This window comes from Cheilinus undulatus, linkage group 23, assembly GCF_018320785.1.
Source record: "Cheilinus undulatus linkage group 23, ASM1832078v1, whole genome shotgun sequence".
Lineage (NCBI taxonomy): Eukaryota > Metazoa > Chordata > Actinopteri > Labriformes > Labridae > Cheilinus > Cheilinus undulatus.
In genome coordinates, this window is record NC_054887.1 from 32,807,931 (window position 1) to 32,952,109 (window position 144,179).

At 40.4% G+C, this 144,179-nt stretch overlaps 4 protein-coding genes across 4 annotated transcripts in view; 2 read left to right on the forward strand and 2 right to left on the reverse strand.

The window, feature by feature from the left end:
• Nucleotides 1-54,294: 54,294 nt before the first annotated feature.
• cpm (carboxypeptidase M) lies at nt 54,295-90,056 on the forward strand. The gene is made up of 10 exons (XM_041781171.1): nt 54,295-54,424; nt 60,897-61,070; nt 64,309-64,406; nt 73,406-73,578; nt 76,269-76,365; nt 78,126-78,231; nt 80,527-80,697; nt 81,248-81,400; nt 82,424-82,572; nt 83,123-90,056. The coding sequence occupies exons 2-10, from the start codon at nt 60,905-60,907 to the stop codon at nt 83,390-83,392; spliced, it is 1,383 nt and encodes a 460-aa protein (XP_041637105.1). The 5' UTR covers nt 54,295-54,424; nt 60,897-60,904; the 3' UTR covers nt 83,393-90,056.
• Nucleotides 90,057-92,619: 2,563 nt separating this feature from the next.
• dmtf1 (cyclin D binding myb-like transcription factor 1) lies at nt 92,620-103,709 on the reverse strand. The gene is made up of 17 exons (XM_041780947.1): nt 103,624-103,709; nt 98,769-98,881; nt 98,156-98,251; nt 97,550-97,635; nt 97,164-97,275; nt 97,014-97,090; nt 96,767-96,924; nt 96,642-96,674; nt 96,438-96,547; nt 96,015-96,243; nt 95,784-95,935; nt 95,114-95,299; nt 94,944-95,026; nt 94,670-94,858; nt 94,389-94,598; nt 93,998-94,103; nt 92,620-92,940 (listed from the first exon to the last, which is right to left on the reverse strand). Exons 2-17 carry the CDS (start codon nt 98,878-98,880, stop codon nt 92,906-92,908), a joined length of 1,974 nt encoding a protein of 657 aa, XP_041636881.1. The 5' UTR covers nt 98,881; nt 103,624-103,709; the 3' UTR covers nt 92,620-92,905.
• A 1,511-nt stretch (nt 103,710-105,220) lies between these two features.
• cwf19l1 (CWF19 like cell cycle control factor 1) lies at nt 105,221-118,010 on the forward strand. The gene is made up of 14 exons (XM_041780949.1): nt 105,221-105,354; nt 105,620-105,704; nt 105,856-105,940; nt 108,560-108,661; nt 108,738-108,952; nt 109,051-109,166; nt 111,767-111,851; nt 112,277-112,426; nt 112,623-112,782; nt 114,225-114,304; nt 114,399-114,608; nt 114,876-114,995; nt 115,083-115,180; nt 116,951-118,010. Exons 1-14 carry the CDS (start codon nt 105,332-105,334, stop codon nt 117,093-117,095), a joined length of 1,674 nt encoding a protein of 557 aa, XP_041636883.1. The 5' UTR covers nt 105,221-105,331; the 3' UTR covers nt 117,096-118,010.
• Nucleotides 118,011-138,751: 20,741 nt separating this feature from the next.
• Nucleotides 138,752-144,179, reverse strand: part of LOC121505459 (arg8-vasotocin receptor-like) — an 8,824-nt gene continuing 3,396 nt past the window's right edge. The window contains exon 2 of the mRNA XM_041780820.1: nt 138,752-140,230. Coding sequence (XP_041636754.1) covers nt 139,956-140,230 — 275 coding nt within the window. The 3' untranslated portion in view covers nt 138,752-139,955. The remainder of the gene's footprint in view (nt 140,231-144,179) is intronic.

A 144,179-nucleotide genomic window follows, 5' to 3' on the forward strand; every position in this document is an offset into this window, starting at 1 on the left:
ATGTCACGGATAGGAAATGTTATTTATGTGTCACGTTTGGCTTTTGTGGTTAAGCTTTTAGCATCTATTATTGGAAAATACATTTACTCTACAGTCTTGGCCGTCCTGCATGACGACAAGAGCTCCATAGGTAATGCTAGTCCTGGGCAAACAGACACACAGGAAGTGCACACAGCAGCCATGTCTGAAACGCTAAAGCTGCATTGTTTTCCTTACAACTCTGCACATTTCAGCTGCAGCGGTTTTCTCTGCAAACCAGACTAGAGGGGAGATGGAGAGGCGTCATCTGGATGAATATAGTAATCCTTTATTTCAACCATGGCTCACTTCTACAATAATTTTAAAAAGACTACACTGGATCAACCTGACCCAGATACAGACCTTCAAAGATCTCCTAATCCGGATCACCAGCGCTCTCTTTGGCTCCAGTAGATGACAAACGAAGGGTCCAAGATGGCAGCCATGCCAGTCGTACGGCTCCAGATTTGCTGTCTCTTACGTCATTAGAGCCTTTTATAACAAACATTATTGAGGATCTCTGTGAATTTTAAAGGGAATGTCTGAAATCTGCAGAGGAAAGAGAAGGATGTGAACTTTTAATGTTCAGAAATAACAAAGAGACACACAATGACTCTGCAGCGAACACTGGCCTGTTTCATCTCCTTCCTCTGCATCTTTCTTCCCTTTTCTCGTCATTTCTCCGTGGATTTGCTTTCATCCCGCTGTCAGCTGGTGTCTGGGAGCGTTTTGGGAGTTCTGACACAGAGACGAGGTTCACCTTGACTTTAGGAAATTGGAATAATTCGGCTGTAACTCGCGGCTCCAGTCCAGCTCTCTTCTTTGTTTCCTTTTCTCCTTCCTTGTCTCCTTCCTAAGGTCCTGGTCCTTAAAGGAGACAGTCTAGAATAGCACGTACGTGCTGATGCTATTATTCTGCAGGTTTCCATTCGCCTCGCCTTCTTTAGTGTTCTTCATTTGTTTCCAGTGTCTTTATTCTCTCTCCTCGTCTGTGGAATCTCTGTGTTTTGTCTCCTTGGAGCTTCGTGTGATGATGGATGGGACAATAGAAGCTGGACTAACATGGCTATTTGATGGATAGTTTCGAGAGCGATACGAGGAGCACTGTTACTCAAACTCTCATCCAGACGATAACATAAATATGAGCTGCTTTAAAAAAAAGAAATAGGATCTTACATGTTGAATTTCTGAACTTTTGGCACTAAAAGGTTAAAGAAACATGAAACTGAAGGACAGAGAGCCTCCTTCAGTCTGAATAAAGACATGAAATAAAGAGAGGAGAGGCAGCCTCATCCCTGTGGACAACGGGGGAATTTCTATGCTAATATAACCGCACACTGATGGTTATGAATGACCCAGATATGAATCATAATTAAAGGAGTATTTCCCCAAATTAACTTTCTGTAACAAGGAGAACTGGGCGGAGCACGTGTGAGCGCGTCGCCCTTGAGTTGTGGCAGAAAAGATGAATGAGGTGTAATTACGTTGATCCGGAGATAATCGCAGGAGAGAATGAGGAAGAAGAAGAGGAGGGGGAGCCAAGGTCGACCCCCGCAGAGGAGAGAAGATTCTGGAAAATCACCAAAATAAAATAAGTTAAAATATGAGGGGTCAAAAAATCGGTTTTCATCCAAGGATTCTTCTTCATCTCCAGGGGGGATTTCAGAGATTAGATTTATTTAATGGGATTATTACTCACCTGGCTGTTCTGCTCAATACTGCAGGGAGATTCTGGAGAGGTTTCACGGTATTAAAGAGCAACACCTGATCTGCTCATGAAGCACACTGCAGAAAAAAAACATCCCCTTTCTAGTCAGTCTTTGCAGATCTAATGCACATGATCCCATCCAGCTCTGGAACGTACCAGAAGCATCACTATGCTCCGCTCTGCTGGAGATAAGGGCCGGTAAAGGTGCAGTGGTACCTGCAGAAGCGGGTATACCCTATGGAGACTAAATATAAGTGGGTACACTGAGCAGATCGAGCCAAACAGCTGGACGAACATGCAAAGTAACTTCAAAATACAACGCAATGCATGGAGTCCTGATTGTCATTCGTCATTCTGTCAACATAACGCCTCATCCTGCCACAAGCAACAGGTCAGCGGTCGGTCAGCGGCGCCACTGACGAAGAAAAGTTAACCTTTAAAGACACGCCTCTGGGCTTTTTCTGCCTTTTTTGATAGAGGAGGACAGTGGATGGAATCAGGAGTGAGGATGAGTTGGGGGGGGGGGCAGGAGCTGCAGGACCACCAGGCTATCTGCACCCCACAGAAAAGTTCACTTTGAAGGCAGAGAACCGCAGAATTTTACATGACACCACACATCTCTTGAAGGAAACATACATCTTCTACCACCATAATGTACTCACCCAGGGCAGAAGCAATGAAAACATGGAGGTGGGGGTCATCCAATGCAAAATGATTTTTTACTTGTCCATCTCTCCCAGCTGATCTGGTGCTCTTTGGCACCATCTTTGGTCACATTCACTTTGTTGTGACACATGCTTGTGTCTTCTGTATGATCATTTATCTTCATTACTCTATTAAACCCTTAAAAAAAACAAAAACATTCAATCCATTTTTAGCAGAACTATTGGATTGAACGTAAATGCTTTGTGGTTAAAGGGAGGCTAAGCCAATCAGGGATGCTGCTGTGGCGCTGTAGGATTGTGGATGGCGTGGTAATGTTAGCTGAGATCATAAATAAACTTTATTTTTCTAAAAACAAGGTGATTACATAAGAAATCGTGTTTTTTCCACGCCCTTATATCCTGATTTCTTCCTCAGGTAGCTCGTGGTAAGTCTACCTTGAATGGTTCTGACTTTATTACTAATAATAAATCTATAAGCAGCATAGACTGAATGATGGCTGATTAGGGACAGTAGGAAGGAGGAAGTGGGCATGTCTTACCCCCTTTCTTTCTCGGCCTGTCCATGATGTTCTAAACTCTAGGGTTTAGCTACTCTTTAGGGATTAGATACCACCTAATCCTGGTCCTAACTTAGTCTGGGACTGCTTTTTCAACATGGCAGCCCCCTTCAGTAACTAAATGGCTGACGTCAATGGGCTGAAGGCCTGTCGTTGCTTAGATTACTGTTAAAACTGGTTGGATGTTCAGTTTCTGAGTTATGGTTTCAGAGTCTGGTTCATGACATTTGTTCTTGCGTTAGACAGTTAAGTCCTTGGATTATGTGTCTGGGTTAAAGTCTGTAGTTCTTCTCTTTTGCTCTTCAGTATCTCATATTCAGACCCAGATTTGACTCTACATTCATCTCCATTAGATTTCCCTCCTTTTTCTCCTTTTAAGTCTGTATTAGATGGGTGTATTTGTGCTGAATGTCTTGTTAGAGCTGTGAACGCAGCTCAGAGTGAGTACGAAATCTACCATCCTCTGAAAAAAGCAGTCTTGATATAATTTGACGTCTTGACTCTTGGAGCTAGAATTACAATCATCATCATCGGTGTGGACGGTGGCGGTTAAAGGTTTCTCTGATTGTCGAGCTCGCTGTGAGAGCGGCTCTGTGTGGCTCATCAGCCATGATCGTTTCGCCGTGTTCATCACCGCCCTCAGCGGGGCCCACGCAGACCCAGATTGTGATAGAGTGCAGAGAAAGGAGGACCGTCCAATCCGGCCGACTCAGAGGAGGATCAAAGAGAAGCTGCAGCTGCCGCCGTTTTCCACCGACTCGACTCGACATTACGCCCCCCGCTGAGAGGAAGAGAAGAAGAATGGGAGGTTGGGGGGAACTGACCTGCGGGTGGCTGTGACAGAGGATCTATTACAGCGCTGCACACACAGAGGGGAAGACGGCAGCTCGACACCGGCTCACTGTAATTTATATTAAAGGGTTTTTAAAGCCGAGCCGGAAAAGTGACTTAGCCTGACCATCGTCAGTCACCATAAAGACTACAAAACACATTTATGTCCTCAAAACCAGGAATATGCTCCCTTTAAACACAGATCTGCTATCTCTCCTACAGGAAACTTATTATGTTCAGATTTCACTGCTTTTTTTTATCAGAGCTCCTGAGAAGGCAGCAAAATCCCTCCTGGGATGATAAAGCTGTTAACTCACATAATGTACGGCATCATATTGCAATGCATCATGTTTAGTACTGCATCACAGCCTTCCACCTATTGCACTGTATCGTATGTTTGTATCAGATCATACTGTATCCAAATATTCTGATTTACAGTATATTGTGCTTGTTGTACTATACCCTATCAGACAGTAGAAATCAAATCAGATGGTATCAGATCATATCTGACAGTAATCAGCATGGTGTTCTCCACGTCTTCTCCCCACTTTGACTCTAAAATCCAACCACCTTAGGCAGAATCTGGACCCATCACTGAACATTACGTTCCACCATGTTCAGGTTCCAGCGCACGTTTTACAGACATCAGCTCAGCCAGGTCTGACAGGGAAGGGCAGTCATGGAAGACCTCCTGATCGTCCTATGAGACCTGAGATGGCTTCACGCAGTCTGTTCCGTATTGTCTGAGCAGAGAGCTGTCAGCCATATTGTCCTGCAAACCTTGACTGCAAATCTGAAGAAGACAGCCCACGGTTCCTAAGAGCTGGCAGGGGAGGAAACGGTCTTCTTGGGAAGCCCTCTTCGCAGCCCGTCTCTGACATCCCCTGATACGGAACTCTCCCCTCAGTTTGGAGATGGTGCTAGGGTTCATGCCAAATAATACTGCAGCTTGGTTTTGCACCAGCTTAAAGTTGCCCTATTGCACAGCCCATATCCACATCAGTCAAATGTGGCATGCCAATTCTTGAAGCAGAGACCGACTAACCACCGTAGCAGGGCCGTGCTCACAGGTGCTGACAATCAGACTCCTTGACCCTTGTGCCCTCCTCAAATTTACTACACTCTGGACACCTTCAAGGCCATTAAATCACTACACATTAATATCTTTTTCTACTTTTTTTCATAAATCTCTTTAACAACTTCAGACCTGCTCAAATCTACCATATATTAAATAATTTTCAAGATTTTAACCCTTTAAATGCCAGTTTGATTATTTGAAATATTTTATTTTTTTACTTAAAAATAGAAAAAGTAAATTATTTTCCATAAAATTAATAGTGGAAAGATGGGGCTTTGGTGCTGATGAGAGTCTTGGATGGGTCAAAGATTAGCAACAAAATTGATTGGATTGCATTTGTATTTTTTATGGAGTGCCAGCTTTAACATTCGGGCACCCTCTGGACACCTTTGAGGCAAAAATGTACATGTTAAAGAAAAACTGCCATTAAATCAGCATACATCAATATTTTTTTCTACCTTTTTTTCATAAATCTCTTTAACAATTTCAGACCTGCTCAAAACTACTAAAAATTCAATAATTCTCAGAATTTTGACCCTTTTAAACCCACACAAAACTCTCCATAATATAACGGGCAAAAATACAAGAATTTGGTGCATGGTCCTACAATGAGTAAATGGTTGAATCTGGTGGAATACAGTAAAAATGTCAATTTCACTAGACTTCTTCACATTGAAATGCTGACATTAAAGAATGCATGATTTTATACTGCAATGACAGTGAGATTAAAAAACCTGGTTTTAATGGAAGTCAATGGGGGCATTTTTGCCTCGAAGATGTCCAGAGAGTATTTCTGACATTACGTATAAGAGATTAATGCAATCAAATAAGTTTTGTTGCCAATCCTTGACCCATCCAAGACTCTCATCACCCCAAAGCCCCATCTTTCTACTATTTATTATATGGAAACTAATTCACTTTTTGCATTTTTGCAGTGAAAAATGAAATATTTCAAACAATCAAACTGGCATTAAAAGGGTTACAATTTTGAAAACTATTATTTTTTTGTTTGTTTGTTTGTTTGTTTGTTTGTTTTTTGTAGTTTTGAGCAGGTCTGAAGTTGTTAAAGAGATTAATGAAAAAAAAAAGCAGAAAAAAATATTGATGTATGCTGATTTAATAGCGTTTTTTTTTTGTTTGTTTTTTTGTTTTGTTTTTTTTCGTATGTGTACATTTTTGCCTCAAAGGTGTCCAGAGGGTGCAAAATTTATTGAGAGAGTATGAATGACATTTAAGAGTGAAACATGTTGGATTTCAAAAATTTAAATAGAAAGGAAAGTTCCTGTAAAAAATCATGCCACAAGCTGTAAAACTGACAAAATGATCACAAATTTAAAAAAAAAAAAGTTGAGAAAAATGGCCAAAAATGCCTGAGGGGGGCATCAGTGCCGTGTGGTATCATACCATATCATAACGATTGTGTTGTATTCTGTCCTACTGTACCATTTCACATTGTATTGACTGTGTCGTATTGTATGTTATCATATCCTATCATACAGTATTGTATCATATTGCATAGAAATATATCATTGAATTCTTTCATATAGAATCAGATCATATTGTATCAGAAAATGCAACATATTTATATGGATTAATCCTTTTTCATATATGATATTGATTGCATTGGACTTCATCATGTATCATGTATCGTATTGTATTGTATGTGATTTTGTTGTGTCTGATTATAATGTTGTTTCAAATAGCATCACACTGTATGGTGAAGTGTATCATATCATTAGGCATATAGGGGGCTAATCTCAAGGACTGATGTGCTACCACCCCAGGCGTGAGAAAGAGGGGTAGCTCCCTGAGTCGAGCTAAACACGTTGACACATGTGGCACTCAGCAGCCAAGGCCAAGCCCGATGGCATCCTGACATTTTTACACCCAGTGACTGTCAGCGGTTTTCAGGCTCCTGAGAAATCCACAGCACAACCAAAGCCAAAACACTACTACACATCCAAACAGTAGTGTTTGGTTATTTCCCCATGTTCCTGGTAACATGCAAGGACACCCAGAGCATGACCGGGGTTGTGTCAATCCTCCTTCCACTGGATGGTTCCCCTCAGGCAGCTGACTCATCAGATCTACGCCTCACTTCAGCCTCAAGTTTTGGCTAAAGTTCTGCTCAGTTCTGTAGAATCACATCACAGTGTACCTTCGTTTTGGATCATGAAGCCTTTTTTCATGGTGTATATTCTTCCATATACAGTCACGATTTTTCTTTGACTTAAAGATATCTGTCAACGCATGCATCAGCAGGGTTCAGCAAAGCTCTGCAGGGTAAAAAAGCTGCTTTTAGGATGTTTATGTTGTCATTATAGTGCTGTTTGTCTTTATAGAGAGCCTTATAACCTCTGCATTCACTCTTAGGGTTGAATGTTGTTTCTCTCTGTGTCTTATAACTCATACAGTCCTGATGTTTTGATATTATAAATGTTAGAAAAGCTCTGACTTAAAGCAGGTTTTCACATTTAACTGCCTTTTTCATTCAACAACGCCTCAAACTTTGATCAATTATATTTTCTCCTGGTTCCCGTCCTGACTGATCCTCCTGTACGTACCATCAGGTATGGATTAATCTCTCTGCTGCTCCTCTGAGTGCTCTGTAGATCTGTTGCTCTTTGATTTCACTGGATCCTTCTCCTTTAATTTAATATATTTCTGGGCTCTCATGGTTGTAACGTTGCTGTGGGGATTTGAAGCCGTCCTGTGATACTTGAAATGTATTAAAGGATTATTGAGTTTTTTTGCTCTGTGAGGGACCAGACTCAGCCAGGCAGTTTAACTGATGCTCCTTCAGCATCTCTGCAGAGGATTCAGCTGGTTGGATTTAAATATGCAAGAACAGATGGCTAAATCATCTTAACAAATCAATCTCTCAGATCAATATAGGAGCATCTGAGACATCAACAAGCTGGTTTTCATGTTGAGAGGAAATCAAGGCTGCATGTTTTAAAAGGAGCCTTCAGGGGGAGAGAGATTACATGTCGGATTAGCAACATGTGAGCAGAATTCAGATGTTTCACTTTAGCAAAGATGGCCCAAATGTGAGGATGGTTCACTTCAAATTCAGACGTTTTTAATCAAAATATATTGACTCAAAGTGTTCTCAATAAATGTGCTTCACAGCGAAATTACATCATATCAGTTTGCACGTTTGTTCCCACATGATGGCTTTCTGACTTCTCTTGTTTTGCATTTTTGTGATTTAAATGTTTCAGATCATCAAACAGAAGTTAACATTAGAAAAAGATAACCTGAGCAAATAAAAAAGTCAGTCTTTAAACACTGATTTCATTTACTAAGGGACTTGACAAAGTTACACAGACATTTCTAAGGCTCTGGGACTCCAGCCAACCATGGTGAGAGCCATTACCCACAAATGGGGAAAACTTGGAACAGTGGTGAACCTTCCCAGTAGTGGCAAAATGACTCCAAGAGCACATGGATGACTCATCCAGGAGGTCCCAAAGAACCCAGAACCAAATCTACAGACCTTCAGGCCTCATTTAACCAAGGTGGGAGTCATAAGCCACAAATGGGTAAAACTCACAACAGTGGTGAACCTTCCAAGGGGTGGCAAAATGACTCCAAGAGCACATGAATGACTCATTCAGGAGGTACCAAAAGAACCCAGAAAGGCATCTCAAGACCTGCAGGCCTCACTTGACCAAGGTGAGAACCATTAACCACAAATGGGGAAAACTGGGAACAGTGGTGAACCTTGCGGTGATGACTCCAAGTGTGCATGGACAACTTATCCAGGAGGTCCGCAAGAACCCAGAACATCTAAAGACCTGCAGGCCTCACTGACTCAGTTAAGGTCAGAATTCATGATTCAACAATCAGAAAGAGACCGGGCAACAATGGCATCATGGGAGAGTTTCAAGGCCAAAACCACTGCTTGGCAAAAAGAACACAAAGGCTCGTTTCACATTTGACCACAAACATCCTGATGCCGCTAATGCTTAAAAACCCTCCAATGTGCCTGAATTAAAACAATTCTGCAAAGAAGAATGGGGCAACATTCCTCCACAGTGATGTTAATGACTCATTGGGTCTGAGAATGACTAAATAGACATGCTGATGGCCGGGAGGACAGGTATTTAGATGCTGTTAGTCAAGCCTGGCCTGTGGCTCTTAGTCTGCCCCTTAAAAATAAAACCAAAAATACATCTTGTAGCCTGTTGCTGCATCACCGGTTGGCACTATGGTTGGCTGTAGTTGTCCTTGGACTTTAATGACACCTTTTTAAAATCACAAATTGAATAAGAATTATCACATTGAAATTTCTTATTCTTTAGAGCTTTCCATGAAAAGAAGCAGCAGTAATTATTGACCCTGCAGTCCACTCACTTAAATGAAGGGTCTTTTGTTAGTGTCTCTGAGTCGGCAGGTGCACAAATGTTTGAGAAATTGCAAAAAGACTCGTATATAACGGCTGAAATGGTTTTTAATAGGAGTGTAAATGCTCTCCATCACTCTCAGAGTTCTAGAAAACAGAAGTGACATGTTTACACACGTCCATAGAAACACAGGTGTCATGCAGCTTTATGTTGTTTGATATTTAAATTGAAGTCTTATGGTTTATCTCCTCACCGTGTTTCTTCTCCCTTCAGACTGACATGAAAACCTCAACAAGGAGGTTCTGAACATCACATATTCATGACGGTCCAATCAGCACGCAGCCTGCGAAGGCATCAGCGGTCTCCTGCTGATGGCCTTCATGCCTCAGCTGCAGACGGGAGGTGAAAGGTGTGATGAAACGTGCGTGCAAACGCTCGCTGACACGTCTCCACCTGAGAAAATGCGAACACTAACTGCATGTTGAAGTGATGAACGCCGTTATAATCCATACACCCTCAAGGCTGAACGCCTCGTGTAAACATGGAGGAGATGTGTGATGGACAGCAGAGTGGACAAACACGGTAAATATTGACCTTTAGAGTCAGCTAGGCGTTCAAACGCCTCTTTAAGAGGGAATTTTAAACAGTCTCTTCTTATTTGAGCTTTAAAATTTCAAATTTGAGGTTTAATTATGCAGGTACTTTTTGATCAGAGGCTGTCAGATCCCTCTTGGATCAGACTTTTCTGAACTTGGATCTTTTGCTGGACTGGCCTCAGATAACATTCCAAAAGCCAAGACTTATTGCCCCCTTATGAGCCAGCCTGCAGCCCCAGATCCTCAGTCTGAGACTTCCTGGTTTGTCTAGTCTTAAAACTAAGGGTGATCTGACATCTTCCATCCCTGGACTTTGGGTCCACCTGTCTAAGGAGATACAGCGAGCAGAATCCACAGTGTCTAAAAACTCATTTTTATAGACTTTGTTCTACATGACCTCTTTTTAATGCCTTCAAAATTCAACCCTTTATTGTCTTCATTCTACACTGTATTACTTTAACCTGACACAAAACACATCCATCTGGAAAACCTTCCATAGACAACATTTGGGAAAGGGCAGAGCCTTTGAAAAAAATACTCAGAGGGAGATTCTGTCTGTCACGTCTTTACGGGCCAATCAGAGCAACAAAACACGTGACCTAGCTGCTACCAACAAATAAACTCCATAGAGAACAGCATAACATGAACCATAGCGACTGTAGCCATGTCAATACATGACTTTTGTTGTTTTTGAAAACAACTCATTGCTGTTCTTTGTTCTTCTTTTTACGAAGAAATGTCATCAAGTACTGATAAAACTGGCCCTTTAGCAGCATCCACACTAATGTCTTCTGCCATAACTGCACCAGCCTCTTGCTGCTGCTTGCTTACGTTGAGACTGAAAGTCGCTGATTGGTCCTGTCACTTTCCAACTGTTCAGACGGGAGCCTGAAGATGGATTCGCCTGTGAGAAACACGGAAACAAGTGTGTCCATCTGCTTTGCAGTGCCTTTAAATCTGGCATTTTTGGTCTTTGCCATCACTGATTCCTTGGACTCAGACGATGTTTCTACACATCCACAAAAGTCCTGAAAAATAAACCAAAACTCTTCAGGTTAGCTGCGAAGGCATGAATGCAAATGGGCACTTTTTTAATCCCAGGTTTGCATAACATGTTCCTTTTATTTTGCCCAAAGTGTGGCACAGACTTAAGGGTCTTTCACACCTACGTTGTTTGGTCTGGACTTTCGGACTTTTCTGTTTGGTCCGAACCAAAATGATAGGTGTGAAACCTGCCCTGGACCGTGGTCCGGACCAAACAGTCTGACCTTGGTCCGACCAAAAGAGGTGGTCTCAGTCCGGACCGAATGGAACCATGGTCTGGTTCATGCCCAGTGTGAAAGCATTATTTTGAAATGTTCGGACCTTCATATCAATGACAGGAAATTACGACATGACTACCGGCAAAGGAAATCATCACCAAAACAAAATGAGCCGCAGAAGAGACCACAACAATCTCATGGACTGAAATTAACCAGCAGCCTGGACAGGGTGGGGTAACGGTAGCTGCTTTACGTTACGCGGGGAGTAGAAGTGTCCGTTATGTTAAATGGGGATTGTCCAAGCACAAGAAAACTTCATAAATATGTCGATAAAGTTATACCTCACTGTTGACAGCTCATCTTTTCAAGAGTTTTACACACATACCTTCTCTCCCGAGTCGGTGTTGCAGTGGCTCGCACGATTGCATGCTTTCTTCTCCTTTCCTGTCGACAACAATAAAGTTGTCGTCTAATAATAAAACCCATGACGAACTCGGACCAGCCTTATTAACAGCTCTTCATGTTGTTGCTTTTGGTAGTAGAAAATCAACAATAATCTGATGGTGGGAATAGCGATTTCATTCATTGTTTACAACATTCAAGACTCACGTTGTTCAACATGTTGACGTCAGATGCCCACTGGCCAAATGGCCAATCACTGTAAACTACAGAAACATGCAAACCACGTAGTTGATGACGATATCACATAGGTTGGTCATGTAAAGTCTGTTAGTCTGTTTGCAGTAATGACAGTGTGAAACCAAAACAGGCCGAACCAAATGTAACAAAAATACTCAAACGTTTCCCAGATGGATGTGTGAAACACATCCATCTGGTGTGTCAGGTTAAAACTTTGCGTCATACTGAAGATTTTTCTCATTTACAGTATGCCTTTATCTCTAACCACTTTCAAGCTACAGCCTTTTAAAATCTTGATATCAAAATTGAATATTTTCTTGAAAAAACTGTGGCGCCTAAAAGGTTAACTCGCCAACTAGCAGCTCGGGTTAAACATGCAACCAGCATTTGTTTACCTGCTAAGCTGGAAATAAGGCAAGCCGATGGTTGGTGTGAGCTTTGGACCCCTTTACAATCTTTTATTGAGACCGAAAAACAATCTAAGAGAGAAATACAACAATGGATCATTCTATCATCCAATCAGAGCAAAGAAAACGAGCTACGTTCTAAATGAACCACGAGTACACACTACTAAATCAAGTCTAAATCACCAAACAGCGAAGTTTCTCCACTGAGGATGAGGCAGAGTAAAAGATGTTTGTATGTTAGAGTGTTTATGTGTCAGCAGCCAGTAATCTTCTCAGCACAGAGCTCAGAGACCTGTCCTAGGGGATTGTGGGTATTTTCACGTGTCAATTCACATTAGGTTCAACATGAGGGAGTCCAACACCAAACCACAAACACACCAGTTTTACACACACAGCCTTTTCTTTCCCCAGTATGACACTCACACCAGCTCTCTCTCTCCAGGTGTATTAATCATCCAGGTGTAGATTCAGCAGTCTGTCACAGAGCTGAGGAGGCCACACAGCTAATCTAAAACCCCTCTCTGTGTCCGTGTCTGTCTCAGCCAGCTGTCAGTCATCCAGAAGCTCCCGCCCACACAATCAGTGACTCTGATTAATGACGAACACAGAATCAGAACAAATATGGCTGCCGCTGAATCACTGTTGGCTGTCCAGCTCTGTTAATCAGAAAATTTCAGAGGAGACAGACGACCAGGTTGGAAATAGAAATCAGAAATATCAATTTTTAACACCCATTTTCCACCAAGATGGTTCCAGGGCTGGACCAGAGCATGAGTTTAATCTAGAACCAGGTCAAGGACCAAAAACATGCTCATCAGGTTAAACAGGGACAAACACTGGAAAAGCGGTGTAATTGTCCTGATCTTTGAAGGAGGGATGATACACAAGAGACTAACAGCTACAGGGGTCTTAAGCTTCTCTCAGTGCCTGGAAAGGCCTATGGTAGACCCCATCCTGAGAGCCGCTGCTCCTTCGCATCTAAAAGAGCCAGTTGAGTTGGTTCAGGCACCTGACCAGGATGCCACCTGGACGCCTCCTTTTGGAGGTTTTCCGGGCACATTGAGCTGGGAGGAGACCCAGGGAAGACCCAGAATGCACTGGAGTGGTTATATATCCTGTCTGGTCCAGGAATGCCTCAGGACCCCCCAGCAGGAGTTGGAAAGTGTTGGTAGGAAGGGGGATGTCTGGGCCGACTTGCTCAACCTGCAACCACCGCGACCCGGCCCCAGATAAGCAGAAGAAGATGGATGGATGGAGAAAAGTGATATGTGACCACAATGAGCCAAATACTGATCTGCAAAGAAGAACGAAAGCTGGTGGAGCTAGCTGCTAACTTTAGCCGCGCTCTACTTGACACACCAGGCTCACATGATGTAATTTAACAGTTTTCTGAGCACTTTCCACACTATTTAGACCAGGGGTTCCCTAACTTTTCAGCCTGTGACCCCAAAAACAATGGCGTCAGAGATCTGGGACCCCCAACTTCCCTTAAGAGGATAAAGTGCACGGTACTACACATAGCATCTTGTATAAACCTTTGATTTAAGTCGATTTCTTTAATAACTGTCACTTCAATTTAAGCACAGGTATTACTTGATAACTACATTTTTATTTTAAATTAAAGTCTATTAAAAACTTTTTTTACAGTAATATAAAAAATGTAAATCATATTAAACTTCTCTTTGTTTTTTGGAAAGCATCCCACAACCCCCCAATACTGCTTCACGACCCCCCTGGGGGTCCCGACCCCCACTTTGGGAACCACTGATTTAGACCAGTGGTTCTCAACCTTTTCAGCCCATGATCCCAGAAATAAAGGTGCCGGAGACCGTGGACCCCCACTATTCCTGGAGGTGGCTGAGCACAGCCATGCACAATTTGGAATAGTCATGTGCAGACAATGCTGTCCATACAGGGGGATAAATGGGAGAGCTTTTTGGCACCCAGCCAAACTGGGGGTCCATGGAGGTCAACAAAACCACTGTCCATTGTAAAGTTAGAAGGCATTTGTGTAGTTAAAAGCCTTTTGGTTTAAAAAGAAAGGATAAAATGGTTTAAAAACTGCTAAAATGGGTTAAAAATGGCAAAAAATTGTGGAAAAGTGGTGAAGTTGGATTTTTTAAAGTAGCATAAATGGGTTAGGAGTGGCAAAAATTATACAAAAATGGCAAAAAAAAGGGCAAAAATTGGTTAAAGTGGCAACAATGTGCATAGGTAGTGGTTAGAGGAGCTAAAATGCGGCTGAAATGCTTTAGATTTGCAAAAATGTTTGGATATTTGATGAAATGGGATCAAAATTGATTTAAACTATCAAGAAATGGTTAACTGGGAAAGAAAAAATAGGCAGATATTGGCAGAAAATTTGTCAAACTAGCAAAAGTTGGAATATCAAATAGTGAAATGGGGTTAAAATGAGCATAAAAAGTGGTTAAAAAGGGTTAATAGTAGCAATAATGGGTCAACAGAGGCAACATTAGGCTTAAGTGTCAAGAATTGGTTTAGAAGTGGCAAAAACAAGCAGAAAGAAAGTGGTGGAGAGGGTTTAAACTGGACAAAAATAGGTATTAAAACATGTTAAAAATGATGGGAAAATGATGAAAAGGGGTAAAACTTGTTATAAAAATATTAGTTTTTTAGGGCATCTGGAGACCCCCTCTCAGGGTCTCATGACCCCCAAGAGGGTCTCTACCCCAAGGTTGAGAACCACTGATGTAGACTAGTGGGCTAAACACAAATTAAATGCACATTTAGAAAGATAATAGTTACCTGAACATCACTAATAGTTCCTGTGTCGAGGTGATTCAGTCAACAATAGCTGCAGCTTTTTACCTCAAAGTCTCCACTAGTTTGAAGAAAAATGGCCGAACCCACCCTGGAAAACTGAAAGAGCAGAGAGCATGTATTTTTCATGTTTGTACGCACAGACCCATGAATTATGCCAGCTCAGGATCCAGGTCATAGCTCATTAAACACCTTTGTTTGTCATGTCTTCCTTTGGTTATAAAAAGCAGGTTCAGACTAAGGAGGGTGAGTTCTGCCCGTCTGGTTGGCGTGTGTGTCATCCTGCTTCCTTCCTGAGCGTGTGGGACTGACAGCTGCTTTCCTCTAGCAGCTGCAGCAGGTGGTTGGACTACAGAAGGTCAAAGCTTCACATCCTGGCTGCTTATTAACACACACCTCACTGTGTGTGCTCATCTAATGAGACCCACAGGCCTCACCTTCTGAATTCCCCATCACCCCCTGCTGCAGCACGCTCACACGGAGCAGAAACAAACACCTCTGTTTTATATTTATGCACAGTTTAAACCTACTGCTGGATCATTTATACCGCTGGTTCTTACTGACATCATTAGTCGAGCTGTGATGCTGAACCTCTGGATCGTCTAAGTTACATGTTTCAGTTCAGTCTCCCTCTCTGTTGAGAGCACATGCAGCAGTTTCTGACCACGTTTTGATCGTTTCTCATGTGAAGATCAAAGTCTGTAAGAACTTTTGTGCACACCATTTCCACTGCTGTGTAGATTTTATAAAGGCTAGTCCTCAGATGCTAACCGTGATTAGCATTTGCCATTTAAAACAATGCTAACATTAGCTCAGTTGCTAACTAGAGCTGTATGCCTCTTATTTAAGGTCGTTTACTTTCTTATGTCACATCCACATGTGGTATTGAGTGATTTTATAATGTTTATGTGAATTTACACTTTGTAATGACAGTATTTCATGTTTTAAACAGTTTCACAAAAAATGAGAAGAATCCACTCTAAAGATCTTAGCTCAGCTCGTGGTTGTTGGGTCTTTATTCGATGGCAAAGATGTCCGGTGAAGGGAAAGCAGAATAGCGCCAACATGGCGATAATAACAGTAAATTGTCATCCTTCTGAAGATCCATCCGACAAGGACGCTGGGTCCGTACCAGGGCATGCACACTGCACTGGTGGGATGCCAGTCGTGTTCTGTCCGCTTCCTCCGCCACAGTAATAATTGTTGCACACAAGCGGTGAGCCTGCCTGATCCAGACGATGATCCGAATCACTCCCAAGATCTAATCACTTCTTCCTTATGCCATTTCTGACATTTCCTTTGAGTTATATTGCTAACAAACTGACTAACTAACAAACAAACCCTGCCAATCACATAACCTCCTTGGCGGAGGTAATAAAACAGTGGAACATCGAGGAATCCACTTCTGCCAACATGTGCCAACTCGGTGTTGTCCACCATGATCCTGTGGAGGCTGAACTGAATCTACGTATGAACGGCAGGAGCTGTCTCTCATTTCAGAGACGGTTTTCTTTGAAGAGCTGTTTGGGAACCAAAAGACTCTGTTTTTAATTAGCTGAGTCAAATGACTCCGATCTCTAAAAAAAACACACATTTTCCATCACAAAAAGGCGAGGCTGAATGTGGCCCAATTGTTGAAAAACGTGCACTAAAGTGACCTCCTGGGAGCCAAAAAGCATGCCAAAGTGCCTTCCTGGTTGGCAAAACACACTAAACTGCCCCCATGGCTGGTTAAAACATGATAAACTGCTCACTTGGGTGGTAAAAATGCGTGTTTAAGTACCCTCCTGGTTGGCAAAACATCACTGTTGCAATGACTTTTATGTTGGGCCCCTTTTTGATCTATATTGAGCCAGAACTATATCTCACAGAACCAGTTTGGATTATCTGGTGCCAATATGGTGTTAAAATGCGCTAGAGCACAGGAAATGGCATCTACTTCATTGAAAATGTTCTGGGGGAAGACCCCCAGACCCCCTAGGGATTTATTTATTTATTTATTTCTATGTGTTCTTCACAGTCCAACGTTGAATCTACACAGTTCTTGTGGATGCTGATCCTAACTACAAACTAACTTGAGCAGTCTGTCTAGTTAGTCTGTTTTAAGGCTATATAATGTGCCATTTGTAGAACATAGAAACATGTCTAAAGTGCCCTCCAACACACGCCGAACTTAGTGCCCTCTTCAGTGTTGAGAACGCGCTGTATGTGCCCTTTTTTTTCTTTTCGCCCCTGCCCTTGAAAAAGTCTGTGCACGCCACTGGTGGAAACAAAAGAAAAATCAGGGTTTACCGTGACAAAACTGGACTGAAAAAGAGGCTGTCGATCCACGTCTGCCACCGTTTCTCCGTGAGTTTTTGTGCCTTGTCTTTTCGCCACTTTCAGAACTAGAAACTTACGGTGGCCGATAAGAGCAAACAGTCTGCAAAAGCCAGGTATAACCACATAACTGGTAATGAGTATTACTGTGTAATTAGGGATGTCCGATATTGTTTTTTTTACCGATAACCGATACTGTCCAACACTTAATTCCCAGTACCGATATAAACCAATACCGATAATATGCGGGGTTTTTTCCACCAAAACTAATGTAAGGTAACAACATCACATGAACCCGGTTGTGAAATTAACACATTATGCCTAATTTAGTCACTTTATTGTGATGCCCCACTGGATGCATTCATAAATGTAACAACAAGGCTTTCAAATGCAAACATTTGATTTCCCTGTACAAAAATGAGAAACATCTTCAACTTAAGTCATGGAGAAAAGTGCCAACATGGCACTGCCATATTTATTATAAAAGACAAGTGCTTCTTTTTTCTTTTTTTTTTTACATGCTTCAAACAACAGCTTGGATCATGCTCTCCCTGAGATAATCCTGACAATACCCGGCCACTACAACTAGGGCAAAATACTTAGTTTTGACTTCTTCACAATTGGCAAAACTACAACAAAAACATTGAAGGCAAACAGCTTCAGTCCAGACTAGAGTAGTACTAGTAATTGTAAACAAAGGAGTAAAAATGTTGGCTGATCTAAACTCAGGGTAAAAGTTTTTTTAAAAGATTTTTTTTTTTTTTTTTTCTTAATGAAAATCCGATACCGGTAATTTCCGATAATACATTTTTATGCTATTATCGGCCGATAATATCGGGAGGCCGATAATATCGGCCGTTTTGGATTAGGATCGTTTTGAGGAATCGTTTCTGTATTAGAGTCGCGTTTGTCGTTCATGAATTTGTTTTCGATTCTTGGAGAGCATTTTGTCAGTTGCATCTGTTTCCCCTTTTGAAGTTCGTTTGAACTTTTGATTTCATCCATTGAAGCCATTTTATTTCAGTTAGAGTGCGTCTGGCTTTTGCATATCGTTTGCCCTTACAGGCCACCGTAGAAACTCGCTCAAGGTTGGTTCTTCGTTGCCCAGTTTGACTGGTAGAAAACAGCACAAAACTGTGGAATTTTGACAGCACTAATTGATGCAAGAATCACTTCCTGCTGACATCTGGAGATCATCGCTGATGTCGTGTCACCTGCAAACATTTTCCAGAATAGTTTACAGCTGCTTGGGGAATTTTATTTTCTAGATCGACTCTAATATGCCATCGTAGAGTTTCTGCAGTCAGAGTTTGGTTGATGTTTGTTCCTTACAAACTAGCAGCAGAAACATCACTCCAGATATTTTTAACATATTTAAGTCTTTAGGTACGGATCTGGAGCGTAGCTGGCTTGTTGCCGATGTGATCCAGACCCTGAAATAGCAAAAGTTCAACACTGAATCTCATTAGTTTCTCCAGCTGTAACACCACACCGAGGCGTTCTGGGTAACTTCTCTGAATAATGAAATTTCTTCGTGTCAAGAAGTCGTTGAAGCAGCGAGTGAGTGAGAGCAGCGTCATGCTTCAGATGCATTTAAATAACATCCAAAAAGCCCGCCAAAGTCGAGACAAACCCTGATTTTAATGGAAGTTTCCTCCCCAAACCTGCAGATTTAACTGAAGACTTCTCTCCTCCTCGCGAGGGTAAGGCTGAATGATGGGTCATTGATAAACGAAAGGAGCAATCGATAAAGAGGAGGAAAGAGGCTGAAACTAGGCCACCCATCTGTTCATTTATCTGAAACCAGATTATTAATCTGGACAGACAGAGGAAGAGGAGGAGAGATGGAGAAACTAGGGAGCGGAAAGTCGGAAATGAGAATATCTGGAGGTAATGAGGGAGAGGAGAAAACGAGGAGACAAGGAAGAGATGGAAAGGTTGATATATGGAGGGAAATCAGGCAAGGAGGGGATAAAGAAGGAAAGGAGGCCAAGAGGAGACAAGAATGGGAAGGATAGGAGAAAATGAAAGGATAGAGGAAAGAAGCCATGAAGAAGATGAAGGAAGAGAGGAGATAAAGAAGGAAAGTATAGGAGGGATAGGAGAAATAAAAGACAATAATGATGCAGTGATTTAAGGTAGGAAAATGAAAGTGGGATGGATATGAAACAAGGAAAGTGCAAGTAGAGGAAGGACACATGAAAACAGGGAAGAATACAAGGAATTAGGAGAGGAAGAGCGGAAATTTAATGAGGAAAGAAAGAAGACATAGGAGAGGAGAAAGATGGGAAAGCTGAGGATGCAAGGAAGGACAAAGAAGGAGAAAAGACAGAAGAGAACCAAACCTCAGAAGGAAGAGAAAGTGGTGAGTCAGAAATGTTACAGCCAAGAGTTGACCCTGAACCCTAATGGCTAAGCTGTGACCTTTGACCTCAAACATGGAACCTGTTCATCCTTCCCGTTCACAAGCAAGGGATGTGGATGACTCCAGTGATCTTTAGCATGGACTTAAGCCCTCCAAAATCTAATCAGGTAATCCTTGGGATGAGGTGAAGATTCATGCAAAGTTGCAGAAGGTAGACTCGAGCATTCTTAAGATGCGGCGTTCAAAAGAGCTGGCCAGGCACTCGCATCCTGAAGTCTTGATGCCTTGGTCCTCTTCCTGTGCTGCTCTGGCCTCCTGATGGCCATCCTCCAGGCCTGCTCCACACAGGTATCATCCTAGCTCAGCCTCACAGCTCACCTGACTACTCCTGGAGTCTGGACCAGCCTACCAGGTCCTGGGTGCCTAGTATGCGATGAGCTAAGGCCCTAGAACACGCCAGGTATCCGTAGAAGTGCAGCTGTTGCTCCAGTATCCCTGCTTTCCTAAGCACATCGGCATTTAACACACAGTTTTACAATTCAACCTAAAAATGCAAGAATTAAGTCATTTACATTGTGTCAGACTGGAAAGGGTTACACAAACAATTCAAAGGCTTTGGGACTCCAGAAAACCACAGCGAGAGCCATTATCCACAAATTGGAAAAACTTGGGACAGTGGTGAACCGTCTCAGGAGGGGCTGTCCTGCCAAAATGACTCCAAGAGTGCATGGGCGACTCATCCATGAGGTCCCAAAAGAACCCAAAACAACATCTAAAGACTTTCAGGCTCACTTGACCAAGGAGAGCACCATTACTCACAAATGGGGAAAATTTGAAATAGTGCTGAACCTTCCCAGGAGTGGCCAGCCTGCCAAAATGACACCAAGAGCACAAGGACCACTCATCCAGGAGGTCCCATAAGAACCCAGAACAAAATCTAAAGACATGCAGGCCTTGCTTGACCAAGGTGAGAGCCATTACCCGCAAATGGGGAAAACTTGGAACAGTGGTGAACCTTCCCAGGAGTGGCCAGCCTACCCAAGTGAGTGTGAAAAATATGCAAAAAATAAGTCATCATATATCCAAACCATGCAAATACAGTGAATACTGATGAGTTTTTGCACCTTTGACACAGAAAACCATCTAAAGACCTGCCCTGAAGAGAAGTCACAAAGGAGTCTAGCCAGCATCTGCAGCCTCACAGGAGTACAGTAAGACTGGAAAGACCAAGGACTGATAGCATGCAGGCCAATCCAGACCCCAGTCTCTTTTACTGTGAAGCCATGCTGTTGTAACTCATGCAGAATGTGGCTTTGCGTTGTCTCTCTGACATTAGCAGGGACATCCCTGAAAAAAGAATGGAAGCAAATGTTGTTTTTACCTCTAATGGTGGCACCAGTCAGCATCCAGGCCTTACAAGAGTAAGACCAGAAGGACCAAGGGCTGAAAGATTCATCTGAATGCTCAGATACTGTGGGTGCCACACTGCCTTGCCCAGCAAACCTGCTGGGAAGGTAAAGGAGAAATTAAAAAGAAAGATCAGATGTGAAAAACAGAGAGACAAAAGTCAGGAGAGGAAATAAGAAAAAGAAAAGGCTATGGATGAAAACTGGACACAGGTATTGATGAAGGGTACTTCCGCCTGAGCTGACTCTTACAGATGAGGACAGAGAGCTGTTAGTGCTGATGGACAGACGCACAGCGCCCTCCGGTGGCCCATGGTGGAGCTACAGCTATGTTTCTTCACACAGGCTGTGCCCCCTCTGTCCTCACACACATAATTCCACACAGTTGTTGTTTCCATCCTAAACTTTTATAAAAGCTCCACATCATTGCACTGATGGAGTTAATAAACAATATCCCGTCTGTGCTCGCTCTGCTGATGAGAATAAATGAGTCTGTCTAAATGAGGAGGTAATGGAATATTGAATAAGTGATGTTTCCTCTCCACGGCCCTCCACTCCTGCATGTTTGTGTGTTTAAAGTTCACAGTTAGAGGGTTTTCTGACTTTTTAAGACCATTTTCTATGTCCAGGGGCAGAAACTCATCAGTATTTACTGTATTTGCATGGTTTTAATCTATGATGAATTATTTTTTGCTAATTTGTCACACTTAATGTTCAAATCATCAAACAATTTCTGATATTAGACAAAGATAACATTTCATTTATTAAGGGGGAAAAGCCATCAGAACCTACCTGGCCTTATGTGAAAGAGCCATTACCCCTTAACCTAATAACTGGTTGTTCCATCCTTGGTGGCAAGCACTCATGATAAATATCAGTGAGTCTTTCTCATCACTGTGGAGGAATGTTGTCCCATTCTCCTCTGCAGAATCGTTTTAATTCAGCAGGTTTTCCAGCATGAACGGCCTGTTTAAGATCATGCCACAACATCTCAATCAGATTTCAGTCCAGACTTTTACTAGACCACTCCAGAACCTTCTTTCAGGGTTTTCAGTCCATTCAGAGGTGGACTTGCTGGTGTGTTTGGATCATTGTCCTGCTCCATAACCCAAGTGTGCTTGAGCCTGAGGTCATGAAGTGATGGTTGGACATTCTCCTGCAGGATTTTTCACAAGTTTTCCTCTTTTGTGTATAAAGGCTCTCACTTTGGTCTGATGTTCTTTTGATGAAATGCTGTGTTATTTTTACTCTAGATGGAGCAGGATACACCTTCCAGAACATTTGTCTGGTCAGTCGACAGAATATTTTCCCAGAAGTCTTGGGATCATCGGGATGTTTTTATTCAAACAGAAGACATTGTGTTCTTTTTGGTTGGCAGTGGTTTGGGCCTTTGAATTCTCCCATGATGCCATTTTTCCCAGTCTCTGTCTTATTGTTGAATCATGAACTCTGACCTTAACTGATTCAAGGGAGGCCTGCAGGTCTTTAGACATTTTTCTGGAATCTTTTGGGATCTCTTGGATGAGTCTTCAGTGCACTTTTGGAGTCATTTTGGCAGGCTGGCCACTCCTGGGAGGGTTCACCACTGTTCCGAGTTTTCCCCATTTGTGGGTAGTGGTTCTCACTTTAGTTAAGTGATGCTTGCAAGTCTTTAGATGCTGTACTGGATTCTATTAGGACCTCCTGGATGAGGCTGCTATGCACTTTTGGAGTCATTTGGCAGGCTCGCCACTTGGGAAGGTTCACCATTGTTCCAGGTTTTCCCCATTTGTGGGCAAGGGTTCTCACCTTGGTCAAGTGAGGCCTGCAGGTCTTTAGACATCCAGTCTTCTGGATTCTTTTGGGACCCCTTGGAGCCATTCTGGCAGGTCAGCCTGTTGCGAGTTTTCCGTTTCGTGTATAATGGCTCTCACTGTGGTTTTCTGGAGTCCCAAAGCCTTTGAATTGTCTTTGTCACTCTTTTCCTGACTGATGTATTCAATGACTTTTGAATTTCTTTAGATGGTTCCATGATGTGTTGGAGATCTTTCAGCCTCCTTCACTTTGTCTTTTAGCTTCTATTAAAGGAGTTTCTGGATCCAAGAGGTCTGGCAGTAATCAGGTCTGGGTGTGGACAGTCAAACTGAACTCAGCTATACAAAAACGTGTGGTTAGTTCATGATTTAACCATGGGGGGCAATGACTTTCTCACATGGATCCAGGTAGGTTTGGATGGCTTTTTCCCTTAAATGATATTTAAAAACTGACTTTTGTATTTACTCAGGTTATCTTTATGGATATTATCCACTCTGTTACATTCCTGCCTCCTAACAGACCTCGCTGACTTCATTTGCCATGATTCTGCTCTCAGATGAAGCCAAAACAAACACGACTGATGAAATATTCACGTTTTAAAAGCCACTATGACAACAACAATAAATATCAGATATTGGAGAAGTCTGCTGATATTACATATCTTATGGGGGAAATAACTGAATAGATGCTTCCTACAGCTTTAACCTTGTTGAAAACTCTCTCTGTCAAGTGTTAAAATGCATTAACCACTTTCTTATATATTTATCTTTAACTCCAGTTAATCCATGTAGAATGTGTTTAAGTATCTGCAGTTGAACATAACTGTCTCTTGCAGGAATTCACCACTGTGTCACATTCTTCTGTGTATTCACAGACATTTTTGAGCTGAAAGCAGATGCTCTGTGGACAATCAGCACCTTCGATTTCTCTCCTCTTTTTCTGTAGTGTCGACACTTTCTCTTGACTTCCTGTTCCTGAAAATCCCTCGCTCCTTTTCTCTTCCGAGGTGTCTGAAAAGATCCACGTTAACTCTTCTTAACACTTCTCTACATGCAAACTGCACAGGAGGTTAGAGAAAGAGAGTTTCAGACTCATCCATAAACAGTTAAATGTGTACATTTAACAAAAGCGGATTCAGGACATGTCCATTAATCTTGTTTGGTTTGCATATTCACCAAGAAGAAGAAGAAGGAGGCAACCATGGCAAACTCTAGGGTCAAGATTTGCGTCTGCTTCCTGCAGATGGTCCGTTCTGCAGACGAGACTGCATCGTGGCTATCAGAGATCGGAGGGACCCCCAAACCGCTGACCTGTTCCAGGCTGAACAAAATGTTCTATTTTTCTTTTATAAAGATTATTTTTTGGCACTTTGCCTCTATTCTAATAAGACAGCTGGAGAAATGAGGGAACAGAGCGGAAGAAGACCAAACAGCACCAGGATCAGGATTTGATCCTGAGGACGGTGGCCTCTGTATATGCATGCATGTTCTCCCCGTGCATGCATGGGTTCTCTCTAGGTACTTTCACCACCAAAAACATGCATGTTAGGCTTACTGGTGACTGGTGCATGTCAGCCCTGGGATTGACTGGCGACTGGTCCAGGGTGTACCCTGCCTCTCGTCCAATGACAGCTGGGATAGGCTTCAGCCCCTGTGACCCCCAATGGTAAGCAATATAGAAAATTGATGGTTTATTTGTGAGTGACAGATGCAATTTATAGTGTTTAAAGCAAATGCTAATTTGCAACTCTTGTTGGACTAGTTATCTCACATCTACACATTAGCTTGTACTTCTGTGATCTTGTGATCTCGTCACAAGAAGAAGAAGCGGGAAGCGGGCTCACAGTGTCCTAACAGCAGGCTAGCTTCTCCCCTTTTTGATATATCGTCTAGTGCTTTTATTTTGAAGGCAAACAGTAATTTTTATTCAGTGAATGAAAATCAAGGGAATGAAGCTCAGCGTTAGTTCATGCAGGATGCCCGGCCTGGAACAGCTGACTGCCAGTTGATCCCAATTATCACCTCCCACAGCCAATAACAGCTCTCTCTCTCAACACAGCTGTGTATTTAGATATGACATACTTCCCATTAATCCCTGCTTGCATTAATGCTGATGCACCACAGCGCTGCTGCTGGCAAAGCTTCACCTCCTCCACCCCAGCCTCCTCCTTTATAGCATAAATCTTCACCTCCTCCACCCCAGCCTCTTCCTTTATAGCATAAAGCTTCACCTCCTCCACCCCAGCCTCCTCCTTTATAGCATAAATCTTCACCTCCTCCATCCCAGCCTCCTCCTTCATAAGATAAATCTTCACCTCCTCCACCCCAGTCTCCTCCTTTATAGCTTAAAGCTTGTTGCACTGAAGTTTCAGAATCATACTACTGAACTAATTTTATTGTATTTAGTTCATATTGTCATTTATGTATTCATCCATATGTTTTTGTTTTTCTATGGCCATGTGCAACCTAGGCAAAAAGTTCCAAGTGTTGGCAGGACATGCAACTGAATGAGGTAGGACCAGGATAGGTAAGCATATCAGGGTGAAGATGATGATGAAGAAATGAAGCAAAACCTGCAAAAATACTAACAAGAACAGGTTGAATGTGGTTGTTTTTAAAGTGCTTAACAAATAAAGTTGGATTGGATTGGATTGGAATGTGTACAAATAGGTAGGTAATCATGATACTGAAAGAATTAGACAGGCCTGTTTAGGACTGACTCATTTATATTCAATCACACAGAGAGCCTGATCCTGTGTCTCTGATGTAAGATCACCCTAGATCTCTGCCCTGTATGTAGTGTTTCACCCCAGGTGCTGATGTTTAGTTGATTCTTCTTATTTTTGAGTAAAGTTTCATCAGACCTGGGTCTGCAGCGGTCCACCTCTCTGTGTTTGTGTGAGACAGAACCTAAAGTGTGACATATGAACCCCGGTCTGCAGAGGAAGTTGGAGTGAAAAGCAGCCAATCCCATCAGTAAAATCACACTCACACACCCGGAGGTGTTCATTACGTTGATGGATCTGCTCTCTGATTGGCTGTGATGTTCTGATGGGAGTAGCAGCTGAGTCAGCGGGACGATCTGATTGGCCAGAAGGAGGGGGAGATTAAAACTGTGATGGATGGAAGAGAGGAGTAATCTGATTTTCTCTCTGGTGGTCCTTGTTACAGTTCGACCTCGCTGATTAGATCGGTGCTAACGACTTCCTCCACCAGTTACATGACCTGGATGATCAGAGGGGCGGGGCTTATTGATATTCAATCACTTAATCAAAGAGGAAGACTTGCTAATGAAGCTGACGTTATCTCATCTCTCTAACACTTTAATTAGGAGAAACATTGTCTGTCTGTCTTTGTGTCAGTCATCTTAAGGAGCCTCGTTAGCAGAAATAAAAGCTGTTAATTGGCTAGTAACTAAGTGATTGGCTGAGATCAGTCTGTGAATTCTGTAGAAAAAGACACAAATTTCCAATTAAACTGATTAACACACACACACACACAAACACCTTTAATAACATTGACAGGAAAGGTGAGGCGTTGATTTCTTCTTCTGTTTTAACAGCTCTGAAACACATATAAATGAAGATCTGCGAACATAAAACTTTTATGCAAAGTTCATGAACAGTGTAGGATCTATATGTTTATAAATGATGAGAACTAAGGCAAAATAATGCAGGAAACAACTGCAAGTCCCTGCAACACAACCACAAGATGCAGCTGTCTTTCACCTGTTTGCATTTGTGTTTTCTGTTAATGCAAAGCTTCATGGATATGCATTCATGTGAGACCTCCAGACCACCGTAGGTTGTCGCTGTGTCTGTAGAAACAGACTCTTAAACTTTACACTCACGTCCACTCTTACTCAAGAAGGAGCTGATTACATAAGCTCCAGGTCTAACTTTGCAAAGCCGATGTTTGTTCCCAGTAAGAGGAGGTGCAAAGGCAATAAAAGTCTCCTGTCACCTCAAAAACCGCTGTATCAGCGCGAGCCCATTTAATCCTCTGAGCTGTAGTAGATGTGCAGATACGAAGAGCGACGTTGCTGGCATCTTAAATGTGATTTTAATCATCCATGGCTGCAGGATGGACTTTTTGCCGGGTCAAAACAAAAATAATCTTCGCTCAGGTCATGACCCCAGTGGTTGCCATGGTAGCTTCTTCTTCTTTCTCCTCCTTTGCAGGGTTGTAAACCAGCTACATGCATACCGCCACCTGCTGTTTCAGACTGAGTAAATACGCAAGTGCGCCCTGGCACAGTTCGATGTGGCTAGTGTGAAAGCAAGCCGGAGGAAAAGGGGGAGGGGAAGGAATCGCGCCGTGGTTCAAAACAACTGGGCCTAATGTGAAAGCGCCCTAAATCTTCCACCTGGATCATGTTCTAAACTGCCTCCTCATGGTCTAAATGGCCCCTTTTGTTCAGGTTGCATCTGCATATGCATGCATTATGATATCAATGATGCTGATACTTGTCTGTCTCCTACATCTTGAGGCCTGCAGCTACTCTGATCTCATGAAGATGCAGTTGAAATGACAAATGAATTCTCTTTTTTGCAAACATTTTCAGCTATTTCCACACACTGCTAGTGCTTGTTCTGAAGTGATGTATGCCATACTGAGGTTTAAAGGCTGAATCTTTTCTATAGACGTGTGAAGAATTATTTTTAGACTTTGTAGAATTGAACCATTATCCCCCTGTGATTGAGTTCTACCTCCTGTCGCTCTCTCTGCATTAATCACATGAATATAAAGTTTGAGCTTTAGGCCTAATTTGATTCATTTGCATAATTATTCATTCCCTGTCGAATGCATACGTTCTCACGCTGTGTATAAATAAACGTCTGTGAAATAAGGAGGGAGTGTGGCATCATGGGAGTGGAGTTACACACAGTTAACATATGAGGTGACACTAAACAATCTCAATCCTTCCATTTGCTCAGAGAAACTTTATAAGTCAATAAGGAGTCTTTGCTTTGCTAAAAGAAGAGGGGATGATACTCAGTGGTAAGCAAAAATGGTAAAATGTCTCAGTTTCACCATCTGATATGTTCTAAAACAGGGTTTTCAAAGTGTGTGAGAGTGAGCCGACCCTAAGAGAAAATTATTCATTCAGTGGACCCCCACCCACATAAAGATTCAGACTGAAAAAAAACTTAACCATAGTTTCAAACATTTATGTCTAATTTTAAATAATTTTAACATTTTTATATCTTTGATATTTTGGTCTGCCAATGTTCTTAAACATTCGTCTTTACCAGGTAATCAGTTATTTGGTTTCAGTAATGAATTTATTGCCTATACTACCTGATTATTCTGCCCTGATAATCCTTAAAGCAGCGTTACTCAGCCCTGCTCAACCAAAGAGCCCAACTGTTGAAAAATACCTTTGCAAGAGTCACAATCTAAGTGGTGAAAAGTGGCAAAATCAGCTTGACGTAGCAATAAAAATAAGTTAAAGATGGCAAAAATGATCAAAAAGCAGCATCAATGGGTGAAAATGGGACAAAAAGTGAAAAGAGATGGGTGAGAAGTGACAAAAATGAGCAACAGGTGGCAAAAACAAGGCAAAAGAATGAGTAACAAAATGGGGGAAAAGCAGTCATGAGTAGCAAAATGGGCCAAAAGTAGGGAAAAAGTGGTATTTAATGATAAAAGGATGCTTAAATAGGCAAAAAAGTGGTGAAAAATGGTGAAAATGGGAAAAAAGTAGGAAAAAAGTGGTATTTAATGATAAAAGGATGCTTACATGGGTGACAAAGTGGTGACAAAGAGCTGAAAATGGACAAAAAGTTGGATAAAAGTGGTATTAAATTACAAAAGGATGCTTAAATGGGCGAGAAGTGGTGAAAAAATGGTGAAAATGGAAAAGATTGGAAAAAAGTGGCAAAAACAAGGAAAAAAGTTGTATTTAATGACAAAAGAATGCTTAAATGGGTAAAAAGTGGTGAAAAAATGGTGAAAATAGGCTAAAAGTAGGAAAAAGTGATATTTAATGATAAAAGGATGCTTAAATGGGCGAAAAGTGGTGAAAAAATTGTAAATATGGCAAAGATTTGATAAAAAAAAAAAAAGTGGCACAAAGAAGGAAAAAGTGGTATTTAATGACAAAAGGATGCTAAAATGGTATAAAGGGGCAATAAAATTTCCCCTTTTTAAGGTTCTCTGGAGGAATTATATTTAAAATTAAGACATAAAAGAGCCACAGATAATCACAAATCACATGTTGAGTATCACTGCCTTAAAGTAACTATAAGTTTATCTATTTTGCTCTATGCACAGCAGAAGTTAGCAGAGCAAATCACTTTTTTTCTGGTTTATGGTTCCACGCCTCCCCTGAAGTTCTGTGGCGCCCTCACACTTTGAAAGCCGCTGTTCTAAAATATGGGTTTTACGTGTTGCACAGTGTCCCGAATTTTTTGGAAATTGGGTTGTAATTGCAAATGTGTCGAGTGATTGGCTGCCATGATGGAGCCAATGTAACAGACATGTCTGGTTTATTGTTGCTGTGTAAAGACTGCTCTATAAGGAGCCGCAGGAAGGTGCCGCCCTGTTGCTGTACCTCATTCATGTTTTATGCTGCTGACTTTAAACGGACCACAATTATTCTCTGGCAGAAGTTCAAGGGTCAAGCTCACTCTTTTACCACCAGACTCTCCCCTCACTATAACGCTACGCTGATATTAGATACAAACATTAAAGACCCTCTTTTATTCCGACTCCATTTAAACCGTGACACCAGCTGCTATCTCCTTTATTATCAGAATGTATCCTGTAATTCTGGGATAATTTCTCCTTGATTTTTAAATCCTGAGTCACTATTTATTCTCTCATATGAATGTGATACACTGCAGCAGTTATTCAAACCAACAGTCTGATTGTTCTTATTTGTTTGAAATCCAAGGTCACAAACACGAGCACATCCATCTCCTTATCGTTCTTCTTTCTTCCTCTCTTTGGTGGGTTCTGTCTCTCTGCGGCTCCAGCGTTTACCTGCTCGGATTCTCTCCCCCCAGCGTGAGTGTTTGTGTAGGTGTGTGTGTTTGCGTGTTGATAACAACGCTCCTCTGATAATCAGCCACAGCGTCGTCTGAACAGAAGGGGACGGATGAGGTAGGAGGAAGCTATCAGGAGGAGGCCATTGATATGCTAATGCAAGGCTCACTCACTCGTAGGTCGAGTGACGGCGGCAGAATCGAGGGTTTCATATGGTTTTTATTAACATGGAGGACTGAGCGTTCTCATTAGAGACCCACGGAGGAGAAACTCTACAGCTCCTCTCTTATTTGTTGTGTCCATCATCCTGATGTCCTCCTAACACGTTTTTATGAGCTGTTGCTTATATACACCATATTTCTCCACATTTACAGTCTCTAGTTCAACACTGTGGTCAGTTTTATCTGTTTATATTGACTTTATGTTCCAGTTAAGTCTACAGTTTGATATTTCTGTCAGTTTAAAGGTGAAGAGTGGACTCATAAGTTCAGTATCGTTGTTTTAGAGCTCTTTCTTTGAGCTTTTGGCCGGTTTAAGTAGAGATGGGCAGATTTAACACACTTTTCAAGGCTGTGTTCATGTATGTGGCGTGAATTTTGGTATGATTATGCATTTTTACTTGGTCTTGTTATTTCCAGCTCAGCTCCTACAGTAACTCTAAAATACTCTGTTTACAAAAAAGAGTTACACTCAAGCTGTTAAGAACCAAAAACGCCCCACTGAAACCCATTCAAACTGCCGTTTTTGATCTCGCTTCCATTAAAGCATAAAACATGCATTTTATCATATCTGGGTGTCAGTCTGAGCTTCTGCCTTGGAATTGATCATTTTTACTACTCTCCACCAGGTGGCGTCATTTTGACCATATTTGGCGAATGGAGAAAAAACATGCAAAATATTGCACAAAAAAAATTATGCATGAACACCAGTGTTGCTGATCATTCAAATATATAAGGCTGTAAAAATTCAACAAAGAAAATTACTTTGCACATAGTTTTTTGACAGTAATTACAAAATAAATAAATAAATATTTTTCTGTTTTTTTTTATAAAAAAAAAAACAAACAAACACAGTGACGGGGAGCAGGTGGCCTAGTGGTTAAAGGCGCTCCCCATGTACGCGGGCGGCCCAGGTTCAAATCCGGCCTGAGGCCCTTTACCGCATGTCTCTCCCCCACCCTTGACCCTGTTTCCGACTCTATCCACTGTCCTCCTCTATCTAATAAAGGCACAAAAATGCCCCCCCCCAAAAAAAACACAGTGCCATCAAAACATGAAATTGAAGGGTTAAATATTTGAAAAAAATAATGAACATTAGATGTTAATAATAAAATCAGTAGGTAGTTTTTTTAAATTGTTATTGCATTGTAAAAACAACAAAATTTCGTTGGCAGTCTCCTCTGTAGCAGCAAACACAGCCGTCCTAGTGGTGGTTAGAAAGCCTTACGTTGTTCATCCCGCTGGCGAGGGAGCTAGCACCCGTGAGAAAGATGCTAGGTATGGCAGGTTTGTGTGGGGCTGCTCTTAGCCTAGCCCGCAGCCCGGTAGCGACGGGAATTTCGACTCTTTTAAGTGATCCGGATCATTTGGTTCGGCTCTTTTGGCTCCCAAACAGCTCTTCATTCGGGTACCAGTTATGCTCATTTGACCGGCCAGATTTAGCAATGTCAGGACATATGATTGATATTTGTGCTGGTGTTTTAGTCCAGTTGTGCTCAGTTTTTTTGAACTGATGAAAATATCATGCTATTATTTTTTAAATGAAAATGCCAAGTGAAATCTGCTTATTGGCTGGGCTTTATGAAACTTGATTTAAATAATGTTGTACCATCCAGCTTGTCGCTAATGTGAGATGTGCCTGTGGATGTGGATGTGTATGTAGAAAACATCATTCCTGCTAATCAATCACATATCACACAGACAACATAAATTAAAAAAAAAAAAATGTTATAATGATATAGAAAGGCTCTCAAACAGGATCCCGCTCTTCTCATTCTCATAAAAGAGCCGGCTCTTTGAACTGGCTCGTTCACGAACGACCCATCACTACAGCCCGGCTCGTTTGCCACTCTTCCGCCTTCACGCACGTCGTCTCTGCCTCCTCCCCACCCAGCTGTGGATGTCGTCCTGCCTCTGTGCCCTAGGATGAATTTAAAAAATAGTTGCATATTATGGGGTGCAGGTAGCCTAGTAGTGAGGGTTCACCCCATGTATATGCATGCATATTTTAGTACAAAATCCCACTAATTCTACCTTTCAAGTTTTTGATTTGTTGTTTCAATGCATTTTAGAAGACCTTTTTTTTCTTCTTCTGTTTAATAAAAGCCGTGTTCTGTTTCTGCTTTTCCTGCTCAAGGGCACGGAGGCAGCTGGCTTACAACCTTCTGCTGCAGTAACTGAGACAGGTCTGTTACCATGGCAACACCAGAGAAGGAGAGAGAAGAAGGAAAGAGTCTGTCATTCATTCCTCTCTCTCCTTCGCTCATGTCAGTTCAGGTTTCTGAGGCTGACAGGATTATAACGACATGAAACCCTGAACGGGGGGGGGCTGTATGACGCTGAGAGGAAACTGAACTGAAGGCTGCAGAGTCCAAGTACAAATCAGAAGCTCTTTACCCTCCAGCATGCCGACACCCGGTCTGAAAGCCACACCGTGAGCTCTCTGTGGTTCAGATTACCTGGAGGAAGGATGGAGGCTTTCACACTCTAAATCACACCTTTTTAAACCTGGTTAAAGATTTACTCTCCAAAATAATCACGTTTCCCTGCAGAGATGGAGCTGCATTCAGCAGAGCTCAGGAACCAGAGTCATCAACGCCGAAAAACGTCTCAGATAGTCCAAGTTTCCTGTCAACACTCGGTTCTGTTTATTAAAACTGAATAGAAAAAGGAGCACAGCTCAGCCTGGAAATTCAACACGGTTTACACCGAAAAAGGCACAAGTTTGGCTCCAAACACAACTGAACACACTGATATTTTAACACCTCTGCACCGGCGATAACCAGGGCTGGTGGTATCAAGTTTTGGTTTAGCTGTCCTCTGTCTGGAACTGACATCTAGTGAATGCAACATCTCAGGAATCCTGGATTTTCTTCAGACTGCTTTGATGCCCATGAAGACTCAGTGACTCTAGAAAAGATCTGTTTGCCATTTGCATGGATGCAGAAATGTTCTAAAAATTGCAGCGTGCAGCGCCACCTAGAGCCTTAACGGACTAACTAATGGAACAAACCGGTCCAGGTTAACCGATCTAAAGGAAGGAAAAGACCCTTGGATCATTGGTTCCCAACCTGGGTCATGGACCCCCAAGTGGTCGCGAAAGGTCTCAGGCGAGGCTTTGTCTGTTCTGCCAAAATTAGATTTGCAAATATTGATTAACTCATTGAGTGCCGTTGATGTATACAGTTGCTAGAAAAAGTATGTGAACCCTTTGAGATTTCTTGGATTTCTGCATAAATTGGTCATCAAATGTGTTCTGATCTTCATCTAATTCACAACAGTAGACAAACACAGTCTGCTGAAACTAATACTGCACAAAAATGAGATGTTTTCATGTTTTTATTGAACAAAACATGTAGACATTCACAGTGCAGGGTGGAAAAAGTATGTGAACCCCTAGGCTAATGACTGGTTGACCCTCCGTTGGCAGCAATAACCTCAACCAAACGTTTCCTGTAGATCAGACCTGCACAACAGTCAGGAGGAATTTTGGACCATTCCTCTTTACAAGACTGTTTCAGTTCAGCAATATTATTTGGATGTCTGGTGTGCATCGCTCTCTTGAGGTCATGCCACAGCATCTCAATCGGGTTGAGGTCAGGACTCTGACTGGGCCACTCCAGGAGGCGTATTTTCTTCTGTTGAAGCCATTCTGTTGTTGATTTACTTCTATGCTTTGGGTCGTTGTCCTGTTGCATCACCCATCCTCTGTTGAGCTTCAGTTGGCGGACAGATGGTCTTAAGTTTTCCTGTAAAATGTCTTGATAAAATTGGGAATTCATTTTTCCGTCAGTGACAGCAATCCGTCCAGGCCCTGAGGCAGCAAAGCAGCCCCAAACCATGATGGCCCCTCCCCCATATTTCACAGTTGGGATGAGGTGATGTTGGTGTGCTGTGCCTTTTTTTCTCCACACATAGTGTTGTGTGTTCCTTCCAAACAACTCAATTTTGGTTTCATCTATGGACAGAATATTTTGCTGTGGAACATCCAGGTGCTCTTTTGAAACTTCAAATGTGCAGCAATGTGTTTTTTGGACAGCAGTGGCTTCCTCCGTGGTGTCCTCCCATGAACTCCATTCTTGTTTAATGTTTTACTTATTGTAGATTTGTCAACACAAATGTGAGCATGTGCCAGAGATTTCTGTTAGTCTTTAGCTGACACTCTAGGATTCTTCTTCATCTCATTGAGCATTCTGTGCTGTGTTCTTGCAGTCATCTTTACAGGACGACCACGCCTAGGGAGAGTAGCAACAGTGCTGAACTTTCTCCATTTGTAGACAGTCTTTCTTACCGTGGACACATGAACATCAAGGCTTTTAGAGATACTTTTCTAACCCTTTCCAGCTTCATGCAAGTTCACAATTTTTGATCATAGGTCTTCTGAGAGCTCTTTTGTGCCAGGCATGGTTCACATTAGGCAATGCTTCTTGAGAAGAGCAAACTCAAAACTGGTGTGTGTTTTTTATAGGGCAGGGCAGCTTTAACCAACACATCCAATCTCATCACATTGATTGGACTCCAGGTTGTCTGACTCCTGTCTCCAATTAGCTCTTGGAGAAGTCATTAGCCTAGGGGTTCACATACTTTCTCCACCCTGCACTGTGAATGTTTATTTGTTTTGTTCAATAAAAACATGAAAACGTATCATTTTTTGTGCAGTATTAGTTTAAGCAGACTGTGCTTGTCTATTGTTTGTCTAAGTGTGTGAGTAATTTTGGGGCTTCTGGGATATGTAGTCGGAACATGGAAGATGGTAGATCAAAGCCTTTGAGATCGAAGCATGAAGTGGAGACGCAGGGATGGAGGTAATCTAAGCTAAAAGTTCTAAAATATTCAGTCTTGGCACAAAATGCCCCCCAAAAAACTGAGGGATCAAGTGGCCAGTTTCACCAGGACGCTGGAGGAAACTTTAAACTTTTGCGTGAGAAATCAGTTACTCATTGAAACTGACAGCGAGTCCAGGCAACAGCACGTTCATTCATCTGCCTCGGCCAGCCGAGAGGATAAAGAATGCCGCCTGGTCTCCCCCGTGCATCGGAGAGAAAAGGCATCTGTTTGCCAGCTTGATGCATACAGCGACAACACTTCAGAGACGAACTTTTCCGACCCAGACTCTGAGGAATGGCTGCCGAGTGAGCGGAGCGGATCTTGTTCTCCGTCCCAGAGCGATGGAGGTAAGTTAACGTTAGGAACCCACTGATTATTCAGACAGATTTATCAATGAAACCATCACTCATGTTCCTGTGATTTCAGAAGCAGACTTGAGAGAAGAGCAAGCTCCACGCAGTTCTACAACACCGTCTGTTGGCAGAAAAAGAGGTAAGAACAAAAAAAAAACCTTTGTTATAGATTATACATAATACATATATAACATATTATATTACTTCTATAATTTACAGGCAGTGCCAGGGGACACACAAGCGGGAGAGGACGTGGGCGTATGGGGGGGTCACGTGGTGGCCGTCCAGTTGTATTGTGTTGTATTTTGTATTTATTGTATTTACTGTTCTGCTTGACAGACTCTCTTTCACAAAAATGCATTTTTCTCAGCTTTCTGAGAATGGTCTTTTTGGTGAAACTAGCCTCTATTCAACTTCAGATAAATCAAGAATGGAACAAGGTGCAAACAAATGTTTTTTTCCATAATGAAAAAGAGATTTTCTTCTTTCATTTGAGCTATTCTGTGTTTTCAGAGTCATAGTACAAAATATTCTGTGGGTCTTGAAAGATGACTCAAAATGGCCAAAAACGCTGGCACAAGCCACTTTCCATTTTATAAACAGGCTGGCACTCAGCGAGTTAAGAAAGGCTTTTCACTGTGACTCAAAATAATGAAAGAAAATATTTGTTAATTTGATTGAAGATATTCAATACTAAATATGGATATCACAGCTTAACTTTACAACCAACCATTATTTTGCTGACCTCCGTGGGCCCCCAGTTTGACTGGGCCACAGAAAGCTCTCCCATTTATCCCCCTTAGTGGGCGGCCTTGTCTGCACGTGACTATTCTTGAATGTGCATCGCTGCATTCAACCACCTTCAGGTACAGGTGGGGTGAAAATGTTGGGAAACACCGCCTTAGACAATGACACTTTGGAAGCATCTGTTCCTGCAGATCCTCATGGTTGCCTCTACTCTAAAATCCCATACCCTTCCCAAACGTGACCCTAAAACTCTGATCCTTTGTGCCTGTTAGTTTGTCGTGTCATTGCTGGTGTTGTGCTGATTCTTCTTTCCCTCCAGAATCTTTAACTCAAACAATCTTTGTCACTGCAGCTGCATCAGAGTCAGACTCCTATTGAAGCTTTCCCTTTATGCCCTGCAGTTCAAAGTACAAACACAGGGAGACACACGGCTATTATATTCTACTATAATTGCTCTCACAGACTCAGACTGACACTCACACTGTGGTGAAGTCAGACGTCCGCCTCAGGCTGCAGATACAAACTTTAATCATCCATCAACTCTGACTGCTGACATAATTATTACACAACAGTATCTGTCAGCTTCTAGTGTTTTCTCTGCTCCTCCTGAGGAAACTCTCATTTGCTCTGAACATTTTTATTTCACTCGCTGCTGTGAAATTCCTCATGGCTCAACATGCAATCAAGAAGTAGTGAAAAAACCCAACAGCAGACCACAAAACCAGGAAAACTGAGTTATTTCTGATGAGAAGTGGTGGAAGGTTTCACATATGCAGTGTAGAAATGTCTGCAAGGAGAAGTGTCACCCTGCAGAGGTTACCCTTGTGCCCTCCTCAAATTTACTACCCTCTGGACACCTTCAGGGCAAAAATGTACATGTACAGAAAAACTGCCATTAAATCAGCATACATCAATATTTTTCTACTTTTTTTTCATAAATCTCTTTAACAACTTCAGACCAGCTCAAAACTACCAAACATTCAATCATTTTCAAGATTTTAACCCTTTAAATGCCAGTTGGATTATTTGAAATATTTTATTTTTTACTAAAAATCACAAAAAGTGAATTATTTTCTGTAAAATTATTGGTAGAAAGAAGGGGCTTTGGTGCTGATGAGAGTCTTGGATGGGTCAAAAATTAGCAACAACATTGATTTGGTTGCACTTGTATTTTTTATGTAGTGCCAGCTTTAACATTAGGGCACCCTCTGGACCTTCGAGGCAAAAATGTACACGTACAAAAAAAAAAACTGCCATAAAATCAGCATACATCAATATTTTTTTCTCCTTTTTTTCATAAATCTCTTTAACAACTACAGACCCGCTAAAAACTACAAAACATCAATAATTCTCAGAATTTTAACCCATGTCACATGACCACTTCAGAATGTTTAGTGTGTTTCACTCAGGATCTTCATGAATTGACGTAAAGGTCATGTGACACCTGTGTTGCGGTGGATCCCTATGGGTTAATCTCAAAATCATTTAGGTTGACACTCAATGGTTAAATATTGACCCTGTTAGGCTCTCAGGTTAGACCCAAATTCAGAATCCGGCCCCTGCTGTGATTGAGTTTGTTCTTAATGATGCCTTTAAGCATCATTAAGATCTCAAGTCTACAATAATGGAGGACATGACCTTGCAGTGGTGTGCACGGGGAGGTTGCCCCCTCCTTGTGCCTCAATCGTTGTAAAACACGTGCTAAAGGGCCCTCTTTGGAGCCAAAATGTGTGTCAAAGTGCCCTCAAGAGCCAAAACACCTGCTAAAGTGCCTTCCTGGTTGGCAAATTACACTCAAGTGCCCTCTTAACTGGTTAAAACACACTTAACTGCCCTCTTGGGTGAAGAAAACACACTAAACTCCAGAAGACCATTAGGACCAAGAAATACTATCAAACATTACTGCTGCAATGACTTTTATGTTGGGCCCTTTTTTGATCCATAGTGAGCCAGAACTATATCTCACAGAACCAGTTTGGATTATCTGGTGCTAATAAGGTGTTAAAATGCACTAGAATACAGGAAATGGCATCTACTTCATTAAAAGTGTTCTGGGGGAAGACCCCCAGACCCCCTAGGGATTTATTGATTCATTTCTGTGTGTTTTTCACAGTCCAATGTTGAATCTACACAGTTCTTGTAGTCTGTCTAGTTAGTCTGTTTAAAGGCTATATAATGTGCCATTTGTAGAACATAGAAACATGTCTAAAGTGCCCTCAAAAACACGCCAAACTTAGAGCCCTCTTCAGTGGCGAGAACGCGCTGTATGTGCCCTTTTTTTTCTTTTCGCCCCTGCCCTTGATAAAGTCTGTGCACGCCACTTTGACCTTGTCTGATGGTGCAGTCATCACTGAGGAGGCTCTACTCTCACCTTGAACCAGGAGGCTGCTGTTGTCTATGCAAAGTCTGCAGAGTTGCATCCTCTGTCTCCCATCCAGCTCAAAATCAGCATTCACGTCACTTTTATGCATGCAAACAATATAAAAGTCCTTAAAGTTTTTCTGTTGTTGTTTTTCACGGTGTCTCTGAAAATCTCAGCCCCTCAGGTATACAATGAGTTTTTAAGTTATCACTGACTTTTATGTAAATCAGACTAAAACTTGAGTGTTTTGCTTTTGTTGCTGATTCAATTCAATCAAACTCCTCATGAATCCTAACTTAATTTGGCCCTGCAGAGACGGCGGTTTATACGGACGTATTGAAGGGTTAGAGAAAAGCACATGAAGCTGGAAAACAGATAAAACTCTTACAACTCTTTCCAAAAACAAACTTTTGTTCGGTTTTGGAGCTCATTATAAACCAGAACAAAGATTATGCAGATATCAGTCAGGCTGGACCGTGATGAGTCGGCTAAAACGAAACAACACACTCTGAGTGAACGGCGGGAAGAGATCCATGCAGAGACGACGGAGCGAAGCTGCTGGCAGCTGCAGAAACGCCACTCACCATCAGAGGAGAAAGTTTGTGTAAATCAGCTTAAACAGACTTTGGCTTCATGCATCATTAATGTGAGGAGCTGAAGAGGAAAGTCTGCTGACGGTGGAGAGAGCTGTCTGCACGGAGGACTGACTGACGGCTGCATGATGGCTTCATACGTGGAGGAAACCACGCCACGTTCGCTGTCATTGGCTGTCAGAGAGAGGACAGGCTTCATGCTTCCTTCAGTTACCTCAGGGAGTCTCATTACGGGGGATTTATTTTTAAACATAGTACAAAAGTGTGGAGGGGGTATCTGCACCCTGTGTGCTGATACTGATGTCCTTGAAACCGACGGCCCCCAGTCCAGGTCCAGCCTGTGGCTTCCTCACCCATTTTACAGTCTGTCCGATCTCTAAAGTAAAGAAAGAAAAGCCGGAAAATAAATCTTAACTAGTAGAGTGAAAGTGGAGATAGTCCTCAGTGTTTCATTTCTTTAACGATAGTGATTTTCATGGACAGGATCTCTGGAGGAGGAGGGTTTCCAGTTCTGAGTTTGCAGATGATGTGGTTCTGTTGGCGTCCTCATCTCCAGCAGCCAGAGGAATGATTTGCAGCTGGTCTGAGAATAAGCACCTCAAAGTCTCTGGTCCTCTGGGTAGGGGGGGTGTCTTCGCCCCAAGTGAGGACTTAGTAGTTATTTTCTTAATTATTTCATCTTAAAGTTAGGCAGTTCTTAATGAATACGGTATATTTGCGAAGGCTTTTATGAGAAAATCTTACATCAGATTGCCTTGTTACTGTGCCCGGATGCATTGTGGGGTTGCCAAGTATCACTCTAAGGTGGAATGAGTCTGTGGTAACAGGGGGTTTCTTCAGTATTTCAATTTAAAGTTAGTTCATTGCACAGTGAAGGGGCACCTGAGGGTAGAATGGACCGTGAGGTTTACAGGCAGATTGGTGCAGCATCAGAAATGTTGCAGGTGCTGTACCGGACTGTTGTGGTGAAGACAAAGCTCTCAGTTTACCAGTGAGTCTGTTTTTGTGCAAAATGCTGCACATTTAAAAAAGGAAATACAATTTCATTTTTTGATCAACATTTTTGCTTTAAAACGAGTTATATTTTGCCATCTAAGCCATTATAATGATCGGCTTTTCAGAGCGGCGGCTGCGGCTCCCTTTCTCTCTCTCTCTCTCAGTGAAACCTCACTTAAAATCCTGTTATTTTCCCTTTTATTATATAGATATCGACAGTTCAGCCCACAGAATTGGTGGCGCCTTTAAAAACCGAGCAAATGGGCTGTCCCAAGTCGTGATTTATTAATCATATCAATGCATGTGTGTAAACCTGACAAGCCAGATGGTAAACCTCCCATAGACAGTGTTTGAGAAAGGGCAGAGTCTTTGAAAACAACTTGGAGGGTGATTGGATGAACGTTCTGTCTGTCACATCTTTGCGGGCCAATCAGAGCAAAAAAACACGTGACGTAGCCGCGACTGAGGCGTAAACTCCATAGAGAACTGCATAGCGGTAACCATGGCAACTGTAGACATGTCAGTAAACGACTTTTGTGGTTTTTGAAAAGAAAACAACGAAATGTTGTAAAGTTCTGATAAAACTGGCGCTTTAGCAGCATTCACGCTAATCTCTTTGGCCATACTTGCACCGGTCTCTTGTTGCTGCTTGTTTACGTTACGATTCTGCTGTGCCTGAAAGTACTGCCCCTCGTTGCTGATTGGTCCGGTCACTTTCTAACCGGGCCCAAACGGTTCAGACGGGAGCTTTGCGAGATGGATTCACCAGTGAGAAACACAGAAACAGGTGAATCCATCTGCTCTGCAAGGTTACATGTCTGTTGGATCAGTAGCTTTGGTGCTAGCATCCTGGCTAACAGTTCCCTTATTTTGGAGCTGAAAGAATTTTTGGGTTCTGATGTTCAGACTACTTAATTATGCCACTTTTAGACCCCTTTGAATCCCTGCTTCCAAACATTTTTGCAACATTTTTTTCAAACTTTTAACCAATTCTTGCAGCTTTTTGCATATTTGTTACCCATTGTCACCAGTTTTTAACTGCTTTTCAACATTTTCTGTCTTTCTTGGCACATTTTTTTCTTCTTTTAACTCTTGTTTGCCACTCTGTATGTACTTTTCACCACTTTTTCTGCCAATTTGTATCTTTTCTTTCTTTGCCTCTTTCCACAGATATTGAATTAATTTTCCCTCAAAGCTATTTCAGTTCCTTCTACCCATTTTCTGGCATACGGACATTTGTGCACTTTTTCATCGCTTTCTGAATGTTTTCTATCAGTGTGCCTATCAACATGGCTGACATTACAAAAGAAGGCAGTTTTGTTTTAATTTAATGTGTTTACATTTTGGAAAAAAAGGACTCTACAACAGCAAAAATAAAAAACATAAGACTGGCTATTTTTCAGGTTAATATAAAATATGGTTACGACGGATGAAAGTTTCCAATGATCATGATTTTCCTCACCTCCATGGGCCTGCCCCCCCATTTGGTAGGGTCCCCCCTTTATCCCCCCTTTTGGGCTGCCTTGGATATCAACCATCAAACATCACTGAAGGCCAGAGTTTGGCGTTAAATCCACTGAAGTGAAAAGTTGTGCAATCTCTCTCAGTGATGTGACTCACAAGCTTGTGCAAATATGAAGAGACCAAAATATTTTAAAGCCTGAAAGAGTGACAATCTTCTTCAATTCTTGTTTTTTTTATCTTGTTTTGCAAATTTAGCAACAAATTAAAACAATAAATTATCCCAGTGTGCATGGTTTGAGTGTGTTATTGGATTACAGATCAAAAATTTGCATCCATAGTGACGCTCTCAGTTTTTATTGAAGCATGATGGAGACACACCAAGCCTGCAGCTCCCTGTGTGCAATGCATTCTGGTACATGTAGGCTCAACCAGCAGGACATCTCTGCTGCCTCTGGGTGAAGTCAGACACTTTTTCAACTCTAAATAAAACATTCTTTTCAGTCTGAAGCTGCGCTGTTTTCTTTCTTCTTTTCTGCACTTCCTCTGTCAGATTTAAAAACTGCTGCACAGGCTGAAACCTTAGAGAAAACATGGCTGAGAGTCTGCACAGGCTGAATGGATTATGGTAATGTGTCAGAGGCCAGGTGCATGATGGGAGAGGAGATGAGTGCAAGAAAACCAGGCAGATTATGGAAATATGATGGTCTGGATTTCAGATTTCCTGTGAAGCTCAGAGACTTAGAGCGTCTTATCTCCCTCAGATTAACTTTGTGTGGCGCTCCGTCTGTCCTCGCTCGTCTCAGCCCGTCCGACTCTCAGCGTGTCCCCTCCACCTCTCCAATAAATGAAAAGACAAAAGCTGAATTGTGTCGACCTCTAACACCCTACCATGAGCTATCAAACCAATCCAGCTTCGGCTTACCTGCGTGTCACTTTAATTAACTCGGCGTGGATTTTGTTAAGCCGTTAAATAAAGTCTAATGCCCAGAAATGTCCAGAAAACAGCCTCTGTGCAGTCACAGCAGCTAACGATGGATTCACAGTAATTACCTAGAAGGAGAGCGTTGGTGCTATCAGGTTTTAGCACGCTGAGTCTCAACAGGAGCTTTCAGGTCGAGAGGAACGTCACTGCAGTCTGCTCTGGTTTAAAAACGACATGCTGGGGAGTCATTACAGAGTCCTGAGTGCTTGGTTTAGCCGTAAACGATCTAACCACGGCCCCGTTTAGCCGAGCGTGCTCATAATGAAGCATTCACGTGGAAGTCTGACGACTGTTTGCACATTCACTGTCACCTTTACACTAAAATAGACGCTCTAATAGAGTGACAGAGATTCTCTACTACGCCAGAGTCAGCACAAATCTCTGCCAAGCAGTTACTGGGTCTGATGTTGAAGAAATTTACTTGACTACTGTTGAAACATTTTTTTCACTTTTTTTTTTTTTAAGATATATTTTTGGCCTTTTTGCCTTTATTTGATAGGACAGTGGATAGAGTCGGAAACAGGGGAGAGAGCGGGGAGAGACATGCAGGAAATGGTGCCACAGGCCGGATTTGAACCCGGGTTGCCTGCGTATATGGCATGTGCCTTAACCACTTGACTACTGGCGTGCCATTTTTTTTTCACTTTTTATCAATTTTGCACACCTATAACTGAATTTGCTCCCTTTCCCCTAGTTTTGCCACTTTTTCACCCTTTCACTGCTCTTTCCTGCCATTTTGGCCTTTTTGACCAATCTTTGCATCTATTGACCCATTTCTGCAACTTTCAACCTGTTTTTTTAAAGCTTTTTAAACCCATTCTCAGCACTTTTTTCTGCTGTTTTGGCCATTTTTGACCAAATTTTGCCTCTATTAACCCATTTTACCACGTTTTATTATTTTTTGACACATTTCAACCCTATTAAACAGCTATTCTGCTATTTTTGCCACCTTTGACCCAGTTTTGCCTCTGCTAACCTTGTGCCACTTTTAAACCGCTTTTCACCTTTCTTTCTTTTCATTTTGGCCACTTATGACCCATTGTTGCCCCTGTTAAGTCATTTTTGCCACTTTTTAAACCGCTTTTCAGCACTTTTTCTTCCCAGCTTTGCCAGTTTTGAGCCATTATAATCTCTATTATCCCATTTTTGCCACTCTGAACCTTTTTTTTTTTGTTTTTTTTTCCACAATCTAAACCCTTTTCAACACATTTCCTGCTGTTTTGGCCACTTTTGATCTATTTTTCACCACTTTTGACCAGGTTTATGCTTTTAAACTGCTTTTCACCACTCTTTCGTTCCATTTTGGCCAGTTTTGACCCATTGTTGCTTCTGTAAACCAATTTTTGCCACTTTCAACCATTTTTTTATCCACATTTTAACCCCTCTTCAACTCATTATCTGCTGTTTTGGTCACCTTTGACCCCATTTTTTCCTCTGCACGCCAAGTTTTGCCGCTTTAAAACCACTTTTTCTTTCATGTTTTCCAATTTTGAGGCATTATTGTCTCTGTAAACCAATTTTTGCCCCTTTAAAACCATGTTTTCCACTTTTTAACCTTTTTTTCTACCACTCTTTCCCACCATTTTGGCCACTTATGACCTATTGTTGCCTCTGTTAACCCACTGTGTCACTTCAAACCATTTTTGCCCTTTTCAACACCTTTTCTGCAATTTTGGCACTTTTGACCCATTGTTGCCTCTGTTAAGTCATTTTTGTCACTTTTGAATCGCTTTTCAGCACTTTTTCTTCCCAGTTTTGCCAGTTTTGACCCATTGTTGCCACTTTTTAATCGCTTTTCACCACTCTTTCCTGCCATTTTGGCCAGTGTTGACCAATTTTTGTGTCTGTTTACCCATTTTTGCTTCTCACAACTTTTCAGCTGTTTTTGCCACTTCTTACTCATTCTTGTCTTCATTCACCCCCCTTGCCACGTTAAACCTTTTTGCCACTTTTCTCCTCTTTTACTTCAGTTTTAAGAAAGGGGTTTGACATTTTGAAGAAGGCTGCATATAACAGCATGAATAAATTAGTAAATGATCTTTTGCTTTGATAAGAGTGTTTGTTATTCAGGTAAAAAAAAAAATCACAGCTGAACTTTACATTGGACCATGATTCTGCTGACCTCCATGGTGAAACCTTTATTGAATGAAACCTTTATTGAATGAAACCTTTATTGAATGAAACCTTTATTGCCCCGGAGGGAAATTGTCTTGCACAGAGAGCTTACAAAAACACAAACTACAAAGACATCAGCAACCACACAGGACAACATATTGGAGGTCACGAGACACTCAGACGGGGTCTCCAGATTCCCTACAAAATACCAAGAAGTTTTTTTTTTAATTCCAATGTTGCCACTTTACACCAATTTTGCCAAATTGTAACCAGATTTCATCATTTTTCTCACAAATTTTAACACATTTTTGCCATTTAACACTTATTTTTTCCATTTTAGATCCTTTCCACCACCCTTTTCTGTCTGTTTTTGCCACTTCTTAACCAATTCCTTCCACAAATTTTTTTTTGCTCATTTTTGCTACGTCTTTTTGCCTTTTTCCCCAATTTTTCCACTTTTATCCCATTTTTTGAACTTTTTTTTTTCTTTTTTTTTTTACAATTTTTTGCCACTATTCATCCATTTACACTGCCCATTGCCATTTAATACCACTTATTTCCTTTTTTCCCAATTTTTGGCCTTTTTCACATTTTTTTGCCACTGTTATCCCATTGTTGCCCTTTTTTTAACCATTTTTTGCCACATTTTGTCCATTTAAACTACCCTTTGTTATTACATACCACTTGTTTCCCATTTTTTGACCATTTTTGCCACTCTTGACTGCTTTTTGCGCATTTAAGTCACTTTCCACCCACTTTTTTGTCACTTCTCACCCATTTCTGCTACTTTCTGACCATTTTTCAACGTTTTCTCCCCATTTTCACCCCTTTTCACCCATTTTTTGCTGCTTTTAACCTATTTTTATTGCTACTTTGAGCTGTTTTTGCCACTTTTCAGCTCTTAGATTGTGGCTCTTGCAAAGGTATTTTTCAAAAACGTGGCTCTTTGGTTGAGTAACACTGCTCTATAGCATAGTCCCTATAGTAACTATAAGTCTGTCCCTTTCGCTCCATGCACAGCAGAGGTTCAAATCACCTTTTTTCTGGTTTATGGTTCCACGCCTCCCCTGAAGCTCTGTGGCGCCCCCGAGGGGAGGCCCGCCTCACACTTTGAAAACGACTGCAGTAGACCATAATTTTGTTGACCTCCATGGGCCCCCAGATTGGCTGGGCCCCAGAAAGATCTCCCCCTTTATGGATGGCCTTGTCTGCACACAACTATTCTAAAATGTGCATGACTGTGTTCAACCACCTCCAGGTACAGTGGGGGTCCCGGTCCCTGGTCTCTGGCACCTTTATTTTGGGGGTCGCGGGCTGAAAAGGTTGAGCACCCTGTCCTAGAGGATACCTCTGAGTTTCACCACCCCTCAACAGCTCCAGAGTCCAAGGCCTTGTGGCGGCTCACTTAGCTTTATGGACTTCCTTCAGGAGGCTAAAATCTTCACAGATGGCTGAAGACCCTCTTGAATTCCCTCTATAATCTCCGGTTGGCTCTTGCAGCCGTGTGATTCGACCCTCTGGATGTCCGTCTGAGACAGATAATCCATACATCCTCCTCCTGAGTGCTATTTTAAGTCAAACGGGCTGGGATTCTTTGTTTTCAGGTAAATTAAATCTTCTCTGTTGTATCAGTGGAAAGCGGTGAATCAGCACGGCCATGTTTGACTAAATGAGGTTTCAATTACACGCAGACAGATGAGTGTATCAGTGATGTTGTAGCTGTCGCTCATCTCTCCAGCTTCATTAACTCTCTTCTCCTCAGCCTTGTCTCTCATCGTCTCCACCGTGTCTCTTTAAATGAGCTGTCAATCAGCCCCGCCCCCCGGCGCCCCCCGAGCCACAATTACTCCATTATTACCTCCACGTTCTACACCAGGATTAAACGCCATTCCTGTGCTGTCGGTTCGCTTTAACGCGGGTGTAAGCTGGGAACTACAGCTGACACGGTGTGGAGGAACGGGAGAATATTAATATCAACTCTGATTCCACAGGAAGAGATAGCAGCTTATCTCTGCTGTCACTTTTACATCCTCACACGTTTTTACTGATGCAGGCCGCACGCCGCTCTGGCATTAAGTATTCTCAGAGTTAACGTCCTGTGCAGTTTAGACTAACAGAAGATGATAGAAAATCTGCATCTACATATTTCAGACTTCGACTTTATGACTGTGAACGCCACGGCAAATTTAAAACATCCTTTCTTATCAGTGAAGACTTTTTAAGAGGATTTTATTTTCTTTGTCGATTTCTAACCTTTCCAGGTGCAGCACTCTGCAAAAACCTCTACTGATTTCAAGCCCCCCTTTCACCCCCTAAAGTACGCTTGAAACTTCATCAAGGACCTGAAAACTATCAAGGAAACCTCTAACCTTGAAAGTGGCCCTTACAAGATTGGTTGCAATCTCTTCAAGGATCCTCTCATGAATGAAGGAATGATAAATATCCTCAAGGGTCCTTAAATTACTCCTGGATGGAAGAAGAACCTTGAGGCCTCTAGATGTCTTAAATCTCCTCAAGAATGGTAGAATCATCCAAAGATGACACTGGGAAAACCTGCCAAAGGTTTGCAGCTTTTTGAAGATCCTTGCTGGACCGCCTAAATCTTCTCAAGGACTCCGTCAATAACCCAAAACAGTTCAAAATGAAACAAAACCATCCCTGGTGAAACCGCAGCCATCCAGGTTTTTGCTGCTCTTTGGAGGTCCTCTTTGAAGGACCACTTAATTCTTCTCCAGGATCTTTCTTATAACCCAAAACAGTCCTAAATGGATCAAGAATCTCCTTAGTAAAACCTTGAGGCATCCAGGCACCTTGAATCCCCCAAAGGGCCACAGAAGCATCCACAGGTTCCACCCAAAACCCTACATTAGGTCCACCTCACTTTGAAGATCTTTGAAGTCCCTGGAGACCACTCTAGTCTTTTCAAGGACTCTTTCAACACACAAAACAGTCCTAAAGTAACAGAAATATCCCTAGTGAATCCTTGAGGCATCCAGGTGCCTTGAATCCCTTCAAGGACCACAGTGGCATCCACAGGTACCATCAGACAAACCTTTTCAAGTTTCCTGGTTATTGAAAATCCTTGCCATCACTCAAAGACCACTGAAGTCTTCTCAAGGACCCTTTCTGATTACCCATCAAAGTCCTGAATGGAACAAAATCCACTCCTTCAATGCCTTGATGTATTCAGGTGCCTTGAATCCCCTCAAGGATCACCAAACACTCTCAGATACCTTTCAGAAAACGTACTCAAGGTTTACTGCTCTTTGAGGATACTTGTGGTCCCTCAAAGACCACTAAGGTCTCTCAAGGATCCTTTTAATGACCAGAAACGGTCTTAAAAGCAACAGGGCTCTCCTTAATGAAACCTTGAGGCATCAAAGAGCCCTGAATCCCTCTGGGCCGCCAGCTGATGATCAGCGCCATATGGCATACGAATCTCCTAGTGAAACCTTGAGGCATCCAGGTGCCTTGAATCCTCTGAAGGACCACCAAAAAAAGAAAAAAAATCAACCCAAGATTCACTGCTCTTAGAGGATCTTTTCAGTCCCTTGAAAACCCCTAAAGTCTTCTCAAGGCCCACTGAAATTACCCAAAACAGTCTTAAATGTGACAAGAGTCTCTTCAGTGAGACCTTGACTTTTCAGCCTCCTTTCCAGCCTGCACTGATACCCATCTAACTTCTTTAGCTGCCCTTACAGCCTCTTTAATGACTTCAGTAACCCTCTTTAATGTTTTTGGACCCAGTAGCCTTTCAGTGATCCCGCAGTCTCCTCAAGGACCCGTGCATTCTTCTTAATGTTCCCCCTCTAGTGGTATTTTCTCAGGACTTGCAGTTCAGTGCTGCAGCCAGCAGATGGAGCCAAATCACCATAAAACCAACATGGACTCACTGACGCCCTGGCTGTTTTCTGACCATTCCTTTATAAGTCTGACTCTTTAAGTCAGAGTGAGACATCTTATCAACAGAAGATCTATGTCAACAAAATAAAGTTTTTGCCTTTTCCATGGATTTATTAGAACTCCTCTAGTAAATATGGGAACATGCAGATGTTCCATGCTGCACTGAGAAAGTTGTTGAAGTCCTTGATGATTTTGTGTCTCCTTGAAGAGATTTTTCAGGGTTAAGCCATTAGTAATCAGGCTAATTAGGAAGAAAAGCTTCTTTTAGCCTTGTGCCCTCCTCAAATTTACTACCCTCTGGACACCTTTGAGGCAAAAATGTACACGTACAGAAAAACTGCCATTAAATCAGCATATATCAGTATTTTTTAAAAACTTTTTTTTCATACATCTCTTTAACAACTTTAGACCTGTTCAAATCTACCAAACATTCAATCATTTTCAAGATTTTAACCCTTTAAATGCCAGTTTGGTTATTTGAAATGTTTTATTTTTAAAAAAAACAGAAAAGTAAATTATTTTCCATAAAATTAATACTGGGAAGATGGGGCTTTGGTGCTGATGAGAGTCTTGGATGGGTCAAAGATTAGCAACAACATTGATTTCATTACACTTGTATTTTTTTTGTAGTGCCAGCTCTAACATTAGGACACCCTCTGGACACCTTTGAGGCAAAAATGTACACATACAGGGCGCGCCGGTAGTCGGTTGGGGCACACGCCAAGTGCGCAGGCGACCTGGGTTCGAATGGCATGGCACCATTTCCTGCATGTCTCTCCCCTGTTTCCGACTCTATCCACTGTCCTATCAAATAAAGGCAAAAAGGCCAAAAATAAATCTTAGGGAAAAAAAAAAGTACACATACAGAAAAACTGCCATTAAATCAGCATACATCAATATTTTTTTCTACCTTTTTTCCCCCTAAATCTCTGTAACAACTTCAGACCTGCTCAAACCTACAAAAAAAAACAAACAATAATTCTCAGAATTTTATCCCTTTTAATGCCAGTTTGATTATTTGAAATATTTTATTTTTTACTGCAAAAAAACACAAAAAGTGAATTATTTTCCATAAAATAAATAGTAGAAAGATGGGGCTTTGGGGTTGATAAGAGTCTTAGATGGGTCAAAGATTAGCAACAAAATTGATTTGATTGCACTAATATTTTTTATATCATGTCAGAAATACCCTCTGGACATCTTCGAGGCAAAAATGCCCCATTGACTTCCATTAAAATCAAGTTTTTTAATCTCACTGTCATTGCAGTATAAAATCATGCATTCTTTAATGTCAGCATTTCAATGTGAAGAAGTCTAGGGAAATTTGACATTTTTACTGTATTCCACCAGATTCAACCGTTTACTCATTGTAGGACCATGCACCACATTCTTGTATTTTTGCCCGTTATATTTTGGAGAGTTTTGTGTGACTTTAAAAGGGTTAAAATTCTGAGAATTATTGGATTTTTGGTAGTTTTGAGCAGGTCTGAAGTTGTTAAAAAGATTTATGGAAAAAAAAAAGTCGAAATAAAATATTGACATGTGCTGATTTAATGGCAGTGTTTTTGTACGTGTACGTTTTTGCCTTGAAGGTGTCCAGAGGGAACAAAATTCATTAAGAGTATGAATGACATTTAAGAGTTACATGTTGGATTTCAAAAATTTAACCAGAAAGAAAAGTTCCTGTAAAAATTCATGCCACAAGCTGTAAAATTGACAAAATGATCACAAATTAAAAATAAATAAATAAAATAAAATAAAAAATTGAGAAAAATGGCCAAAAATGCCCGAGGAGGCACAAGGGTTATTGAATTTAATCATTATGGATGCTTCAGAGGGACTCTAATCATTCACTGAAGTAAATCTTCACGCTGTACACTTATTTAGAATCTAAAGTGTTCTGAGAAATGCATTTTATTTTAAAGGATTTTATTTAAAGGACAAAGATCTTCAGATTTATGCTTATTTTATTTTAAAAAGTGATAATTATGCAGATTAGTTCATATAATTTGTAAATAATAATGAATCAAAGATTAAATGAAATGATAAAAAGCTTGTATTTTTAGTTGTGTCCACAGGAGGGCACCAAAGTGGAATTTTTCCCCTCAAAACACTTCAGACCATAATAGATAAAGACCAAATTTGATTTAAATCCTGGCAAATCATTAAAGTTTGAAGCCTGTCAGCAGTCTTATACGTGTGTCCTCTAATCATTACTATCATTATTAACCCATTCTAACCTGAAAACCCTCTATGAGAGTAAATATCTATTTTAAAGAGTCCTAACCAAAACATGACACCCTACAAACATTTATAATAGTGCACCAGGACTCTTGAAATTATAAAATAAGCAAGTATTCCTGGTAGTTTCAGCTTCCCATTGAAAGTATTTGGCTAGTTTACTTTTATTTTGAAGGAATATTAAGTTACTAAGAGGAAATGTGTGAGTGTTGCCTTTAACTGCTCACCAGGCCATCATCAAACTAACAAACATTACAGTGGAGCAATTCAAAAAGGAAAGTTTTATTTAGTTTGTAATGAAAAAAGAAACTAGTCTGTGTGCAGTCAGAGCTGAAACATCTCCTTAAAGGGGACATATTAAACCCTTTAAGACAAGTTTATTTTGGTCTCAGAGGTTCTTTAAAACATGCCTGTGAAGTGTGTTTCTTTAAAAACACTCCAGTATTGATTTCTACATGTCTAAAACCTCCTCTGTTTCAGCCCTGCTCAGAACGAGCTGTTACTGTGTCTGTGGCTTTAAATGTTACTGAGCTGTCTGACTCCGCCTCTGACTCCACCCCTCTCAGGAAACGGATGTGACTTAAAGGGATATTTTGGGATTTTTGAAGTTGGGTCGTATGAGGTGCTTGGCTATAGTAGTAGCATTAGCCTCTGGTGATTTCAGTGTAATTTGATCCTGTTGTTATTACGAGCTCGGAGAGAGCCGGCGCATAGCGGCTGTAGATGGGAGCATTTTGTCCGCGTAAATTAACGGGTTTTACGAAAAAATGGGCCAAGAAAATGTGTTGGCTCACCTGTGCGCTGTGTCGAAAAAAAACACAGCACTTTGTTTCTCCCCAAAACCCTCTCTGTGTCAGGTACTAATTTACGACGCAGCTTTCGCCACTTTGTGTCCTTCTGCCTCCACACGCTGTATTCTGTTTACGTCTGCCAGTCAGCTGTGTGGGTCTGCTGTGTAGGGGGGCCAAGCATCGGTTACTAAAACGCGTTGTGAGCTTTTTTATTCAGTTTTTTGCAGATTCAGAAGATGCCGCGAACTTGCATTTATCCAAGCTTTTTTTTTTTTAAAAAAAAGCACACCTCCTGGACACCATACAGATTTCACTGTATTCCGCTACGTGCCATCGGTCTTCGCCAACTTTGGCTTTAATATGGATATAAACACCCCACCTTCTGCACTGAAAAGTTTATTGCAATGCCCATTTTACCAAGCAGGACTATTTAAAAGGACTACCAAAACACAAGCATAGGTTGAAGAGCCCCACTGTACCTACACTTCAGGTAAGCACTATTTACCTATTTACCCAAACGGCGAAAGCTGCATCGTAAATTAGTACCTGACACAGAGGGGGTTTTGGGGAGAAATGAAGCGCTGTGTTTTTTTTTCGACACAGCACACAGGCGAGCCAACACATTTTCTTGGCCCATTTTTTCGTAAAACTCGTTAATTTACGCAGACAAAATGCTCCCATCTACAGCCGCTATGCGCCGGTTCTCTCCGAGCTCGTAATAACAACAGGATCAAATTACGCTGAAATCACCGGAGGCTAATGCCACTACTATAGCCAAGCACCTTATATGACCCAAATTCAAAAATCCCGAAATATCCCTTTAATGGATGTGGCTCTCCTGATCTTCCTCTCAGCTGAGGAGGGCAGAATTTTTTTCCAAGCAGCGAGGGCCAACTGAGCCTGGGCGGGGCTCACTCCCCACATGACATCATGAGGGGAAATGGTGGTGGTGGGGGGGGGTCTGGTACTTGAGGGGACTGTAGACATGCCAGGGGCACATATTTTCACCAGAAAAGCCTGAAAAAGTGATTTTTGCATAATATGTCCCTTTAACTTTTTATTTAGTTTTTCTTCTAATTTACAGGTAAAATTTGGGACATTTCCAGGGACAGTATAAGTCAAGAACAGGTCTCTCAAAACGCAGGCCGTCCCCCAAAATCGAGGAAGTCTAGTCACTGTTGCTTCATTCATAGGAAGATTTGTTTTGCAGCCAGCCAGATAGAAACATCAGAAATGACAAAACACAAGGAACAACACAATAGAAAACAGAAGAGCCAGCGCTCAGAGCAGAAAACACTAATTTAAGATGTTAAGAAATCAGCTGAGAGTCAGTCATTATGACGGTAAATGGACTGAAAATAATGCATGCATATATGGCCTCTTTGGGCTGCCATAGAAAGTGTGATATTAGCAGCAGACTTTGTATTCTATGATCAAATTAGCTACTAGCCTATATTTATTTCATAAATATGTATAATTATTTATTTTAGGGTAATCACGTGTGTGTACATTTATGGTGGCGTATCGCATTCACTTGAAAATAAAAAAAAAAATCCTCCTGTTTTCACGACATAACTATCTCATACAAACAGGAAATTCAAAAACAAATAAATCTTGTTTTTACAAGACAGTATCCTGTGACAACAGGAAATACAAAAATAAGTGTAAAAATCCTGTTTTTAACGAGATAGTATCTCATAAAAACAGGAAAATCAAAAATAAATAAAAGAAAATCCTATTTTTATGAGATAGTTATGTCGTAAAAACAGGAGGATTTTTTTCTATCTTCAAGTGAATGCAATACGCCACCGTATAAATTAGGTTCAGGCATGAAAAATAAATCATTACAGCAAAAGTTTTTTTTTTTTTTTTAGCTACTCTGAGCGAAATGTTCAAATGTAAAATCAAAATGTTGTAAAGTAAATGTAAGAATATAAATCTGGTAACACCATTGAAACAATTTGGAAGTAGCCTGAAACTTTCTTAATAAAACCAAAATGTTAAAAACGTGTCATAATAATTTATTTTTCATGCCTGAACCTAATTTATACGGTGGTGTATTGAATTCACTTGAAAATTAAAAAAAAAAAATTCTCCTATTTCTACAACAAAACTATCTCATAAAAACAGGATTTTTTAAATGTATTTCTGATTTTCCTGTTTTTGTGACATACTATCTCGTAAAAACAGGAATTTACAGGAACTCAGCAAAATGTTCAAATGTAAAGTCAAAATGTTGTGAAGTAAATGTAAGAATATAAACTTGATAACACCATTGAAACAATCTGGAAGTAGCGTAAAACTTTCTTAATAAAATCAAATGTTAAAAACATGTCAAAATGGTCTTGTAACGTCATTCTTAACATTTTAAATTTGTTTCAACATGTTAACCATTTTCTGGACATTTCCTGAAATGTGTGTTTCTACAGATTTTTTTCACTTTATTCCGGAAATTTCTACTTTTTTCTTAAATGTGTAAAGAAAGCACATCTTTGTTCTCTTTCTACAAACCGATCCAAAAACGCAAATGTTTTAATATCGCTAGCTAAATGCTATGCCAGTTAGCAAATCATACACTTGGGAGAAAAAAAAAGGTGAAGACTGATTTTTTTTAATCACATTTATTTAAAATCAAAATAAATTGACATATTTTAAGTTTCTGTTGCTTCATATTTATTATAATATCGTGTTTTAGCGGGATGTATAAGTTAGCTTAAACGTGAATTCGCTAACATTAAAAGTCGTTTGTGTGTGTTAGCCGTTAAACCGGATGAATCATCGCTCTGTTTCATTCATGAACCTGTTGAATGTGTGTTTGAGCCCCGCACACACTCACACTGACAGACACTCTACTCAGTAAGCTCCACCCCTCCCATAGCGCCAGAGGGAGACCCGGTGGTGAATAAGTAACGTTCATTGACAGAGAGACGGACAGGCAGAGACAGACGGACTGTTTAAAGAGTCTCTGCTCAGGAGCGGGACTCTCAGCTCCCTACCCGGGTTTCTGTTCGTGTTGTTCGGATTAAAAAACACACACGGAGCCGGTAACCGACCAACAGCGGAGCCAGGTAAGACCTCTGACCGTGTGGACTGGTCTCAGTGTGGCTGATTATCGATCCGCTATCAGCTGCTGCTGGAACATTCCTCCGCCGTTAATCAATGATGGAAGTTTTCTGGTGTTTTAAGATTAACTACAAGTAGAAAATGTGACAATTTCACCTCTAAATGTTTCTTTTAAAGACTTTCTCGTGCTTTCATTGAAAACACAGACATATTTAGTGCTAAGCTGGTCGAAATTACTCTTATTTTAAAGTAAACTTCAGTTTATCGTAGTTTTAAGTCCATGGTTGTTTTCCACATCAGTGCTCTGATATTTTACGTGTTAAAACTGAAATTAGCAGCCTCATCCAAAAATACACTGGCGTGTTTTCTCTAGGAATCAGCCAAACCTGAAGTTATTCTAAAAAATAAGTATTTAAATTAATCACTTAAGCTCCTCAAAGCAGCAAATGTGTTTTTTTTTAACTTGAATCATTTTGGGGGAAAAAAAAAGTTTTTTTTTTTTCACAAAGAAATCACATTAACCTCTTTTTAAACGATATTTTTAACATTCTGTTTTTTTTTTTAACTTTATCATAAATGGAACTGCAGTTAGTTTCAGCAGCATTTATATTTGTTACTTTAAGAAAATACAATAATAATGTTCTAAATAACTTATGTCACATACAGACTCCTTGAGTCCTTGAGCAGTGTCTTGAAGGACCAGCAAAGAGGTTTCTGAGTACGCTGAAGAATTTCAAACGTCCTTTATTTTGTTGAAAGACTGTTTTAGGACAAACCTGTGGTCCCCGGGAAGATTAAAACGGTCTTTGAGCAGGTTTGGAGGGTTCTTAGGGTCCTTGAAGAACTTGGAGGACCATAAGGGCATACTAAAGTGGTCCATGAGAAGCACTGATCATCAACTGGTGGCCCAGGGGCCAAATCAGGCCCCCATAAGCTTTCTGTCTGGCCCCCAGAAGATCATAAAATTGAGAAAAGCAGGAAAAGAAAATGTGGTTTTAAGAGAATCTTTTAGCTTTAAATGTCTGCAGCTGTTAAATCCACCCCAAAAGCAGTAAATGCTCAGATAGTTCTAGAAAGAGTTCACATTTGATCTGTTTACACAGAAATTCACTTGTCAGCCATTATTAGTAAATATTAATAAAATGTGTCAAAATTGGCAAAAATGGCGGGTTAAAGTGGCAAAAATGGGTTAAAGAGTGGCAACAATGAGCGATTGGCATCTAAATGGGTTGTGGAGTGGCACAAAGGGACAAAAACCTGCAGGAAACGCGGTGAAAAGAGGTTAAAATGAGGCAAACCATAAGTATAACACAACAAAAAAGGGCAACAGGTATATAGAAGTATATAAGTATATAAAAAAATTGGTTAAAAGTGGCAAAAATGGTGAAAAAAGTAATAAAAAGTGGCAAAATATGGATAAAGGGGTGGCACAAAAAGGATAAGACAGGCAAAAAAAGTGGTTCAAAGGAGTTAAAGAATGGCAAAATATTGGATTAAAGGTGGCAAAATGGTGCAAAAATAGCCAACGACAAAGTAGTAAAAAGGCAGGAAAGTGGGTGATAAAGTAGCAAAAAGTGGCAAAAATGGGTAAAAGGTGGCAAACTGGTGCAGGAATGGCAGAATGAAGCAGTGAAGTGGTGAACAGTGTCAAACATGAGTTCATGTTGGTGCTAAATCAAAATTGTCGAGGGTCCATTCTCTGGGATTTTCAGGAGCCTGGTGAATTCTCTGGGTCTACGGCATTATAGATCGGGATTGATCTCACTGGTGATGCCTAAAAATTTCCTGCATTTTGAAAGAAAGTACTAGTCCGGCCCCCAGAGACTCTGTCAAGACGAAATCTGGCCCTTGTGCAGATGTTCTTGATGACCCCTGCTTTAAGTGGTTCTTCTAGGTCTCGATGGGATCTAGAAGATGTTCAAGCAGTCCACGAAAAGTTTTTTGGGTTCCCTGAAGAACTTATGGTGTCCTTGTTTACTAAGGGGGTAGAAGGGTCCTTGAGGATGTTTAGGGGGACTTGAATGTGTTTCGAGCAGCATAGAAGAGGTTTTTAGGTTTCTTAGAAGAACTTGAAGCATCCTTAGTTTGGTTGTAGGACTATTTTAGGACTAACTAATGAAGATTGAAAGGGAGCAAGTTTTAGAGGTCTTTAATGTGTTCAAGGGGCTGTGAAAGAGGTCTGTGGGTATCTTGAGTTTGAGAACACAGAAGTGGTCTTTGCGAAGCTTCAATGGTCCTTAAAGGAGGTTAAGGGTATTTTGAAGGTGTTCACGTGGTTTGGTTTCCTTGAAGAACTTATGGATTCTTGATGTGGTTTTGGACTTCTTTAAGATGAACTATTGATCCGTAAGGGGGTAAGAAGGGTCCTTGAGGAGGTTTAGGGGGGCTTGACGATGTCTGAAGCATCATTGAAGAGGTTGTTAGGTTCCTTGAAGAACTTAAGCATCCTTGATGGTGTTGAAGGACAAAGCAGTGGTTTATGTGAAGATTAAAGGGTTCCTTTAGGGGTATTGAGGGCGTTCAAGGGTTCAGAGAAGAAGTTTTTAGGTTTCTTGAAGAACTTGTAGCATATTTCAGGAAGTTATATGACCAAGTGGTGGTCCCTAAGGCCCCAAAAACATCCTTGAATGTGTCCAAGGTGTTACTGAAGATGTTTTTAGGTTCTTTGAAGATTTTGGAGCATCCTTGGTGTGGATATAAGACAATTTAAGGCTAAAGTGGTGGTCCATGTCGAGGTTTTAGGGGTCCTTTTGAAATTTTGAAAGGATCTTAAAGGTGTTCAAGCAGCCATGGAAGAGACGTTTAGATTCCTGTAAGAATTTATAGGGTCCTTGATGTAATCAAGGACTATTTGAGGACAAAGTGGTCCATGCAGAGGTTAAAGGGATCCCTGAGGAGTTTAAGGTAATTTTAATAGTGTTTGAGGGATCATGGAATAGATCTTTTGGTTCCTTGAAGAAAATGCTGGGTGCTCACCATGGTTCTGGACCTCATTAAGTCAATGAAATGGTCCTTAAGGGGGCAGGAAGGGCTCTTGAGGGAAGGGGTTCTCTCATGTGTTTCAGCAGGAGTTTATATCCCTGGAGGAATTGGCAAGGTCCTTTAAGTGGCTGTAGGACCTTTTTAGGGTACAGTTTTAGAAGTCCCTTTGGAGTTTAAGGTGGTCTTAAAGGTGCTTGAGGGGTCACTGAGGAGGTTAATTTGTTCCTTGAATAACTTTCACAATCCTTGATGTTGTTTTAGGACTATTTGAGGTCAAATCAGTGGTCAATGTCGAGGTGTAAGAGGTCTTTGAGGAGGTTAATGGGATCTTGAAGGGGTCACTGAAGATGTGTTTCGATTCCTGGAAGATTTTGTTGGGTCCCTGATGTGGTTGGAGGACTTCTTGTTGACAAAGTAGTGGTCCAGGTAGAGTTTAGAGGGGTCCTTGGGGAGTTTAAGGGGGTTTTGAAGGTGTTCAAGGGGTAAAAAAGGAGGTTTCCAGATCCTTGAAGATCTTGCAGCATCCTTGATGTGGTTAGATTATTAGAAGGCAATGCCAGTGTCTCTGAAAAGCCACACAAGCATTATGGATTTATTTTCAAATGAATACAGCTGAACTTGATATTAGTGCAAAAAGTCGGTTCAAGTTTAGCCTATATGAAATGTAAATCTGAATTTTGAAAAGTAGTGCAAGAATCCCAGAGACAGGAATGAAGCAAAGGCATAATGGACGGTGACTTACAGGAAGAACATATTTTAATGCTCATTCTAAAACCTCGCCTTGTACTTTCTACAGAAATTTGCAAACATCTGCATGAATCACATGCAAAACATGGTGTCTATTCAAATCATGAGGTTGATGTTGAGTAAATAAGAGACCAGACTTGTTTTAGAGGAGGCTGATTTGTTTTAAAGCTCTTCAACATCCCATTTGTAAACCCCTCTGACTGTGTGGGCTATTATCTCTTCAAGTGCCACTGAAGCACTCACTGTAAACCAGCCAAACCAGTAAGAAACCATCAAACCGCAGATCAAGTTAAAGGTGATGTTGTGTCTCAAACACGGTTACATAATCCTGTCTGTTTACTACAGTGTTAAACCCAGAGGCATCTTTTTTTAATCAAGGTAACACCAGATGATGTGTCAGTGAGTCAAAATGCTCCTACAGTGTCTGCTGTTTTCTCAAAGCTAGACTGTGGCATTAAAAGTGAGGGATAGTAGTTTTCAGGGCTGACACTGATACTGATTATCAGCAGTTTATGAGTTAGCAAGTAGATATTTGAAAACAGTTTATCAGATACACCGCTAAAGAGCAGGAGTGCCTGATGATAAGTGATGTGCATGTAGAAATTCAGCAGTGAGATTACAGCAGCCATCAAAAACTGGATAAGAATAATTAGCAAAGGGGAGCAGGTGGCCTAGTGGTTAAAGGCGCTCCCCATGTACACGGGTGGCCCGGGTTCGAATCCGGCCTGAGGCCCTTTACCACATGTGTCTCCCCCACTCTTGACCCTGTTTCCGACTCCATCCACTGTCCTCCTCTATCTAGTAAAGGCCCAAAAATGAACCTTAAAAAAAAAAAAAGAATAAATAGCAAAAAGAAAAAAATAGTGGTAGCTCTATCAACACTAGACACAGAGTCTACTATGCTGGCTGTAAGTCACTTATATCAGCTGCAAAAATTGCTTTATATCTGTAAATATTTTGGACTTGAAATAAGATGATATAGGCTGATATAAGCTAAACGTTTTGGCCTAATGGAACATGTAAATATCAGTCTATATCAGCTGTAAATATCAGTCTATATCAGCTGTAAATATCAGTCTATATCAGCTGTAAATATCAGTCTATATCAGCTGTAAATATCAGTCTATATCAGCTGTAAATATCAGCCTATATCAGCTGTAAATATCAGTCTATATCAGCTGTAAATATCAGTCTATATCAGCTGTAAATATCAGTCTATATCAGCTGTAAATATCAGTCTATATCAGCTGTAAATATCAGTCTATATCAGCTGTAAATATCAGTCTATATCAGCTGTATATATCAGTCTAATTCAGCTGTAAATATCAGTCTAATTCAGCTGTAAATATCAGTCTATATCAGCTGTAAATATCAGTCTATATCAGCTGTAAATATCAGTCTATATCAGCTGTAAATATCAGTCTATATCAGCTGTAAATATCAGTCTATATCAGCTGTAAATATCAGTCTATATCAGCTGTAAATATCAGTCTATATCAGCTGTAAATATCAGCCTATATCAGCTGTAAATATCAGTCTATATCAGCTGTAAATATCAGCCTATATCAGCTGTAAATATCAGTCTATATCAGCTGTAAATATCAGTCTATATCAGCTGTAAATATCAGTCTATATCAGCTGTAAATATCAGTCTATATCAGCTGTAAATATCAGTCTATATCAGCTCTAAATATCAGTCTATATCAGCTGTAAATATCAGCCTATATCAGCTCTAAATATCAGCGGATATGAGCAGTGAATATCAGTCTGTATCAGCTGTAAATGTGGTTGTATGTTTGAATGAGTTTGTAGAGTTTTTGGCAGGACCAGCAGACCTATGTCGGTAGAAGTCCTTTTCTCTGTTCATCCTTTTTCCTCATCTTTGGATTGTATTTTTAATTTTAGGTCTTAGCTACATTCATTCATCTCTATTGATAAAAATCATTTTATTCATATAAAATACTGGTAGAAATCCACTGTCATGCATCCGTAGTTTCAAGGATTTTGTTTTTTGTTTTACATAAAGAAACAGGTGAAATATAAAACACAAGTCGAGTTCATAATTCTTGCTGACAAGTTAATACACAACAAAATGTAGACGGTGACCTTAACCTGTTTGTTAACTTTTTAAACCTCTGGATGGTTGACAGCCGTGATTACAGATTAACACTGACGGCTCGAAATTCCTAAGCAGAGGAACACTGAGCCGGAACGTGAAGAACGTGAAGAACATACAGTACCAAGGATCTGCGTACAGAAAAGTTTGATGGGAATCACGCCCCTCTGCACGTGCAGCCAAAAAAATGTAAATGATTTAGTCTTTGTGTCCCCACACAGCAGCGCCGTATCTTAATTAATCGGTCTCCATCCGCTGAAGAGTTTAATTTAAAAGTCGCCCTCCACTTCCCCAGTTTCTGGATGAGCGCTTCTGTTTCTATACAGCTGTTAACGCTCCCATCTCACTTCCCAGCATCCTCTGCTCCAGATAATTGCTTTTTTTATGAGTTCGCAGCCATCCTCAGACACACAAAAGGCTTTATCGAGCTTCCGTTTCATTTCCTCCTCACGCTGCATTGTTCCATTCAGATGCAGTGAAATAGGACTTTAACCCTGCAGATCTTTTCATTATTGATTAATCTCTAATTATGCTTTCTGCTAATCGACTGTGAGGCTGCAGGATTTAAATAAACTTTAACTCCTCCCAAAGATCTTCCAGCAGCACTAACTCTGAGTTTTCCCCTCCAACAGGTGCAGCAATGTCATCTCTCCTCCTCTTCCTCCTCCCGCTCCTCATCCTCCACGCTGCCTGGACGCTAGAGTTTCGTTATCATAATAACCAGGAGATCCAGCAGTACCTCCTCCGGACCAACGCCTCCAACCCCGACATCACACACGTGTACAGCATCGGCCGCTCCGTCAAAGGTAATGGCACACCTGGTTTCAAAATGACCGGTCGTAATTTGAGACTTTAAGAATGTGTCATCCACCAAGGATTTGAGCCATAATCCTAATCCTGTGATTAGGATTAGCACATCTCATAATTATGACGGACTATCTCATAATTACAGCGAAGATCTCATAATGACGAGCTGTGGAAACACGCCTGAGTCTGTCACTTCTCAGGAACTCCAGCCACAGATTTTCATATTTTATTTACCCTCTGAGCCCTCTGATGTCTTTAACTACTTAAAGCCTTTCCTGGATTTATGGCCTTAAAAAGCGTATAAAACATCAACCCTGTGGTGCACAGTCAGGCTTTAAAAATCCCTTTTAAATGAAAAAAATAAACTGAAGTTTAAACTCAAATTTTATGTGTGACATTGTTAACTATAACGACTAAGACTTTTTTGCACAAACTTGTTCTCCCAACTCTTAGGAAAGTGAAAAAATAATCATTCTGTGACATAAAGTCTTTAAAATATGTACATATTTACAAAAACAATCCTTGCACTCTTTTGAATTGCCTGATTATGAGTCATTAATTAAAGCACTTTCTGTCTGCAGAGACACAGAGGGCCACATCGCAGACTCTCTGTCTCTTTAGGTCCACTATGAGCCGTTCAGGCCGTCTCCTCTGTAAAGACATGCAAAGCATGACATGACAATGGGACAGCCTACTGTTGGTTGTCACAGCCCATATGACAACCATTATAGGAAAACAATAAGGTGACTAATGCTAAGCTAGCAGCAGAAACAACAAAAAAGTGGATTTAAAAAATGGATACTGGTGTGGATTCAATCTTTAAATACCCAGAAAATCACCCCAGTTCCAGTCCGGCTAGAGAGAGCTATGAAGGCGTGGATGACAAAACTGAAGGCTTCCAGAGGGAAAGAATTAAGTGGCTACGATTTATGGTTCAGAAGTTGTTTAACTTTTTGTAACCTGTGTCTCCTCTTTTCATATCTGACAACCTCAGTCTCAGAGGGTTTACCAAAGCCAAGAGGTTCCCCATTTATGTGACTGATTACACTAAAAGTCTGTCTGAAGTCATCTCAGGTGTATTCCTGCTATCAGCAGCACCTCATCCCAGAGCTAATATAGGGTCTGTTAATGGCACAGACTGTTCTCTTTAAGGCTCTAGGCATGCTCTGCAGAAAAACTGTCACAGCAGCCTGACATGGTGAGCTTCTTTTTAATCAGGAACATGCCTTCAGTGTTTATTTCATCGACTAAAGATGTTTTTCATGAGAAAGACTGGACTAAGTAAATATAGACCTTTGATGACTAAAATTAGACTATGCTTGGACTAAAAATGAATGCAAAAATTTGACTAAAACTTTAATTGCATTTAATGGACAGACTAAGACTGAGGCTAAAATAAAAAATAGCTGTCAGAACGAACACTGGGTGACTCTGAACATAGTTAGAAATGATAGTTGACATTTAAGTCAAACAGAAACTTATTTTTAAGGTTTTTGAAGTAACAGGTTGCCCCATTTACCTGTTTTTCTGTCCTCCTCCTCCTCGGTGTGTTGCAGCTGCTGTCAGATGGCTGAGATACCTGAAATCCAACAATTTCCACATATCTAAAAAATACAATTCCTAGTTTAGAATTTAAATAATGTGCATAAAATTGCATGCTATTTATGTGGTTTAATTTCCTTTTTATGAATGATATTGCATGGGCATTGCAGAAAGAGAAAACGAAAAGAGCATGTTTATTCTGGAACATGATGATGACTTTTTCCGGACTATGTGGAGGCCTCCTTCATTGTTTTAAGTATTTTTCAGCAGAAATTAAATTGCTTTACTTTAATAAGAAAAATTGACCCTGGTTTACCACATACTGGGTTTCTGATTGGTGCAGATTCACCAATCATAAAGTCCCTCTCATAGCAACCACTGCAGACTTCTCCTGGTCCAGAACTTTCTGATGTAAACTGATTACGAGCTGCAGCAAGCTAACTTTCTGCCTCCAGGATACGTATCATCATCATTTACCATCACGAAAATATTCTATAAGAAAGCTACAGAGAGCCTAAACATATAAGCATGTCTAATATTTTAGTGAACAATGAAAAAAAAAGATTCAAATGATCCAAATGAGTAATTTAGGTTGATGTACACTTAACATCTCTTTTTTTTTGCCATTATTTCTCTAAAATACCCCTGGCTGTTCATGATCCCTTAAATAAATCCAAATCTAACCAAACGTGTCTGTTTGAGGTATTAGTGATTTAAATACTTGGTTTCTCATACTGCGTTCCTCCTGACCCGGCTCCTCCACACCTCCATGCCCACAGGGATGATGCCTGACAGGTTCCATCTCTGATATTGGTCACTAGGGCAACCATGACTCACGGTAACGGGCGTGTGTGAGTCTGTAGGTGTTGTGATCACATAACGAGCCTGTAAACGGTTGTTAATTAAATCTGGGGCAGATTAACCTGGTTTATCACACACTCACACACACCCTAATCTGGGCTAATCCAGGACACCAGCTGGCTCCTGTCCAAAGTGTGTGTGTTGATGTGTGCGTTAGCTCGTCTGTCTGCAGCGAAGCATCGCCGCCGCCTTCGTCTCGGGCTGCTGTTATGACCGGTGTGGCGTGCTGAGGCGTGCAGAGCTTCATTCATTCATTCATTGGTCTAAATAGTTACTGTAGTCGTAATCCCATTATGTAATAAATGAGTCATGTCACTATTATTTCTGATTCACCTTTTACTTCTCTAAACTCTGCTGACCCATTTATTTGTTTCTATGCACACTTTTGGCTTCTTCCTGACCTTTTCCTTGGCAACAGGGAACTTATTGTTCAATGTCAGCTCCAAGGCCGAGCAATACACCAAGTTTTTAAGATATACTATTGTTTTTTCAAGTGAGATTAGACAGCAAGACAAAGTCGATTTTTATTTATTTTTTAAATGTCTGTCAAGCCATAATGCTCAATTTAAACAAAGTTTAAAGTACACCCCAAAATTCACTTACTGTGCAGCCTAAATGGGGATAAAAATCCAGTATCCTGCTAATTAAATCTCCTCCCAAGCCATAGTTCACCAGAATTTTCCCTTTGTTCTGTTATATTTCTGTATAGGGCTCAAACAGCACCATCTTTTACTCTAATTTTACATTCATTACATTTCCTCAGCAGATACGCCCAGGAACATAACATCTAACTTTTCTGACTGAACCCATCATCTCCGCTTTCTTCTCCCTCAGGTCAGGAGCTCTGGGTGTTGGTCCTGGGTCTCAGTCCCCGCCATCACACCGTCGGCATCCCAGAGTTCAAATATGTGGGCAACATGCACGGAAATGAGGTGAGACAACACAAACGCACACGAACACAAGAGGACCCCTCCCTTTAGACAGGAAGTGGGACTACAAAGAGACTAAAGAGATCAACAAAAGGCATTCAGGGGCAGATACACTCCGTACACACTTTGGTGTTCAGCTGACCGGCTCAGTGTGTGTGGTGATGTGTGCGACTCTGCTGGAAACGTCGGCTGAGTCAACATTAAAATATCTGCCCAGTGTAATAAACAAATCTTTGAAAGCAGGAATAACTGACAGGAGAGACTCTGCAGGAGAAAATACCTTCATGATTTCAGTATAGAAGCATCCTAACGGCTGTTTTTCCCACTGAGCTGAAGTTGGTTTTAAAGGCGCTTAGGCAGTGGTTAACATGTTATGTACAGTAGACGGTGATTATGCCTAAATCAGGCCAAAATGGGTTGCACCTGTGCTGTAATGTGGGGCACATCTGGGATACCCCACTGGGGACCAAACCAATTTGGCCCTCTGCTTCCAAAAAGGCCTCAAATGGGTTAACCCAGATTAATGATGACGGTCCCATGATGGGCAGCACACAGGGTTCATAGTGTAAGGGAAGGGTTTATTTATAGAGCGCTGTTAGACCAGTCACTTCCTCATTATCAGCGTACATTTGGATTAACAAATCACAGCTAAACCAATCCAACTGAATTAAACAACATGCATTAATAAAGCCAGTTTGCGATCTTTCTTTGGAATCGCTAGTTCTAGCTCTATATGACGCTCATCTGAGCACAAGCACCCATTTCATTCTGCAAAATTGAAGTCCACCTGACTCAATAGGTTGTGTTTGCTGGGATGTGCGTCCACACGATGTAATTCAACATTTTTTAAAGGTCACATAAAAATCACTTTTTCAGGCTTTTCTAAAAAAAAAAATATATATCCCTGGCCTGTCCACAGTCCCCCCAAAGAATCAGAAAAATCCACCCCCCCCTTCACTGACTTTCAGAAAATATGTGCTGATCTCAGATTTCCCCTCATGATGTCATGTGGGGAAAAAAGTTAGCCCCGCCCCCAGGTTCGGTTGGCTCTCCCCGCTTAGATGACAGTTCCACTCTCCTCTACTGATTCTCCTCTCAGCTGAGTGGAGGATCAGGAGAGCTGCATCCATTAAGCCACATCCATTTCATGAGAGGGGCGGAGTCAGGGGTGGAGTCAAACAGCTCAGTAGCATTGAAAGCCACAGAAACAGAGGGTTTTTAGACCTGCAGAAATCCAATACTGGAGGGTTTTACTGCAACAAACTTCACAGGCATGTTTTGGGGACCTCTGAGACCGATATAAACTTGTATTAAAAGGGTAAAATATGTGACCTTTAATATACAGTGCTTAACAAATTTATTAGACCACCACCCAAAGTAAGGTTTATGCCATAGCTGCCCTGAATTAACAGCATTGGTAATTACCAAAATCATTTTTTATGTTCCTGCAATGGTTAACTATCCATGAATTTTCAAATGTACTGATTAACAAAAAATTGAAAAAATAGTAAAGCACATTAGTATTTTTGATTAATATGTCAAGTTATAGTTATTTACTTGCATTCCTGAACAGAAAAATGAGTTTTAGTGGTTGAACGTTATGCTTGATTCATTTCTGACTTCTCAGAGAAGCCCAGTGAGCTGGCTCAAATTTCAGTATAAAAAGGTGAATTCAGTTTGAAATTCCTCATTCCTGTTCAAAATGGTAAAACATGGAGAGCTCACTGAAAATGAAAGAGTCAGCATTAAAGCACTTCATGATGCTGGATGGTCTCTGAGACAAATATGACAGGTGGTCTAATAAATTTGTTAAGCACTGTATAGGATGATAAAAAGAACTTCGGACATAACCTGGCACCACTCCAGCTACCGTCCCGACCTTTGCTGCTCATTTCCTCTCTGAACTCTCCATGGACTGATCTTCTGCCGCCACAGAGCTTATGTTTGGTGTCAAATCTCTGAACTTGTCACTTCCTGTAGCACTTCATTAGAGGGTTTGGGAGCTGATGGTACAGAGAGAAACTGTGGCTGCTGGATGAATCAGGCTGTGACAGGAACGATTCGTTCCTGGAGATAACTGTAGGGAAGACTTCTTTTATACTGGGAGATAGCAGTGCTGTGTGAAATCAGATCTCACTCTGATTATCATTTTAGGACACCAAAAGGGAAAAATAGACATTATGTGATCCATTTTAGGCCAAGAAACATCAAAACTCTCACAAAAAAGGCATTAAGAAGACCCCAAACTGTCCTGTGCTCAAGTTAGAGCATTAAATGTTAGACAGAACATGCACAGATTAAATCTATGGTAAAGGAAACTTTGTGCGACCTCTGACTAGCGTCCAGTTGCCGTAGCGACATCCTATTCTTAAACCGTCCTCTGCAAGTGTGTGAAAGTGAGTGGAAATGTCCTTAAATAGACAAGTCACGCCACACACACTCAGCAAACAGAGTCAGTGGAGTGTGTCGGGTCAGAGGAAACTTCCAGAAAAAGGCCTTTTCACCGAGTCTACACACAAAAAAAACACGACAACAGCAGGAATGAAGCCTCAGTGGAATAGTTGAGAGAGCGTGGACAGAGCATTTTCTGTTGTGTGAAAAGTTCCCCATAAGTAAATATCTGTGACTTACTTCCTGTTAGGCTGACAGACAGACACATGGTGGGGTTGTTTTTACTTCCTAACTGAAGAAACTGTCACTTTCAGCTGTGAAAAACCCACCAGAGAGGAGCTAAGCCTGATTTATACTTCAGCATCTGCATCATCAAACACCAATCTTAATGGATTTTATAATGTGGGATTAGCAGTTTATCATGATGTTTCTATCTTATTACCCTTCATCATTTGACCTTTCATTATGTAAAGATTTCCAGATGGCTCAGACGGAATACAGAAGAGAAGGAGCAGACCAAAATTCATAATTTTTAGTGATAAAACGACATGAATTTGTCCAGATTTTGACCGCCGCCCACGGTCAAACATCGGGTCATAAGGTTCCACCCGTAGGCGTGAGCATGAATGCTTGGACCCGATCTCCACGTCTGACCTCAAGCCTTAGCACTGAACCCTCTCAGACTGAAACAGCATCAGATGTGGAGCCAAAGAATCCACAAATAATGGAACACGTTAGCATGATCTCACAGCGGACAGCACTGAAATCCACCAGGAACATGTAGCTCGCCTCTCGCCCCGGTACAGCTGGGATCGGCTCGAGCTCTTCCCATGACCCTGAACAAGATAAGTGGTGTAGATATGGACAAGGCCGCCCACAAGGTCGGATACAGGGGAGAGCTTTCTGGGGCCTATGGAGTCAGAAAAATCATGGTCTATTGTTAAGTTAAGCTGTGATAACTCTATTTCATTTTTAACCTGAATAATAATCACTTCTATCACTGCACCAAAAATTAACTCTATCGTTTTTGGTAGAATATAGCCTAATAAAAATGTAAACCCCTTTTAAACCAAAATTCCCTTTTTTGCTAATGTTGACAATGTGCAAGGGCAAACTCACTAAAATATTCAGAAAGTAATGTCAGAATTCATACTTAAGCCACGATGTGCACAAATGTCAGGATGCAAAAGGAGAAAGAAGAAGGAACTAAAATACCTTTAAGGGAAAATGAAATAATTTGAGGGAAAAATAAGAAAAAATGGGTCAGAAAATGGTTGGGAAAATGGTGAAAAGCAGTTAAAAACTGGCAAAATTGGTCATAAAATGCAAAAAATGGGTCAAGAAAGGCAAAAAAGTGGCAAAAATGGGTGGGGATATTGTTGAAGGTGGTTAAAAATTGCAAGATGGCTGAAAGGAGCAAATTGGGTGGGAAATCAGGGGAAATGGGCAAAAACTTGGTGGAGAAAATAGTGAAACACAGTTTAAAAGTGGCAAATTTATTTAAAAGAAACTGACAATGGGTCAAGAAAGACAAAAAAGGGGGAAATGGCTGGAAATCTGGGGAAGGGCAGTAAAAAAAACGTCAAAAAGGGGTTGAAGTGTCAAAAATCTGTTAAGTAAGGCAAAAAAGTCACTTTTAGTCAGGACGCTAGCACCAGTGTAACTGATCCAAGACACATGCACTAATACAACTGAGGAGGGTCCATTCTCTGGGTTTATCAGGGTCCATTCTCTGGTTTATCAGGGTCCATTCTCTGGGTTTATCAGGGTCCATTCTCTGGGTTTATCAGGGTCCATTCTCTGGTTTATCAGGGTCCATTCTCTGGGTTTATCAGGGTCCATTCTCTGGGTTTATCAGGGTCCATTCTCTGGGTTTATCAGGGTCCATTCTCTGGGTTTATCAGGGTCCATTCTCTGGTTTATCAGGGTCCATTCTCTGGGTTTATCAGGGTCCATTCTCTGGTTTATCAGGGTCCATTCTCTGGGTTTATCAGGGTCCGTTCTCTGGTTTATCAGGGTCCATTCTCTGGGTTTATCAGGGTCCATTCTCTGGGTTTATCAGGGTCCATTCTCTGGTTTATCAGGGTCCATTCTCTGGGTTTATCAGGGTCCATTCTCTGGGTTTATCAGGGTCCATTCTCTGGGTTTATCAGGGTCCGTTCTCTGGGTTTATCAGGGGTCCATTCTCTGGGTTTATCAGGGTCCATTCTCTGGTTTATCAGGGTCCATTCTCTGGGTTTATCAGGGTCCATTCTCCTGGTTTATCAGGGTCCATTCTCTGGGTTTATCAGGGTCCATTCTCCTGGTTTATCAGGGGCCATTCTCTGGGTTTATCAGGGTCCATTCTCCTGGTTTATCAGGGTCCATTCTCTGGGTTTATCAGGGTCCATTCTCTGGGTTTATCAGGGTCCATTCTCCTGGTTTATCAGGGGCCATTCTCTGGGTTTATCAGGGGTCCAGACAATCCTGTTGGCGAGCCTGGATATGGAAATACCTTGGAAGACTGTTGAGTCTTTTTTATATTTCCTAGGTACTGATAGACCGGAAAAACAGGATTTTTGATTTGCATTCCACATTGGGAATGCTGTGGCTCAGACTTCCACCATGAGAGTCCACATATTGATATGTTTGGCGTCGCCAGCTTGGACGCTAGGTTTTTATTACTAACACCGACTACTACACCATCTTTTAGAATTTGAGACTACATTGTTTTTGCAGTGTGTTAATTAGCAAGAACAAATCTTCTCTTCTCTTCCAGCGATGTGATGCATTCAGGAAGGATGTTCATTCGTCCTGCTCTTCCTCTCCTGTTTGTATTTTTCTTGAAAGCACGCATCGTTTAGACGTCTGCTTCAAAATAGGAAACCACGCTGATTAGCTGAACAGCAACAATGGAAGCAAACGGCGTCCGCTGTTCTGTAGAAAATCAAACCCTTAGAGGCAGAGTGAGAGGTCAGATTGGGTGAGGTTGGTCTGTTAAAGTTCATCTCACTGACAGAATCAAGCTCAGTGAGTAGCAGTTTGCCGTGTTGTTAATACAATTACCTGAGCCTCCGTCTGTTGGTTTGACCGATCCGGTTTGGTCAGTGGAGCCAGATCAAACAGAGCGCTGTTTGAACAACGCTGATTTGAATGTAAAAGCGACATGACTCGTTTCTGTTAACCAAACAGGCAGACTACTAATTTGAACCTTTCTGTAATCTGCTCACATCATTACAGCAGATCCTCAGAGTCACTCTGAGGCCTGTTGGTTATCAACGCTGGAGCTGTGTGGAGATATCAGTCAGATTTACATACTCCATACTGCTTCTGTCCTCTACATTTGAGATTAATGCCCATTCACAGAGAGATCAGCAACAACAATATGATTCCTATTAATTGAATGATGAAATGTCAGAATTGTCATTGGTTTTGAGGAGCTTTAGCTCTTAAAGGTTGAGTCTTCATGATTTGATCCTGATTTTCTCTGAAGCTACAGTCATGGACGAAAGTATTGGCACCCTTGGACTTTTTCCAGAAAATACACCATTTCTCCCAGAAATTGTTGCAATTACAAATGTTTTTAGTATACATGTTTATTTCCTTTATGTGCATTGGATCAACACAAAAAATCTGAAGAAAAAAGCCAAAATTGACATAATTTTACACAAAACTTGTAAATTAGTTGGACATAATGATTGTCCCCCTTTTAAAACTGTGGGTAAATCATTTTATTTCAAGCATGTGATGCTCATTTAAACTCACCTGTGGCAGTAACAGGTGCTGGCAATCTAGAAATCACACCTGAAGCCAGTAGAATATCTAAAAGTTGACTCAACCTTTGTGTTGTGTGCCTGTGTGTGTCACACCAAGCATGGAGATGAGAAAGAAGAGCCCAGAATTGTCTGAGGACTTAAGAAACAAAATTGTGGAAAACTATGAACAATCTCAAGGTTACAAGACCATCTCCAGAGATCTTGAGATTCCTTTGTCCACTGTGCGTAATATAATTAAGAAGTTTACAACCCGTGGAGCTGTGGCTAATCTCCCTGGACGTGGACGGAAGAGAAAAATGGACAAAAGAATGCAACACAGGATAGTTAGAATGGTGGATAAACATCCTCAAGTCAACTTCCACACAGATTCAGGCTGTCCTGCAGACTCAGGGTGCAAAAGTGTCAGCTGGGACCATACGTGGTCATCTGAATGAGATGAAGCGCTATGGCAGGAGACCGAGGAGAACCCCACTGCTGACAAAGAGACATAAAAAAGCCAGACTGGAGTTTGCAGAAATGTACCTGAGTAAGCCTCAATCCTTCTGCACCACAGTACCTACAGTCAAACATGGTGGAGGTTCAAGGATGTTTTGGGGTTGTTTTGCTGCCTCTGGCACTGGGTGCCTTGACTGTGTGCAAGGAATCATGAAATCTGGAGAATATCAAAAGATTTTGGGCCGCAATGTAGGGCCTAGTGTCAGAAAGCTGGGTCTGTGTCAGAGGTCATGGGTGTTCCAGCAGGACAATGACCCCAGACATACCTCAGAAAGCACCAAGAAATGGTTGGAGACAAAGCTGGAGAGTTCTGAAGTGGCCAGCAATGAGCATGATCTAAATCCCATTTAACACCTATGGAGAGATCTCAAAACTGCTGTTGCAAGAAGGACCCTTCAAATCTGAGAGACCTGGAGCAGTTTGCAAAAGAAGAGTGTTTCAGAATTCCAGTTGAGAAGTGTAAGAAGCTTGTTGATGATTGTAGGAAGTGATTGTTTCAGTTATTTTTTCCCAAGGGTGTGCAACCAAATATGAAGTTGAGGGTGCCAGCCCATTTTTGAGTTCTGTGTAAAATTATGTCAATTTTGGCTTTTTTTTTCTTCTGCTTTTTTTATGTTGCTCCAATGCACATAAAGGAAATAAATGTGTATACCAAAAACATTTGTAATTGCAGCAATTTCTGGGAGAAATGGTGTATTTTCTGGAAAAAATTCCAAGGGTGCCAATACTTTAGTCCATGACTGTATAGCCTGAATGATGTCCGCCTTTTTATCAATCAATCAATCAATTTTTTGCACTTATTGGTGCTGGGTTGCAATCGAACTTGCTGTGTGACCCCTGTTTCTGTGGGCCGAGTCTGTCTGAGCCCAAAAGCCGAATACTTTTGTCCATATAGTGTTTATGGCCACAACTTTAAGATTGATCAGCGAACTTTACCATAGATGTTGATGGTTCCCAGAAGATAAATCATCCTGAAGTGATCCTTTGATTCCTTTAAACACCACAATCTTGCAGTGCAAGATTTATGTGCTCTAGTAGATGAATACTTTTGATGTTATCTCATAGATTTATGGATTCTCCTTATTTTTAATGGAAAGTCATAGTCCCCAGAGGGGGACTCATCATTGCATAATTCCAGCCTTTCCTGTCTGACAACAGTCACGTTCACTTTTTTTTGAGTCAGGATTCACCACAAATATTGGACTGATTGAGTCAAGTCTGGAAGAAGATTTATGGCCCTCAGGCTTTCCTTTAACGGCACAGTGATTTTGACTTTAGGAGAAATTTCCCACAGCAGTATGAGGGGTTAGAATAAAACTTCTGTGGGACATTCATGGTCACCAGAGGATGGCTGCTTTTGATGCTCAGCTCAGTCATGTGGATTGCCTTCATTTGTTTTGAGAAGTCATGGTCTCGAGAGGATAAATACTCACGTCTTGTTAATTTTTGGGTGGATTGTAGGGAGTTTTGTTAAGACATTTATGGGATTGAGTAGGGGAAGTCTCGCACCGATAGTCCCCAGAGGATGAATCCCCATGAGCTGACCCTTACTTTTCTGTGGAGTTCAAGTTTTAGTTTTAATAAAAAAATGAAAAATATTGGGTGGATTTCTATGACATAATGTCCTCTCATAATCCCCAGAAGGTAGACTGTCATGACTTGAAACAGAACGTACTGAGTCAGTGGTTTTCAGTGAAAGTTACAACAGTTCAGCAGGTACTCATGAACCTTTAACAGTCTTTAATGGAGTTGTTTTCCTGGATTTCACTGACAGATCCAAAAATGCACATACCAGGAGGTTCACTCTTAAAGGTCACAGGTTCAGAAGCACAATAGGCCTGTTGTAGTGCGACGGTAGAGGAGCAAAAACAGCGAGGCGGTTCAGACGAGCGTCTCAGGAAAACAGAACGATGTCCGGAGGCTGAGCTAGTCCTGACATGTGTGTGTGAGTGTGAGGCAGCTGGATACACACACCTTTCCCACCCTTCTCTCTTTCTGCCCCCTGAGGCGCACATTCATTCACAAAAGTTTGTCTTTTTATTCCCTCCCACCCATCCAATCAGCCTCTGACTCGTCTGCGGATTACGTTTCGATTCCCTGCTGACTCACAGCATCGCTTCCTCTCCCGTTGGTCTCCACCAGGAGGGAGCGCGCCGGCGCATCCAGCAGAGAGACGTCTTGATAAAAATATAGGGGGAGAGGAAGTTAGGGTTCACTTCTCAACACCAGACTTCTGATCACTGTAACCTTTCAAAAATAGATCAATATTTCTACCATTCTACCCCAACTAAAATAAAAAATGCCCCCTTTTATTTTCCTTTTAAATGCATTTTTTAAAGCTGTTGTTGTTTATGTTTTTAGGTCCTTGGCCGGGTTGTTCTGCTACATCTAATTAACGACCTGGTCAGCGGTTATCGTAACAACGAAAGCTGGGCGGTGCAGTTACTCAACAGCACCCGCATCCACATCCTGCCGACGATGAACCCAGACGGCTTCGATGCATCAGACACAGACTGCATACTCAGCACAGGGAGGTACTGACACACATTTAACATGTAAAGATTCAGCTACGATTAGTGCTGCAGGATTTGGTAATAATGAGTGAACAATACTGCTATTTATAATTACAATTACAATATAATTCATAAATGGGATCATGGATCAACCTGCTTGGTTGTCAGTGAAAATTCAGAGAATAATGGCAGTTTAGAAGACTCTATTTCTCAACTCAAAACACAAATCCTTTTTTTCTTTTTTTTTTACCCCTTTTTACTCCCAATTTTTCCCATTTTAACCACATTTCACCATTTGATATGCCCAGTTTTGGTACTTTTCTGCCAATATCTACCAATTTTTTTCTTTCTCAGTTAACCCTTTTTTGCCCGTTTATAACAATTTTTCATCCCATTTCATCAGATTTCCACCAATTTTGCAAATCTAAAGCCATTTCAGACACATTTTTGCCACTTAGACCCATTTTTATCTAATGTTTGCCACTTCGGACCCATTTCTGCTACTTTAAAAATCCGACTTCACCACCTTTTCCAACATTTTTTTGCCATTATTAACCCATTTTAGCAACTTCTAAACCATTTTTATTCTTTTCTGACAAAAGGGATTTACATTTTTAAGAAGACACAGATGAATAAATAAAGATATTTGTTTCTTTGGTAAGTGTGGCTATTATTCAGGTCAAATATAAAATTTGGTTTTCACAGCCTAACTTTATAATAGACAAGGATTTTGCTGACCTCCATAGACCCCCAGTTTGGCTGGGCCCCAGAAAGCTCTCCCATTTATCCACCTAATGGACAGGCTTGGTTCATGGCCGTGTGCAACCACCGTCAGGTACAGTGGGGGTCCCCGGTCTCTGGCACCTTAATTTTGGGGGCAGGCTGAAAAGGTTGAGAACTCCTGCTTTACAAAATGTAATACTTGCACTATTGTAAACTACTTCAGGATTTTTCGTTAACATTTCAAGTACGACTGAATCCAAAAATAATAACAGTCATTTAAGGGGTTGTGTAATTGCAGTCTGAGGTTTCTATTGTGATTGCAACTAGATTTATTATGCAGCACTAATTAAGACCCACTTTAATGTAATGTAGCATCACTGCATTGCAGCGTGTGATAACTTGTGCCTTCAAACACTACCAAATCTTTCTACAGCTTCTGTTCTTAAAGGCAGTGTAGTGGAAACAGGAACAAGGCTGCCAAAGTCTTTCTCTGGTGGACTGTAGCAAGCACAGAACCAGCTACGGATGTTTAGATTGCTTTTAGATTGGTTTTAAGTAATAATTAGGACTGTCAAACTATTCAGTGTTTAATCTTGATTAATCTACAGATATCCGTGGTTGATCACAATCATTCATCAATTCAGTCAAATTGAGCAATTATGCTCCTTCAAACTGGTGTTAACTCTAGTACTGAGTATGTTTGCCTCATGTAGCAGCACCAAAAAGTCATGTGATGTACTGTTGATGTAAGAAATCTAGAAACAGCAGCTTTAAGAAGCTTCTAGGCTGTTAAATGCATGCCAAACATGGCTGCATACAGGGTTAGAGCGTCTGTGTGCCAGCCAAATGTCAAAACAGACTTAAGAGACCTGAGATGACAATCATGTAGCCGCCATGTTGACTGTAGACTAAACTCTGCGACGCTCCAACGCCCAAAACACTCTGATAGTCAGGAAACCAGACTGGGTGTAGATCAGTATCTACAGTCAGTGAAGGCCTCTGAGTGTCTCATTAGAAGTGTTTTGACTTGTGCTAATGTAGCGTGTTTAAGTGTGTTTGTGGGTCATTGTGAGTGTGTTAATCTGCTCCCTTACTGAACGGCAGCGGTCTGAGCGGCGCTTTAAACAGCCGCCGTGAGTTTAGATCTGAGTTTTGTTGAAAGAGAGAGTGTCAGAGGTCAGCACTTTCCACACCGTATAAGGAAGCGCTCCTCTCTGCCCTGAATATCAGAATGTTTCTCCAGTTAGGGGGAGAAATCAGCATTTAACCTTTGGTTTTTGATCATAGATATTTATTTCTTCATCTTCATTGCCTTAAAGTAGCACTGATGGTTCCTGGCAGCATCCTTGGCAAATAAGTTCTAACTTCAAGCCTTGTTGGGTTTATATATGACTAAATTTAGCATTCTTTATAGGTTTTATACCAATTAATACATCTGATCTGATGGCTCTTCTAATATTACTGCCTTTAGCTGATCTTTTTTTGTTTAAATACATACTTTTACACCTAATCTGACCCTGAAAAGGTCTGTGCTTCTGTGACTGTGTTGTCAGAAGGTAATATTCTCTCATCAGCCTTGGCAACATCTCCTAAAACATCCTCAGTGGAGTTTAAATCTGTTCTGTGCCTCTGCTGTTTAAATAAAGGCACGCTTACTTCCTGATGACGGTTAAAGGATCATGGGAAACTTTATTTTAACACAAGTGCCTTGCCCACGGGAGCATCGGCACCAGCTGACACTTCTCTCAGACCCTTTTATTCACCCACAGATTTCCTATAAACATCTTTAAAAATCGATTTACAAAAGTTGGAAGGAAGATTCTGCCCACTTGTGTATCTGAAAATCAAAAACATCAAATGTGCGGTGATGTCAGGAGAAAAACAGGAAACATTAAGAAGCTGTTCCTGCTGCCGATCATTAACACAGATTTTGTCAGTGTGTTGGTGATTCTGTTAAAGGTTAATCTCTGTTTTTTCTCCTGTTTCAGGTATAACTTTAACGGCATCGATCTGAACAGGAACTTTCCGGATGCTTTCTCTGGTCTACGTAAACAGCAGCCAGACGTGGAGAAGAGGGAGGCAGAGGTCGGTCATAAATCATACTCAAGTTAAACACTGTTCATAGAGAGGTCCAGTTTTATTGGATTTTATACTTGTACAAAATCCAATAAAACTGGACCTTGCAGCATTAGGAGGTCCTCTTTGTAAACAGGATTCAAGAATACAACAGGGATTAAATGTATTAAGCTGCAGAGCTTCATTTTTGTCATAAAACTAGGAAAAAGTTTGAATATGATGCAGAAAAAGCACATTTGTGTACGAAAATTAGATGGCAGGAAAAGAAATGTTCCTTCCTGATAAATCCTGCAAAAAACTCACCAAGCATTCTCCATGCGTGACCCAGGACGGCCACTTTTACCAGATTTTCTCCCTCATAGTAAATTCATTCATGAAACAAAAATGGTGGCTTGCTGTTTAGTAAATCCACCTTATGGAGTGTTATTTTTTATGAAGAGTTCAGAACAAGAAGTAATCAAAGGAAGGGGATGGAGCTGAGTAATATCTCTGGTTTCTACTTGAGCTGGAAATGTCTAGTGGGGCCACATTAGGGGGGATGAGGGGGTGGGGCATGTAGGCTCTTGGATATGAGGTACAGCGACAGAACAGCAACTTCCTGTAGAAGTTCACACCTCATTATGTTGCTGCCCCTCACATTTCCAACATAGACATATCAATAAATTTTTCTCCATCCATCTTCATTTGTTTATCCGTGACTGGGTAGCAGACTAAGCAGGTCCACCCAGACGCCCCTTTCCCCAGCAACACCTTCCAACTCCTGCTGGGGGATCCTGAAGCATTCCCAGACCAGACAGGATGTGTAATCCCTCCCACGCATTCTGGGTCTTCCCGAGGTCTCCTCCCAGCCGGACGTGCCCAAAATACCTCAATGGGTGGTGACCAGGAGGCATCCTGATCAGATGTATGAATCATCTAAACTGGCTCCTAGGAGCAGCAGCTCTACTCCTAGCTACCTCTTGATGTCTGAACTCCTCACCCTAAATCAAAGGCTGAACCCAGACACGCTATAGAGGATCGTCGTATCGACGATCTCATTCTTTCAGTCATTACCCAGGGTTCATGACCATAGGTGAGGTCTGCAGTTCTGCCAATGCTGCACCAATCTGCCCATCAGTCTCTCCCTTTTACCCTCACTCGTGAACAAGACCCCAAGATACTTGAACTCCTTCACCTGGGGCAAAGACTCACTCCCCACCCGGAGGGAGCAATCCACCGTTTTGCTGCAGATAATTTTTCAGTTTTTGAATATGTTTGGAAATATTTGAGGTATTATATATACAGCACTGTGCAGAACTTTTAGGCATGTTTGGGACAAAAATTGAGGCTGATGTAAGGCGAAGATGTGGTGAGGAAGGAAGGAGGATCGACACAATCCTGGCTGTGCTCTGGTTGTGCTTGCATTTTTCCAAGGGGTATGGGAAAATAATCTGTTGAAAAACTAACAAACAATAACAACAGAAAAAATGACCTTTAGGGTGGAGTAAGGGGTGGATGTGGAAAGTAAACATGACCAAGGGTATAGTCCAGATGGGCTTCAAGTCCCTGATCAGCCTGTTTTGGCGTATTACCAGGGGTGAAAATGCCCTGATAAGAGATGCCATCGAGCTTGACCTAGACTCTGCAGCCCCCCCCAACTTATGCACATTAGTATCCAAGACAGTAGTGGTCAAGTTGTGTTTAAAGTTGATATTTCAGTGTTAAACTCCTCTGTATTACACCCTTATTTTAAATATATTTACCCTTGTCTTGAATGAAATGTGTTTCAGGTCAGGGCTGTGATCGACTGGCTAAAGATGGAGAGTTTTGTTCTGTCTGCAAACCTTCATGGAGGAGCTCTAGTGGCGAGTTATCCCTATGACAACAGCAACGGAGGTAAACAGATATACTCACAAACATATGGCTTTAAAGGAATAATTAAGATGTTTAAATGTTATTAATACTATAAAAATCATACACTGCACGGCCAGAAGACTAAACTTAAACACCACCTATTTCCCATTGATTTAGTCTGGTTTACAGAAGCCGTGCCATTGTTTAACTGCTGTTAGATTAACAGGTGACACTCTGGAAACTACCTGATTAGAAACATTTATCAGTGTCCATGGAGCTTTTATGTCACTGGGAGGGTTTTTTCGAGGATCTGAGGGCCGCAACGTACTCAAGTCTCAGAGTCTGCTTTAATGCACCGCAGAGCGAGGAGACGTGACTCAGGAGTTTCTCAGACGATAAGTTTCTAAAACAATACGACCTTGAAACTGAGAAAAGACTTGGTGGTCCAAAACAACCCTGAGACGATGTTTGGATATTTTTATTTCAAAGATTAGATTATATAAAAGTACAAAGCAGAGGGGACGGGAAGCAGACTCTTACACTCCATCCTCAGACATTGTTGAGCAGCGCTTGATAAACACGTGAAGATATTTGCCTTCACACTCTGATCACATCTTTTAGGGAGGCTGAAATGCCCAAATAATGCTTTTTAGGAGTCTGAACATGGTTTCAGATATATCTAAGAAACCATTTTTACAGAAACTCCTCGGTGAAGAGGGTCAGGATTACTAATCACTATTGTTCCAGCTGGTTTAGTCTTTTCGGCTCTGAAGGTTGGTTTATTATAACACGTTTCCTGCAGCTTAACACATGATTTCAATTAAAGAAGGTAAGAAAATGCTCTGTTTATTATTTCCAACCTCAGGGCCTGGAACTAAACTGTACCACCTTGTCTAATGAAGGATTTTTGATACTGCTGCTTTGTATATTTTGTACACAGCTGATTGCAGGTCACAAGCAAAAGCAATGGAAGGTGTGTTAAAATTGTAAGCTTAAGAATAAGAAACAGATTTTAAAATTAGACAAAGATAACCTGAGAAAAAACAAAAGTCAGTTTTTAAATGATGATTCATTTATTAAGGAAAAAAGCCATCCAAACCTACCTGATCCTATGTGGAAAAGCTCTTTCCCTCCCTGTTAAATCATGAATTAACACATTTTTTGAAAAGCTGAGGTCAATTTCACCATCCACACCCAGGCCTGATTACTGCCAGACCCGTTGAGTCCAGAAATCCCTTAAATAGAACCGGTCTGACAAAGTGAAGTCAGCTAAAAGATCTCCTTGTAGGACTAATAAAGGAATATCTTATCTTATCAACACCTCATTGAACTATCTAAAGAGAACAGATGAGAAACAAAGTCACTGACATGTATCAGTCTGGAGAGGGTTACAAAGACATTTCTAAGGCTTTGGGACTCCACCCAAGCATGGGGAGAGCCATTACCCACTAAGGGGAAAACTTGGAACAGTGGCCAACCTTCCCAGGAGTGGCCAGCCTACCAAAGTGACTCCAAGAGCGTATGGCTGACTCATCCAGGAGGTCCCAGAAGAACCCAGAGCAACATCTAAAGACTTGCAGGCCTCACTGGCTCAGTTAAGGTCAGAGTTCATGATTCAACAATAAAGCCTTGTCCACACAGACATGAAAACAAGATATGTTTTCTGTAAACGTGGGATCATTTCAGGAAATGTCTTCAGTCGTTTCAGTGGTTCCATGCTAATGCAAAGACTGTTGTTTATATGTCGAGCCTGTTTGTGGCGCTGTGATGGTGCCACGGAAATAGCACAAAAAGAGAGAAGATGATTACAGAGCATGCGTATGAAGCTTTTGTGCCGCACATGGCACCAAACTTGAATGCCCTTGAGGGAACAGATGTGCTCCCTGACCATTGTTCGACGTAATCGTTTCAAGAAAGACGCAGTTATACAGATTTGTTCACTCTGGGACAAAAACAGCACTTATGGCCTCCCAAAACACTGTTTTCGTGTGGATGAAATGGCAATAAAACAAAGCACTTAAGCATATTATCCTGAATTCGTCTGTGTAGATGAGGCCTAAGATAGAGACTGGGCAAAAATGGCATCATGGGAGAGTTCCAAGGCAAAACCACTGCTGACCAGAAAGAACACTAAGGCTCGTCTCACATTTGACTAGAAGCATCCTGATGATCCCCAAGACTTCTGGGAAAATATTCTGAGACTGACCAGACTAAAGTTTTGGAAGGTGTGGGTCCTGTCCCATCCGGAGTAAAACTTCTCCTTCATAATGACCATTATTGTGGCTCCACTTGTTTAGCTTTTGAGGTTTTGGATTAACTCCTTTTTATTTCCTCCAGGCAGTGAGCTGATGGGCGGGGCCAGTGTCAGCCCTGATGATGACGTGTTCATCCACCTGGCCAAGGTGTACTCTAACAACCACGCCAACATGCACCAAGGTGACCGCTGCGCCGACGGAAGGCCATTCCTGGAGGGCATCACTAACGGGTACCAGTGGTACCCTCTGATAGGTAATATCATAGATGTATGTAACTCAGTGATTTTAAAGCATTCAGACCATAAGGAAGTGGTTTTTGTCTCTTTCAAATTAAGATTATTTTCTACAGGTGTTAATTTCATGGTTTAAACGAGGACTAAAGGAAAGATGACAGCAGTGAACACCCTAATCTTTACTTTATATATTAAATAAAGGAAACTTTAGATCCAAAGACAGCCTTGAATGTTGAATGACGTGGATCATTCTTTAAAAAAGAATAATTCCTGGACAGGCTTGGGTAGAAACCTGCTGAGCAGAGAGAGAGGAGTCACTGATCTGCCTCCTCGTGTTTCCTGCTGCAGAAACTTGATCACTGCAATGTGATCACCTCACTGACAGCAGCTTCACCTCACTGAGCAATGCAATGTTACTATAGACAGCAATGCTACGCCCAGTAATCCTTTCATACACCAAAAATAACGATAGGGTCTATTGAGAATGGTAAATGTTTGGAAGAGGAAGTCTAGCATGAATAAAATAGTCAAACTGTGCATTAATAAGACTGTTTGCATGTGTGTGTCCAGGTGGGATGCAGGACTATAACTACGTGTGGGCTCAGTGTTTGGAGCTGACTCTGGAGATTTCCTGCTGTAAGTTTCCTCCGGTTAACCAACTTCCTGCTCTGTGGACGGAGAACAGGAAGGCTCTGCTGGCCTTCATCCAGCAGGTTCACCTGGGTCAGTACCTTTCAGTCTGTTCACCTGAAGTCTGGTTTGTTTTCTATATACCATGTGGGGAAAGTGTGCAGCGTTCAAGTACATTAGTCTGTATTTATAACTTTAATCATGTGACCTACATGGAGGCCTGGAGGGCATAAGAGCTGTGAAGAGTGGCAGCAGCCATTGACCACTATGTGGAGCTGCAGCACTGGGCGTGTTTCACCATCTGTAAAATCATTCTGCAGCACAGAGACCGTATTTAAATTTCTAAAAACAGAGATTTCACAGCCAGAACTTAGTTTTAGTGATCGTTACTTACAGGTATATCTACATTACCACCACGATAAAAGTCTATTAAAGCTCTTTTCAGTGATTTTAAAAGCCAAGTCAGGAATTGGAGTCTCAACGAAGATCATCAGTAAACCAAGAAGAAGTCTGCAGAAGAGGCGCCTTCAAGCAACACTGAAGTCTGCTAAGGACAACCTGGAGAAAGATTCTGATCCTGGAAGCATGATGAGACCAAACTAGAGCTCTTTGGCCATAGAGACGTTGGTGATGTTTGGAGAAAGAAGGGAGAGGACACCTTCCCCACAGTGGAACATGGTGGGAGGATTATGCTGTAGGGATGCTTCAGTGCGTCCTCAGTCAGCAGCTAAACTGGGTCTGGGTCATCTCTTTGTCTTCAACAATGACCCAAAATATCTGCAACTCCTGGTGATGAACCACCTCCAGAAGACCAAAGTCAGCCTTAGTGACCAGCCTGACTAAAGCCCTGACTTACATCCAGTTGAAAACCTGTGGGTGAACTAAAGATAAAGGTCTATGCCAGAAGACCATCAGGCGCTTGACAGATTAATAACTAATAATTTGTGTCCTCAACTCTATGTTAGTATATAATCAAAAATTTCCCATTTTCCCCTTCAAATACCTTTGTTATCTTACTACTCTTTCCAATACCTGCCTCAAAAAATCCTTGAATACAAAAATAAACAACCTAATACCTAACAATCACCATCTACTTCTGTATGTGTCTACTTCCAGGTGTTAAAGGTCAGGTGTTTAATGGGGCAGGTGTTCCTGTCCAGAACGCAGAAGTGGAGGTGAAAGGTCGTAAGAATTTGTGTCCGTTTAGGACGGACAAAAATGGAGAATACTACCGACTGCTGCTGCCTGGAAACTACACTTTCACGGTAAACTACACAGTGACCTCTAGTGGTACCTTCAAGATAAAATGGTTTTGTTTTTAAAATGTTTGATCATTCATTAAACATTTAGACATAAAAGTTTGAATTTACATGAAATGTATGAAGTTGTCACCATAGCAACAGGAGAGCAATGAAGGGGAGGGGCTAAATTGGAGAGGGGAGGGATGATTGGGATGGAACCTTTTTTTTTTCTAGAGAAATAATCAAATGCTCTGCTCTCACTTTGGCTCCTAAAGCTGTTTATTAAAGATAAACATGCAAACAGACCAAAAGAACAAAAACTAGTCTCAAGCCAGAGGAAGTGGAAAAGCATGCGTTGTTTGTCCATCATGTGTTTCCATAAGAGGAGCGTCTAAAAGCAGAGCAGTATTTTTATCAGGATCTTTCCTCACTGCCAAAAACAGCCACAAATCAGAGCATAATCTTTCTTTGATACCTCTATCCAGGCAGCTTTGTGGAGTTGTAAATAATTTTCCTACTTTCTCCATGTTCATTTTGTTTCTCTCTTATGTGATGTTGTCTTCTTCTGCTCCAGGTGAGGTACCCTGGTCATGAAGTCTTAACCGAGACGCTGAACATCCCTCATGGTCCGGATCAATACTCCGCCATGAAACACAACTTCAGGTTACGACAACTCTCCACAACACCCGGCCACGCGTCGGCCAGTACCACTCCGACCTCCCTCAGTCCTACGTGTAACCACACGTTAAACCTCACAGGAAGCGGCACCACAAGCATACCCACATGGACCAGGTTAGGTTTAATACTTGGTCTGGCGGCGGTGCTGCGATCTCTGATCGACTGAAGGAGCATTTGACGGTCTCAGGTTTGAGTCTTGAACTCTTAAGAAGATGTGCAGTCAGTCGGAGGTTTCTGAAGAGGCGACTGGAGCCTGGACTTTGGATCAACCGACTACTGGACAGATTTATCACCGCCGAAAGTCTCTAATGAAGCGTACTGTCTTTGCAGTATGGGCGGTGCACACTGATCTGCCTTTTGGGAAGAAGACATTTTAAAACTTGAACAAAGCAGAAGTATTGTAAGTGTTATCAGCAACACTTTTCTTACTCTGAAACGTCAAACATCAGCGTTTATACCGCTGGAACTGGCTAGCTAATAGCTAACAAGCTAGCAACCAGGAGCAAGCCGGTTGGTCAAAGAAGCCAGTTTGACCAATGAATTCAATGTATTTTCATGGGAAAATAAATAATGTAGCTTATTTATACTCAAAAGAACAGATGGGGACACACGAGGAGTGGTGGGTATAAATAGGCTGGCAAGACTAAGGCGTTCCCTTTCATATACAGTAAATATCAACTCTCTAAAAACATTAACAGATTGTTTAGAATTCTTCAGAGCCCAGGAAGCAAATGAACCTTATACTTGATCTCTAAATGGCCTTATTTTTTCCGCAGCCCAGTTTTCCTTTTTCATTCACTTTTTTGCTTAAATGATGAACTGCCTTCATGGCTGCACATCCTTGATTTAGTGATAATTTGGGCTAAATTCACTCATTCATCCAGCCAGCAGGCCATAGTTAGAAGCAGGGGAACCCACCACTGACAGGCCAAAGCCTGAGTGAAGTCCTAAAGAATGCACAGCAGCTCTTTGGCATTATTATGGGTAATGGGCGCTAATTGGACAGCATTCCCCTTGGTGCCAACTGTTTCTGTAATCAGCGATCAACCTGCAAGCATTTGCTTGTAAGAGGCCCCAGCCAAGCTTTCCGATACTCTGGCTAACTAGGAACTACAGCTTGGGTAGTTACTGGACAACAAAGCCCAAACAGGAAGTAGGAAGAGTTTTTGGGGTGTTTGAGTACGAAGGTTACAAGGACTCTGTTGCATTGCATTTTTTCCAAAATATTCAAATTTTTGGAGGCTTGAGCATCCCCAGAGTCTCGTCAAATTTGGCAACCTTGGTGAAAAGTTTATAGTTTTTGGCTTTGTGGAGAGCTTTTGCGACATGGCTGCATAGCCTCCCCTTGAAATTTTCAGAAATTAGTTTCTGTAGCAGCTTCTTTCAGCTACATGTATGAAATTTGGTGAGCTTATGCAGCTCTGTGACATCTACAAGAAAGCCTGTTGAATTCATCACCTAACACCAAGAAGAATCTGCTATTTTGAATGAATTTGCGAAAGTTAGCGTCTAAGGAGATGACCAATATTGATTTTGTGTGCGGGCATGACGACCAGACTCAGAGCTGCCCCCTAGAATATTTAGAAAACTCAGCCCTTGCAGAATGTCCAACCAGGGATTTGAAATTTTGTAGACTTATGTATCTTACGTAAAATGCTTCATGGACTCGCCAAATCAACAGTAAGTAGCCATTTCCAGGGATCCTTCTTCCTTTCAGGGGTGTTCATCAGATTGACTTGAAATTTAGTTTACTGCTGGAGGAGACCTTTGCAACAAAAAGTTAATTGGCATGTGTACAAAAGTCAAAGGGCGTGGCTATGATGGCTTTTTAAAGTTTGATATCTTGCCATAGATCAGGAAGTTACCGTCACTCAATCATGAAGGCCCCTGAATGACTCAAAACTTCAGTGGTAAGAGGCCACTACCAAATATAATTAAGGGCCACCGTTAAATATCTACAAAAATAGATATAAACGTGTAATTTGATATCCCAGGAGGAGCATTTCAAAATAAGCATGAATAGGGACGCTTTTCTAAGGATGTTATAGCATTAAAGTATTTAAATAGTTACAACAAGAGCTGTGAGGCGAAGCAGTGGTGGTGGTGACACTGCACATTCATCTCTGAAAATTATGTTTGATTTACGACTCTGGAGCGAAGTTATCAGGCATGTTCATGGCTATGGTGGTTTGTTAAAGTATGATGTCTCGCCATGCATCAGGAAGTTACTGTAACTCAATCATACAGGCTCCACACTGCATTTATGTGGTGAGAGACTCCTTCCTAAGATGTTTTAGAGCCAGCTATAAATACCTGACTTAGCGCCACCTCTTGCCTTTTTAAGTGTGATATCTTGCCATGCATCAGGAAGTTACTGTAACTCAATCATACAGGCTCCAAACTGCATTTATGTGGTGAGACCCCTTTCAAACATGTTTTAGAGCCAGCTATAAATACCTGTCTTAGCGCCACCTCTTGCTTGTTTAAATGTCATGTCTCGCCATGCACAGGAAGTTACTCTGTCGCAATCATACAGCCTCAACACTTCCTCAAACAGCACTTAAGTCATTAGAGTCTACTTCTTAACATGTTTAAGAGCCAACACTCAATATCAGCCATAGCACCACCTCTTGCCTACATGTGATGTTTCACCATGCATCAGGAAGTTACTGTACCTCAGTCATACTGTTTGAAGACTTCCTCAAACTGTATTCATGTGGTAGCACTTCTTAACATATTTAGGAGCCAATATGGAATATCCTCCATAGCGCCACCTCTTGGTAAGACTTGCATGACATGCTTCAGTCTTTTACCTTGTCATTTACATAGGTGCTCTATCTTCATGTTTTTTTTTTTTAAATAAAGAGCAATTCATAGCTTTTTAACCTTTTAGAGCCTGATAGACATCACAGATTTTGCGGCTTTGTCGAGACCCAGACGTGCACCAAACTCTGTTGAAGGCTGGAAGGTAAAAGGGGCTCTCTGGTGCAGCTTGCCTACCACTTGGAATCTCTTGCTTATGGGGTCAAAACAAATCTTAATCATGTTTACAGAAGCTTAATTATTCTGCCACTATTCATCATTACAAATACAACGGTGACCAATTCTCTCTCTGTAGAATTAAAAGATTTAAATTTGTTATTTTGAGGTATAACAGGAGGAAAAAGTCTGCCTCTTTAAGACTTTCCTGCTAAGGCTTTACAGCGACTGAAGGGCTGTAGTTTGTGATGGTTCATTAAGGTTGGCAGGGCTCTAACATGTAATTTTATACCCCAGGAAGAGTGCTTTAAAATAGGCACATGTGGGGATGCTGTTTTTAGAGGGGGGCAGTTTTAAAGCCAGAGAACAAGACGTTACAGCATGAAAGTGTTGAAATAGTTACGACATGAGCTGTGGAAGGAAGCTGTGGCGGTGACGCTGCACATTCATCATCAAAACCCTGTGAGGTGTGTTTGATTTACGACTCTGAAGTCAATTCTTCGGACATGTTCATACAGGCGCTCATTTTTAAGCATGTTAGGGAGGGTGAACCCTCCATTCATGCTGACAGGACTGACAGAAGTGTTATGGTTTCTTACCTTTGGGTATGAGACTCTTCTAGAGCTGTTAAAATATTCAGGACTTTACAATACCATGTGTTTTAAAAAAGCAAAATCCCTGTTATTTTGATTGATAGTAGCAAAAAATAACAAGGCTTTTAAAACTTTTGATAGTCATTTATAGTTTAATGAAAGCTGTTGCAAGTGAAAGAGAGCAGCGGTGGTCCATTGATGTCCGCAGATTGGTAAATACTGACCTTTCCAATAGTTCATTTTTTTTCTCTTACATTGCATCTCACAAACTGTGCACAAACAAGTAGATTAATACCTTTATCTACTAAACAAGACTGTGTTTAGGAAGAGCATGAGTCTTTTTAAAGTTGCAAGCACAACCCCAGGCTAGGGGGTTGGGGCAGCCAGAGTCAAGATCAACAGGTGTTGACATGTGTGTCACTCAGTGGCCAAGGTCAAGCTCGATGGCATCTTTTGTCCTGGTCTTTTCACCCCTGGTAATTCACCTATGGTTTTTGGGGCCCTTGGGACATCCACAGCATGACCAGGGTCTCCTGGCAACCTACTACCCAATTGAAGGGTACCCTAGACTAGTGGTACTTAATAACTGTTTTGTCATGGTTTTCGTCTAATTTTCAAATCTAATTTGGCAGACTCAGAGCAGACAAAGCCATCCCTAGATCTTTAGGTCCGGGACCCCAAGTTGGGAACCAATGACCATGCTAACCTGTGTTATGGCAATTTTTCTATGCTGCTGGTGAACGATGAAATACAGACGTCTGCTGGCCGACAAAAAAAGGTTTTATTTCTTGCAAGAAGGTCAATCAACACACACACACGAGAGGTCAGTCTCGTGGACATCACAATTTAAAACACAAAAGGACCTTTTGATTCAGTCATGGGCTCCAGGTTTAACACCCAGTCAGGAACTAGCATAGTCACCTTTGTTGCTTCGTGATTACATACAGTATGCAGTAAAGTCACACCTGCCTAGCCCTATCGTTTTCCCATGTCTGTGAGAGGAGAGGCTCCAAAGAAAAGAGAACAGTAGGGGGTGTTGGGGGAAAGAGGTGAGACAAAGAAGCTAAAATCCCATTACACTCAGCACATCCACCCCTTCTTGCACTTTAAAGGTGTGAACTTTGCTGTTTTTTCTGCAGATTATTTCCCCATGCCCCTGGTAATATGCAAGGACATCCAGAGCACGACTGGGGTTGAGTCAATCCTCCTTTATATTATAAATTGAGATTATGTCTACAAGAATGCAAGGGACAATAACAAGGTCCAATGGCCTTAAACTTTAACCTATGACCTTCAAAATCCCATCAGTAAACCCTTTAGTCGGGATGGATTTGTGTGTAAAGTTTAATGAAAATGTATCAAAGCATTACTGAGATAATGCATTTAAAAGAACGGCGTGGATGGGCATACTCTGGAGGCATTCAAATACCGGGGTACAAGCTCTAGATTTACACGTACTATTTTTTGTTTAAATCCTGAAAGCGTTTTGGAATATAGTCCCAAAATATGACTTTTCCTTGATAAAAGTTTGGCAGAATAATCATTGGGGTAGAAAAAATCAAAACTTTTTCTGAGGAATACTGTCGATATTTTGAGTGCAAGGTGTCTAAAAACAATAACAAGGATTCCTCCGTAGCCATTCCCAGATATGTTTGGAGCTGCTGGTTTAAATGGTCAGCTTGATGGCTAGAAATCTCTGTGTAACATGAACAGGCTGAACACTCTGCTCCAGCTAACACAGCCTCTTTACTTAGTAAATGTATATTTAAGGTACATATAGACAGGTGTATCCATGTCAGAGCAGTAATAGGACAAAAACAGGTGTCACGTCTATTTAAAACGGCCTTAGAGATCCATAAACATCCTCACTCAGCAGCCTTCTGCACTTTCCCCCTTTAAATGTCTTATTTGCCAAATCCTCTTTGACATTTTTCTACTTTTGTACTCTTTGATACGAAATGTTGCTTCTTAAAAATGATCCGTGCCATGTTTAAGTGTTGTGACTGCAGGCTTCAGTCATATTCAAACCATCGGACCTCATAGGACGACTCCTCTGTTTCTTGTCTCATTACACTGTAAAATCAGCTAACTGAATCTCTGAATCCTACTCCAGCTGAAGTTAACGGTCACTGCTGAGGTCTAGTCTACGTGTGAGTGGGTAGTTTTGAAAACAGAGGTTTCTCTGCTCGCTTACGCCTTTCAGAGATGCCTGAATGGACTACAGAGGTCTCTGGTGCTTCATGCAATCCTCCAAAGACAAACCTCGCCCCATGAGGCGCCGTTCTGGCTGGTTGAAGGCCATCGCAGAGAACAGCAAGGAAGTTCTTGCATGTCAAGGACATCATGAGTCTGAGTGGAGGACGGACTACTGACAGCTCGTGTTTTTGTGCTCTCCTGTGAACCAAGATGTTTTTGGGAACATAGCAGAGGAAATCCTCTGTTTTCAGAATTATTCACCTACATGTGGACCAGGCCTCTGTTCCTCTGAATCTTGAAGGAAATCTCTTGCCATGTGGGGTGAATTCAGGGTGATTGAGATAGAAACTTGAATCGGGAAGTGAAACAAAAATGTGTTTGTTTTCTCAACCAATGACAAAAAAAAAGTTTTTTTTCCTGAGACACCATGTGTTCACCTTTCACCCTACCCCTCCATTCTAACGAGGATCAGGACATCCTGACCCTAGTTGTGCAAAAAGTCAGGTTTGCAGGGCTAAGTAGGAGGGACAACAGCCGAATTGGGATTTATTTGTGCTGTATACGTTCCAAATAAGTGATTCTTAACCTTTTAATGTGTGCCGACCCCTCATCAACCACTAAAATGTCCCTGGATTACCTGGGTTTTGCTTACCATTGCCAACAAAATGCCTTGTGTAATCCTGGTTGGACATTTAAAATGAATAAAATGGCGACCTGGCCCTACCTCTGTAGCATGTTTGGTGAATTAAATTTAAATTTCAGGTCCTTTCGAGGTCAATCAAAGCAAATGCATGGAAAAATTCTCACATTAGCCTTAATTACCTGCTGAATACTGTCCCAATCACCCAGATGTTACCTGAAAATTGCATTTTGGACCAATTTCCAGATAATTCAGGTCCTTGAATGATCATAAAACTGTTCTTTCTCCTTAAACAAATCAGAAACATCTTCCATAAATGTCATATTTTGTTTTTGTTTTTCTTTGAATTGACAGTAAGAAAGCTATCAAGGGATGGAAATTCAAAAACTGTCCCAATATCCTTGAATTCACCCTTCAGAAAATGTAAAAACGTCATGTCTTTAAGTGTTATTTTTATTTGTTGATATTTTGTACACATTAAAAATATTTAACATGTCATAAATGTCTGAAAGCTGATTTTGTCACTTAAACATAGCTGGACTCACCTCACTAATGAAAAACAGCTGGAGGAGCATTTTTCAACTAGAAAGGTTTAATTGTAAACAGATTAGTCACATGACTGGGTATTAAAGGAGCATTTTAGAGAGGAAGAGTCTCTCAGAAGTAAAGACGGGCAGAGCTTCACCAATCTGTGAAAACTACATCTAGAAAACATGGAGCAGTTTCAGGGTTGCATTAGTGTCTGTGGCGTGGGCAGCTCTAACATCTGGAAAGGAACTATCAATGCTGAAAAGCAGAGAGAGGTTTTAGAGCAGTGATACTCAACCTGTGGTTCTGGAGCCACATGAGGCTCTTTTGTGATGATTTGTGGCTCTTTTATGTCTTAATTTGAAACATTATTCCCATTTTTGCCACTTCTATTTGACTCTTTTATCCTGCTTTTTGCAATTTTTTCGCACCTTTTTTGCCTTCTTGGCCACTTTTTAGCCCATTTAAACTGCCTTTTCCAAAAAAAAAATGCCACCAATTTTCCATTTTCCCACCTTATGGCTGATTTTTGCCAATTTCAGTCACTTTTCAATCATTTTTTGGCATGGTTTTGCCAAATTTGGACCATTTTTGTGACCTGCAATTCATTTTTTCCCTCTTCTTACCCATTTTGCCACTTTCCCCCAGTGTTTGCCCCTTTTTGCCTGTTTCTTACCACTTCTTGCAATTAAATGCCACTTCTTGCCCATTTTCCCACTTTTTTTCCTGATTTTTGCCACTTTTTGGCAATTTTTTGCCACCTCTAACTTATTTTTTGGTCACTTCCCACCCATTTTTGCCATTTTCTGCTCTTTCCTCCACTTTTCTCCCTGTGTTTGCTGCTTTTTGACCACTTTTGCCACCGTTAACCTATTTTAATTGACACTTTTCACCTCTTAGATGGTGGCTCTTGCAAATGTATTTTTCAACAGTTTGGCTCTTTGGTTGAGCAGGGTTGAGTAACACTGTTTTAGAGTAACATATGCTCCTATCCAGACAACGTCTCTGTCAGGGAAGGCCTCAACTATTTCAGCAGACGATGATAAACCACATACCACATCCATCACAACAGCATGGCTTCACAGGAGAAGAGTCCGGGTCCTGAACTGGTCTGCCTGCAGTCCAGATCTTTCACCAATAGAAAACATTTGGAGCATCATGAATCCTGCAAAGACGACCCAAGACTGTTGAGCAGCTAGAATCCTATACCAGGCAAGAATGGGACAACATTCCTCTCCCATCGGCTTGTCTCCTCACTCCTCAGATGTTTGCAGACTGTTGTTGGAAGATGAGGGGATGCTGCACAACGGTAAACATGGCCCTGTCCCTGCTTTATTGAGATATGAATGAGTTAATATTTTAATAAAATGGTGAAATGTCCCAGTTTCAACATCTGATATGTTGTTTCTGTTCTATTGTGAATAAAGTATGGGTTTATGAGATTTGGCAATCATTGACTTCTGCTTTTACTTTTACATTTTACAGTGTCCCAACTTTTTTGGAATTGGAGTTGTTTCTGTGTCCTCCCATTGAGGGATATTCAGACCCTCTCTGTCGCTGAGCATCAAACTTGTTCCAGCTTTACTCTAAAAACTCTGCTGCTCTTCTTGGTTCTTAAACTTTTGAATTAAAGAAACCAGATTAAACTGTTCACACACACTTAAAACCAGATTATTGGATTTATCTGATTTTTTTAAGATCAGACAATGGCAATCTGATGAAAAAGAATATTGGATCATGGTGTTTAAATGACTACTTGTGTAGTCCAGTTACCCAAGAAGTCAGATAATTCTGTTTATATAACATTTTATGGTTAAATTCTAATAGTTAGACCAGCCAGTAGAAGTAAAAAAGCCTTTATAGTACCAGAAAGTCATGCAAAAGTATACAAATAATCTGAAGTTGGTGTTTACATTTAAATTTTGTAGATTAGTGTTGGTTTTTATGAAAAAAAGCACCTTACAAGTCTCATTCATGCTCTTTTTAAGGGTTATAAATGACTATATATATACATTACATATATATATATACATGTATATATATATATACACACACACGACAACACTGCCCCCCTGTGGTTACTACGGAACTACAATTTAAACAGGCTACTGTTGTTTTTGTCCCAAAACTCCCTCCAAAATTAAGTTTTAGCAGGAAAAAGTCTTCATGTTGACTGAGGTTTTCTGTAATTCTGCGTCTGTATTTTCTTCCATGTTTTAGTGAATTATAAGCGGGTTCTGTGGACATTCATGGGAAATCAACAGGCAGAGAATGCTCAAAGCTAATTTTGCGTTTGCACAAATTCTCAAAACTGTGGATAAAAATAAGGTTAAAAAGTAGCAGCAGTTATTGTGGGACTTTCCTGCATAAGAGTTGTGTCTCCTCCATGTCTTCTTCCTGTTTCTCTCTGTGCTGATTTTAGAATAGAAGAAAGAAAAAGCAGCTCCTTAAAACTGGTGAAAAACAAGAATATTTTATTTAATTAATTAAGACATGATCCAAAGGAATTCACTCATTCAGTCAGCAAAGCGTCGTCTTCATGATCTCATATAAACATGTCATTATTATTTAAAGGGTCACTTCACATCACGGCTGTTTGAGTCTCTTTGGCACCGCAGCTCGTCTGCGTTCACATTTCATCCAGGGCTTCAAACTTCATTTAACCTCGTTAGTCTGTTTTTAAAATCCCATTTCGTATCAGGAGACCGCTGCAGCAGAAATGTCAGAGAGCTGAGTCCTGTCCTCAGTCGGAGCCGTCCTGGTTCTCCAAGATGGGATCTGAGGGCACAGAGGTACCAACACTTTATGTATCATGTTTAACATCTGGATTTATGTGGAAAATTCCAGCAAAATTAAAGGAGTTGCTGCCAGCTTTGTAAAATCACATTTAGAACTTTTACAACCCAAACTAACCAATGGAATTAGTACGTTTTAAGCATGCATGCTGCATCTGTCAACGTGCCTACTAACTGTTGTTTGCTCTGTCAGGATGCTCTGGCATCAGGAGTGAACAGCCCTTTAAAGTCCAGACACAAATTCTCTACTGGATTGAGGTCTGGGCTTTGACTCAGCTCATTGTCTTACTGGAAAATAAATATTCTCTAAGCCATAGTTCTCTGTCAGACTGAATAAGATTGTCCTCCAGGATTCATTTTACCCTCTACCTTTACAAGCCTTCCATTGCTAGCTCCTGAGAAGCATCCCCACAGCATGATGCTGCCGCCACCGTGCTCCACAGTTGGGATGGTGTGTTTGTGGTGATGTCAGTGTTTGACCATGGAGTCTCCCACATGCCTTCTGGTGAACTCTAGTCCAGATTGAACCTGAGTTTTCTCTTTGCCACTGTCCCATAAAGCTCTGACTGGTGAAGAACCCGGCCAACAGTTGTTGTCTGCAGAGTCTCTCCCATCTCAGCTGCTGAAGCTTGGAATTCCTTCAGAGTAGTCATAGGTGTCTTGGTGGACTCTCTCACTAGTCTCCTTCTTGCACGCTCACTCAGTTTGTGAGGACGGCCTGATCTAAGCAGATTTACACATGTGACATATTCCTTCATTTCTTCATGATGGATGTAACTGAACTCTGGGGGATGTTCAGAGCCTCGGAAATGTTCACATTCCTCTGAATTGCTTGGAGTGTTCTTTTGTCTATGTGGTGTAATTGTAGCCATGAATACTGAAAACCAGTTACTGGTTTATACTTCATACTATGATCACTTGAGACACATTCACTGACCTCAGGTGATCTTCATTTCTCTAAGTGCCTAGACTTCTGTTGAATTAGGTCAATCATCAATGAAATTATGAAATATTTCTTAGCTTTAAGGACAAGAACTTACCTGTCAGTGTGCTGCTGATGTTTGGAGGTGACACAATCAGCACGGCGCTACCAGACGTTATCCCAGAATGCACCACTGCAGCTTCAACTGAAGGAGGATTCAGCTCCTAAAAGCAGAAGAAAAAAATCTATCAATGCAATTCCATACACACTAGCCACCTAAACTTTGAGGTGTTTTGATGATTTTCCTCCATGTTTCCATGCATGATAGGGGAGAAAATGAGATTTATAAAGATATTTAACCAATAAGGAAGAAAAACTCCAACAGCAGAGGAGGATAAGGTTTGTGTTTGCAGAGCTTCTAAAATAAAAATTAAGTTTATTCTGCTTCTAAAAACATGTAAATAACAGGAATGTGCCCAACAGCATCATATAATAATGTCTGTTTCTACCTTGTCGTTAAAGCTGTCTGTTATTGGCTGCTGTGTTTCTGTAACGGCGCTCTCTGAACCCTCCAGGAGGCTTGTAGCTTCCAGCTGGTCTTCCTGGCTCTGGCCCTCTGTCTCCACAACCAACTGTGATTGGCTGAGAGGGTCTGAGGAGGCGGGGTCAGAAGTTACCGTCTGGATTATGACACCGTCTCCAGAGCAGAGGCCGTCCGTCTACGGAGTACAAACATGTTAAGACGAATAAAAAGGACTGAAAACCTGATTAAACGGAGTCTGAGACTGACCGATAGGCTGTGGAGGATGATGTGCTCGTGTGATGAAGGGGAGGAGCCTGTCGTCAGAGTAACAGTGTTGTTATTAGCTAAGCTGAGAGGAAGGCCCTGACTGGTGGAGAGGCTGAGCGGAAGGCCCTGATTGGACGTCGTCTGGAGGTAGTAGGTGCCCGGCGTGCCGGTGGGCTGAAGATGGAACGACTAGAAGAGGAAGAGGAGAAGATAAGTGTTGAAAACGGCTCTTCCTGCCTGCCTTCTCTTATAATAATCTTGGTTTTGATCTTACAGGCAGGATCTCAAAGGTCTGCAGAGCTCCCGTGTTCAGAGTGATGGTTTCACTGTCGCTGGCTGCTGCTGACGAGTCTGACGCTTAAAACACAGAAGATAAAAGGTAAGGAGGAAATGGACCACAGCTGGAGACAGGAAGCTGACATGTTTCTAGAAGTCGATCCTCACCCAGGTGTGTGATCTGCAGCGGGATCTGTACGGGGATCTGCAGCGCTGCCACAGAGCTGGGGGCGGGACTGCTGCCTCCGCTCTCCTCTAAGCGGGTTAGACGGATCTGGAGCGAGGAGGACGGACTTCCTGGACCAGATGAAGTCTGTGAGGACGCCATGAGCTCCTGCAGACCCTTTAGGAGGACTGAGGAAACAGGTTCAGATTTTTAATAGGTTTTCTTTGGTTTGACATGAACTGCTGATCTTCACTTTTAAGAGTGTTTGAACAACATTATCCTTTATTTAAAAACCTCCTAAATCACTAAGTCCACTCCCTTTTAGCTCTTTTTTGGGCACCACTTTCTCTTGTGGAGTATTTAACTCTCTCTTTAGATCTTTAGCATGTGATGTACTCAGTTTATTCCGTCATGCTACTACAACATCCATTTATGCATGTGGCTACCTTACTTCCTGCTCACATTTGGGGATATTTATCTACATAAGGCTGCACTGCGGTAAAATGCTCCACCTCTTACACATATTTGCACAATTTAATCTTCTAACTGTAACTTAAAGCACTGCGGTAAAATGCCCCCCCCCCCCATATGCCTATTTGCACTGACTAATCTACTTACTTTAACTGAACTAGCTTCCATCTGTTCATACTTGTGTTTTTTATGCGTGTTTACCGCTGAATGGGAGCTCTTTGTGATTGGCTACTTGTCTCTTGATGCTCCACCACTTCGATCGGAGCCACTGCGGCGACCGGACGCTGCTCCACCCGCCTGCCAGGTCCTCCCACTTAATTTCATTCTCGTCCTCCAACTCCAGCTCTGCGATCCTGAGACGTATCGTTTGATTTTAATGCATTCATGTTGTTTATTTACATGAATTTATCCACACAAACACGCCATCCTTACCTTCGTATGAGGTTGAGGTCGTCCTCCTTCGTCCACTCCGTCCCTCCGCTGTGTTTCCAGTTTAGATAGTTCAACCACTTCGACCGACACTGTTTCTCTGAGCGCGTGCGGACCTGATCGGCCACTGTTGCCCAGGAAACGCCTCCTGTGACGGCCGACCCGGGTGTTACACCCGCCATTTCATACACAACCTCAGCCAGACGCCTCTCCTCCTCCTCGCTCCATTTACCTGGGTTTAAAAGAGCAACAAACAAGCCAAAAAAATGCTTTAAATGTTAAAATTTAAGCTAAAAAACACCCAAAAATTACTCATTTACTTCTATCAATTGTCTTATGTATCCTTGTACTGGATAAGAGCAGAATTAAAGAACTAATTTAACTTATTTTTACCACATTTTACACCTTTTCGTTACAAATTCTTACCCGTGTTACACGTGTCCTTCATCAGTCTGCAGCGGTCTTTGACAGAGGAGGCGCTGCGTCCCAGAGCGGCTCCGATTGTCGCCCAGTCGTTTCCATGTTTCTCCCTCAACCTTCACCGGATATGAAAATGCATCAGCTTATTAAAATATGCAAAAAATATGATTTTTAAATGATAAACAAATTCAATATGAGTTTTTTTCTTACGCTTTTAGCTTCTCTATCTCATCAGGAGTGTACCTAAATTGAAAATAAACCACTTATTACTGTTGAAGCTGATGAAAAAGTGAATTTTTAATGCATTTCCTGGAGTCCTTTCCTCTTAAACTTACTTGCCGACGTGGTTCCGGTTGTCGTACATCCGTAGAACTCGTCTGTAGACGGCAAACAGCGGCCTGTTTAAGCCTAAAGCTACTGAGCGGTAAAAATCCTTCCTCTCCTCTTTGGACATCTCAAAAATGATCTCTGCAGGGTCATCGATGCCTCGGCTCTGAAACAAAGTCACATAAAGAGACATTAAAGAAATGTACAGAGCATAAAATAAGAGTTTTGGATTTGATAAAGGCAGAAAAAGCGTACCTTTACGTATCGTTCAATATTACTCATCAGAATGTCGATCTCCTCTTTGGACCACATGCCCTGCTTCCATTTATGACCTAAAGGTGACAGAAATGTGAATTTTCTGCATGATAAAGGAGCCAAATGGGCTAAAATTCACTGTGCTTGTACCTTTATTAGCCAGCGTGTCTTTGTCCTCTTTGGTTGTGAACCAGGCCTGACTGACGGGTGATACCTCTGCCTTCTGATTGGGCGACAGAGAGTCCTCATCCTCCTGCAGAATCTGGACCACAAACACAACCTCATTGACCTAAACTCTGAGAAATATTAATGCTGGAAGAACAAAAAACGCTATTAACTTGGACAGGTGTCCCTTAGAAATAGTAAAGCATTTTAACAGAAGATCCTGTGGCTGAAAGAAGCTCCTGTAACTGTGGAAGTTTAGAGGAAGTCTTCAAAATAAAAGACCTACTTTAGGGATTTTTTCATTTGTTTTATGCAGACAGGAAAAGAAAAAGGAGGAGGTAAAACACTGAAGCAGATCTAGTCGACGGTACCTGAATCTGAGCAACGCCCTCCTCAGAGAGATCGCCATCTGCCGTGGCCGTCATCGTCACCTCGAAGCCTTCATCATTCTCCGACACTGAAGAGGAGAAAGAAAACTTTAATCACCCTAACAGAAAATAAAAGGATTACCAATAGGAAGCTTTAAAATGGTTTCTGATGGTGAAGAAGAAAGGCAGTGCATCCTGGAGGAACATTCTGAGCTGCAATCTGTGCTCTTGTCCCAGTAAACTAAACCCCGCCCAAAGCTCCTGCCTCATTCTCCTGTAATGACACTGATGGTTAGATCTTCTCTGACCTGGCACTATGGTTTCAGACTGGAGCTTTGTAAGATGGATCCAGCCAGAAATAAGACCACAAAAATGCAGGAAAAACATCAAATCATCTGCACATGTTTCAATTTTGTCTGTTAGATTTGGGCCAATAATAATAATATTCTTTATATCCTTGTTTCTAGATCAGTGTTGCACACAGGAGAGATAACACCTGCAGAGCGACAACATTTATGCAGAATTCCAATGGTTAAGATTTCTAAATTTAAATGACGATGATGCTAATGGAGGTTTGTGGTGAACTAATGAAGGAAATGTGTGTTTTACTCGGTAATGTGACCACAGAGAACTGAGGCGTGTCCGAGTCTTCGTTTTCTTCTGTAGAGAGGCAAAGTTTCTTCTGAAGAGGCTCTGAGTCTTCATCTAAAGACACAAGCAGAAAAACCCAGAATAGTTTGGACAGCAGGAGTAACAAGAGTAAGACTTCTTATCCTCCAAAGGCTCATTTATGAGCTCCTTACATTAAAAACGGTCAAAGTATCACTACTCATTTACTCACACTTTGTGGTGAACAATAAAAAGCATTCACTAGAGGGTTCAGTCTTACACAGACCTGTTTTTCTTCTCTCTGTCCATGTGCTCAAGCAAACTATTATTACATATTTTTAACCATGTAGCCATGCTGCACAGTCTTTACTTGAAAAGTTCCCCTTTGTGTTTTGCTGCTCTGGCTCGAAGTGTTGGCTTCTCTGCTCAACACAGTCCCCACAATATGTGGTGGTAATTCAACATCTTTTATGACTGTAAGTTTCAGAAAACGTGCAGAAATACAGATAAAATTAATGTTGAGGAGACATCTGTAAATATATCGAGCATTGAGGATCATTTTTGTCTTATATGGCAGTCAGAAATCCAACAAATTAAGATGATTTCCACCCACCGTTTGGAGGACAGTGCAGTATGATGCTTCCATCGCTGTCTGTAGTGAGCGTGACAGACTTTACATTCTCTAAAGTTGCAGCCTCCTCCTCCTCCTCCGCAGCTGAGCTCATCCTGAATAATCACAGATAAAATTATACACACAAAGAGACTACACAAAGATGCTTTTGGTATACAAGGAGCCACAGTAAGGGGCACCATCTAGTGGGGATGGCCGGTACTACCTCATATAGAAAGTGCACTGTGCTCATTGCTTAGAATTTAATGACAGTCCTGGGATGATTTCCATGCCCCCTCTGCTGTGCTGCAGCACTGCATGGATTGCTAGGACCCAAGCATTACTGCACAGCTGCAAGTGACACACTCCGACATGCACCGGGAAACCGGTGCATGTCGGAGTGGAAACCGGGATGCGAGGGCCAGTCAAGTGCTGCTTTCAGCCCTAGTTATCACTATCATTATCACTGTACCAACTGAGCTAAACCAGTGACAAGTTTGCATTTTTTTCTAGCTGTAACATCAGTCCAAAGCAGTGATACCCAATGTGTGGCTCTGGAGCCACATGTGGCTCAATTTTTGCTACCTTTATCCCATTTTTGCCCATTTAAGTTTCCTTTTGCCATTCAATACCACTGTTTTTTTCCAATTTTTGCCACTTTTTCCAGTTTTTGCAACTTTCATCCCATTTTATGCCCATTTCAGCTACATTTGCCATTACAAACTACTTTAATACTACTTTCTTTGCCAATTTATGTCACTTTAATCCCATTTTTGCCCATTTAAGCTACATTTTGCAATTAAATACTACTTTTTCCCCTACTTTTTTCTACTTTTTACCCATTTTCACCCCTTTCCACCCATTTTTGTTGCTTTTTGACCATTTTTGCCTCCTTTAACTTATTGTTATTGCTAATTCCACTTTTTCCCAATTTTTGCCACTTTAATCTCATTCTTTTTGCCCATTTCAGCTACCCTTTGCCATTAAATACCACTATTTTTCCTACTTTTTTTCTCAATTTTTCCCACTTTTTCCCCATTTTTGCCCATTTAAGCTACCTTTTACCATTAAAAACCAAATTTTTCCAACTTTTTTGCCAATTTTTGACACGTTTTAGTAACTTTTACCCTTTTTTTTGGCCACTTTTATCTGACTTTTGCCCCTTTCACCATTTTTTATCTTCAGTTTCACCCATTTAAGCTACCTTTTGTCATTTAATACTACTTTCTTCCTCATATGTGCCCATTTTAGCCACTTCTTTTTGGCAATTTTATACAATTTTTTGCCCTTTATCGCCATTTTTTGCCACTTTTCACTCATTTAAGCTACATTTTGCCATTTAATATCACTTTTTTCCTAATTTATGCCCATTTTTGTCACTCTTGACTGCTTTTTGCCCATTTCAGTCACTTTCACTTATTGTTTTGCAATGTTTTTGCCAATTTGGACCATGTTTTTGCCATCTGTGACTCATTTTTTGTCACTTCTCACCCATTTTTGCTATTTTCTGACCCTTTTCCACATTTTCCTCCCCATTTTTTCCCCTTTTCACCAAATGTTTTTATGCTTTTTGACCATTTTTTGCCATTTTTAACTTATTGTTACTTCTACTTCGAGCTGTTTTTTGTCACTTTTTACCACTTAGATTGTGGCTCTTGCAAAGGTATTTTTCAACAATTTGGCTCTTTGGTTGAGTAACGCTGCTCTAAAGAATCATTGGAAAACTGTTAAAAATATCCAGGTGTGTATCTAGAATTCCCAAAGATATACTGATGTGAAAGGACATCATGTCCCAGCATTACTTTGAATTATCACACCAGTACAAATGTATTTTTCTGATCTTATTGCCTTCTTTAACAGGTTGTTATTATATGTTGATATTTGGGTCTCATTTAAAAGCCCTTGAAGGAAATTAAGGCATACATTAATGTCAGTGTAATTTCCACTGATAACAAGAACGTATCTTGTTTTATCAGAATCTTGACTTTGCTATCCCATGATCATGAAAGTCACACATTGATTTCCTCTGATGAAACTCGGTTTTCAGCTGTTTATTCAACACATATCGATGTGTGGCCCTTTGGGCTTCCATATTTATTTACTTTTATTTATTAATATATTTATTTATTGTATTATGGGTCAATCTTTCTGCTTGATTTGAAATTATGATGATGATAAATATTATGATCATTGTTAGTATTATGATTATTGGACTAATAGAGGGGGGAGTGGGGAAATCACCCCCTTCTGGTGCACTTATGTTCAAAAACTGCTTCAAACGTTCCTTTTGGACACCTAATTAAGAGCCTTTTAATCACACAAAACATGACTGTGCTCTCAGGCCTTGGCTCCAAACCTGGGGTCCAAGGCCCCCTTTGAGGAGCGACAGAGATTTAAGGGGAGGATGCAAGGCCCTGTCCGCTCTGAGGTTGTAAAAAAATAGTAATTTTAACTACAATCATGCTAAAACACTCATGAATAGTTCATACATGGGTCTCTAGGCAAGGGTATTTATATTTAGGGCTATTTTGCTTGGATTCAAACAAAAACACTACTAAAATTGATGTTAGTTTTTGCTCAAAGCAAAAGGGGCTGGGGACCACAGCTCTAGGGTGCCCGTCCAATGTTTAAAATAAGGTGGTGCACCCTTCAGGGCACTGATTCCCAACCTGGGGTCCAGGACCCTCTGGAGCATGGGTTTTGTCTGGTCTGAGGTTGTCAAAGTTAGACCAGCATATATTAACTAAGATCATGAAAAAACTTCACTTAAATAATTTATACAAACATGTATGGTACGATAAACATGGCTTTGTCAATGAAACAAAACTGATGTTTATTTTGGACAGAAATCTATCACTTTCTAACTGTTGTGGATCTTGGGGTGCTCAGCTTTTCTTAGATACAAGTAGAAGGGTCACCAAGGAAAAAACGCTTAGGAACCAGGGTTGTCCTTCGGGGGGAAAATGCCCTCCAGGGTCCCTTCTATCAGACAAAACTTGTCTGAGTGCCCTCTAGGGCCGTGGTTCTCAAGTGATGGGTCAGGACCCAAAAGCGAATCACAAAGCCATTTTCAGAGGGTCGCAGATGTCTGCCTAGAAACAAACCAGTTGTAGAAAGTCTATGATGTGCTTTTATTTAAGAGGATATTTCTCCATCTTTTTGTACCATCACACTTTTGTTGAATCTTCAATCCAAACTGTTATTTTTCTTTTTAGATAAAATGTTTTGGTTATAATTGAAAAATGTAAGAAATTGGAGTCCCAATTTTTAGCAAAGGAGGTGGTGGGTCCTGATGTTAGACCAGTTCAGAACCACATCTGTTTTATTACAGAGGCGTAGACGGTATAATTACATGGTAAAAATGTTTCATCTTAACTCAGGTTTTTGTTTTTGTTTTTTTTTTTTCTTTTACTACAAATTAGGGCTGTCATGGTATACCAGCATTGGCGATAATCGTGGTATTAAAAAATAAAATTTCAATATCATGTTAAAAATGTGCATATGATAACATTGTGTAAATGATCCAGTGCCACTTGGACACAGTTTGGAAACAGAAAAAAGAAAAACATGCCATTGGAATAATCCAGTATCATTAGTTGTCATTCTTCAGTTGCACACTAATGCTGTGTCTCCTGCTATCCACAAATGATTTTGTTTCAGTTAATATTGTAGTTATAGCAGTTGCACCTTGTGGATTTTCTGTTTATCAGTTCATCTGATTACCTTTTAACTAGCTATTGAGTGTAATTGCACTTTTTATATATGCAGTTGTACAGCTACTGTTTACATATTGTCTCAGTCCCTCCTTAGACTGGTATTTTGAGTGTAATTCATCTGCCAAAAGAGAGAACAAAACATAAATAAAGTTAAAGATAAATTTGATTGTCCCATTATTATTTCAATTTCTACTGATATTGTGATAATATCGTTATCGTGATATTTTTTTGCCCACGATAACTGTGACATAAAAATCTGATATCATGACAGCCCTACTACAAATATGAAAAATTTGTGCACCGTTGCCCCATCATATAAACAAGCTGTCTATTCATCATTAGCCTCTGCCTGCCAGTGGATTTGACCTAAAATACGACCTTTCTAATGGATGGTATGAAAGCCGAATTACACACTGAATCTATCTCTAAATGATGACTTCCACACATATATGTAGGGTCTGTTTAATTTTCAGTAATTAAGAAGAATCTATTTTTAAATGCAACTCTGCACTGAGTCCCATATAAAGACCAGAGCAGACAGTACTGAGATCCAGAGATAGCTTCATTAATAGACCTTTTACTGTAAAACAGTGCAGTACAGATGATCGATATAAGAGCCGAAATGTAGGCTAAACACATTTACAAATGTTAAACCTTAATATGAGGTCAGCAGTGAGTTAAATCTCCAGCTAGCATGAAGATTTACAAGACTTGATGCATTTCTGAATGGAGTTCTGCGCTGGCTCCCATTAAACGCTATTAGAAACACTACTGAAAGCACTGGTGGTTTTATTTAATATAAACATTAACTAGCAGTGAATGCACTCGGGTTACAGCTAAAACACACTGTCGTTCAATTTTCTAAACAGAGTTATATTTCTGTTCTCTGATTCCGGACGTTATAAATCATGACAGCTCCGATGCTAACCGTTAGCATCTCTGAGCTCCCCCGTTAAATGAAAGACGAAAACTCTCCGGCGCCATGTTCAGCCGACAAGGTGAAGCTTATGGCGTCTGTGCGGTTTGTCGGTGTTTTCGGTGCTTTTTTCTCGGTTTTCGAGCTCGTTTAGTTTTCGGTTCGCTGCCCCGAGGCCCCGACTACCAAACAGAAAGTGAATTTTACTTTTGATTTGGCTACTTACTTCCTGTTTTTGGTCCGGGGACTTGTGAGTTACCAGGATGAAGGTAAGTGCCAGGATGGAGGATCGGCCGTCTGAGGGCCGGCGGGTTGCCAGATAAGACGATTATCCGCAAACCAGACATGAATTTATGTATTGATGGACAAAAACATCTATTTTTACCACAGTATTTATACATTTGTCATCACATCATAAATGTAATTAAAATGAAGATATTATAAATATATTTGTATTGTGTGAGGCAGTACTGATAGTCAGTTACCTTGGAGTAAGGGTGGTATGAAATAGGTAGAGTGTTTACTTTTTATCATTCTTTTAAGGCAACGTCAACCTCATAATATCAGTTGTTTGACAGTCTTGTTGTATTGCCTTATGCTTTTTCTTCAGATGTTTCTCTTGTTTCTGATTCTATCCACTGTCCTCTCTGTCAATAAAGGCAGAAAAAGCCCAAAAATAAATCTTAAAAAAAAGCAGGTCCTTGAATTGAGTCACATTTTTATTGACAGGATTTCACTGTTGCTATTCAGTTGAAATTGTGCTTAACATAACCTTAACAGGATATAAGTCTAATATGATTACTTGATGCTTTTGTGAAAATTTGAGCCACACTTTTATTCTACAGATTCTTTGCGATCATGTCATCCTGAATATCTGATGGGGGTCAAGAAGTGGAGTACCGCCATTAGGGATGGAGGACAGTTCTCTGCTGCTGTGTGAAAATCATCTGCATATAGAAAGTCAGGAAATGTGACTGAAGTTTTAGTGATATTTCGAAATATTTCTAACTCAACTTCACAATACCCAACAGGATCTAGGAGTGTGACCACGACGGAGTATTAAGGCCACACAGAGAGAAAAAAAAGAGAAAAGAATTGAAAATCTTTTTTTTTTTGACATTACGAGAATGAAGTCATAATATTACAAGAAAAAACTCGTAATATTACAAGAGAAAAAGTTGTTATATTATGAGAATGGTCATAATATTACGAGAAAAAACTGGTAATACTACGAGAAAAAACTCATACTATTACAAGAATAAAATATTACAAGACAGACAGTCTGCCGTGGCGCCGCAGCTCTGCGACAGAGTATTGTCCTGATTCTGAAAATAATTTGATGCTGATGTGCCAAAAGATGAAGTATTTCCTTATTTGTGAACCTGATACTAAAGTATAGCTTCACAAGATGCTCAACATTGCTCATTTTAACGGAGGCAATGCCCCGGCAGACTTTCTTTCTTGTAATATTTTATTCTCGTAATATTACAACTTTATTCCCGTAATATCATGACTTTATTCTCGTAACTTAAAAAAAAAAGAGTTTTATTTTTTTTCTCTTTGTGTGGCCTTAATACTCCGTCGTATGTGACAATGTCTTTTTAAAGCAGGGTTCAAGTGTGATTTACTCAATTTCCGTGTAAAAATCAAACCTGGCAACAACGTTTTCCGTTCCAAAATCAGTCCGAACAACAACGCGACTTTTAAATTCTTTGTCAAATCGTAATAAGATGTGCAAAAAGTCATAAATCACCACAGTAGATCTAACCGTTTTAAAATGTGCGACCTGAATATTTATATTTAAATTTCTCGTGTCTTTATTTGACACGGCGGAACTATTTCCACCGGACAGCTTTTAGCGACGTACTGAAGAGTCAAGCAGCCAAAATCCAAACCGCACATTTTGATATTTCCATCCTGTTTGAGGCAAAAACATGGGAGAGAAACCAGTCAGAGTGTAAGTCTGAATTCATGAATACTCAGGATTTGATAACGTTGAGTTGTGTTTTGTAAAAAAAATCGCTGCTGTTTTAATTTAATCTTATTTTTCCGTCAGTTGTGAAACGCCGTTAGAGAGTTTCGATGTCTCCACGTACATTCACTGATGTTTTTAGACTTGTTTGGGGACCCCAGGCCCAGAAAAGACTATAAAACCCGGTGTAGTTGTTTAATTAGCTGCAGAGTTTGTTAATAGTTTAAAATATCCGCCATTGTTGTTGCAGGCTGGCCTGTGGAGACGTTGAAGGAAGACTCTCTGCCCTGTTTAACAGAGTCCAGACCATCCAGAAGAAGACGGGGCAGTTTGATGTGAGTTAAAGGGATTTTCTCTCTAGAAGGATCTTTACCAACAGACTAAATCAGACAGAGACTGCCCATCTCCTCCAGCTCTGCTTTAGTTTAGTTTTAAAGCCCAGTCCTCTCTATCTTTGGACCCTGTGTTGATTTTTGTTTCCTTCAGTTGTTGCTGTGTGTTGGAGAGTTTTTTGGGATGACACCAGAGGCTGAAGCAGAGTGGGAGCAGTACAGAAGTGGAGCCAAGAAAGGTATGGTGAACTGATGAATTAACCTAGAGCAGTCATTTTACCAGAATTTAAAACCTTTACAGGAACCCAGTAAAACTGAACCGTATTCATACCTGTTACCACGGCAACAATTAAAGGCATCCTAGACATCCAATATTGGAATGTTTATTGTTCCTGAAACTGCAGGGAAACTCCTGCAAACAAATTGCAGGACTTACATCTGTATAGGTAAATATCAGCCATGTCAAACAAATTCAGCTACTTTTAAATAAGTTGGCATGAACAGATATCAATTTAACGTTGCCATCTCGTACACCTACCTGCTGAATCACAGTATTTTTAAGTGGGCAGAAGAAGTGGCTTATTGGACAAACTCACTGGTGCATTTCTAGTTTTCTCTGTTTCTTTGTTCTCATTTCTCTCTTTAAGGCTTCTGTACTCTGACGGCACTGATAAAGTAGATTGTTTCATTAAGAAATATGTGGTATCACGAACAATAAGCAAGTATCAAGGGATTGTTCCAACTGTCTACTATACACTTTTATGACCATATGATGTACTTTATTGTAAGGCTGAACAATTTGCAAAAATAATTTAATTGCAATATTTTCCCCCAATATTGTGATTTAATATGTGATTATTATTAGGTTCCTCTTTTTATGATTTTTCAACAAATTCAAGCAATAAATCATTCAATATTATAACCAACATTCAGTCAGGCACACTCACCATATACAGTGCTTAACACATTTATTAGACCACCTGTCATATCTGTCTCAGAGACCATCCAGCATCATGAAATGCTTTAATGCAGACTCTTTCATTTTCAGTCAGCTCTCCACGTTTTACCATTTTGAACAGGAATGAGGAATTTCAAACTGAATTCACCCAAATTTGAGCCGGCTCACTGGGCTTCTCTGAGAAGTCAGAAATGAATCAAGCATAACATTCAACCACTAAAACTCATTTTTTCTGTTCAGGAATGCAAGTAAATAACTATAATTTCACATGTTAATCAAGAAATAATAATGTGCTTTATTATTTTTTCAGTTTCTTTGTAAATCAGTAAATTTGAAAATTCATGGATAACAATAATAATTCTATTTTAGCATTAAAAATATCATTTGGGTTAAAGAGCTTCTACATATTGGTGTATTAACCATTGCTGAATCATCAAAAATGATTTTGGTAATTACCAATGCTGTTAATGTAGGGCAGCTGTGGCATAAACCTTACTTTGGTTAGGGTTAGGGTGGTCTGATAAATTTGTTAAGCACTGTATATATACATACATACATACATACATACATATATATATATATATACATATATATACACACACATATACACATACATATATACGTGAATATCCAAGAAATCATGTCTGGCCCTGGTTTTTCTGTCCTTGAAAAATGTTGGCCCCCAGGAAAAACAAATTGAGGAACCCTTCCATAAGGTGTTAAAGTGTGTAGATTTTTAATTTTTATATTTAGTTTTAAACACAGTGAGATTCATTCTATGTTGAGTTGTCGGTGCATCTTTAAAGCTCCACTGTGTTCTTAACTACTACATCAGCTATGTGATCAGGAGCTATGTGATCAAGTGATGTGTGCCTGTAGGTTAGAGGTGAATGCAAGTTCTCTGAGAAATGGTTGGAGAGGGAGTTAGAGCTGAGGCTGGGTCAGTATTGTTAAGATTTTACAGGATTTTGCAATGAAGCTTCTGCCTGGTCTAATACTACACAGAGTCTGTCAAAAATCTTTATTTATATACTATAATAACAAATATTATCTGCATTTTCTTGACTATGCTGTTGCATTTTTGTCTAACAATATTCACAAACCATGCACAGAAACGTCTGGTTAGAAATTCAAGATGCAATACGGGTCTTGACAGGGTCTGTATTTTGATGATTTCACATTTAATTATTTATATTATTTTTTTGGGAAAGATGTTTAGGGAAGTAAAATATCGCCAGTATTATTTTTTTAGAGTATTTATTAATGCTTTTATTTTGATAGAATCGGGACGGTAAGATGTGATGGGCAGGTTGGAGGGTGAATCATTTTTAATGGGAAGGCAGAAGTCAGGAGACCGCCAGTTTGTCTGTAGGAAAACATTTTAGGATAATACAAAGAAAAGTATATTGTTTTGCATGGGCATTTTTCATCCTGTCCTCTATGCCCATGCCACAGGGGTCGGTTTGATTTTGAGTTTTGTTTTTTTTTAGTTTACAAAAGCAGTAGCTGCTACAGGGTCAAAAAATCTGGGCAGATTCTAATGTTGAACAGTCAATCTAATCACATTCTTAACTGTGCAATTATATAATTGCATAAAAGGCTGCAATTATTCTTGTGTTTAGAAGTAGTTGAAAGGTAAAAAAGTTCCTGCAAAAAGGCCTTTAATTTAGTGCCAAAGCTTTAAAACATTGCATCAGCTTCATTAGCCCTGTGCATGGATAAGGAATAAATCAATCAGAAATTGCAGTTTTTGAGAGTTTATTGGGTATAAAGGAGTTCCACTTTTGTTGCTGTAGTATTGATATTTAAAGCCATCGTACTTGTGACCACAGAAAACCTCACTGCTGTCTACTTCTGTCTGTAGCTAGAATCTCACTTTGTGTCTTTTGTGCCTCTGCAGCTCCCATCCACACTTACATCCTGGGAGCAACGAGACAGGAGACGGTGAAGAATTTCTCCAGCGCTGATGGCTGTGAGTTGGCTGAAAACATCACGTATCTCGGTAAGACTGAAGAAAACCCCATGGTGACGAAATAGAAAGCCGTGGCAGAGAAAAACGTGGAGTTTCTGTGTTTCAGGACGGCGTGGTGTGTTTACGGGAGTATCAGGGTTACAGATTGCCTACGTCAGCGGCCAGGAGGCCCTGCAGGAACCGGCCCCAGCTCACTGCTTCACATCCAAAGATCTGACGGCCCTCGTGGCCCCGCTGACCAGCAGCACCAAGTTCAGAGGAGTGGACATCCTGCTGACGTCACAGTGGCCCCGAGGAGTGTGGCAGTACGGAAACACCCCGGTAACAGACGGATCAAACCCAGGAGATTTGTACTTTTATGGAGACAAATTTAAGGAGTTAAGAGGCTCATCTGTTTATTTCTCATTTCTCTACGACAGGAAGTGAACACAAAGTCGTGTGGAAGCAGCTCTATAGCAAACCTCGCTGACAAACTGAAGCCACGGTACCATTTCGCTGCACTAGAGGGCGCTCACTATGAACGACTCCCATACAGGTAGACTGAAAAACATCAGAGCCTCAAGCATGAATTAGTGGGAAAGTAAAGTTAAAGATAAGTGTCTCATAGCCAGTAGGAGGCGACAGTGCTCTTTGTTTCTAGCCCAATAGAGCTTCTTCTAGACCAATGATCATCCCAGGGGCCATATCAGGCCCCCCAAAGCTGTCTGTCCGGCCCCCAGAAGGTCATGACAGTCACAAAAGGAGGAAAAGAAGATGTTTTTGGCTTGTTAAATCCACCCCAAAAAATGATTAATATTGAAATAGTTTCAGAATGACTTAACATTTGATTGTTCTTTATAGAAATTTATTTGCCAGCCATTATTAGTATAAAAAATACATCGAGTTAAAGTTGGCAGAAATGTTGCAAAAATGGACTGATAAAGTGGCGAAAAGGGGTTAAAGAGTGGCAAAAATGGGTGATAAGTGGCAACATGGGTTGTAGAAAGGCACAAAGGGACGAAAAATTGACTGGAAGAGTGGTGAAAAGAGGTTGATATGTTACCAAAAAAAAGGTAATGGGGGAAAAGGGGAAAGAAGTATCAAAAATGGGTCAAAAGTGGAAAATAAATGCAAAAAAGTAATTTAAATGGGATAAAAAGTGGCAAAATTGTAACAGAAGTGGCAAAAATTGATTAAAGAGGGGCACAAAGGGGATAAAACAGACAGGAAAAGTGGTTCAAAAGGGGTGAAAGAATGGTAAAAATTAGGTTAAACTATCGAAAAGGGGCAGAAATACAGCAAAAAATAACCTGGTACAGTAGTGAAAAGGTGTTAAAGAGAGGCTGACAGGGGCAGTGATTAGCAAGAAAGTTGCAAAAAAAGAGGTTAAAGAGTGGCATAATGGTTGAAAAATAGCGAAAATTGGTTTAAAAGTGGCAAAAAAGTCATGAAAAGGAGTTAGAAAATGGCAGAAATAGAAGAAAAGTGGGAAAAAATTGATAAAAGAGTGACACAAAGGGGATAAAATATGCAGGAAAAGTAGTTCAAAAGGCGTTAAAGAATGTCAAAAATTGTTAAAAGAGGCAAAAGAGTATCAAAAAGGGGTTAAAAGTGTCAAAAATGAGTTAATACTGGTGCTATGTGGGCAGGCCTGTCTTCTTGTGGCCTGCTGCACAATAATATGTTAATCAGACCAAAATATTTACCTAATTTTTGTCTATTTGAAAGTCCGGCCCCAGAGTTTCTGCCGAGACTAAATTTGACCCTTGTGCAAAAGTACTTGATGACCCCTGTTCTAGACGCTTCATTCCTTTCGGTGTTCTCAAGATAAATTTATTTTAAACTTTGATATGATACGAGTGAAAATCAGCCAGTTTTGGTATCTGTTACCATGACAACACAAATTGAAGTTCTGTGTACTTAATATTGGGAAATATCTCATTTTAGATGAAAAAGGCATTTATGGTGTTAAATAAATGTTTTTGTAAAATTTAGGCAGCCTGCCACACTGAGATTGGGTTTTATCCATCCATCCATCCATCCAGCCAGCCATCCATCAATCTATCCATCCATCCATCCATCAATCTATCCATCCATCCATCCATCCATCCATCCATCATCCATCCATCCATCCATCCATCCATCCATCCATCCATCCATCCGTCATCCATACATCCACCCATCCATCCATCCATCCATCCATCCATCATCCATACATCCACCCATCCATCCATCCAGCCAGCCATCCATCCATCCATCCATCCATCCATCCATCCATCATCCATACATCCACCCATCCATCCATCCAGCCAGCCATCCATCCATCCATCCATCCATCATCCATACATCCACCCATCCATCCATCCAGCCAGCCATCCATCCATCTATCCATCCATCATCCATACATCCACCCATCCATCCATCCAGCCAGCCATCCATCCATCTATCCATCCACCCACCCATCCATCCATCCATCTATCCATCCATCCATCCACCCATCCATCCATCTGTTCACCCATCCATCCATCCATCCATCCATCATCCATCCACCCATCCATCCATCCACCCATCCATCCATCCATCCATCCATCCATCCATCCACCCATCCATCCATCCACCCATCCATCCATCTCTCCACCCACCCATCCATCCGTCCGTCCATCCATCTATCCATCCACCCACCCATCCATCCAGCCATCCATCCATCCACCCACCCATCCAGCCATCCATCCATCCCTCCATCCACCCAACCATCCATCCCCCCATCCATCAAATATTTGCCTATCCTCTTTTTTTGAAGCTCCATCCAGGGTCGCAGCATATTTTGACAGCAATTTAGAGACTTTTTCACCTGCTTAGGACCAAACAACAGAATAATGTATCCTATTGGTGCACTTCTTAGCTGCATTTCCTTTTTCAGATATCATTAGGGACTAAACAGCTCTGAGACTAACTCCTTGTGAGAAATGTGGCAGTGGGCCTTCATGTGTTTCCTGACATCCACTCTAACTCAACCTAAGGCATAAAGATTTTTGACACATTTCATGGAGGGTTTGACATCTTTTCTTTCTCCACTGATGGTTTTTAACTTCCTGAGTTATCCTGTGGGAGTGTGTGCAAACTATAATGCACGTATATTGTTATTTCTATCTTCAGGAATCACGTTGTTCTTCAAGAAAACGCTCAGCACGTCAGCCGCTTCATTGCCCTCGCCACTGTCAACAACCCCGCAAAGAAGAAGGTATGTATGCTCGTCTTTTCAGTTGCAAAACGTTGTCAGATATTTAAGCAGAGGCATGATACACGCATCTATTGGATTAATTTTGATTGAAGATATGACGATCTTTGATGTTCATCTGGAATACACATCCATTCATCTTCATCAAAGTCATTAAAAATGCTTGTTTTTTCCTGCTGAAAATGCCTGAGAGGAATATTATGTTTTCCTTGGTATCATACCTTCATAGGTAAAAAGGAACAAATTTAGCGTACTTCTGCTGGTGGTGAAACACACAAAAACAGAATATTGTGGCTTCCTGAGTTAGTTCAAACTTCCTAGTGACACTCACATTGATTTATGGGGCCTTTACTTCCAAAAAATAGGGCTTTATATCCCCTCAAATTGAATTTGACTTCACATACTGAAGTGTTTCTGTCTGTCTGCAGTACTTGTACGCCTTTAACATCATCCCGATGAAGACGATGGATCCTTCAGAGCTGGTGAAACAGCCGCAGGACGTGACAGAAAACCCGTACAGATGTCCAACCAAAGACAAGGCAGAAAAACAGAAGAGCTTCGCTGCTGCAGACGAGGAGGTATGAAGGGGAATTTTCTGCTTAAAGAAAGGGAATTTCTCCTAGGATTAAATGTACTACAATAGCATAGAGCTATGATTAACTCTGTTGATCCCACAGAGGTTCCTTAAATATCTGTTGTCGTGCTACAGCAGCCAAACAGACTAAGAAGAAGAAAAATGCTCTGAACTCAACTGTTTCTCTGTCCTCTGTTCAGGAGCCAGCGGCTCAGTTCTTCTTCGACCTCAGCAGGAAGCAGGGCGGGGGTCACCGGGGCCACGGCAGGAAGAGACCTCCAGACGGAGACAGACGAGGGTGGGACCATCAGGGTGACAGAGAAGGACACTATCAGGGGCCCAAACAGCCACGCAGACACCGTGAGTCCAGCACAGAAACATTTTCATCTACTGGAGATTTTTCGGTATTTTGATGCAAATCTAAGGAGTGATAGCAGGATTATGCCATCCTTTAAGGCAGTGGTTCTCAACCTTTTCAGCCTTTGACCCCCAAAATAAAGGTGCCAGAGACCAGGGACTGTACCTGAAGGTGGCTGAACACAGCCATGCATTCAAAAATAGTCATGTGCAGACAAGGCCGTCCATAAGGGGGGATAAAGGGGAGAGCTTTCTGGGGCCCAGCCAAACTAGGGGACCATGGAGGTCAACAAAATCATGGTCCATTGTAAAGTTAAGCTGTGATATCCATATTTTATATTTAACCTGAAAAATAACCACTCTTAACAATGTAAAAAAAAATTTTAAATGATTTGTGTAGAATATAGCCTTCTTAAAAATGTAAATCTATTTTGTTTGAAAAAAAAACACTAATTAAAATGGGTTAAAAATTGAAAAAATGGGTTAATAAAGGCAAAAAATTGTGAAAAAGGTGGTGAAATTGGATCTTAACAGTAGCAGAACTGGGTTAGAAGTGGCAAATATATTAGAATCACAAAAATAGCCAAAAAAAGGGCAAAAATGGGCATAAATAGTGGTAAAATGGAATTAAAAAGTGTCGGAAAAGGCTTTAAATTTGCAAAAATAGGTGAGAATCTGGTGAAACGGGAAGAAAAATTGATATAAACTGGCAAAATAGTACTAACTGAGAAAGAAAAAATAGTTGTGACAAGAATTGGTTTAGAAGTGACAAAAACAGGCAAAAAAAAACAGTGGTGGAAGGGTTTTTTTTTTTTTAGAGATTCTGGAGACCCCCTCTCAGTGTCTCATGACTCCCAAGGGGGTCCCGACCCCAAGGTTGAGAACCACAGCTTTAAGGTGCAGTGCAGTTGAGTCAGCATGGCAGCAGCTGGATAATACTCACTGTAGCATATTCCTGCTCCAACAGTGATGTAAAATAAGTCCACCACTGCTCCTTAACATCTCATTTCACTTTAAAAATTCATAGAAAGCTCACTTTTTTATCTTTCTATTTATTATCTGTAGCAAGTTCTTTTTTTTCACTGTGCAACTTTCAATCTGCCAGAAGTTCCTTATGTTCTTTTCTTTCAGGACTTTATCCAAACAGGAAGTGAAGTAATTCCAAAATAGAAGCATAACAAAGAACACTGGATGTTAATGAGTCATTTTGTACATGCACTCTTTTATAGTTCTCACAGTGGTGTCAATGCCAATGTAGATGAAAAATGTGTTTTGTAAAGGCAAAATTATCCACTTTGAACATGACATTTAGAATGAGATTAATCAAGATTAACTGTTTAAATTCCTAGATTAATGTTGATTTAAGAAAATAACTGTAAGACAGCCCTGATTTAAAATGGTGCATGCAAACTAACAGGATCAAATGTCTCTGTGTTGTCCCGCAGCTCAGCCGACCGGTCCGTGCTGGTTCTGTCTGGCCAGTCCTCAGGTGGAGAAACACCTGGTCATCAGCATCGGATCACATGTAAGATTGTGGTGCTGAGTTTACATCACATTAAAGGGTTTAAATAAAGCAATAAAACATCATTCATCCACTCTTATCTTGTTGATGTCTGCAGTGCTATTTGGCAAAGGCCAAAGGCGGTCTGACCCCGCAGCACGTCCTCATCTTGCCCATCGGTCACTACCAGTCCGTGGTGGATCTGAGCTCTGAGGTGGTGGAGGAGATGGAGAAGTACAAAACAGCACTGAGGAGCTTCTATAAGAGCCGAGGGGAGCGCTGCGTGATGTTTGAGAGGAACTACAAGAGCCAACACCTGCAGCTACAGGTATGCAATACTAACCTTCATGTCCCGGTAGTGAGAGAAATGCAATAAAGCAGAAATCATGGCCCAGAGGAAATTAGATGTCATTCATAAACATCCAAAAAGTTCACCTTATTCACCGTTTTTACAGCAGTGTTCTCCAGAGCATTGTGCAAAATTAGGATTGTGATCCTTTTCAAGCTTTCTATTGAAAAACAAACTAAACCTGGGTACTGGAAGGATCCGTTTAGACCTGAAAAAGGACATTTTAAGATGATTGTTGTTCTTCAGGTAGTCCCAGTGCCACTGGACCGCTGCGCCACAGACGACATCAAAGAGGCGTTCATGGTCCAGGCTCAGGAGCAGCAGATGGAGCTGATGGAGATTCCCCAACACACTGACCTCAAACAGGTACAGACACCTTCATTTAAAATAAAACTAGACCCCTCAGGGACACAGTAGTCTGTTTTTGATCTACTTTACTGTGCATTTGTTCAGATTGCTCCTCCAGGGACACCGTACTTCTACGTGGAGTTGGACTCAGGAGAGAAACTCTACTATCGCATACAGAAATTTTTTCCTCTGCAGTTTGGGAGGTAATGTGAATTTTATAGTTATTCTTGGGAAATTAATATTTTGAGATTTTTTTTTTCATTTTTTTTCTGTTATCATGAAAACTCTCAGATTTTATGGAGTCAACTTTTGTATGGATTGTTGTTTTTAAGGTCTGGATGAATAAGACTTTAGCCTGTTTTCATCAATATCTAATTCTTAAGTTGCTGTAAGAAATTTTGATAAGGAGGTTTCAAAGAGGAAAACTCATCACATAGAATCATGTTGGGACACAGTTTTATCACAACACATCATGTCATGACTTCCTATATAACAACAACATGTCGAGGTGTAGCATATCATGACAGAGTGCTAGAATGGGTCATGGCATAACATGTTGAGACAGAATGTAAAAACTTAACATGCCATGACATCATGTATCGTGACACATTGTGCCATGACATAACTTGTAACAACACAACATATCAAGGCACAACGGGTCACTATGGAACAGGTCATGACAATCAGGTCACGGCAGTCCATGTCAGGACGTTAACGTGTCACAGCATAGGGTGTTAAGGTCTGACATGTCAAGGCCAAATGTGTCACTACACATTATGACATGACATAGCATGCAACGTGTCACAATACGCATCATGACGTAACATGTCACGACACAGTATGCCACAACGTAATGAGTTATGATGTTATGTGTCACAAAGTTGCATGTCACAATGTAGCATGTTGTGACTACCTTGCTGTAATGGATCACAATGGAATGGGTCAAGGCGTAACATGTTACAAAGTAGCATGTCATGATCTAATGTGTCGTGATGTAACCTCACAATGTAACATGTTTCGATGTACCATGTGATGTGATATGTCATGATGTAAAATGTCACGATGTAGCATGTCACAGCATGATGTGTCACTACATAGCGGTAATGTTGTAACATTGTTACGATGTAGCATGTCACAAGGTAACGTGTCGTGATCTAATGTGTCACAATGTAACATGTTTTGATGTAACATGTCGTGATGTAACATGTCATGACCTAATGTGTCAAGATGAAACATGTCACGCTGTAACATGTCATCACCAAATGTGTCACAATGTAACATGATTCGATGTAACATGTCATGACCTAATGTGACACAGTGTAACATGTCTCAGTGTAACATGTCTCAGTGTAACATGTCACATTGTAACATGTCATGATGTAACATGTCATGACTTAATGTGTCACAGTGTAACATGTCACAATGTAACATGTCATGACCTAATGTGACACAGTGTAACATGTCACAATGTAACATGTCATGACCTAATGTGTCACAGTGTAACATGTCTCAATGTGACATGTCAGGATGCAACATGTCACGACGTACTGTGTTGGGACATGTCATGTTGTATGATGTCACAATGTAATGTGCCACAAAGTATTACGCCACAGCATGTCACGTATAATGCCACAACATATCAAATCATGATGTTTCAGGGTACAACAGGTTTTTTTGTGTGTGTGTTGCAGCATACTATTTGTAATCATATTTATCATAAATCCTGGTATTGTGACGACCCTATCTGTACCAAAAATGTCTTTGGACTTATAGATTAATGGACCAACTTTACTTTTAAATTAGAGGTTAATTTGAATTAAAATGATCGATGGCAGAAGTATGTGCGCTGAAAAACAGGAGATAATTCATCTAATAATTACCTTCACACACATTCCTGAAAAGATTGAAATCAGTGAGTGTGGAGCGGCTAATTTAAAAAGCTTCCACTTATCTTTACCTTGTTGTGTTTGCAGGGAGGTCCTGGCCAGCGAGGCAGTGCTGAACATCCCGACTCGGGCCGACTGGAGGGAGTGTAAACAGAGCAGAGAGGAGGAGGAGGAGAACAGCAAACAGCTGAGAGACGGATTCCAGCCGTTCGACTTCGCCTGGGAGGACTAGCACACATATGAACACATTAAACATACTCTTTTGTTCATAATCTGAGGGAAATGTGCTTCACTGATAAATTTCCTGCTGAGTCTTTGTTAAAAGGATCAAAACCACAGTCAGGTCTGAACAGTTAGCTTAGCTTAGCACAAAGAATGGAAACAGAGGGAAACTGCTAGCCTACTTGTGTCCAAAGCTAACAAAAACCATTTACCTATAAAGTCTTTATTTGTGTTAATTTACGGTATTTTAACCAGCAAAGACTTTAGGATGTCACAGAGCAGTCTGATCCACTACACCAGCATTTTTTTATTTTTAGGAGATGTATGACCAGGAAGCTTCAAAAGTGCTGATTGGTGGACTTCTTCCTGTCTTTGGACAGAACCAGGCGAGAAAGTTCTCTCGTTTTTTAGCTTTTCCTAAGCGAAGCCTAACTTGGCAAACCAGCTAAAGAGCAAAGCATATTCTCCAAATACACACTTTTTTTTTTTCAACTTAAATTTTGTTTTTAGCTGTTTATGGCGTATTTTCAGAGGTTATGTGAGGAAAATTAAGATATTTCAGTAGTTTTATTTTAAGATCACAAGAGCCTTAGTTTGAAGTGTTTCCTTTGAAAAATATGTTTATTTTTATTATTAAAGAGGCTGAAAGTCAAAAGTTTTATAAGAAGTTGAATGGACAAAAGAGCTGAAATAAACAAGCATAGATTCATAATTAAAACACTTAAAGACATCCATCTTGATCCAAACATGAGTTTTGTGCAGCTGCTCGATAGCCTCCTTCAAAATAAAAGAATATTTAAAGCCACGGAGACCAGCTCAGCAACTTTTTTCTGAACTCCCATGGATGCTCATGGGATAAGAGTTTTTAAATGTATTTTTTTAATTTTGTAAATGTACAATTAAACTGTCGTGTTTGATGTCTGAACCAACATTGTCTTTCCATCTTTGGAGCTGTAGTTTTTATTAGGACAGTATTCTGACCTGCAGTGTCATCTATCTGTGGCCACAGGGGTTAGTGCTGCCCTGTCTCTATCATAACCGGCCTGTTTTTTAAAGACTTTAGAAAGAAATGGCCAAACATGGCTACAGAGGGATGTAGCTGCAGTGCCAGAGGAAAATTAAAATCCTTAAAGCTAAGTTTAAAGAGGCCAAAGACTCCAGTCAGCATAGTGGTCATGGTCAGGACCACATGTCAGTTTTACAAGCTGGACTTTATTTTGGGGGATAAACCCAGCTGTCAGCTGTTACAAGTGTGGGATAGCTCCGTGCCAGCAGCTGAAGAAGAATCTCAGACTCTGACTGTTACCGTGTTTATGTGCTGGGCATGACATCGCTGTTGTTCTACTGCTCATGCAGGTCATTTCAGGACTAGGACTAGGACCTGTTCATCGGGCAGTCTGCATACAGAATATTTAAAATGTCAACAGCCTAACAGATAAATCATCATTTATTTTCCATTTTGCCCTTTTCACCATTTTTTTTTTGCCATCTAATACACTTGTTTCCTATTTTTTTGCCCATTTTTTGCCCTTTTTTACAATTTTTTTGCCCATTTAAGATACCTTTTGCCATTATATACTACTTGTTTCCTATTTTTTGCCACTTCTTTTTGCTACTTTTATCCCATTTTTTCACCTTTTCACAATTTTTTGGCCATTTAAGGTACCTTTTGCCACTTTATACCACTTGTTTCCAATTTTTTGCCCATTTTAGCCACTTTTTTAAAACTTTTTTCCATTTTTGCCCTTTTTCACCACTTTTCACCCTTTTTTGCCATTAAATACACTTGTTTCCTATTTTTTTTACCCATTTTGCCACTTCTTTTTGCCACCTTTATCCCATTTTTGCCCTTTTCACAATTTTTTGCCCATTTAAGGTACTTTTTGCCATTAAATACCACTTTTTTCCTTTTTTTTTTTACCTATTTTTGCCACTTTTATCTCATTTTTGCCTTTTTTCAAAATGTTTTGCCCATTTAAGGTACCTTTCGCCATTAAATACCACTTGTTTCCTATCTTTTGCCAATTTTTGCCATACTTGACTGCTTTTTGCCACACTTACTACTTTTGGACCAATTTTGCCACCTCTAACTCATTTTTTGTCACTTTTCACCCATTTTTGCTACTATCTGACACTTTGTCCACTTTTCTCCCCATTTTCACACATTTTTGCTGCTTTTGGTCATTTTTGCCACCTTTTATTTCATTTTTAATGCTACTTAAGCTGTTTTTGCCACATTTCACTACTTAGATTGTGGCTCTTGCAAACGTATTTTTCAACAATTTGGCTCTTTGGTTGAGCAGGGTTGAGTAACACTGTTCTAAAGCTTCAAGCTGATTCGCTTGTTCTCAGTCAGAGAATGACCGTCCTGATCAGCATCATTTAAGGAGAATGAGGCGGTAGCTACAGGTGTAGTCTATTTGAAGCAGCTGCTATAATGCCAGCCAGTGAGTTGATTAGCATGCATGCAGCTTTAGCAGCATCTGGATCTGGTTTGATCAGGTTAGCAAGAGATTTCAGCAAATCTTCCTCCATGGCAGACTCTTTGTTCTTCCATCCAGCCATTTTTTCACTTATTGTAGTTGTAGCAGGCTAAGCAAGTCAGCCCAGACATCCATCTCCCCAGCAACATTATCCAGCTCTTACTGGGGACTCTGAGGCGTTCCCATGCCAGTGAGTCCTGGGTCTACCCTGGGGTCTTATCCCAGTTGGATGGAGGCGACCAGGAGGCATCCAGATCAGACGCCTGAACCCCCTGGTTCTTCGGGATGTAGTGGTAGTTTTTCTTGAATAATACAGAAAAAAACACAAAGAACTTAATTTAATTTCATATTGACTTAGGTCTCAGTTTTGTGCAAGTGTACCTAATAATTTGGTCACTGGGTCTAATAAAGTGTTATTTTAATTAAATGAATGAATGTTTTTGTCTATTTGTTTCGTTTATTCTTCAAATGTAGTCCCAAAAGTCTTTCCCAGGTGATTCTTTGGTGCTGCTATTGCAATGTTCGCCACTAGAGTGCACTGTTACCAACATGATTCAGTAAAGCACTGTTTTTCTCTTGCATGTTTTTCTATGACTTTTAGGTTCAATGCTCTCATCCTGTGCCTCACTAAGGTGTAAAAAAAAAAAAGATTGCCGCCCTCACTGTCAAATGTTTTACATGCTTTTAGACCTTTGGCTGGAAAATTTGTCAAAGTGATGTCTGTAGATTATCGGAGATGGGTGAACCCAAAACACATAGTTTAAATGTTTCACTAATAGGCATTACAAATAAAACTCCTCCTTTGTACAGGAATGTATGGTTTCTTGTAAACTAAAACTTTTAAACTCATTTTTACTCCTCCATAGGCTGTTACGGCTGTGCACTCCTTTCATGCTGGAATTTTGTTTTCCTTGGAGTTTTATGGGCAGTTTTATGTTCATTTATCATGTTTTTTATCACCTCATGTACCTGTGTTGCTTTTTTATTGGTGTCTTTGCTTTAACTTTCAATGTACCTCATGATCTATCATTTTAACTGCATTTTATTTCATGTATACTGTGTTTTCTGCTTTTATTGTAATTTTTTGGCACAAAACATGGCTAAAACAGATTACTCTGTGACGTTAGAGCAGCCTCCTTCTCTTTTCAGCAGGACGTGAGCAGAACAATATAGCTTTCATGGAAAATCCATTAAGATGATTAATTATCTTCATGGGCCGAGTACACCTGCACATTTTTGTATGTACAGCATGTTCATTATCTGCCTCTATAAAGTCCAGTGTTATATACAGGTCATCCCATACGGAGCAGCTACTATAAATGGAACATGTTGTCTTCTCATGGTTCATAATCCTCCCTAATTCTTCCATAAACTTCCATAAGTTTTGCAGGAAATGTCAGGACAGCACTTCAAATAAAGCAAAACATTAGAGTTTTGGGTCATCTCCATAGTGTTTATGACATTTTCCTTCATGTATGGAGGAACTTTGAAGTCAGATCAGTCTCCTGATGGGCTCTAAAGATAAAAACAGCAGCAGCAGCTGAGTGATTTATGTGATGTTTATGTAATTTACACCCTTAGTTTCCAGCTTTGTTGTTTGTTGATGAGCCCACAGCCCCTTCAGCTAAACTCAAACTCAAACACCAGCCGTGCTCCCATTAATCATGTTGATTTATAACTGGATTTAATGCATATTTACAAGGATGGTTTTACATGTTCTAATAGCATCTATCTCACAAGCCCTCATCTTTGAATTATAATTGTTTATCTGTTGATTTTGTCTTTGTTGTTCAATATGATTTTGACCTATAAATTTTATTTCTTTTAGCCGCCCAACAAAAGCTGGTGCATCCAATATTTTTAACTAAATTAAGCCCATTCATACTTTAAGCCAGCTAACAAGCTTATGTCTATCCTTTAATTTCATATAGGGCAAATATTCCTGACTATTTTATTACTATATTTATGTCCTGTATTACTTTAAGCTGTCCGTCCACAGCTAGCTTAGCCATATCAATACATTCCAGGAAGCTAAGATGTGCATTCTTTACTTTCAGCTAACATCTTTATCCAGTTAACTCCATTTTATTCTTGATTATTATACTTTTACTTCATAACCTGTATTTTTAGCTAGCTAACTAAAGTTAGCATAATCATTTATTAATCTTAACCAAAAATACTAATAGCATTTAGCTAACATCAATTTATTTGTGATTACTGTCAGCTAGCTGTTATCCACCCTCTGCTTTAGCAGCCCAACTGCATCTAACAATTATTTACACTCTTGTATATTGTAATTACTTTTAGCTGACATATTTTTTTAGAAGCTAGCTGTAGTCCATTATTTTATCAAACTGTCCATCCCTTACTTTAAGCTAGCTTACTGCAAAGAACTAACGTCTTCAGCTCAGATTAAGTTGTCATTACTTTAAGCTTACATATTTTTAAATAATTATTTTACCTTGCTTTTACACTTTTATATGCAACAAACATCCATTACCCTTAGCTAGCTAACAGCAGCTAGCTGATGTCTATTAAACAATAAAGGTAACTAACATATGCAGTGACTACGTTTAGCTTACATATTTTCACATTTTGCTTTAAGCTAATTGTTATACAGTCCATTATTTTCACACACATTATTCATTCATCACTGTTACCTAGCTAAGTGTAGCTTGCTTACATATTTGAAATAATGAAGCTAACTTGTGTCGATACTACGTTAAGCTTAGGCTACACATTTTTACATCTGTAGCTTTTAGCTAGCTGTTTTACTGTCCATTATTTCCCCCTAACTTTATTCAGTCATTACCATTAGCTAGTCAACTGCAGCCAGTTTATTTATTTGAAATTATTAAGCTAACTAATGTAGTTATAACCTTTAGATTAAGTAATGCCTATTGCTTTTGGCTAGCTGCTACATAAGCTTTAATTTTCACCTAACATGGTCAATCCATTTTTTAACTAGCATTTGGGCAACTAAGGCCAATAAATTTGGTTAGGCTATGTTGTTATTACTTATAGCTACTTATAGCATACATATTTCTTCCATAATTACTTCCAGGAAGATGTTACAGTTTCTAGTGTTTAGCTAATAACCATTTTGTTTAGCTAGCTAACTGTAACTACTTTATATGTATTGATTACGCTGTAATATGTAGACACTTTAAGCGTGTTTTTCATCTGTTGCTTTAATTTTGTTGCTACACTGTCCATTATTACATCCTACTTTATCTATCCAGAACTATCTAGCTAACTGCATCAAACTAATGCCAATAAGTTCAGCTGGTGTATGCAGTCATTCGTTTAAGTGCGGCCTACATATTTTTCCATAATTACTTTTATCTAGAACACACTATGATTTTCAGCTAACACCTATTTCTTTTAGCTGGCTAGCTGCAGCTAGCTTGTGTCAAAATACTTGACTCCTTTACTGAGATTTGTAGAAACTGCGTGTAGCTTACATTATTTTTACATCTGCTGCTTTTAGCTAGCCACAACACCATCCATTATTTACGGCGTAATTTTTTAATCCATTTCTAGTTAATCCATTACTATTAGCTAGCTAACTGCATCTAGGTTAAGTCTTTGAAATAATGAAGCTAACTAACGTGGTAGCGAGAATTTTTTTGCATGTGTTGCTTTTAGCTAGCTGTTATGGCCATTATTTCCACCTAACTTTGTCAGTCCATCACTTTAAGCTAGCTAAGTGCATCTAACTAATGCCAACAGCTTTGGCTAGGATATGTTGTTATTACTTCTGGCATATTTTTTCTACAGTCACTTTTAGGTGTTACTCTGTTATGTTCAGTTAACATCCATTTCTTCTAGCTAGCCAACTGCAACTACCTTATGTTTATAACATAATTACGCTCACTAAGAAAAACTGATTACTGTAAGTTAGTTTCAAGTAACGTTAGCTCTCAGTATAGTTTTACATAACTTTGTTAATCCATTCATTTAAGCTAGCTGACTGCAGCTAGCATTTGTCCAGTCAAGAATTTCAACTAACTAAATCTTATGTCTATCAGTAAACTCACTATTCCAATTTTAAATGCAGCCAACTTTAGCTCCATTCGTTACTTTGAATTCAGATTTAATTTAATCTTGAACTCATTTAAGCAAGTTATTCAACTAGCCATTACTTCAGGCAACCTTAGCATCTTCATGCTAATGATTGAGCCAGCATATAACACTTGCTTCTTATTAAATTAAGGATTATTTCATGATTGTGAGCTGCTTTTTATTTTTTATTACCATTTTATTAACATATTTATTTTAATGTATTTGCATGCTCTATTTGTATATTTAAATTTTGATTTGAAATATTTAGCTAGCCATTTCAACTATTTATTGATTTTAGAAATCACTTTTATTAGTTTCTGAAAAACATTAGCAACTTTTACTTGCTTGTCAGTGATGAACTGTTAAGCCAGATTTTCCCTTACTTATCACCATTTTAACCAATTATGCATGACTTTATAAAATAAGTCAAATTAACTGTTTTTTACCCCTCTGTAGAAAACTACTTTTCTTAATTTTTGTAAACATAGTGCGTCTATTCACTGTAATATTTTAAAGGAAGTTTCTTCATGAACTGTAAATGCTCTTGTGGTAAGTGGGATTCATTACAATCTATAGATATGTTCAAAAGCAATGATTTTGATTGAATTTAGAATTAAGTATTTGATTATTTTTTGGATAATAAAGCTAAACACGTAGGCTTTTTCTTTGCTTTGGACTTTGCTTCTTTAAAATGTTGAATATTTGGTCTAATGGTTCCAGTTAAGACTATCCATCCCTTTTTTCCAACCCTTTCGACCATATTTAAAGTCAACTATTGTTTAAAAAACTATAGGCAAACTCTCAAGACCCTAAATGGACATCAATGTGTTATTTAAGACTTAATTATTCCAGTGTACTCATAAAAATCTGTATTTCCAGGTACATTTACACCCCAATCTCCCCATTTTGGCTTCTCCTTTGAGCCTGTGGATGAATCTACCAGAACACAAGGTTAGTTATCACCCATATACACCCTGACACCTCAAGCATTAAATAAATAACTGAAGCTAATGATGGGAATCCTAAATAAAGCTGTGTAACAGCCCCTTTAGCGCCCACACAGGAAGCAGCCGTCTCAGATCACTTTGTTTTGATCAGATTATGGGGAGCTCTTCACTGCACTGTTGATAGTTACTGTCAGATAAGGTTCTGTTTATTCAGGTTCAGGTTATTATAAATGAGGATCTAATTGCTGTTTAATGTGCTATCTGGACTGGATTTTCCACCTGCTGGTACATAAACTAAAACACTGATGTTTATTTTGTCATTACAAGCTACATATGCTTTCCAAGTGTTTTATGTTGTCAAGAGATCCTATTCATGGAGATATTCAGTCAAGTTTTTGCAGGGTAGGGGCGGATTTAATAGATTATAATAATGTTTATAGCTCTAAATAATGGTGAACACATCATTATTGAAAAATAAGAAGTTTGATCTTGCTTTTTCTTTTTGGATAGCTTTTTGATTTTCACTTTCTGTGAACAAAACATTCTCCATTCAACATAATCCTTCCTTATTTTTACCACTGTTCCCAATTTGGGTCTGAGTGGGGCTGGAGCCAGCTGACATTGGGCAGGAGGTGTTAAAAGCCACATTCACACCCATGCTCAATTTAAGGTGGTTTCAGGCCGGGATCCACGTACACTTGACCCCAAAGTCTGGTTGATTTGATACGTGTGAACACAAGTGAACCGCACTCGGGCATAGTGCCCGATCCACTTGGAAAAAAGCCACAGATGCACTGTAAGAGCATGTAAACTGCACAGAAAGGGACTGAAACCAGAAACTCCTGCTGATCAGAATTATACTTTAGCAAAAGTTTCTAACACTGGCAGTTAAAATGGACTAATGGTCTAATCCTGCTATTTTTACGACGTGTTGTTGGCATCCAAACATAAAGCTTTCTTACATAATTCTTTGTTGTTTACACCCTAAATTTGACTTCTTTAAAGGCTTTGACCCAACACACTGACCCAAATACTTCAAATTCAGATCATTCCTCACTTTTCCAGGAAGGGTATTTTGGTGACATAAACACGTCTTAACTGATTTCTTATGAATCATTGCCTTAAAGTAGACAAATGTGAACGTATCCAGTCTAAGGATACTGAACACAACCCTAAAAATTGCAGTTTAAACTTTAACTACATCAAAAATTGTGGGGATGCTAAGAGCTGAATTGTAGAAGAACTGCTGAAAATAGCCAAAAACAGCATAAAATGGCATAAAAGTAGCTGAAAATGGCATTCAGTAGCTCAAAAAAAGGATAAAAGTAGCTAAAAGTAGCCTTAAAATAGCTGAAAATAGCATTCAATGGCTGAAAAAGCATAGAAATAGCATGAAAATAGTTGTATTTTAAAAATTATAAAAGTTAGAAATGAGAAAAGTCATAGCAGTCGAATGACGAAGAAACTGAATTTCTTAAAGTGTAAACGGTGTCGATAGGACAAAGTATGAAGGAGGAGATAGCCAGCACGGAAAAATAATAATAAACAAAATGGCCGACGTGAATATCAATAGTGTGGATGCTCAGCATCCCACTAATAATGGAAATTTAACAATCCATCCTTTGCAAACCTTAAGTAGCAGTACTAATATCAACAGAGATCTACTTTTAGGTTCACAGTCATTCTCCGATCACTTTTAGGTCCACTTGTTCAACTCATAGATGCAAATATATAATCAGCCAATCACATGGCAGAAAGTGGTGCATTTAGGTGTGTAGATGTGGTCAGTGTGCTGAGCTGAAGTTCAAACCGAGTGCCAGAATGGGAAAGAAAAGTGTTTTTATAGAACGAGCCATGGGTGATGGTGCCAGACAGGCTGGTCTGTTTCACAGACTGCTTATCTACTGGGATTTTTACACCATCTCTAGAGTTTACAGAGAATGGAGAGGAAAAGAGGAAGCAGCAGTTCTCTGGGCCTTTTTGAAAGCAGAGGTCACAGGAGAATGAGCAGACTGGTCGGAGCTGAAAGAAAGACAATTCAATTAACCACTCGTTACCAACCGAGGTAGAAGGTCGTAGTAGCAGAAGACCAAAACTGGACGTAGTTGCCTGGTCTGATGAGGCGTTGTCTGTGCTGCCACATGCTCCATGTGAAAGTATGGCTCCGCCCTGCTGTAGATAGTCTTTTGGTGAATAAGCATATTACTGTTAGTGGTTCCTACTGTAATCTATCTTATACCTGAGTGGTACAACCGGCCTCTTTCAACACCAACACAAGAATGTATGGACAAAAGTATTTGGCCACTATTTATGTTGCTGTGGTTTGAAATCAGTATCACATTAGAGTTTTAAGCTAAAAAAAATCTGTCCAATGTTCTTCCATACTGCCCAGTTTTACTCTGAGATACACTATATTGCCAAAAGTATTCGCTCACCTGCATTGACTCGCATATGAACTTAAGTGACATCCCATTCTTAATCCATAGGGTTTAATATGAGGTTGGTCCACCCTTTGCAGCTATAACGGCTTCAACTCTTCTGGGAAGCCTTTCCCCAAAGTTTAGGAGTGTGTTTATGGGAATTTTTGACCATTCTTCCAGAAGCGCATTTGTGAGGTCACACACTGATGTTGGACCAGAAGGCCTGGCTCTCAGTCTCTGCTCTAATTTATCCCAAAGGTGTTGTATCAGGTTGAGGTCAGGACTCTGTGCAGGCCAGTCAAGTTGATCCACACCAACCTCTCTCCTCCATGTCTTTATGGACCTTGCTTTGTGCACTGGTGCACAGTCATGTTGGAACAGGAAGGGGCCATCCCCAAACTGTTCCCACAAAGTTAGGAGCATGGAATTGTCCAAAATCTCTTGGTATGCTGAAGCATTCAGAGTTCCTTTCACTGGAACTAAGGGGCCAAGCCCAGCTCCTGAACAACAAGCCCACACCATAATCCCCCCTCCACCAAACTTTACACTTGGCACAATGCAGTCAGAGAAGTACTGTTCTCCTGGAAACCGCCAAACCCAGACTCGTCCATCAGATTGCCAGATGGGGAAGCGCAATTGGTCACTCCAGAGAAGGCGTCTCCACTGCTCTAGAGTCCAGTGGCGGCGTGCTTTACACCACTGCATCTGACGCTTTGCATTACACTTGGTGATGTATGGCTTGGATGCAGCTGCTCGGCCATGGAAATCCATTCCAAGAAGCTCTCTGTTCTTGAGCTAATCTGAAGGCCACATGAAGTTTGGAGGTCCGCTCTGTCATTTTACGTGGCCTACCACTTGGAGGCTGAGTTGCTGTCATTCCCAATGGCTTCCACTTTGTTATAATACCACTGGGAGTTGACTGTGGAATATTTAGGAGCCAGGAAATTTCACCACTGGACTTGTTGCACAGGTGGCATCCGATCACAGTACCACGCTGGAATTCACTGAGCTCCTGAGAGCGAGCCATTCTTTCACAAATGTTTGTAGAAACAGTCTGCATGCCTAGGTGATGATTTTATACACCTGTGGACATGGAAGTGACCGGAACACCTGATTTCAATTATTTGGACAGGTGAGTGAATACTTTTGGCAATATAGTGTATAATTAGTTTTAGCCTCACTCTAAGACAGTGTTACTCAACCAAAGAACCAAATTGTTAAAAAAATACCATGGCAAGATCCACAATCTAAGTGGTGAAAAGGGACAAAAAAGCTTGAAGTGGCAATAACAGTAAGTTAAGGGAGGCAAAAATGGTCAAAAAGCAACAAAAATGTGTGAAAAGGAGTGAAAATGAGGAGGACAATGCAGAAAAAAGGGTCAGAAAGTAGCAAAAATGGGTGAGAAGTGACAAAAAAATTAGTTACAGGTGGCAAAAAATGGTCCAAAAGTGGCAAAAATGTGACAAAAAAATTTGCAAAAAAGGGACTAAAATGGACAAAAAACAGTCAAGAGAGGCAAAAATGGGCAAAAAATAGGAAACAATTGGTATTTAGTGTCAAATGGTAGCTTAAATGAGTGAAAAGTTGCAAAAAAAAAAGTGGCAAAATGTGCAAAAAAAAAAAGAAAAGCGGTGTATTGTGGCAAAAGGTATCTTAAATGGGGTAAAAGTAGCAAAAGAAGTGGCTAAAATTGGCAAAAACTAGGAAAAAAGGGATATTTAATGACAAAAGGTAGAAAAAATAGGTGATAATGGGGGGGAAATGGTAAAAAAGGGGCAAATATGGGATAGAAATGGCAAAACAATGGGTAAAAATGGCAAAAAATGTCAAAAATTGGCAAAAATGTTTGCAAAAAGTGGTATTTAATGGTAGCTTATTGGGCAAAAAATGGGATAAAAGTGGCAAAACTGGGCAAAAAAGTAGGCATAAGGTGTTATATATTGGCAAAAGGTAGCTCCAATGGATGAAAAGTGGCAGAAAATGGTGACAAAGGGCATAAAAGTTTCCCTTTTGTAATGTTTTCTGGGGGAATAATATATAAAATTAAGACATAAAAGAGCCACAAATAATCACGAAAGAGCCACACGTTGAGGATCAGTGCTCTAACATCTAATCAGCCCTCTGCCCCGGTGTTCCTGGCTCTCATTCTCCTCCTATCAGTTATTTTTTTACTACTCTCTGGTGGTGTAAACTCCCCGACACGCCTCCTCCCAGATGTTAGTCTTTCCCGACATCAGCTCAGCGTTATCCTCAGTAAACAGCCTCTGTGTTATCCGCCCCCTCTGCTCCTCCTGCTGGCGTTTTAATTACTCAGATATATAACCTTTACTGCTGACTTTAGCAGGAGTACCTGTAATCCGTCCTCCTTTACGTCTCGTTTGTGTCCGTCTCTTTGACTGATGAGCTCAGATCTCCTTTAACCACATGTAGAGAGATTTAGAGGAGGTGCATGGTCTATGAGGAGAGATGGAGCAGCTAAGGGGACCTAACACAACAGTTTCCATGTTTACTATTATGTCAACACTTTAAAGGAACAGTCCGTAGACTTGTGGCACTTTGATTCTCATAATTTTTTAACTTTCTTATTCAGCATTTTTTGTCAGCAGTTCAACTTATTTCTGAACTTTTTTCCATCATTTTGAGTTTTTTAATATTTTTAGCTTTATTCTCAATACTTCATCTTTCTTATCAGCGTTTGTTTTTGTCTGACATTTTTTCTGATATTATAGTTTTGAGGGTTTCATTACATGTTGACTTTATTCTCAACATTTCAGCCTTTCCCTTCAGCTCTTTCATTTTTAAAAATGTTTTTTACTTTTCCTCATCTTTCAGACTTTTACTCTTCATTCTAACTTTTTCCTTCATCATTTGTGTTTTTGATTTTTTGACTTTTCAAAATGCAACTTTTAACTTTTTCCTCAAATTTGAGCTTCTTTTCTAAAACTTTTTTCAAACCTTTTACTAGTATCAAGGTTTTATTTCCCTTTAGACTTTTCAACCTTTTCCTTTTGGTTCTGTGAGGTTTTGACTGTTTACCCTCTACATTCAGACATTTCCTGATCATTTTGACTTTCCCTTGAAGTTTGTCTTCCTTCTGCATTTTTGACCATTTTCTTCAAATTACATTTTTTTTCTGAAACTTTTTGACTTTTATTTTTCATTATGCTCTTTTCTCTTATTAAAAAAAATCCAGATTGTCTTGAGGTTTCCAACTATGGACGTTTCTTCTCAATGTTTCAACCTTTTGTTTCAACTTTTCAGTTTTTCTTGACCTTGACCTTTTCTTGATCCTTTTCTGAAACTTTTTAAATTAAATTTAAATTTCTTAATATTTAGGGGTTGTTTTGTTTTAAAATCTTGTTTGACTCTTTTCTCAACACATCAGTATTTTATTCTACATTTATTCTACAAGTGCTTTATAAATAAAATGTATTATTATTATTACTTTAATATCAGTTTAATACATTTGTTTGCAGCTAGCTTGTTCGGCTCTACCCATCATGCAAACTTTCAAGTGTCAATTTTTTCTGGAATAATTTACAAAAAAAAAGCTTTCCTTTATTTTTTATATTTTTTTCTTATTTAGAAATAATAACAGAAGTGATCATATCGCTTTAATAAAATAAATTATATTAGATCTGTTATATAATAAAGTCATCACAGTTTTAGATGTTAGCGTGCTGTAGAAGAGTCCAGTGGAACAAAACCTTACAGTTCAAATTCATATTCTTATTCTGTGGTTTTATATCATGTAAACATGTGTGGTTTTGCAGAGTTGGAGAATAAAATGCTCGGTGCTGCAGCTCCACGTCGTGGTCGATGGTAGCTGCCGCTGGTCTAAGCTCTTTTTCCATGTGGTCATGTGACTGAAAGCTGTGAGTAACCAGGCGGTGGCGTACAGCGGCGGGTCAAGGAGAAGGGCTGGGCCGTCTTTTATGGTAATATTATAAACAAGGTTTGACCCAGAGGCCTAGAGGCCTAGAGGCCTTAACCTTTGACCTCCAGGAACTAATCAGTTCATTCTTGAGTCAGAGAGGACATTTTTAAAGTTTAAATCATTTCAAGCATTCCTGATGTTGAATCGCTGGGACAGGTGGACAGACGAGTCTTAAACCAATCCATAAACAGAATAAAACCACCGAGTACACGGACGCCACATTCCAGCAGAGCTGTTGTGTAGAGAGGTATTTACAGCTGCAGATGCACAGATTTACACTCCACCCTCATAAATTAGGCTGTCGCTGGTCTTCCTATAGCAGCCTGGGCCTGTTTGTCCCCGGGGCCGGAGGGCTGCGATAGGAACAGCCACTTCCTGCAGACTCAAACACGGCACGTAAACACTGGAAGTGCTCCATTTGCACATACGTGACATCTGGAGAGCTTTGGTCCCTCCATGTCAGATCAGAGGGAGCTGAAGAGGTTGTTTTTTTAGATTTAAGAGCAGAATATTTCAAAGATTGTCTAAAGAAAATGTTTTTATTTATTTAACCTTTAGTCAACCAGGGGGAAACTCACTGGGATCGAAAATCTCCTTTTCAAGAGAGTTCTGACCAAAATGATTAATGTCAACAATAACTGGGCTGTTTTTAAGATGTTGAAACAATTCAAGAATTATTTCACTGTGAGTAAAGTGTCAGGGTCGGCACGAGAAGAAAAACAGAAGGAGGATTTTTGTTCATCAAGCTCAAAGTCAGACATGATGACAAAAAATGTCCAAATATTCAGAATTATGGAGAAAAAGTTTTGAGTCAACTTTCCTGAACTTTCTCTTTTTTGACTTTCCAAAATTTTGCTTTTTTGTTCACACATTTTTCCCATCCTCAGCTATTTCTCAATATTTTAACATTTTTGTATTATTTTAACTTTGTCCGTTTTCAGTTATTTGGTGTTTTTTTATTCAATGTTTCCACTTATAAAAATTATTTTATGTTTCCCCATCAGCTCCAGGTTTTCTCGACCTTAACGTTTTTTAACGTTTTCACTTGTTTCACAGCATTTTCCCTTTTTTTCCCATCATTCTGAGTTTTTCTTGGTGCTTTGGCCTTGTTGCAATTTAGAATTTTTGACATTCCAAAAATATTTATGTTTTTAAACTTTATTTACTTTATTTTATTTTATACTTTATTTTTGGCCTTTTTAATTTAAACTTTCCTGCTTTTTCATGTTTTTTTAATTGACTTTCTGCTTGACATCAAATTTTTTTGTATATTCAACTTTTTCTTGACATTTAATTTTTTCTCAAATTTCTCAGCTGTCAGCATTTCTGTTTTATTTTTCACTTCCGAGTTTTCCTCCTCTCACTTTTAAGTTTTTTCAGCATTTCTGCTGTTTCTATATTTTCTTTCTGTTCCTTTTTTCTTGAAGTTTTGACTTTTTTCAACTTCAAAACTTTTTCTTGACACATTCAGTTTTTCAACAATATTTAACACACACACCCACACACACGTTTTTTTTTCATTTTGTTTTTTTTTCTTGATGTCTTACTGTTTTTTTTCCCAACCAAATTTCCCCATCATTATAAGTTTATTTGCAACGTTTAGCCTTTTTCCTCAACACTTGGGATTATTTTTCTTGATATTTTGACTTTTTCTCAAGGTTTAGACTTTTTTCGTTCAGTTTGACAGTCTCCCTCAACATTTTGAGTTGTTTTTTTTTTTTTTTCACATTTTGCCCTTTTCTCAACATTTCAACTTTTCTGTTAACATCTAAACTTTTTTTAGTCTTTTTAACTTTTTGAGTGTTTCTAAAAAGATTTATTCTGGGCCTTTTCATGCCTTTATTCTAGAGATAAGACGGTGGCTCGAGGCAGAAACAGGGATGAGAGAGCGGGGAAAGAGCCACAGGCTGGACTTGAACCTGGACCACCTGTGGACATGAGGCACAGCTGAACCACCAGACCAGCTGCAACCCATGTTTTTAATTTTTTTCTTAACATTTTAACTGTTTATGTTGAATTTTTTCAGCACTTCGTCTTTTTACATGACATTTCTGCCCTCACCCTCACTTTTTGACTTTTTTTTTTTTTTGCCTGCACTTTATATTTTTCTTGCTATTTTGTTTTTCTCAAAGTGAGGAAAAATGTTCCTTTTCTTTTCTATTTCTATCCCTGACTCTAAATTCTTTTAGTATTTTCCTAAAAATCATCCATTGGGTTGTCAGTACCTGCTAACAGTCAAAGATAAAGAACAGAAATGAGTTAGTAATGTGGATTTAGAAGGATTTCTTGGATGACGATAATTGAACTGGTAAAATAAAAGCAAAAACGACAGAAATAGAGTTGAACAACATTTCCACTTGTTTTAGACATTTACATTTTTTTTATTGCTGGTGATAAAGTGAAAACAGAACAGTAACAAGAAAACACAACGTACAGGCACACACACAAATAACAACAAACAAACAAAATCAACTGATTAAGAAAATTTTAAAAATAAAATATATATTATAATAAAAAATATGATACTGTATAATAAAAAAAACAGACATTAAATTTCAAAATTCCCATGCAAATGCCAAAAAAACCCCAGCAAATTTTCCCAAAAACTTCTAGTGACTCCAAAGTATGCAAACAAAACTCCAGCGATTAATGGAAAAATATCCAAAGTTTTGTAAGTCAAGCGGAAAATGAGATGGCTATAAAGAAAGTCTAGTTGTCCTAAAAATAAAACAAAATAAAATAATAAAAAGTGAGGAGAGTGAACTAATTAGACTGACAATTATATCAGAAATTTAAATGATGATATAAATAATAATAACAGTACCAATAAAAGTAACAATTATTATATTATAATAACAACAATGATAGTAGACATAGAATAGATGAAAAAAATAAAATAAAATAAAAATTGAAAGAAATTTACAACTTTTATCGTGCACCTTTTGCCTGTTTTTCTTAGATCCCCTCTTTCCAGTTTTTCTTGACCTTTCAACTCTTTATCTCATGTCTTTGACTTTTTTTGACATTTAGATTTTTCTTTCTCTCATCTGAATTTTCCTCTGAACATTTCTGCTTTGTTTTGTGCCATATAGACATATTTTTTATTTCAGTGCATGCTGAAAACCCTTTTCTTTTTCATGCCTGACCCCGGCACTCGTTGGTATTTTGCAGTATTTTCACTAAAATGCTCCGTTCCTTTTGTCAACACGTGCAGACAAACCTTAAAAATATGAAAACTGATGATCTCTTCTGTGATTTCTGCGATGGTCAGACGGTTTAAATGCGGGTGGAAAGAAAGGGTCGTGTTGATGTGTAGTGAGATAGAGGCCATTAAATCCTCGTTACAGGATGGGACTCCACCCGGGCCGGTTAATGATGAAAGCTGCTCCGTTTTAAGGCCACATTCATCTACACTTCCTCCCATTAACAGTGCACTTCCTCCTCCTGGTTTCCTGCATTAAGCTCTTTGATAAAAACGTTTCCCTGTGGACAGTTTGATTGATAATGAATTGAAAAGTAAGCTGTAGTAAATGAGCAATAGATTCCATCACGTGTGGTGGACAGGACTGAAAGAATCCACGGTTTTTGTGGAGTTTAGTAACTCTGCTTTAGGTTTCTGTGCTGGATTAGATCCATGTGGTTCTGGTATTTGTTGATATGTATTCTTTTCTGTCTCAGCTGTTTTACATCTACGTTACCCGAGTCGGCCCCAGAAGTCTCCGTCCTCTTCGATCTGCTGAGTGTCAATGTAAGCCATGTGTTTCTCTGTGTGCATTCACACCAAAACATCAGAAAACAACATTAGAGTAGAGGGGGTGAGACACTGAGAGGGTTAAAGAAGGCCACAGGGAACCTGCTGAACCACAGGTATGTGTTGTTGAGGTTTTCATGTCTAGGGGGTTGATGCACATGCTGATAATAACAGATTTGTAATTATAGCGAGGATCTTTGAGATTGAGGCCTCGTCCTCATGTACGTGAGAGTCCTAGCCAAGACAGGCAGCAGCAAATTCAAGTTACAGATGTAAACATGAAATATTAAATAAAGAGATCAATTAGTCCTGGTGCACAGAGCAGGGAGACATCTTCACTTTCAAGCTCCTAAAAAGATTTGAAGCGACCAGCTCCCCAAGTCCCAAATCCTCCTGCAGGAGCAGCAAACCTCAAACTCCTTTTCCCATTTTCCACACAGACTTTGGGGACAGAAAGTGAAATAAGTCTCCTGACTGAGTAACAGAGTGAAAGCTGCAGCCTTCAGCGTTTTTCACATGAATGAAATCCCATAAGAGAAGCAGATTAAATGTGCCTTTATAATTCAGTATATGTGGGGCGCTGAAAACCAAGTGTTTGGGTCAGGGTTCATCAAGTACATCTGCACAAGGGCCGGCTTTAGTCAACAGAAACTCTGAGGGCCGGACTCTCAAATACACAAAATTAAAGAAATGTTTTATATTATTTTAGTCATTAACAGTGAGATCTGTCCCTGTTATCTATAACGCAGCAGGCCACAAGGAGACAGGCCTGACAACAGAATAGGCCGGACCCCTGAAAACCACAGAGAATGGGCCCTCCCCAGTTCTCATTTAGCACCAATATTAACCAATTTTGACACTTTTAACCCTTTTTTGATACTTTTTGCCCCCTTTTGCCTCTTTAACACAAATTTTTAAAGATTTTAACCCGATTTAAACTACTTCTCCTGCATGTTTTATCCCCTTTGTGTCACTCTTATCAATTTTTGCCACTTTTCTTCTATTTTTGCTACTTTTTAACCCCTTTTCATTACATTTTTTCAACAATTTTTGCAACTCTTAAACCAATTTTTGCCACTTAAAATCATATTTTAAGTGGCAAAGTGCCAAAGTGGCCTATAGTTACTACAGGGACTATGCTATAGAGCAGTGTTACTCAACCAAAGAGCCACATTTTTGAAAAATACCTTTGCAAGAGCCACAATCTAAGAAGTGAAAAGTGGCAAAAACAGCTTAAAGTAGCAATAAAAATAGGTTAAAGGTGACAAAATTGTCAAAAAGCAGCAATAAATGGGTGAAAAGGGGTGAAAATGGGGAGAAAATGTGTAATAATGGTCAAAAAGTAGCAGAAATTGGTGAGAAGTGACAAAAAGAGTGGGTGGAAAGTGACTTAAATGGGCAAAAAGCAGTCAAGAGTGGCAAAAATTGTCAAAAAAAGATGAAACAAGTGGTACATGATGGCAAATGGTAGTTTAAATGGGCAAAAACGGGCAAAAAATGGTTAAAAAATGGGATAAAAGTGGCAAAAATTGGGAAAAAGTGGCAAAAAAATGTCAAAAAGGCAAAACATAGCCCACATATAATCCATACGGGGCACGCAAGGACATGCTGGCTGGGGTGGAGTTTTTACGGCACACAGACTTTCCAGAGAAAGCCAAGTCTTATTTCTAGGAGAAAAAACCCTAGCAAGATTTAGGAGAAGAGCTGTAGCACTGTCATGCCTTTATCTGTCATTTGAGGTTTAAATCGGTTGAAATAAATGAGGATGTTTGCTTAAAAACGGTGGATATAATTGTGGAGAAACATGACATTTCCTCTGTAGAATATCTGAAAATGTATGTCCGGCTTCTTCAGGATCATGATAAAACACCTGTCAGCTTCCAGCTGACCTCTTTGGCTTCCGTCTTCAAAGCTTTATTAACAACAGTCGCATGTATACAGCTGTGGTTGTTTAGATCAGGGCAGAAGTCAAGAATACCCTCCAGCTTTGACAATACATCATTATAAACACAGAGTTTCTCCACATTCACCAATCTGACTTCAGGCGTTCCTGATTCAAACTATCGGAGCTCAGAGAGGAATCTATGGCTCTTTCAGCGCCGTCAAAGCAGGGTTCAATCCGCCTCCAGGCCTCCCGGTTTCTCTAAAGACTCTCAATCAAGACTGAAAACATGACGAGTGATAGCAGCGCTGATGTTTTCTTATTTCCCTTTTCGTTTCAGATGAATCAAGGCCAGCCCTTCAGAGCTGACAGATCAGAGAGATGAATCCTGTCACAACCCATGCTGCCATCCTCACTCTCAATGGGAACATGTTTTTCTCCATGGTTCGATTTTATAATGACGGTAAGAGGAGAAAAACTCCTTTACAAATGCTTAGAGGAAGCATGGAGCTTGTTGACAAAGTGGAACGTTTAGCAGAGGCAGGCAAATTTCCTTCATGAGTTGGTGGATGGTAATTGATTCTTTCAGAGAATGTGATTTAGTGTTTTAGCAATCACCAAAAAGCTTTAAAATGAGCTTTTTTTATCTTATTATGGACTCTAAAGTCAGCCCAGCCCGGCTTGGTTCATGGAGGACGAAAACATTTGTGCCTCTCCGGTTACATAAGATTTATTTCAGCCAAACAAGCCACAAGGAGACACAGAACAACATTTATCTTTTATTTGCAATTTACAGCACAGAATGAAGAGAGTACATCCCACTGAAAGACATCTTTACAACAACAGAGAGGCTGGGAACGAGTCTCAAAGAAGCCGAAGGAGCCAAAGCTTTAACTTTAGAGTCAAGTGCAAAGCGATAAACATTTATGTGACAGATGACATCATTAAAAAAGGCATCATGTTTTAAAAGACAAGTATTTACAGGGTTTATAACTCTAAAATTAAATAAAACACAATTAAAATCACCATATAAACATTAAATACTTCATATTTATCTTTTTAATAGCCATAGTAGTGACTGATAATAATCTACACATGATAATTTTACAGTAGTATGACTGTACAGCATATTTACATCTATATACAAGCATCAGAAAAGACTGATTATTTACATGTGCCATCTTTATTATAAACACAAATATCTGCTTTTCTGGGCACGAGTTTAGTCCTTGGGTTTGGGGCGAAATGATAAGAGGATGTTGACCTTATATGGTCAGAGGATGTGCATCCTGTTTGTACCAAAAGTGGAGGATATATGTTCTAAACTACAAACATTTACAGCATTCGGAGCCTTTACAACAACACCGTACATGTAGCTCAGGGTCCTCCATGTCTCTGGTCTTCACTGAGATGTTTCTGCACCTTCATTGGAGTCCATCTGTGCTAAATTAACCTGATTGGACATGGTTTGGAGCACACCTCTCTATAGGCCTCACAGCTGACAATGATATCAGAGCAAAACCAAGCAGGTCCAGTCCAGTTCTGTCTGATCTCACCCGTGTTTCCTCAGCTGACGTCTCTCCAGTCTCTCTCATTCTAACAGGAAGTCTGTCTCTTTTTAGAGATTCTGATCATGTGGCTCAGCTCAGTAGTACGACAGAGTATCAGAGCCACACGAAGAGAAAACAAATAAAAGAATGAAAACTTTTTTTTGACATTACGAGAATAAAGTCATAATATTACGAGGAAAAAAGTTTAATATTACAAGAAAAAAAGTCGTAATATTACGAGAAAAAAAATATAATAATATGAGAAAAATGTCATAATATTACGAGAAAAAAGTTGTGATATTACAAGAATAAAGTCTTTATATTACGAGAAAAAAGTTGTAATATTACAGGAAAAATTGGTAATATTACAAGAATAAAGTTGTAATATTACAAGAAAAAAGTTGTAATATTATGAGAAAAATGTCGTAATATTACGAGAAAAAAGTCAGAATATTACAAGAATAAAATAATAATATGAGAAAAATGTCGTAAATTACGATTAAAATATTACAAGAAATGCTGTCTGCCGTGGCACCGCGGATCTACGACGGAGTATTTTCCTGATTCTGATTCTGCTAAAATATAGCTTCACAAGATGCTCAACATTGCTCATTTTAACGGAGGCGGCGGTCCGGTAGACTTTCTTTCTTCTAATATTTTATTCTCACAATATTACAACTTTTTTTCTCATAATATTATGACTTTATTCTTGTAATATTATGACCAAAAAAAATTCTTTAATCTTTTTTTTCTCTTTGTGTGGTCCTGATACTCCACCGTACAGTAGAGCTGGTTCAGTTGGGCCTTTTAAATGTGGGTGAAATAAAAGAGGGAGGACAGGAAACTGGCACTCAAACAGGAGCTAGCTACAGTGGCTCACGTTGGAGAGCCGTTTAGTTGAGGAGGCTCGTTGGAGGACGGCTCATCTTTACTCGGTCCTTTACCCCACACGGTTTATTCTCTTGATCACCATCTCAATTTAAAAGCATGTTTGCGACAAAGAAATGATTTTTTTAGTGATGCAAGATAAGTTTTTTTTTGAAACGTGCTTAACTCTTTAATGTGCCACTCTTGTTGTATTTATTGCAGCCAGCCTGTAGGGGGAGCTCTGATCTTTTGGCTTCATTTAAAGCAAAGTATTCAGCTGTCCATTCTTTATACAGTTTGTTGTTAGAATGCACACCGTGAGCTCCTCATCTTGGTCTGATGTGTCAGGTGTCTGAGGGTCGAGGAGGCTCTCCTGATCATTAGAGGCTGGGGGAACGTATCTGCAGTCGTCAGGGTTGGAGGCTTCCTTTAGATATCAGGCTGCTTTAAAATGCATGTAGGAAATGTCTGACAGCAGCAGGATCTGAAGATTAAAGTCTAAACCTTCTACATATCATACAGGTCTTGATTTTATCTGCCGGCTGTCATCACCAGCTGACCCAGACTGGAACCGATCCAACTGACCCAGACTTGAACAGACCGGCTCTGACCCCCACAGCGTCTAGTTTCTGTTTATGAAAACATGTGCACTGACAAATGAGAGCCAGTAGTTTCCTTCTGCGTCACGTAATGAATCCCAGCGATGACAAATGGTCATGTTGGTTAACTTTTCACATATTTGAGGAGTTAAATTACAGCAGAGATCCTATCATACTAACTGCTAAAGTCACTGGACTTGTTTGGACTCCATCTGATCTGGCAGACAAAGAAGAGTGATTACGGCCATGTGAACATAAACAACCGAAAAAATGCCACCAAGTAAAACAGTGTAGGTGTGACGGCCTCAGAGCAAATAAAGGTCCGTTCATGGTTTCTCCTCACACATAAGCAGACGCTGTTCCCGGTGGTCAGGAAGCAGACTGGCAGGTCTTAGGGCCGGGGTTGAGGTCTCTAAACGGCTCAGAGAGGCGCGGACCCTGCAGACGCGAGAGCAGCGTCGTTCTCCGGATGCTGCTGTCCGAGTCCTGGTGGGTGAACTTGTTCCTGAGCGGACGGCAACACGGCACGCTGCTGGCGAAGTCCGAGAGCAGGTGTCCGCTGAAGATCATGTAGATCCAAGGATTGCAGCAGCTGTTGAGGCTGGCGAGCAGAGCGGAGAGAGTGACGGCGGCGTTTTCGGAGTCTGGAAAGGAAAAACACAAACACAGATTTATTAGGCACGCTCACAGATGTCAACAGTTCCTCAGAGATGTGTACTTTTTCTCTTTGGGGAGTTCTACCGTTCACTGACAGTCACTGAGTCTGTAGCGTGTTTATTCAGATCCAGTTTGGTCCTCTGGTTTAAACATTTCAGACTTTAGAATTCCCTGTAAAACTGGAAATGTACTACAGGATAGTGGGGCTGATTTCTGGCCTGATTCCCTGGCCTGAGTGCTAATCCTATCAGAATGACGTTACCTCTGGTTAAACTGAACTTATAATAGCCTTTAGTTCAGTGGTTCTCAACCTTGGGGTTGGGACCCCTTTGGGGGTTGCGAGACACTGAGAAGGGGTCTTCAGTTGCCCTAAAAAAAACTAAGACTATTTTTTTAATTACACCGTTGCCACTTTACACCCATTTTGTCAATTTTTTTAAACCCTTTTCATCATTTTTTTCCCACCAATTTTAACACATTTTTACCATTTAAAACCCATTTTTGTCAGTTTTAAACTCTTTCAACGACTTTTTCTGTCTCTTTTTGCCACTCCTAAACCAATTCTTGCCACTTTAGCTTAATGTTGCCTCTGTTGACCCATTATTGCTACTATTAACCCATTTTAACCACTTTTTATACCCAATTTTTCCCATTTTAACCCAATTTCACCATTTTATATGCCAATTTTTTGCTAGTTTAACCAATTTCTTCCCATATCTGCCTATTTTTTTCTCAGTTAATCCTTTTTTTGCCAGTTTATATCAAATTTTCAGCCCATTTCACCAAGTTTCCACCCATTTTTGCTAATTCAAGCCACATTTTAACTTCTTTCACCATTGTTTAGCCCTATTTTTGCCACTTTAACCCATTTTTGGCCTTTTTGCCATTTTATCAAATTTTTGCCACTTTAACCAATTTCTGCTACTTTTAAAATCCAAATTCACCACCTTTCCACCATTTTTTGCCATTTTTAACTCATTTTAGCCATTTTAAAACCATTTTCATTAAGGTTATTTTAGGTTATTTTCAGGTTAAATATTTGTTATGGATATCACAGTTTAAATTCAGAATGGAGCATTGTTTTGTTGACCTCCATGGGCCCCAGAAAGCTCTCCCATTTATCCCCCCTTTATGAGCAGCCTTGTCTGCATGTGACTATTCTAAATTGCGCATGGCTGTGTTCAAGCCATCTTCAGGTACAGTGGGGGTCCCTGGTCTCTGGCACCTTTATTTTGGGGGTCACGGGCTGAAAAGGTTGAAAACTTCTGCTTTAGTCGACTAGTTTAAGTTGAAGAAAACACTCCAAATTGAGCTCCATAGCTTCTAGTATAATCTGGAACACCCTCTGGACACTCCATCCTCATTTTCTAGCTCAAACCGAGTTAACCATGCTGTTCCTAAAGGTGCTATCGATGCTATCAGTTCATCGTTGTTTACATTCAGATTGAGGAGCGTTACGGCAGCACGGCAGTGACTATTAATTATTTTTACAGTTTAGAGAGCATTTGACTGTGACTGTGGGCCGGTTCTGGCCCAGAAATACATATTTGAATATTGGTAACGGCTAAATTAATCTCTACATATCAGTATATTAGATATCTGCAAAAATCCAATATCAAGCACCCCTAATTTATCCTGAGCATGTTCAACATCTATGGTCAGAAATCCTGTTTTACCGAGGTCAACACCAAGAACAACTCTCTTCAGATTGTAATGTGGACCAGATGGCTAACGAATCAAGATCAAGCTCCGTAAAGGAGGAAGCACAACAAACACAGCCATAGAGACGATGGTGAACATGAAGCATAAATGTTTACATGTCCTGTAAAACAGCAGTGGTGGTTGCAGAGCTGTTGGCATCGGGTTCTGAATGTGGAAAAAGAAGTTGCAGCAAAAATCTGATGTATGGAGGCCCTGACTCTTCTTTGCATAACAAAGCCGGTTTACACATGATGATAGTCTGCCACTCATACCTGTTCCTTCTAAATTACTAGCAGACACTTGTCACCAATGCAGACAATGACAGCATCCGTGTTTTCCTACATCCACTAAATGTGTCTTTGTCTAGAAACACCCTCCCCATTATTTATGGCAGGTCATTTTTTTACCATTTCTGTCGAGTTCAGGTCAAAGACCCTCCCTCAGGAGCTGCTTGAACTTTGATTCCCTTCTCCAAGCAAAGACATTTTTATGGTTTGAAAACATTCGGACACACTTTCCTTTCAGTGTGCGTGTTCAGGCGTCTGCTGCTGCATGTCTGAGTGATCCGTTTTGTCTGTCTGACGGCTCAGAGGAGCCCAGAACTCGGCATTCCTCTGGAAATGTATTCCTGTCAGGTTCTGAAAGCCTCTGAAAGCAGCACTCGGACTCTCGTGGGTCAGGAAACTTTCAGATAGTCAAATTGAAATTCTTCAGGTGGGTGAGCAACTCTCTGAGGCTGACTGACGCTGGTTTCAACAGATTTAAAAGGGTGAAAAAAACTAAATTCATATCCTTATCACCACGTATGAAATCACGCCACGCTGGATGCTCATACAGCCGTGGAGCAGCTTGGTCACGTGAAATATTACCTACTCAACAATTTACATTTCTTTTTACTAACATTTGAATCATTTTTCTCTATAACTGACTCAAGGATGAACTGTTTGGGTTTTAGAGGTCATACATTAAAGGTGAAATCCATCATGAAATGTGTAAATCTGCCTAGATCAGACCGTCCTCACAACCTGAGTGGGCGTGCAAGAAGGAGACTAGTGAGAGAGGCCACCAAGACACCTATGACTACTCTGAAGGAGCTCCAAGCTTCAGCAGCTGAGATGGAGAGACTCTGCAGACAACAACTGTTGGCCGGGTTCTTCATCAGTCAGAGCTTTATGGGAGAGTGGCAAAGAGAAAGACACTGTTGAAGAAAACTCAGATTCAATCTGGACTAGAGTTCACCAGAAGGACTGTGGGAGACTCCATGGACAAACACTGACAGCGCAAACACACCATCCCCACTGTGGGGCCCGGTGGTGGCAGCATCATGCTGTGGGGCTGCTTCTCAGCAGCATCATGCTGTGGGGATTCTTCTCAGTAGCATCATGATGTGGGGATGCTTCTCAGCAGCATCATGATGTGGGGATGCTTCTCAGCAGCATCATTCTGTGGGGATGCTTCTCAGCAGCACTTGTTCCCTAAGTCTGGGTTGGGATTTTTTTGTGTTGCCAAATGAGTTTAAAGAATTTCTTGATTTTTTTTTTTTTTTTAATACAATATTTATTTCTGCTGAATGCAAATCAAAACTCGACCAGTCACTGGACGGAAAAAGAGCTAAGGTCACAGTTATGATGCTTGGCTAATAAAAAAAAAAAAAAATGTGCATTTTTCCAGAACAGACAGCCACTAAAGGCCCAAGGTGCTGAGGATGCCGTTGTACACCCAGCCTCTCTCTTCACCCTCTCTCTGCCTTCTCCTCACTCCTAAGATGACCTGAGCACAAAAGGAACAGACACTGAACTTTCCTTTTATCAGTACAAACAAAAAAATACCTCAGGGCTCAAAACATTTGTAGAAATCAAATACCTAACCTGCCTTTAACAAAGAAAATATCACCAAAATAAACTGACCTCTTAAGGCCCATGTGTACTCCCTTCACGTACGAAAATGTACCCGTGCCCCCACGGTTTCCGGTGGTACTGCTCCGTTTGACCCGTATCCGTAAGCTTTATGGAAACGTGCAGAAATACGGACGAAATGAACGCAGAGCACAGACAGAAGGCTCCGTCCATATCCGGGTTTGTATTTAACGTTGAGCATAAATGGGCCTTTAGATGAAAACCGGAGTAAAACGACACTCGAGAAGCTACTCTCCCCTACTAAACTTACACTGGGGGCTCGTCCGGGAAGAAAGACAATGGACAGGGGTTAAGTGGCTTCTTCCAGGCTTGTAGAACA

Coding starts and splice junctions, on each gene's coding strand:
- cpm (XM_041781171.1), top strand. CDS start 60,905: ATGTCATCTCTCCTCCTCTTCCTCCTCCCGCTCCTCATCCTCCACGCT. Junction 73,579..76,268: donor TGCATACTCAGCACAGGGAG/GTACTGACACAC, acceptor CTCCTGTTTCAG/GTATAACTTTAACGGCATCG. Junction 82,573..83,122: donor CTGGAAACTACACTTTCACG/GTAAACTACACA, acceptor CTTCTGCTCCAG/GTGAGGTACCCTGGTCATGA.
- dmtf1 (XM_041780947.1), bottom strand. CDS start 98,880: ATGAGCTCAGCTGCGGAGGAGGAGGAGGAGGCTGCAACTTTAGAGAAT. Junction 97,276..97,549: donor AGGGCGTTGCTCAGATTCAG/GTACCGTCGACT, acceptor TTTGTGGTCCAG/ATTCTGCAGGAGGATGAGGA. Junction 94,599..94,669: donor TCATCCTCCACAGCCTATCG/GTCAGTCTCAGA, acceptor TGTACTCCGTAG/ACGGACGGCCTCTGCTCTGG.
- cwf19l1 (XM_041780949.1), top strand. CDS start 105,332: ATGGGAGAGAAACCAGTCAGAGT. Junction 108,953..109,050: donor GGCAGTACGGAAACACCCCG/GTAACAGACGGA, acceptor TCTCTACGACAG/GAAGTGAACACAAAGTCGTG. Junction 109,167..111,766: donor TATGAACGACTCCCATACAG/GTAGACTGAAAA, acceptor TTCTATCTTCAG/GAATCACGTTGTTCTTCAAG.